This window comes from Erinaceus europaeus, chromosome 13 (genome assembly GCF_950295315.1).
Source record: "Erinaceus europaeus chromosome 13, mEriEur2.1, whole genome shotgun sequence".
Classification (NCBI taxonomy): domain Eukaryota; kingdom Metazoa; phylum Chordata; class Mammalia; order Eulipotyphla; family Erinaceidae; genus Erinaceus; species Erinaceus europaeus.
The window spans coordinates 100,059,729-100,203,907 of NC_080174.1; positions in this window are offsets into that span (position 1 = coordinate 100,059,729).

Below are 144,179 nucleotides of genomic sequence, written 5' to 3' on the forward strand. Positions count from 1 at the left end.
GTGTCTCTCTTTCTTTCTCCCTCCATCTTTCCTCTCCTCTCAATTTCTCTGTCATATCCAATTAAAAAAAAAGGGAAAAAATGGCCACTGGGAGCAGTGGATTTGTGATGTTGGCACTGAACCCCAGTGATAACCCTGGTGGCAGGAAAAAAAAAAGAAAAAGAAAAAAGAAAGCAAAGAAGGAAGGACAGGAAAAATTTATTCATTGGGAGCAGTGGAATCATGCAGGCATGAGGCCCAGTGGGTCAGAGCAAACATGAGTGATCTCCCATGAGGGATGCTCTTGCCCTGTCCTCCAGTCCTTTGCTAAGCTTTTTGGAGTGAGGTCATTGAGGGACTGGGATATAGATGGGGTCCTCCAGGACCAGAGCCTCCGTGAAGAGTGGACTCTGGGTGTGTTGGGGTCCAGTGGAGCATCATAACCTCAACATGACATGGTAGGATTCCCTTCTTTTTTAAAAAAAATGTTTATTTATTCCCTTTTGTTACCCTTGTTGTAATTATTATTGTTGTTATTGATGTCGTTGTTGTTGGATAGGATAGAGAAATGGAGAGAGGAGGGGAAGACAGAGAGGGGAAGAGAAAGACAGACACCTGCAGACCTGCTTCACCACCTGTGAAGTGACTCCCCTGCAGGTGGGGAGCTGGGGACTAGAACTGGGATCCTTGCCAGGCCTTGTGCTTTGCGCCACCTGGGCTTAACCCGCTGTGCTACTGCCCAACTCCCTAGGATTCCCTCCTGAGAGCACTTGGCTGTGAGGTCAGAGCTTCCATCTCTCCCCCCTCTTTTTAATCAGAGACAGAGATGAGACAGTGAGGCTGAGAGACAGTGGAAGATCACAGCACTGAAGCTTTCTTCAGTGCAGTGGGGGCTGGGCTTGAACCTGAGTTGCTCATGTGACCGACAAGTGACTTTTTTTGCTGGCTCAGAGCTTTCATTTCAATGTATAGTCTCATTGTGAATCTATGTTAAATCAATAAGAAAAGAAAAACACCAAAAAAATCTGTCCCTGGCCTCACTCCCAGGTTCTTTCTGCCTCTCTGCCTTTGTACATACTGTGCCTTCCACCTGAGACCCTCTCCTTGCTTCCTGTTGTAGCTTTGCTTCCTGTGTCACCTCCTTCTGCAGAGTCCTGGCCTGTGGCCATCCAGGAAATAGGTGAGAGTATTGTGGAAGGTCTGGTTTGCCCAGGCCTGCCAGCCCTCCTGTCTTCTAAGGAAAGCCTTGTGATAGATAATCTGCCAGGCTAGCGTGAGGGTGTTTCTTCCCGGGCACATGCTCTCTGGGTTGGAGAGAACTCGACCGGAGCCAACCTGGGCTGCTGCCTACTCAGTGACGTGGGAGAGACCAGGAACTCGTGGTGGAGCGGAAATGCAATGCCATGCCTTTATTGATCAGAGACAATGCCTTTATATATATTTTAAACCAGAAGTGGTAATTGGGAAAAGGAAAAGGCTAGGAGAGGGGGTGGAGAAAAGGGCGGGAAGGTAGAAAGTTTCCATAGCAGCTGTTGTGAAGGTTCTAGTAGGATTAACCAATACCCTGCAGGCAGGGCGGGTCTCAGACAAAACAATGATTATGTAAATAGACCATACTATCAGCAATGCAGGGGAGCTGGCGTAATGCCCAACAATAATCAATTAACTGAATTTTGATAGCCTCATGTGCCTGAAAGTACTTGCATCATATTCTTTAGAAACAGTTGGTGGATTTCAGACCAAGTCTTCCTCTCAAGTGCAGGGCTCAGCATTTCTGGCTTAGATAGAGGCTTAGATAGATCCACCTCAGACTCAGTGGAGTTCTCAGAGCACCTCCCTGTGGGCTTTCTCTGTGCTGGCTCTCTTTGTCTCTCCCTGGGTGGCTGACTGGCTTGGCAAAGCTTCAGGGAACCGGTTGTGCCCTGAAAGTATTGGAGACAGTGCCTCCTTCCTGTCTTCCCCTCCCAACCCAAGGGTTTTCTTCTGGGGGAGGACTGGGCTCAGCCAAGACGCTGGAGCAACTTGGGGCTGCCAGCACTTCTTACACAACTCCAGGGACAAGCCAGTCCCTGAGGGTCAAGTTCAGCCTCTCAGCCCTGGCACTTGGCCCTGTTCCTTATGGGCATAGTGCACGCTGAGGCAGTGCTGTCCACCTCCAGCACTTGTTCACCTCCCCCGACTGAAATTCTGCCCCACCGGACACTAGCTTTCCCTTCTTCACCCCTTCAGTGCGCCCTTTGACTTTATGCCTCGGTGGGTGTGACTGCTCTGTGTCCCTCACATGGCCAGAGGCATCTCTGCCCTTTGTCTTTTTGTGCCTTGGCCTCTTTCACTTAGCATCATGTCATAGCCAAAGTCAGACTCTTCTCTTTATCTTTAAATAGTTTATTTATTGGATAGAAACAGAGAAACTGAGAGGGAAGGTGAGATAGAGGAGAGAGAAAGAGAAAGAGAAGCTTTTTCCCTGCAGGTGTGGATGAAGGCTTGAACCTAGGTCCTTGCACGTGGTGAACTGTGTGCTCAAGGGGCTGTGTTGCTGCCTGGTCCCTCCCTCCTTTTCTTTTTTTATTTATTTTTTATTTTATTTTTTTTTTTACATTCCCCAGTTTCCCATATAACAATACAACCCCCACTAGGTCCTCTGAATCCTTCTTGGACCTGTATTCTCCCCACCCACCTACCCCAGAGGAGTCTTTTACTTTAGTGCGCTACGCCAATTCCATTTCAGGTTCTACTTGTGTTTTCTCTTCTGATCTTGTTTTTCAACTTCTGCCCGAGCCCTCCCTCCTCCTCAAGGCCTAGTAAGATTCCAGGTCACGGACACTACATTTTGTTTGTCCTTTCACCTGCTGGTAGACACTTAAAGGTTTTTGCCACCATCTGACTCTTGTAAATAAGACTGTTGTGAACATAAATGGCAAATGATGACATGAGGTACTGATATGAAATAAGGATTGAACTGGGAAAGTGGTTTTGAGGAGTTTTCATTCAAGTTCTCACACTCTTGGAGGGGATAAAGACGCTAGCCGCTGGGAGCTCTTTCCTTTGGGCAGAGCTCCAAGATCTTTGTTTTTGAATCCTTTCTTCCTGGGTTTATGAGAGGCTTTGGATACCATTTCTATTTATTTTATTCTCCCAGGCTAGAACCATCCATTTCTCCAAGGAACCTGGTTCCTTCTACTGAGGAGAATAGCTTTAGGGATAGTGACACAGAAAGTCATAATCTTCGGTAGTTTGAAATGGATCTTATGAGTCATGTAATATCAAGAATTGTTACTTTACAATGTTCCCTTAAGCTTTAATGTTAGCCTCTCAGAGACTGGTAGTAACGTTTAATTCTGCATAATTAGAGTCTGTTTTATTATGGAAACAACTGGCAGAAATTGAGCCTAAACTTTTTCTCTCCCAAAACTGGGCTACAGTGTGCAAGCTGGAGTTCGGACACAGGCAGTTTTTAAAATGCTGCTATGAACACAGGCAAGTAGGTAACAAAAGGTGCACTTTCAGGAGTCAGCTGGTAGTGCAGTGGGTTAAGCACACATCGTGCAAAGCGCAAGGACCGGTGTAAGGATCCCGGTTCTAGCCCCCAGCTCCCCACCTGCAGGGGAGTCACTTCACAGGCGGTGAAGCAGGTCTGCAGGTGACTATCTTTCTCTCCTCCTCTCTGTCTTCCCCTCCTCTCTCCATTTCTCTCTATGCTATCCAACAATGATGACATCAATAACAACAAGGACAACAAAAGGGAATAAATCAATATTACCAAAAAAAGCTGTACTTTTTTTTTGAATTCTTCAAGCTGGGTAGAAAACATCCAGTCAGTACAGAATCAGAATTCTCAGAAAGTTACTTTTGTTTTAGGTCAAAAGTCTCTTATTTGACGTTGATACAGAGCTTTAACATTCTTTGGGAATCGGAAACTACCCTTAATAATAATCAGTGTAAGGGTACACTGTAGAGATGAAGTTCTTTTTCTCCCGCTCCAGGGTTATCGCTGGGGCTTGGTGCCTGTATTACGAATCCACTGCTCCTGGAGGCTATTTCTCCCCCTTTGTTGCACTTGTGGTTTATCGCTGTTGTTATTGCTGCCATTGTTGGATAGCACAGAGAGAAATCAAGAGAGAAGGGGAAGACAGACCTACCTGCAGACCTGCTTCACCACTTGTGAAGTGACCCCTGCAGGTGGGGGGTGGGAGGCTCTAACTGGGATCCTTGCTCCAGTCCTTGTGCTTTGTGCCGCGTGTGCTTAAGAACCCACTGCGCTACCCCCGACAGAGCTGAAGTTCTAAGAGTTACTGAGCACGATTTTTTCCCCCTTGCTGTCATTTGTAATGAGTTTTGTGAGAATCCTTGGGATTAAAGTTTTGGTCACAAAAAGCAGAAACAAAACCAAGACCTACATGCTGGGTGTGCTCACTGCTCCCAAGTTGTTCTATCTTCTGAACTTCTCAAGGAATAAAAACTGATGAGAGTGAGTGTATTCATGAGTATAAGTAATATGTATATACATTATTTTAGGATTTATTTATTAGTTAGTGGAGGACAGAAGGCAAGAGAGAACCAGATTACTGCTTGGAGGTTTTGGAGTGGAATTTAGAACCTCATGCCTGCAAGTCTTACACTCTTCTCCTATGCTACTTCCCTAGAACACGTTGCAGCTGCCTAGATTTATTTGTCTGAATTCATGTCAATTAAACATGACTTCATACTGCTAACATCAACTCTAATACCATGTGATACAGTTCATTCCAGCCTCCCCTCTGATGATCTGTGACTGCCCTCTCCAGTAGTGAGAGACCTGCCTTCCATCATGTAGTATCACTTACTTCTTTTCACACTTGGGAAAACACATGCTGTAGTTCAGAACTGTTAGCCTGCACACCAGGAGAAATGATGTTACCACCACAGTTCCTGCTGCCATGCATTTGTCTTTATTTTAGTTTATAGCCTGCACTATTTTCCAAAATCATTTAAGTAACTTTAGATCAGCATCCCCCTTCCCCGGCCTCCTTCATGAGCTTGTGCCTCAGACACATGCCTGGATGCTCAAAACTCTTAATTGATTTTTTTTAACCAGAGCACTGCTCAGCTCTGGTTGATGGTGGTACAGGGGATTGAACCTGGGACTTTGGAGCCTCAGGCATGGCAGTCTCTTTGCATATCCATGATGCTATCTACCCCTGCATCAATGATGGTTTTAATAAATGTTTATTCATTTTAAATGAGAGTTGGGTGGGGGCAGTGGTGCACAAGTCACAACACACAAGGACCAGGGTTCAAGCCCCTAGCTTCAACCTACAGAGGGAAAGTTTTACAAGTGGTGAAGCAGTGCTGCAGATATCTTTCTCTTCTTCTTTCTCTTCCCTTTCCTTCTTGATTTCTCTCTATCCCTAGTAAATAAATAAATAAAAGTATTAAAAACAAAGAGAGAGACTCGGACTGGTAATATAGTTCACTAGGGCGGATGCCTATTTTTCTATATCCAAGCCCACCCCTGCTGCACTGGGAGAAGTCTCGGTGCTGGGTGCTGTGATATCATTTCCTCTCTCCCTCCATCTCTCTTTGTATCTGAAAAAGTCAGCCTGAAGTGGTGAAACCCCAGAAATGACTGGCAGGGGGAAGACTTAAGAGTGGCTAGTAGTCTTGCAGGTCTCTTTTCTCTCCCCCCACTTTTTTTTTTACACCAGAGCACTGTTCAGCTCTGGCTTACAGTGGTGTGGGGATTCAACCTGGGACCTTGGAGCTTCAGGAATGAGAGTGTTTTTGCATAACCATTATGCTATCTACCCCTGCCCTCTCTATATCCCTCCCCTCTCAATTTCTCTCTGTTCTATCAAATAAAATAAAGGGGAAGAAAAATAAGTTAAAAAATGGTCAGGAATAAAATAAAATAAAACAAGCAAGTGTGAGTTGCAGAGATCTGAGGGACACCCATTCAAGGTGACGTTGCCCTATGACCTTTCCCACACCCACTGGCAGGTGCTTGTCTATCTGTCATGTGCACTCAGGAAAGTCATCCGAGCTGCCTTGTTCTGTCCCTCCTCCCTCACAGCAAGGAGCAGCTCACTGACACCTTCGGGGGAAAGCCTGGGCGCAGGGCAGGACTGTCCTCACCAGGGGCCAGGTTATTTATAAGCCCAGCTGCTGCCAGTGCTCCTAGATCAGACCGGTTTGTGTCTCTGGTGCCAGTATCTTTTTTTCTTTTCCCAGTGTGGATCTGAATCTGAACAGAGCTGAGTAAACCCTGAATCAAACCACTGGGTCAATATTTGTTTCCCACCCAAAGTCAGGGCCTTGGAGGTTCAAATGTGTGTTGTGTCTCCCACTCTCTGGAGAGTAAATCCCCTCATCACTGGGAGGGAATCAATGGGGTTTTGGGGTGAGGGATGCTCCCACGAGCATCTGCCTGGACTCCTCTATGGTGTTCTTAGAAGGGGACCCCTTGGCACTCCGCTGGCTCATAGAGGACGGCCTACCTTGACAGCGCCTCCAGGAGGTGGGTCTTAGGGTCCTGATGTGTTCTTTCTTGAGTTCCTTTATCCATAAAAGAAAAAATATCTGCCTCTGAGGGTACCTGTCTTGCCATGCAATGAACCCAGGTTTGAGCTCCTTGGTATTCCACATGGAGTGTTATGTCACTAGAGCAAGCCTTGGTGCTGTGGTGTCTCCTTTAAAAACAGTGACGATATATATATAAATTCTATTTTTATTAGTAAGAACTTAATTTAGGCTGGATTCATGATTACAAATCTTTTTTCCCTAAGATTTCTCTCTTCCTTTCCCTCTCTCCCTTCCTCTCTCCCCCTTTCTTTCCTCCTTCATTCCTTCTGTTCTCTCTTTTTCCACTAGGGTTATAGAGGGGCTCAATGTCTGTATGACACATCCCTTGCTCCCAGTGACAATCCCCCTCTTTTTAGATTTGATATGATTGAGAGGGGAGGGGGAGATAGAGAGAGAATGACATGTCCAAGTATCTGTCTGTCTGTCTGTCTATCTTGTCTGTCTATCTATCTTGTCTATCTATCTTGTCTATCTATCTATCTTGTCTGTCTATCTATCTTATCTGTCTATCTATCTTATCTGTCTATCTATCTTATCTATCTATCTTATCTATCTTGTCTATCTATCTTATCTGTCTATCTATCTTATCTGTCTATCTATCTATCTTATCTATCTATCTATCTTATCTATCTTGTCTATCTATCTATCTTGTCTATCTATCTATCTATCTTGTCTATCTATCTATCTATCTTGTCTATCTATCTATCTATCTTGTCTATCTATCTATCTATCTTGTCTATCTATCTAATTATCCATCTTCAAAAGCTTCACCACTTTTGAAAATTTCCCCCTGCAGGTGGGGACCTGGGGCTTGAATATGAGTCACTGAACTTTCCACCTTTCCACTTTGAACTTTTTCTTTCTCTTTTAAATATTTTATTTATTTATTTATTCCCTTTTGTTGTCCTTGTTTTATTGTTGTAGTTATTATTGTTGTTGTTATTGATGTCGTTGTTGTTGGATAGGACAGAGAGAAATGGAGGAGAGGAAGACAGAGGGGGAGAGAAAGACAGACACCTGCAGACCTGCTTCACTTCTGGGAGTATGGACCGAGGGTCATTGTGGGAGCTTTCTATTATTTCCTAGGAAGATTCCATTGGGAGTGGTTGTACGGGAGCTGAGCTGCATCATGCTGTGTGTCCACAAGGTAGCAGCAAACCCTATAGTTGTGTGTAGAAATTTTATGGAATGAGGGGAGTTCAGGATTTGTGGCCTGTGGATGTGAATCTTTGAATTGCCCAAGGATTCCAAAACCATCTGCTCTTTCAACTCAAATGTGATGACCCCGCAATTTACTTTCCAAGTGAAAAAGGTTTTTCCTTTGGTCTGGGAAGCTTCCATTAGGAGTTTGTGAATTTCTGTGCTCAGCTGCATTCTGCTGTGTGTCCACGAGAGGGCAGCACAAGAGCAGGACTGAGGCTTGTGGGCGGTGCCCTAACAGCACTGGCCAATAAGATCGCTGGCAGGATTTTGGGGCGTGTGCAAAAATTGCCTGGCCTATCAGTGTGCAGGCATTGTGCAGAGGGTGGGCTTCAAAAAACAGGGGGTCAGGTGGTCACCTGGCCCGCAGGCTGCTGGAGGGTTCCTGAGTGTCTCCTCCTGGCCAAAGCTGTAACAGATTTTTCAAATTGCCTTGGTATACAGGAGCCAGGCCCTCAGGTGAGGGGTGGAGCTGCGGTCTCCACTGGAAGCTCCTGGCTCAGCCAATGGAGGCACCCATCGTCCTTGCGTCTGTCAGTAGCAAGGGCCTGGGGAGCTTCTGCTTCCTGCTCAGAGAGCGACTTTGCATGGGACATCATGCATGCCCTCTTCTGGGAATCTCTCCGAGTGTGATGTGTGGACCCCTGCACACCAATGCTCAGGGCTGTGAGAGGCCACAGGAGCAATTCCCTTAGCCGGACCCAAAGGGTCGGGCTAAGGGGCTGGGTTCATCCACTATTGTTTGGTCGAACAGAGTTCCCATCCATGTTGAAAACACAGCTCTGCTTGGGTGCTTGCTGGGCTTGTCGTCTGCTGCCCCGAGCAGTGGACCGGGAGTCTGGAGGCTGGCCAGGATAATGGCCCCTGAATTCTGAGGGGTGCCCCAGCTTCCCCCGTGGGTGACAGTGTTTGGATGATAGTGAGGCATGGGACTGAATGGGGAACTCAGGAGAGCCAGACATGAGAGTCCCTTTGCATACGCATTCTTGCTTAGCCAGAGTCTGGGCTAGCTGGCTTGCGCTGACCACATGGGTTGTCTGGAGCTAGGTTGCAGCTGATGGTGGCTTCCTAGCAGCCATGCTCTGAGACTACTACAGGTGAGTTCAAGACACACACACACACACACACACACACACACACACACACACACACACTCCTGTCCTAGCCTGGTAAAACATCACATGGTGGCAAAGGCTGGGGTAGATCTGTGGGTATGGAGGAAAGCTGCTGCCTTACCGTCTCTACAACCCAGGATTGAACCTGTCATGAATGAACGCAGTGCAGGAGGTTTTGGCGCTCTGGTCTCTCCCAGCCTCTACTTCTGCATCTCTCTCATTCTCTGTCTATCTCTCACATGCTCTCACTCACTCTTTCTCCACGCATTAATATTTTGCTTATATACTTATTTTGCTGACAGACCCAGTTATACAAAGAGTTACCAGAGCACTGCTGAGCTCTGGCCTGTTGTGTTGGTCATTACACCTGGGCTACTGGAGCCTCAGCTTTGTAAGTCTCTCTGGCATAAGCCATAGTCTGTCTCCTCGTATCCATGCCTGTGTCTCTCAGAATTTATAATAAAGATATATATATATATATATATATATATCACCCAGAGAAGCAGCCAGGACTAGAGAGACTGGAAATTAAACCTGCAAGTTCACAGATCAGATATATGCTAACTATCACTGAACTTGTAAATATATATAATTTTTAGAATTGTTGACCCATATATTTGATCTTAATTCAGAATTATCACATTTGAACCAGACTCCTTTTTCATAAATAATTGGTCCCATAATTGGACCAGGATGCACTACAATTATAAATAATAGAACCTTCCAGGAGCATTTCTAATAGCATTTCTATCAGCATCCATATTGTAACTATCGTTGCACAGAACTTGCCTCTTTCTTTTCTAGCCTAAGGTTCAATATATATGCATTTGTTTTCTTTCTCCAGAAATCTCAGAATTTTTGGAAGCAGCCCTCACTTTATCAGCAGTCTGTCTAGATGATTCTTCCATAATCTGGTCTTCTTGTCATTTTCATTTTTTTAATTGTTTTTCAAAATCTTTCCCAAATCCTATTTATTTGCATGTTTATTTATCTAGTGAAATATCCTATGGGGAGTATTTTCTTCTGCTTGGTAGATATTGATTTATAATTGAAGGGAAATTTTGATGCACAATACATTTCCTGTCATGAAAACTACACATTCTCTTAGATTGTTCAAGATAGTGAAATCCAATGCACAATGAATGTGAACAGCATGGCTCTAAAGAATTGTCACTATTTTACTTAAAATGTTTTTTTTTTAACCTCAATAATTTACTGTTGTTTATTGGGGGATTAAGGCTTTACAATTAAGGGTCAAATGTAACAGTGGGAACAGGGGTAATATTTCTCACTTTCCATGTATTCCTGTACATTATTTTACATTTTATTTTTTTAAAATTTTTTTATTGGGGAATTAATATTTTACATTGAACAGTAAGTACAATAGTTTGTACATGCGTAACATTCCCCAGTTTCCCATATAACAATACAACCCCCACTAGGTCCTCTGAATCCTTCTTGGACCTGTATTCTCCCCACCCACCCACCCCAGAGTTTTTTACTTTGGTGCGATACGCCAATTCCATTTCAGGTTCTACTTCTGTTTTCCTTTCTGATCTTGTTTTTCAACTTCTGCCTGAGAGTGAGATCATCCCATATTCATCCTTCTCTTTCTGACTTATTTCACTTAACATGAATTTTTCTTTTTTTTTTTTATAAAAATATTTATTTTATTTATTTATTCCCTTTTGTTGCCCTTGTTGTTTTATTGTTGTAGTTATTATTGTTGTTGTCGTTGTTGGATAGGACAGAGAGAAATGGAGAGAGGAGGGGAAGACAGAGAGGAGGAGAGAAAGATAGACACCTGCAGACCTGCTTCACCGCCTGTGAAGCGACTCCCCTGCAGGTGGGGAGCCGGGGTTCGAACCGGGATCCTTATGCTGGTTCTTGTGCTTTGCGCCACCTGCGCTTAATCTGCTGCGCTACAGCCCGACTCCCAACATGAATTTTTCAAGGTCCATCCAAGATCGGCTGAAAACGGTGAAGTCACCATTTTTTACAGCTGAGTAGTATTCCATTGTGTATATATACCACAACTTGCTCAGCCACTCATCTGTTGTTGGACACCTGGGTTACTTCCGGGTTTTGGCTATTACAAATTGTGCTGCCAAGAACATATGTGTACACAGATCTTTTTGGATGGGTGTGTTGGGTTCCTTAGGATATATTCCCAGGAGATGAATTGCAGGATCATAGGTCCATTTCTAGCCTTCTGAGAGTTCTCCAGACTGTTCTCCACAGAGGTTGTACAAATTTACATTCCCACCAGCAGTGTAGGAAGGTTCCCTTGACTCCACAGCCTCTCCAGCATTTGCTGCTGTTACCTTTTCTGATGTCTGACATTCTCACAGGAATGAAGTGGTATCTCATTGTTGTCTTTATTTGCATTTCTCTGACAATCAGAGACTTGGAGCATTTTTTCATGTGTTTCTCGGCCTTTTGGATCTCTTCTGTGGTGAATATACTGTCCATGTCCTCCCCCCATTTTTGAGTGGGGTTATTTGTTTTGTAGAGTTTGGCAAGCTCTTCATATATGTTGGTTATTAAACTCTTATCTGATGTATGGCATGTAAAGATCTTCTCCCATTCTGTGAGGGGTCTCTTGGTTTGGGTAGTGGTTTCTTTTGCTGTGAAGAAGCTTTTTAATTTGATGTAATCCCATAGGTTTATACTTGCCTTAGTCTTCTTTGTAATTGGATTTGTTTCATTGAAGATGTCTTTGAAATTTATGTGGAAAAGAGTTCTGCCAATATTTTCTTCTAAGTTTGTGGTCTAACATCCAAGTCCTTGTTCCACTTGGAATTTACTTTTGTATTTGGTGAAATACAGTGGTTCAGTTTCATTCTTCTGCATGTTTTAACCCATTGTTTCCAACACCATTTGTTGAAGAGACTCTGCTTTCCCCATGTAATAGTCTGGGCCCCTTTGTCAAAGATTAGATGTCCACAGGTGTGGGGGCTCACTTCTGGGCTCTCAATTCTATTCCACTGATCAGTGTGTCTATTCATGTTCCATTATCAAGCAGTTTTGATGACAATGGCCCTATAATACAGTTTGAGATCTGGGAGTGTGATGTCTCTGGTTCTGTTCTTTTTTCTAAAGATTGTTTTGGCAATTCTAGGTCTTTTCTGGTTCCAGATAGATATTTGTAGCATTTGTTCTATTTTCCTAAAAAATGTACTTGGGATCTTGATGGGGATAGCATTAAATTTGTAGATGGCTCTGAGTAGTATATTCATTTTGATGATGTTAATTCTTTTTTTTTAAAATATTTGTTTTATTTATTTATTCCCTTTTATTGCCCTTGTTGTTTTGTTGTTGTAGTTATTATTGTTGCTGTCGTTGTTGGATAGGACAGAGAGAAATGGAGAGAGGAGGGGAAGACAGAGAGGGGGAGAGAAAGACAGACACCTGCAGACCTGCTTCACCGCCTGTGAAGCGACTCCCCTGCAGGTGGGGAGCCGGGGTGATGATGTTAATTCTACTGACCCATGAACATGGAATATCTTTCCACTTCTTTGTGTCTTTTTCAATTTCTTTGAGTAGTGACTCATAATTTTCAGTATACAAGTCTTTCACTTTTCTGGTTAGGTTTACTCCTAGATATTTTATTGTTTTTGTTGCTATAGTAAAAGGAATTTATTTCTGGCTTTCAATTTCTTCTAACTTAGTGTTTGCATAGAGGAATGCCACTGACTTTTGAATGTTAATTTTGTAGCCTGACACATTACTGTATTGCCTGAGTATTTCCAAAAGCTTCTTGCTGGATTCCTTAATTTTTTCTGTGTATACTATATCATGTCATCTGTAAATAGGGAGAGTGACTTCTCTTCCAATCTGTATCCCTTTAATTCCTTGCTCCTGCCTGACTGCTATGGCAAGAACTTCCAACACTATGTTGAATAGTAATGGTGATAGTGGGCAGCCCTGTCTGGTACCTGATCTGAGGGGAAATGCTTCCAGTTTTTCACCATTGAGTATGATGTTGGCTATAGGTTTGCTATATATAGACTCCACTATCTTCAGGAATTTTCCATCTATTCCCATATTTATAGTGTTTTGATCATAAAGGGATGTTGTATTTTGTCAAAGGCTTTCTCTGCATCTATTGATATGACCATGTGGTTTTTGGTCTTGCTTTTGTTGATGTGGTGGATCACATTGATTGATTTACGTATATTAAACCAACCTTGCATGCCTGGGATAAGCCCCACTTGGTCATGATGAACAATCTTTTTGATATACTGCTGTATCCAGTTGGCTAGAATTTTGTTCAGTATTTTCGCATCTATGTTCATCAGAGATATTGGTCTGTAGTTTTCTTTTTTGGTTGTGTCCCTGTCTGCTTTTGGTATCAGGGTGATGTTGGCTTCATAGAAGCTGGCAGGGAGTATTCCAGTGTCTTCAATCTTCTGGAAGACTTTTAAAAGTAGAGGTATTAGTTCTTCTTTGAAGGTTTTGTAGAATTCATTTGTAAAACCATCTGGTCCAGGACTTATTTTTGGGGAGATTTTTGATAACTTTCAATTTCATTAGCTGTGATGGGCCTGTTCATGTTATCCACTTCCTCTTGACTTAGTTTTGGAAGTTGGTAGGTATCTAGGAAATTGTCCATTTCTTCCAGGTTCTCTAGCTTGGTGGCATATAGTTGTTCATAGAAGCCTCACATGATATGTTGAATTTCTGCAGTGTCTGTTGTGATATCTCCTCTTTCATTTACTATCCGATTTATTTGGGTTTTCTCCCTTTTTTGTTTTGTGAGTATGGCTAAAGGTTTGTCGATTTTGTTTCCTCTTTCGAAGAACCAACATTTACTTTCATTGATCTTTTGTATGGTTTTCTTATTCTCAGTGTTATTGATTTCTGCTCTAACTTTAGTGATTTCTGTCCTTCTGGTTGCTTTAGGGTTCCTTTGTCGTTCTTCTTCTAGGTCTTTAAGATGTGCAATCAGGCTGTTTGTGCTTTTTCTTGTTTCCTACTGTGCGCTTGTATAGCTATGAACTTCCCTCTCAGTACTGCCTTAGCTGTGTCCCAAATATTTTGATAGCTTGTGTCTTCATTTTCATTGAACTATGAAAACATTTTGATTTCTTCATTTATTTCCTCTTTTACCCAGAGGTTATTAAGAAGTGTACTATTGAGCTTCCACATTTTGGGACTATTACTAATCTTTTCTTGATTGTCAAGTGTTATGGTTTAGTTCCACTGTGGTCTGAGAAGATTCTTGGGATGATTTCAATGCTCTTGAATTTGCTGATGCTGTCTTTGTGGCCTAACATATGATCTATCCTTGAGAATGACCCATGTGGATTTGAGTAAAATGTGTATTCCAGTTTCTTGGGATGAATGACTCTGAAAATGTCCAATAGTTCTAGTTTATCTATCTCTTCATTCAGCTCCCTTATATCTTTGATTTTCTGCCTGGATGATCTGTCAAGTTGAGAGAGTGGGGTGTTGAAGTTCCCTACTATGACTGTGTTGCTCTTAATATATTGTTGTCGCTCTTTCAGTAGACGTTTGATGTATTTAGATGGCTTCTCATTGTGTGCATAGATGTTAATAATTGTTAAGTCCTCTTGATTGATGGATCCTCTGAGCATTAAGTAGTGTCCATTCCTATCTTTTTTAATCTTATCTATTTTAAAGTCTATCATGTCAGATATGAGAATAGCTGCTCCTGCCCTTTTTTGTGGGCCATTGGCTTGTATGATAGTTTTCCATCCTTTCACTTTAAGTCTGTGTTTGTCTTGTTGAGTTAGGTGAGTTTCCTGTAGACAACATATTGTTGGGTTGTGTTTTCTGATCCATCTTCCTACTCTGTCTTTTGATAGGTGAATTCAGGCCATTGACATTTATTGACATCAAAGATTGAAGATATTTTAACACCATTCTTGTAGAGTTTTAGAGTGTTCTGATATATGTCCTATTTATGATGGTCTGACTGTTTATAGAAGACCTTTCAGAACTTCTTTCAGGGCAGGCTTGGTGATAGTTGATTCCTTCAACTGTTGCTTGTCTGAGAAGGTTTTGATGCTTCCATCTAGTCTGAATGACAGTCTAGCAGGATACAGTAGTCTTGGCTGAAAGCCTTTCTCATTGAGCACTTGATAGATATCTTGCCATTGTCTTCTGGCCTGTAGTGTTTGTGTGGAGAAGTATGCTGCTAATCTTAATGGGTTTTCCTCTGTAGGTGACTCTTTCTCTTGCAGCCTTCAGGATCCTTTCTTTATCCTTATTCCTTTCTATTCTAAATATCATGTGTCTTAGTGTCTTTAAGTCTGGGTTAATTCTGTTTGGGACCCTCTGGGCTTCTTGAATCTTTATGTCTTTGATGTTGTCTAGACTAGAGAAGTTTTCAGCTATTATGGCCTGAAGAATGCTTTCTTCCTCTCCTTCTCTTTCTTCCTCTGGTAAGCCAATAGTACGTATATTGTTTCTTTTGAAGTCATCCCATAGGTCTCTGTTGTTGTTTTCAGCATCTCTTAATCTGTTTTTGAGATCTCTTACTTCTTTTTTAGTTGTCTCTAATTCATCCTCGATCTTGCTAATTCAGTCTTCAGCCTAATTGATTCTATTCTCTGCCCTCTACTGTTTTCTGGAGTTCATCTATTTTGTGACCCTGTTCTGATACTGTTTTAGCTTGTTCAGCTAGTTGTGTTCTTAGCTCAGCTATTTCAGCTTTCAGTTCTCTAATAACCTTGAGATAGTTAGTGTTTTCTTCCAGAGTCTCATTTATTGTTCCTGTATTTCTGATTACAATTCTTTCAAACTCTTTTTTTTTTTTTTTTTTTTGTGGTGGTGTGGGGCACTGAACCTGGGACCTCAAAGCTTCAGGCCTGGGAGTCTTTTTGCATTACTGTTATGCTATCCCCCTGCTCTAGAAATTTTATTTTATTTATTTCCAAGGCCTATTTAGTTTTTTTTTTAAACAAAATTACTTATGGCCTGCAGTGTAATTCCACATTAATCCCACCACCAGAGTTCTGTGTCTCCATTCCCTCCGTTGGAAACCACAGTTCTACCAAGGTCACAGCTATGGGCTAACCACTATTCCTATAACCATCTGTCTATATTTATATATACTTGCCCGTTTTTTCTATGGCCTTGCCTTTTCTTCCTTTATTTTTTTTTTATTTTTTTTATTTTTTTTTTATTTAAGAAAGGATTAATTAACAAAACCATAGGGTAGGAGGGATACAACTCCACACAATTCCCACCGCCCAATCTCCATATCCCACCCCCTCCCCCGATAGCTTTCCCATTCTCTATCCCTCTGGGAGCATGGACCCAGGGTCATTGAGGGTTGCAGAAGGTAGAAGGTCTGGCTTCTGTAATTGCTTCCTCGCTGAACATGGGCGTTGACTGGTCGGTCCATACTCCCAGTCTGCCTCTCTCTTTCCCTAGTAGGATGGGTCTCTGGGGAAGCTGAGCTCCAGGACACATTGGTGTTGTCTTCAATCCAGGGAAGTCTGGCCGGCATCCTGATGACACCTGGAACCTGGTGACTGAAAAGAGAGTTAACATACAAAGCCAAACAAATTGGTGAGCAATCATGGACCCAAAGCTTGGAAAAGTGGAGAGGAAGTATTAGGGAGGTACTCACTGCCAACTCTAGTATACTTCTGCTTTCTTACTTTGGTGCCATACTCCAAACTCAGTCAATTTCTGCTTTGCGTTTCTACTTCTTTTTTTTTTTTTTTTTTTTACATGCATAACATTCCCCAGATTCCCATTTAGCAATACAACCCCCACTATTACACTCATCATTTTTCATGGACCTGTATTCTCCCCACCCACCCACCCACCCACCCCAGAGTCTTTTACTTTGGTGTAATACTCCAATTCCATTTCAGGTTCGACTTGTGTTTTCTTTTCTAATCTTGTTTTTCAACTTCGGCCTGAGAGTGAGATCATCCCATATTCATCCTTCTGTTTCTGACTTATTTCACTCAACATGATTTTTTCAAGGTCCATCCAAGATCGGCTGAAAACGGTGAAGTCACCATTTTTTACAGCTGAGTAGTATTCCATTGTGTATATATACCACAACTTGCTCAGCCACTCATCTGTTGTTGGACACCTGGGTTGCTTCCAGGTTTTGGCTATTACAAATTGTGCTGCCAAGAACATATGTGTACACAGATCTTTTTGGATGGATGTGTTGGGTTCCTTAGGATATATCCCCAGGAGGGGAATTGCAGGGTCATAGGGTAGGTCCATTTCTAGCCTTCTGAGAGTTCTCCAGACTGTTCTCCACAGAGGTTGGACCAATTGACATTCCCACCAGCAGTGCAGGAGGGTTCCTTTGACCCCACATCCTCTCCAGCATTTGCTGCTGTTACCTTTTCTGATGTGTGACATTCTCACAGGAGTGAAGTGATATCTCATTGTTGTCTTGATTTTCATTTCTCTGACAATCAGAGACTTGGAGCATTTTTTCATGTGTTTCTCGGCCTTTTGGATCTCTTCTGTGGTGAATATTCTGTCCAATTCCTCCCCCCATTTTTGGATGGGGTTATTTGTTGTCTTGTTGTTGAGTCTGGTAAGCTCTTTATATATGTTGGTTATTAAACTCTTATCTGATGTATGGCATGTAAAGATCTTCTCCCATTCTGTGAGGGGTCTCTTGATTTGGGTAGTGGTTTCTTTTGCTGTGAAGAAGCTTTTTAATTTGATGTAGTCCCATAGGTTTATACTTGCCTTAGTCTTCCTTGTAATTGGATTCGTTTCATTGAAAATGTCTTTAAAATTTATGCGGAAAAAAGTTCTTCCAATATTTTCCTCTAAGTATCTGATAGTTTCTGGTCTAACATCCAAGCCCTTGATCCACTTGGAATTTACTTTTGTATTTGGTGAAATACAGTGATTCAGCTTCATTCTTCTGCATGTTTCAACCCATTGTTTCCAACACCATTTGTTGAAGAGACTCTGCTTTCCCCATGTAATAGTCTGGGCCCCTTTGTCAAAGATTAGATGTCCATAGGTGTGGGGCCTCATTTCTGGGCTCTCAATTCTATTCCACTGGTCAGTGTGTCTGTTCATGTTCCAGTACCAAGCAGTTTTGATGACAATGGCCCTATAATATAGTTTGAGATCTGGCAGTGTGATGCCTCCGGTTCTGTTCTTTTTTCTCAAGATTGTTTTGGCAATTCTAGGTCTTTTCTGGTTCCAGATAAACATTTGTAGCATTTGTTCTATTCTCCTAAAAAATGTGCTTGGGATCTTGATGGGGATAGCATTAAATTTGTAGATGGCTCTGGGTAATATATTCATTTTGATGATGTTAATTCTTCCAACCCATGAGCATGGAATATCTTTCCACTTCTTTGTGTCTTTTTCAATTTCTTTGAGTAGTGACTCATAATTTTCAGTATACAAGTCTTTCACTTCTTTGGTTAGGTTTATTCCTAGATATTTTATTGTTTTTGTTGCTATAGAAAAAGGAACTGATTTCTGGATTTCAATTTCTTCTAACTTAGTGTTTGCATAGAGGAATGCCACTGACTTTTGAATGTTAATTTTATAGCCTGACACATTACTGTATTGCCTGATGATTTCCAAAAGCTTCTTGCTAGATTCCTTAGGTTTTTCCATGTATACTATCATGTCATCTGCAAATAAGGAGAGTTTGACTTCTTCTCTTCCAATCTGTATTCCTTTAATTCCTTGCTCCTGCCTGATTGCTATGGCAAGAACTTCCAACACTATGTTGAATAGTAATGGTGATAGTGGGCAGCCCTGTCTAGTACCTGATCTGAGGGGAAATGCTTCCAGTTTTTCACCATTGAGTATGATGTTGGCTGTAGGTTTGCTATATATAGACCCCACTATCTTCAGGAATTTTCCATCTATTCCTATTTTTTGTAGTGTTTTGATCATAAAGGGATGTTGTATTTTGTCAAAGGCTTTCTCTGCATCTATTGATATGACCATGTGGTTTTTGGTCTTGCTTTTGTTGATGTGTTGGATCACATTGATTGATTTACGTATATTAAACCAACCTTGCATGCCTGGGATAAACCCCACTTGGTCATGATGAACAATCTTTTTGATATACTGCTGTATCCGGTTGGCTAGAATTTTGTTCAATATTTTCGCATCTATGTTCATCAGAGATATTGGTCTGTAGTTTTCTTTTTTGGTTGTGTCCCTGTCTGCTTTTGGTATCAGGGTGATGTTGGCTTCATAGAAGCTGGCAGGGAGTATTCCAGTGTCTTCAATCTTCTGGAAGACTTTTAAAAGTAGAGGTATTAGTTCTTCTTTGAAAGTTTTGTAGAATTCATTTGTAAAACCATCTGGTCCAGGACTTTTATTTTTGGGAAGATTTTTGATAACTGTTTCAATTTCATTAGCTGTGATGGGCCCGTTCATGTTATCCACTTCCTCTTTACTTAGTTTTGGAAGTTGGTAGGTATCTAGGAAATCATTCATTTCTTCCAGGTTCTCTAACTTGGTGGCATATAGTTGTTCATAGAAGCCTCGCATGATATGTTGAATTTCTGCAGTGTCTGTTGTGATTTCTCCTCTTTCATTAACTATCCGATTTATTTGGGTCTTCTCCCTTTTTTGTTTTGTGAGTCTGGCTAAAGGTTTGTCGATTTTGTTTCCTCTTTCGAAGAACCAACATTTACTTTCATTGATCTTTTGTATGGTTTTCCTATTCTCAATGTTATTTATTTCTGCCCTAACTTTAGTAATTTCTGTCCTTCTGGTTGCTTTAGGGTTCCTTTGTTGTTCTTCTTCTAGGTCTTTAAGATGTGCAATCAGGTTGTTTATTTGTGCCTTTTCTTGTTTCCTAATGTGTGCTTGTATAGCTATGAACTTCCTTCTTAGGATTGCTTTAGCTGTGTCCCAAATATTTTGATAGCTTGTGTCTTCATTTTCATTGAACTCTCGAAACATTTTGATTTCTTCCTTGATTTCCTCTTTGACCCAGAAGTTGTTAAGAAGTGTACTGTTGAGCTTCCACATTTTGGCACTGTTACTAATCTTTTGTTGATTGTTAAGTGTTAGTTTAATTCCACTGTGGTCTGAGAAGATGCTTGGGATGATTTCAGTGCTCTTGAATAGGCTGATGCTGTCTTTGTGGCCTAACATATGGTCTATCCTTGAGAATGATCCATGTGGATTTGAGTAAAATGTGTATTCCAGTTTCTTGGGATGAATGACTCTGAAAATGTCCAATAGTTCTAGTTTATCTATCTCTTCATTTAGCTCCCTTATGTCTTTACTGATTTTCTTCCTGGATGATCTGTCAAGTTGAGATAGTGGGATGTTGAAGTCCCCTACTATGATTGTGTTACTGTTAATATATTGCTGTAGCTCTTTCAGTAGAAGTTTGATGTATTTAGATGGCTTCTCATTGGGTGCATAGATATTAATAATTGTTAAGTCCTCTTGATTGACTGATCCTCTGAGCATTAAGTAGTGTCCATTCCTATCTTTTTTAATCTTATCTATTTTAAAGTCTATCATGTCAGATATGAGAATAGCTGTTCCTGCCCTTTTTTGTGGGCCATTGGCTTGAATGATAGTTTTCCATCCTTTCACTTTAAGTCTGTGTTTGTCTTGTTGCGTTAGGTGAGTTTCCTGTAGACAACATATTGTTGGGTTGTGTTTTCTGATCCATCTTCCTACTCTGTGTCTTTTAATAGGTGAATTCAGGCCATTCACATTTATTGATATCAAAGATTGAAGATATTTTAACGCCATTCTTGTAGAGTTTTAGAGTGTTTTGATATATGTCCTATTTGTGGTGGTCTGGTTGTTTATAGGAGACCTTTCAGGACTTCTTTCAGGGCAGGCTTGGTGATGGTTGCTTCCTTCAACTGTTGCTTGTCTGAGAAGGTTTTGATGCTTCCATCTAGTCTGAATGACAATCTAGCAGGATATAGTATTCTTGGCTGAAAGCCTTTCTCATTGAGCACTTGATAGATATCTTGCCATTGTCTTCTGGCCTGTAGTGTTTGTGTGGAGAAGTATGCTGCTAATCTTAATGGGTTTTCCTCTGTAGGTGACTCTTTCTCTTGCAGCCTTCAGGATCCTTTCTTTATCCTTATTCCTTTCTATTCTAAATATCATGTGTCTTAGTGTCTTTAAGTCTGGGTTAATTCTGTTTGGGACCCTCTGGGCTTCTTGAATCTTTATGTCTTTGATGTTGTCTAGACTAGAGAAGTTTTCAGCTATTATGGCCTGAAGAATGCTTTCTTCCTCTCCTTCTCTTTCTTCCTCTGGTAAGCCAATAGTACGTATATTGTTTCTTTTGAAGTCATCCCATAGGTCTCTGTTGTTGTTTTCAGCATCTCTTAATCTGTTTTTGAGATCTCTTACTTCTTTTTTAGTTGTCTCTAATTCATCCTCGATCTTGCTAATTCAGTCTTCAGCCTAATTGATTCTATTCTCTGCCCTCTACTGTTTTCTGGAGTTCATCTATTTTGTGACCCTGTTCTGATACTGTTTTAGCTTGTTCAGCTAGTTGTGTTCTTAGCTCAGCTATTTCAGCTTTCAGTTCTCTAATAACCTTGAGATAGTTAGTGTTTTCTTCCAGAGTCTCATTTATTGTTCCTGTATTTCTGATTACAATTCTTTCAAACTCTTTACTCACTCCTGTGATTATTTCCTTAGGTAATGTTTGGATGTTGAACTCATTTTGTGCTTCACCCTTTGGGGGGCTTTTAGCTGGACTCTTGTCCTGGTTCATTTCTCCAATATTTCTTCTTGTTGGCTTACCCATTTTATATGTTATGAGTTCCCTCTCTTAGTACTTTTCAAATTACTGATTACTATTTCCTGGATTGACTTGTGTCTAAGTAAAGTAATTAAAGGGTTCACAGTAGTGGAAGTTAACATTTTCAATAGTATTTTAATCCCTGAGTTGGGGCTCAGTGATTTAAAAAGTGATTTTTTTTCTTCTCTGTAGGCTATGGGAGCCTGAGGGCTTCTAAACTATAAGTAGGATTCTTAATCACTGACTCCTGACCAAGATAAGGCAGGGTGTGGCAGAGATAGTCCATTGGTTATGCAAAGAGACTTTTACAGCCACCAAGGTATAGTCTTCTCCTGAGTTTCCTGGTTAGATCTCTGAGTTTACTGATTAGATCTCTGTCCCCCGGTGTCCCTCCCTGCTGCTGCTCCAGATTCTGAGGGCAGTAGCAATGGAGACTCAGAGTTGCACTTGGTGAGTCTCTGGGGAGTCCTCTCCTCCGTTCAGCTGTCCTCTTGTTGGTGGAGCAGACTGGAGGTGGTGTCTCAACTGATAAACTGCTGAACTGTTAGCAGTCACTTAATCTCTCCCTAGGCTCCTCTGTCACCAGCGACACATGTTTGCACTCACCAGTGATTTGGTGGGTTCCTGTAGTCGTTCTAGTCCTGTCTTGTTTCGGTCCCAGGTGGTCTCCTTTGGTATTCCTAGTTGATCCGGGAGAGGAGAGGAGATGAGAGAAACAGATCTGCTGCTGCTTGTAGCCCTGCCTCCGGAAGTCTCCTAGAAGTTTATCTTTTTATAGTGATATTGTTACCTGATATTTTGATGGAAGTGTGTTAAAATGATAAAAGTATAGAAAAATGAAACTAAGTGGCTGGTGAGACAGCATAATGGTTCTGGCAAAAGACTCTCAGGCCCTGCAGTCCCAGGTTTGATCCCTAGCACCACCATCAGCCAGAGCTGAGCAGGGCTGTTAACTCTCTCCCTGTCTATTTCTCTCCCATGTCTCTGTTTCTCTTTCATTAAAAAAATTGTAGAAACCAAACCTAAGGAGTTAAGTTTAGACATGCTATAAAACTTAAGTAACTCAAGAGTAATAGTTTTAAATCTTTACTTTTGAAAAAAATTTAATTTGGGGAATAATTCAGTGTTGAAAATTGAGTTTAAAGTGCAGAAAGTCCTCACTGTCCTTGCCTCTGATATGCAAAGACCCACTGTCTATCAGCTTCACACATTTCAGTGATTTATTGGTTATGATCAGTAAACCGCCTCTGACACATCACTACCACCCATTACAATTTGTGTTAAAGTTTACCCTTGGTGTTGTACATTCTGTGAGTATGAACCAGTGTTCGACAGTTCCAAGAACACCTATTATTTACAATTGTTGATTTGAAAATAAAAGTTTTGGCCAACGTTGAACAAAAGGACAGCATTCAAGAATCTTTCTTCCTTTCTTTCATCCTCCCCCCCCCCCCCAAAGCACTGCTTAGCTCTGGTTTATGGTGGTGCAAGGGATTGAACCTGGAGACAAATTCCCAGACAGGGGAATCTTTTTACATAATCATTATGCTATTTCCCTCACCCCTGGATTATTGGTACATTACTGATCCTAGACTTTTAAAAAAATATTTTATTTATGAGAAAGATAGGAGGAGACAGAGAACCAGACATCACTCTGACACATGTGCTGCCAGGAATTGAACTCGGGACCTCATGCTTGAGAGTCCAAAGCTGTATCACTGCGCCACCTCCCGGACCACCCTAGACATTTTTTAAATGAAGTCCAGCCTCCTAGTCATTTATTCTGTAAATCGTACCATTGGTGCTATATTTTTAAAGAGTCATAATCCATTTTAAAGTAGGGAAAGGACATAGAATCTTCATCAAAGACAATATACAGATGGCCAAGAAACATGAAAAAAGGCTCAAAGTTAGGGATGATCAGAGAAACACAAAGGCCACAGTGAGATACCACTTCACACCCTTAAGACTGTCATACATAAGGACAGAAACCACAAGTGCCAGTGATGAGGGTTGGTGGGAACATTTCTATACTGCTAGTGAGACTGTAGATCGGTCTAACTCCTGTGGAGTTAGAACCTTCTCTGGAGAGTCCTCAAGAGCACAAAAACGCTGCTCAAAGCATTTTATGTACAACCATGTTCATAGCAGCTTGGTTTATAACTGCTTGGACTTGGAAACAAACCAGATGTCCAACAGTAGACGAGTGGCTGAGAAAGTTGTGGTCTGTACACACAGTGGAAAACTACGTATGCAATCAGCCCTTTGCCTTGTCCCAGGTGGAATGTTAAGGAATCATGATAAGAGATACACCAAGAGGAGGACAAATACCCAGTGACCTCACTTACAGAGGGAGACTAAGAAGCAAGGAAAAAGGGGAAGCACAGGATAAGACTTGGGCTAGGTCAGGTGTGCTGCAGCCAAGCAAAGCACCTTGGGAGAGGTGGAGAAAGGAGGGGTGCAGAGGGAGTGGGGACCCACTCAAGGAGGCTGCACAGGAGTGGTGTATAAACACCTGCCACAGGGAAATAATGTGCCGTAAAGCATCGTCTCCCCAATAAAATGAAAAAAAAAAAGCCATTACCATCACCACTATTGGTTTGGTTTTCTCTTGTGTTATCATTCAGATTTTTTAAAGGTTTCTTTCTTTCTGATGTGATATGTAGGCTGATGGGGGAGGGGGCAGAGAGAGAAAGACAGAGCTGGAGCATAATGGTTATGCAAACAGATTCTCATGCATGAGGCTACAAGGGTCCAGATTTATACCTCACAGCACCATAAGCCAGAGCTGAACAGTTCTGTGCTACAAGAAAAAAAAAAAGAGGTGGGGGGGGACAGAGGGAGAGAGAGGCACTGACCACCTACCACTTAATAAGAGCAGTCTGGTTTATTCAATGCTGGGGCTCAAACTCACAGCCTCATACTTCTATCTTTTGCACCAATTCCCAGGCTGCACCTTTAAATTTTTTTTTTTTTTTGCCACCAAAGTTATCTTTGTGGCTTGGTGCCTGCATAGCCCCAGTTTCCGCAGCAGTCTTGTGTGTGTGTGTTTTGTTTAGATAAAGGATAAGTGGCAAGGAGAGGGACAGAGACACAGGAGAGATGTTTACTACCTGCAGCACTGCTTCAATGCTAGTGAAGCTTCTTCCCCAGACTCATTCTACAAGTGTGCCGCCACCTGGCTCCTCTTTCAGAAAGAGGAGTTTGCAGCTTACAGTGTGCAGCTGACATCTAGGTCTGTTAACTATTTGGAGTTGAATTTTTGTGAAGGGTTAAAGGCCTGAATTCAATTTTATTATTTATTTTGTATGTGGATCATGAATTGTTCCAGTACTACTTACAGAAAATTTCAGGCCAGGTGGTGGCACCTGGGTGAGCACACATGTTACAATGTGCAAAGACCTGAGTTCAAGACCTCAGTCCTCACAGGCAGGGGGAAAGCTTTGTGAATGGTGAATCAGGGCTTCAGGTGTCTGTTTCTCTGACTCTCTCCTTCTCCATCTCCCACTTCCTTCCTTTCAATTTCTGGGTGTCTCTATCCAATAATTAATAAAATAAGAAAAGAAAATTTGTAGTGCCATTACTTATGCATAGCTATCTTTCTACTTACCCACTCCATTTTCTTTCCCCCAGTCTCTGTCAACACTACCATAATTTTCACAGTCTTAGAGCCAGTTTGGTTGTTTTTTAAAAATATTTTATTTGTTTATTTGTTGCCCTTGTTTTTCATTGTTGTAGTTATTGTTATTGTTTTTGATGTTGTTGCCAGATAGGATAGAAAAATGGAGAGAGGAGGGGAAGACAGAAAGGGAGAGAAAGACACCTACGGACCTGCTTCACCGCTTGTGAAGCGACTCCCCTGCAGGTGGGGAGCGGAGGTGGGGCGCTCAAACCGGGATCCTTGTGCTTTGCGCCATGTGCGCTTAACCCGCTGTGCTACCGCCCCACACCCCACACCCTGGTTCGGTTATTTTTTAAAGTTTCCTCTTGCTATCTATATTCCACATATGAATGAAAGTATCTATTATTTGTCTTCTGCTTCCTTACGTAGTTCACTTAGAGTAATCACCTCCAGTTTCAGCCATTTTATTCTTTTTTTATTTCTTCTGCCGTTCCTTGCGCTTTAGGCCATGTGCGCTTAACCAGCTGCGCTACCCCGACTCCCTCTATTTATTTATTTCTTTATTGGGGGATTAATGGTTTACAGTGGACAGTAAAATAAATAGTTTGTACATGCATACATTTCTCACTTTTCCACATAGCAATTCAACCCCCACTAGGTCCTCCCTCCACCTTCATGTTCCAGGCCCTGAACCCTCCCCACAACCCCAGTGTCTTTTACTTCGGTGCAGTGCACCAACAGCCATTTTATTCTAAAGTACATAGTGTCATGGGGCCAGGCAGTGGCGCACCTGGTTAAAAGCACACATTACAGTGTGCAAGGACCCAGGTTCAAGTCCCTGGTCCCTGCAGGGGGGGAAGCTTCAGGAGTGGTGAAGCAGGGCTGTAGGTGTCTCAGTCTTTTTCCCTCTCTACCCCTACCCCAAATTTCTGTGTCCATCCAATAATAGATAAATTAATAACAAATAAAAAATGGTAAGCTATGTGGTCTGGGAGGTGGCACAGTGGCTAAAGCAGTGGACTCTTAAGTGTGAGGTCCTGAGTTCAGTCTCTGGCAGCACATGTACCAGACGGATGTCTGGTTCTTTCTCTCTCTCTCTCTCTCCTCCCATCTTTCAGGAAATTAGTAAATAAAGGACAAGCGCAGTATCACTTTTCTAATGGCATACTGTTTCATGGAGCTTGTCCCCCATGGCTTCTTTATCCAGTCATCGTCAGTAGGCAGTTAGCACAGTTCTCTACTGGCTGTTGTGAGCAGAGCAGCTGTAAATGTACGGGTGCTTGTGTAAGGCTCCTGGCTTTCACTCTTTCTCTCTTGTAGAGTATCCACTCAGTAGTAATTGAGCTCCAAGGACACAATAGGTCTCATCTATTTATTTATATTTTATTTTATTTTGCCTCCAGAGTTATTGCTGGGGCTCGGTGCCTGCACTACAAATCCACTGCTCCTGGAGGCTATTTTTTCCCTTTTGTTGCCCATCATTGTTATTGCTGTTGTTGGATAGGACAGAGAGAAATCGAGAAAGAAGGGGAAGACAGAAACAAAAAATGTACTGCATTAGGGTGAGCCAAATAGCTCTGTAAGACCATTTAATGTCTTTGTAAGTACAGAAAAAGCAAGCCAGGTCACTTGCTCTCCTACTGTTTATTGAGTGCTTATTTCATGTCATGCTCTGTTGGGTGCTTGAGCTGTGGTGATGAACAAAAGAATTCTAATTCATACTTCCAGGTAGCCAGTGGTCAATGTAAACAGAATGCCTGTGTAGCATAAATAGCATGCAAGTACCATATCAAGGCAGGCCAGTAGACCTTCTGGTGCAGATACACAGTTCATGCTCATTAGACTCAGGAAGTGCAGGATAATGCCAATATTAGCTGCATCAGCACATTGGAATGAAGTGCAGAAGGAAAGAAGAGGAAGGAGGGCAAGTCTGCTGCCCCAAGGCAGCTAGAAACATTTTCTCTGCTGCCTATTTTTGTATTATCTGTTACTTTTTATTAATGCAATCTATTTCGCTTAGATGTGAAATAGTGAGATTGAACAGACTATATTCCACATAAGTGGTATTCTCCTAGATCTACAGAGATCCGTATTCATGCTAAGTGATTTCTCTTGGGAAGTTATTTGCAGTTTTGATAAGCAAAGTGAGTTAACCCATCCAACACAAACAGAACAATGAGGACTTGTGGGGTAGGGATGAGGGTGGTTGACTGGACTCTGTTAAAGAATTGCTGTCTTCTGAGTATCATGTGTATATCAAACTCGTATCAAAGGAAGTTTATGTATCAATTTAAAAGGAGAGAGGGCTGGCAAAATAGCTCACTTGGATAGTTGCTTTCAGATTGAGCCTAATCCTCACAGCCTTGAAGCACTTTGGTACTGTGGTCTCTCGGTGATAGTTGCTTTCAGATTGAGCCTAATCCTCACTGCCTTGAAGCACTTTGGTACTGTGGTCTCTCGATGTTTTCTCCGTCTCTCTGCTTCTATTGAAGAGAGAGAGGAGTTGGATATTTTTTGCTCTGATCTCATTGAGATGCCTTTTTTTGTGGTGTGAGGTGGGGACAGCAGAGCAGGGGCAGGTTAGTGCATTCTTCCTCAAAAGGACAGAATCCAGGCTTGATGCAGTGTGAGAGAAGGAGTTAGTCTGTTCTATAAACTGTTAGATTGAAAAAACGGGCCATCTAATTGACTCATACATGGCATACAGCCATGTAAATGCTTACAAAATTGCCTTTTGCACAGCGGTAGTGACCACAGAGAAGCAGAAGTAAAATGGCAGCAAATAAGATGAGAACTCTCAGGAAATCTTCAGTAGGCCTTAACATTTTTTGCTAAGTGTTTGTTTAACCATGTAAAAGCTGTCCTTTGGAAAAATTAAATGCATTTCAATAAACACACTGAAAGTCAAAATTCTCATCTTTTGCTAATAATATCCCATTTGGTGATGAATTTCATTTTCATAAATACATCATCTTTCTGAACAAGCTGTTGAAAAGAAGCCCCACCTACTGTAAGAGCTGTGACTACACCATTACTAGGGCATTCACAATCTGCTTTTAAAATGTTACTAAACTAGAAATTGATATGACAGCAGCGAACACTTAGTTTGCTGCTGATACTGCATAAAAGGCATTACTTAAAATATACTTGAACTTTTAAGTTAGCGACAACATGCACATGAATCTTGATATTCATTGTAAACAAAAATTATTTGCTACTCTACAAAATTTTCTTACATATTTGTAGTAAATATTTTAGTTTTAAATATTGCATTTTTTTTGCCTCCAGGGTTATTGCTGGGGCTCAGTGCTGCACCATGAATCCACTGCTCCTGGAGGCCATTTTTCTCCTCTTTTGTTGCTCTTGTTGTAGCCTTGTTGTGGTTATTATTGTTATTGTTGATGTCATCCATTGTTGGACAGCCAGAAATGGAGAAAAAGACACCTGCAGACCCGCTTCACCGCCTGTGAAGCAACTCCCCTGCAGGTGGGGAGCCAGGGGCTGGAAGCGGGGTCCCTGCGCTTTGTGCCATGTGCGCTTTACCCACTGCGCTTCCGCCCCACCCCCAATATTGCAATTATTAATGACAAAATGTATAGAGATTTAGTCAGAGTCAACAACACTGAAAAATTTAGATTAATAAGCTATCGTGTTCATGCAAGTTAAATATCAAATGACAGTCTAGATGCTAATAATAAACTTATCGACAACTAGTTGATCAGAATCCATTTCAAATGGAAGCTAGTTATCCTAGAAATACATAATCTATCATTCAGAAGAAATTCAGCTGTTAAGAATTATAGAGGGTGAGGGGTAGATAGCAAAATGGTTATGCAAAGAGACTCTCAATGTCTGAGGCTCTGCAGTCCCAGGTTCAATCCTGTGCACTACCATAAGCCAGAGCTGGGCAGTGCTCTGGTGTTAATATATATATATATATATATATATATATATATATATATATATATATAAATAGTCATATATTTATAATGCAGATTCTTCATCAGCGGTCTGAAAAAGTATGCTAGGTACCTCAATTTTGAGCTGGTTGGTTCCACTGAAAACTCAAGAGGGAGGTAAATGTTGATTTAATGGCTTCTCACCTAACTGAACTCTGTTTATCTGTGGGCTGTATGGGGTATCAGGAAATGAGCAACCCTCACACTTGAGGTGCCCTAAGCTGCCTTCTGGTGCAATTTTTTCTATGTTTTTTAAAGAAAGAAACAAACCACTACCCCACCATTCATGAAGTTTCTTGCACTTCCCATAGTGCTTCCATATAGGGCAGGATGAAAGTCAAGGCTTCATGCATGGTAGGGCGCATACCCTCACTGCCCAGCCACCTCCTGGGCTCCTAGTTAAGCTGTGGCTCAAGTCATATTTGTAAACCAACAAGTATGCCTAGATATAAGATGTTCCTTAATATAAAATGATTCCCTATTTTCTCAATGGCAGATATAATTTAAAAAGTCTTTTCCAGTCTGTTTTGCTTTGTGTTATTACACCAAAGCAAAAGACTTGGACTCTGGGGAGGGAAGAAGTTGGGGGGGGTATGGGCACTTTGGAATCCAGATGTAGGGTGGTAAAGTGGACCTAGGCTGCAAGTGATACCTGTCATGATGAGATGAGACATTGCACCCATGTGTCCACAAACGGGCTGCAAATCATTAACCCCTCCAATATAAGAAAGTCTTTCCCTCCCAGATTAAGTGAACTGGCAATGGCAAAGAAAGAGAAGGGGAGAAAAAAAAGAAAAGAGAAGAAAGGAAGCAATGTCTATAAAGGGTTTTGTTAATAGAGATTACAAAAACATTTGTCAGAGGCTTTCATGAAGCTAGCTAGAGTTCTGACCCTCTCCAGAGAGAAAGACCATTTGTAGTAACATCAGTTCACTCAAGTCTACAAAGAGGGAGTAAAAAAAAAATCAACTTGGAAAATTCTTATATTCCTGTTGTTGAGCCAGATGTTGTTGTGCACGGGCCGCGGAGAAGAGAGAGGGGGTCCGGAGCGAAGAGGAAACACAAATCTTTATTTGCGCTGGCACCTCAGAGTTGGGTGCTAGAGAAGCAGGTTGGGCCACGTGGAGGTAGCGAAAATGGCCGCCTCACACAGTAACCTTTCCTGCGTCTGAGCACCGGAGTGAAGCGCTGGCAAGAGAACGAGGTGCGGAAAACGAAGGGTTTCTATAGGAGTAGCTTTCACGAGAATGGGAAGGGGGAGGAGTAACCAGAGCACTCCAGATATCCCGGGGATATAGACAATGTCCTGAGGGCATAACATGGCAGAACAGGCACTCCCAGAATGTCCCAATTCTCACGGGAACTAGTAGCCTGAGGGGAAAACATGGCAGATGTGAATGCATCTGCACAATTTCCCAGCATATTCCCTGCAGCTGGAGACAAAGATATTTACTGAATTATTTGCTGCTACAAAAATGACAGATTATAGTAGTAAAATAAGGTTGCATCTGCATGTAATGAATGCCCAGAATGCATGTATTTTAAATTAAGATAGCATTTTATTATATTCAGATGTATTATACTGTAACATTTTATTATGTATTACTATAGAAGACATGTATATTTAACATTCTGTATTATTTACATTTGATGTCATATAAGTTTCTTTTTTTTTGCCTCTAGGGTTATCACAGGGGCTCAGTACCTGCACTATGAATCCACTGCTTCTGGAGGCTAGTTTTCCCATTTTGTTGCCCTTGTTTATCATTGTTATTATTGCTGTCATCGTTGTTGGATAGGACAGAGAAATGGAGAGAGGAGGGGAAGACAGAGAGGGGGAGAGAAAGACAGACACCTGCAGACCTGCTTCACCACTTGTGAAGTGACTCCCCTGTAAGTGGGGAGCCGGGGGCTCGAACCGGGATCTTTCCGCCAGTCCTTGCACTTTGTGCCACGTGCGCTTAACCTGCTGTGCTACTGCCTGATGTCATATAAGTTTCATGGCACATCACTGAATACTAACACATTGGAAAACAATATATTTGCCACTAAAAGTTCAGTTCCTTTTATTTTTAATTATTTATTTATTTTCCCTTTTGTTGCCCTGGTTTTATTGTTGTGGTTACTGTTGTTACTCTATGTCGCTGTTGGATAGGACAGAGAAATGGAGAGAGGAGGGGAAGACAGAGGGGGAGAGAAAGACAGACACCTGCAGACCTGCTTCACCGCCTGTGAAGTGACTCCCCTGCAGGTGGGGAGCCGGGGGCTCGAACCGGGATCCTTATGCCGGTCCTTGTGATTCTGCCATGTGCGCTTAACCCACTGCGCTACCGCCCAACTCCCAGTTCTTTTCTTTTTTTTCATGATTACTTTGTCTTTATTGGGGGGATTAATGACTTATAGACAGTAAATACAGTGGTTGGTACATGCGTAACATATAAGTTTCCACATAACACTAACTCCCCACCTAGCACCTCCTCTGTTCCAGGACCTTAACTCTCCCCCCATCCCAGAGTCCTTTTTCTTTGGTGCCATACCAAATCCAATCCAAATTCTGCTCTGTGTTTTCCCTTCTGTTTATGAGTGGGATCATCCCGTATTCATCCTTTCCTTTTTGGCTTATCTCGCTTCACATGGTTCCTTCTGGTTCCATTGCCTCTGATTCTGATTCTGATTGCATCCAGAGACTCAAGCCTGAGACGTCAATCTTTCAACTCCAGCAATCTGGTGAGACCTTTGCTAACACACGGGACTACCTAGTTCTACTTCAAATGGTATACTCTCTAACAAACGTACAGACCCTAGATATAGGCTAGGGCCTAGGGGGTCTGAGTTCAGGTATACGTGTATCCATAAATTAGGGGCAACTATATACCACAAGTAAAAGTGCACACCTGGTTAAGCACATACACTATAGTGTGCAAGGACCCAGGTTCAAGCCTCTGGAAAACACCAGGGGGAAATCTATGAATTGTGAAGGAGAGCTGCAGGTATCTCTGTCTCTCTATCTCTCCTCTTAATTTTCTGTCTCTATCCTATAATAAAATAATATATATTTATAAAAACAATTACCTGTTTATCCCATCGATCTGACCCAGGGCATGCATATATATATATATATTCACATTCAACACAGGAGCCTGTGTGACCTCTGAGTCCCTGTCAGTCTGAGCTCACAGTGCATGGTCACAGCTGTGAACACTCTGGGATGCTCTCATCATTTCACCATCAGTCTTCCTTGAGTGGCACAGTAGGCTGACCCAGCCTCTCTTCTGAGTGGGGAGTCCCTTAGGGGCTGGGCGGTAGTGAAGCGGCTTAAGCACACATGGCACGAAGCCCAAGGACTGGCTCAAGGATCCTGGATAGAGCCCCAGCTCCCCACCTGCAGGGTGGTCGCTTCACAAGCAGGACTGCAGGTGTCTTTCTCTTCTCCTCTGTCTTCCCCTCCTCTCTCCATTTCTCTCTGTCCTGTCTAACAAAAAAAGACAGCAAAAACAATCCAACAAGGGCATCAAAAGGGAAAAAAATAGCCTCCAGGAGTAGTGGATTCGTAGTGCAGGCACCGAGCTCCAGCAATCTTGGAGGAAAAAAAAAAAGTGTGGAGTCCCTATTCTACAGTGAGGGCAAGATCCTGGAGAGGCCCATAAGGTGGCTTATGATGATGGTTCTAATGGAAGTGACCAGTGATGGTGGAGAGAGGGATCTATTAGAGGTCTAGGCCAATCATGTCTATGTGGGAATACAAGGATTCCCTGACTATGGCCCCAGATAATGGGGTAGTCTGGTATTGATCAAAGTCACACTGCAGCACGTGTGCTCAGCCAGGTGGGCCACCACACAGTCCCCCATCTGCATTTTCTATTCTTTTTTTGAAAGTCAACAATGAAAGAAACTTTACACTTAGCCTACCTAGATTAAGAGCAGTTGAGAATACATTTGAATCCCACATTTTCATGTTCTTAGCTTCTTGGTTGGCTGTCCAGTAAGATTCAATGTCCTCCACATCCAGGTTTCCATGAATGAGCTAAGCTTGGCTCCAGCTTTGTGTGGAAGCAATTTCCCTGTGTTGATAGAACTCCACAGGGCAGACCAGACAAATGTGCTTGTTGCTAGGACATCAGTCTGTTTGCAGGGAAGCAGGCCTCTGTTTGCCATTCTCCTTACTGCTAGCACTACACCTGTTCTTTAAGAAATATATTTGCTTTTCGTCATTGCAAAGCACTTAGTGGGAAGTAATAGACCTACATAATTTCAGTTTCTCTGTAGCTTCCCAGAAAGAACGTATCAATAATAGCAAATACAATGTGGTTTGTAAAGGGGGACTTCATATACCAACATTTAAGTCTTTATAGACAATAAAATGTTTATTTTTTTGCCATTGTTTATTTGTGATGGATAGTGGTTTACAAGACTGTAAGATTCATTCCACACTGCACCCATCATGCATATAGTTGCCACCAAAATCACTACTACTGCTGTTTGTGAAATGAATGGGGACCAGGGTACTAGGCACAGAGCTGAAGGAGAGAGGCCCTGCACCCATCATGCATATAGTTGCCACCAAAATCACTACTACTGCTGTTTGTGAAATGAGTGGGGACCAGGGTACTAGGCACAGAGCTGAAGGAGAGAGTCCCTGCACCCATCATGCATATAGTTGCCACCAAAATCACTACTACTGCTGTTTGTGAAATGAGTGGGGACCAGGGTACTAGGCACAGAGCTGAAGGAGGGAGGCCCTGCACCCATCATGCATATAGTTGCCACCAAAATCACTACTACTGCTGTTTGTGAAATGAGTGGGGACCAGGGTACTAGGCACAGAGCTGAAGGAGAGAGGCCCTGCACCCATCATGCATATAGTTGCCACCAAAATCACTACTACTGCTGTTTGTGAAATGAGTGGGGACCAGGGTACTAGGCACAGAGCTGAAGGAGAGAGGCCCTGCACCCATCATGCATATAGTTGCCACCAAAATCACTACTACTGCTATTTGTGAAATGAGTGGGGACCAGGGTACTAGGCACAGAGCTGAAGGAGAGAGGCCCTGCACCCATCATGCATATAGTTGTCACCAAAATCACTACTACTGCTATTTGTGAAATGAGTGGGGACCAGGGTACTAGGCACAGAGCTGAAGGAGAGAGGCCCTGCACCCATCATGCATATAGTTGTCACCAAAATCACTACTACTGCTGTTTGTGAAATGAGTGGGGACCAGGGTACTAGGCACAGAGCTGAAGGAGAGAGGCCCTGCACCCATCATGCATATAGTTGCCACCAAAATCACTACTACTGCTGTTTGTGAAATGAGTGGGGACCAGGGTACTAGGCACAGAGCTGAAGGAGGGAGGTCCTCACTTTGAAGACCATGCAAATACTCTGCTATGGATATCTACATATAAACAGTACATACCTTTCAGTTTTCTCTTTTCTTTTTTTTTATATTTATTTATTCATTTGTTGCCATTTGTTGCCCTTGTTTATCACTGCTGTTATTGGATAGGACAGAGAGAAATGGAGAGAGGAGGGGAAGACAGAGGAGGAGAGAGAGATAAGACACCTGCAGACCTGCTTCACCAGGATCCTTATGCCAGTTCTTGTGCTTCGCGTTACCTGCGCTTAACCCACTGCACTACCACCTGACTCCCTCTCTCTCTCTCTCTCTTTTTTTAACCAGAACTGATCAGCTCTGGCTTATGATGGTGTGGGAGATTGCACTCAGGCATGAAAGCCTCTTTGCATAACCAATTATGCTATCTACCCCCTTCCCCATACATATATTCAAAGGTGTGCCAAATGCTTTGTATATGTGAGTCTCTAGGTTCTATTCCCAGCACCTCTCCCTCCCCAAAAAGGATGGATCAAAATATATGATTATACCTGGTCTTCTATAAATGATGAAATCACTAGTTTCTAGGGCTCTCACTTTCTTAGAGGACTTTGTATTAATTGTGACATCAGTGGACAGATCAGGGAATTCTCTTATGCTTGGTTATCACTTCTGTGTGGCCTCCCTGGCCCAATTTTTCATTCTACTTCTTTGAGCAAAAGAGGAGCACAGGGGATACAGACTGAGAGGAGAGACCACATTCCATCATACATGGACCACCTTTAGTGCTATTCATGGGGATCCTATGTGAGGCCAGAGCTCACACTCAGGACCTCACTCAGACCAAAGCATGTATTCCATAGAGTGAGCCGTCTCCCCACCCAAAAATCTAGTTTTAAATTCCTCCCTAATTGTATCCCAAATGCCCTGATTCAAGCGTAAGTCTATGGGCTGGAGAACAATTTGATAAAGGTGGCTTTATTCAGAAACACCACTTTCAGGCCTGGGTGGTGACACCTGATTAAGCACATATTACAGTGTGCAAGGACCCAGGCTCGGGCTCCTGGTCTCCACCTGCAGGGGGAAAGCTTTGTGAATGGTAAATCAGGGCTGCAGGGGTCTCTCTCCCTCTATCTTCCCTTCTCTCTCAATTTCTGGCTGTCTCTACCCAATAAATAAAAATAGACAAAAATTTAAAAAAAAGAAATACCACTTTCTACCACTACTGAAGATCCAAGAAGGACACATAGCTCTCCATATGGACAGATTTCTGTGACACTTTTCACTTCTTCTAGCATTTGCCTTTCTTCCGTAGCCAGTCAACAGCGTCAGGTTGAGCCTGATGTAAAGTTTCAAGACCTCCTTTGAATCTGGAGAGGTGGCAGTCGTTGACTATGTGGGTCATAGTCTGTCTGTAGCCGCAGGGGCAGTTCGGGTCGTCTCTGGCTCCCCAGCGATGGAACATAGCAGCGCACCGGCCATGGCCTGTTCGATAGCGATTGAGGAGGGCCCAATCATAACGTGCTAGGTCAAAGCCAGGCTGACGCTTGCAGGGGTCTGTGATGAGGTGTTTGTTCTTTACCTCAGCTGACTGCCAACTCTGTTTCCAAGAGTCTGGAACAGAGAAGTTCAGTGTAGGCATAGGGGACCAGATTGGGTGACGAGACGTCAAGCGTTGGACAGGGTGGGCGAAGATATCCGTGTATATTGGCAGGTCCGGTCGAGCGTAGACGTGGGAAATGAACTTAGATGATGCCGCATCCCAACGAATATCTGGCGGGGCGATATTGCTAAGAACTGGCAGCCATGGAACCGGGGTGGAACGGATGGTTCCAGAAATGATCCTCATGGAGGAATATAATTTGGAATCGACCAAGTGGACATGGGGGCTACGGAACCATACTGGGGCACAGTATTCTGCAGTGGAATAGCATAATGCCAGAGATGATGATCGTAGTGTGGAAGCGCTCGCGCCCCATGAGGAGCTGGCCAGTCTTGCAATGATGTGATTCCTCGCGCCCACCTTTGCTGCAGTTTTTATGAGATGTTCGTGAAATGACAGGGTGCGATCGAGAGTAACGCCAAGATAGACTGGCTGGGCTTCATGCCGGATTCTCGTATCGCCAAGCTGCACATTAAGCTCACGTGAGGCCGAGGCATGGTGTAGATGGAAAACAGATGATACCGTTTTTGCAGTGCTAGGGATTAGTCACCATTTTTTACAGTAATCAGATATCAGAGACATGTCTTTCGTGAGTGTTTCCTCGAGGATGTCGAACTTTGATGCCTGAGTTGCACAGCAGATGTCATCGGCGTAGATGAACTTCCTTGAAGAAGTTTCTGGGCAGTCATTGATGTAAATATTAAATAGCTTAGGAGCCAGGACAGAGCCCTGGGGGAGGCCACTTGAGACAAGTCTCCATCTGCTAGACTTTCTACACTTTTCACTGAAACATGACCACATATTCATCACAGATTCTAGGTGAATAAAGTTAAGGGTCAAGATGAAACTTCTGCATGTCAGGTGATAATGCACACGGCACAATGTGCAAAGACCTGGGTTCAGGCCCCTGGTCTCCACCTGCAGGGGAGAAGCTTCATGACTGGGTAAAGTGTTACAGGTGCCTCTCTCCCTCTCTAGCTCCCTTTCCCTATTGATGTCTGTCTCTACCAAATAAATAAATAAATAAGTTGAAACTTCAACAGTACAGAATTTACACTTTGTGGCAGCATGTTCACTTAGCATAATTATTTTCCTAATAAGATACTAAAGGTTATTAGCTGTTTAGCTCTCCATTAGAAAAGGGAGGTTTGGGTCAGGTGCCAAGATTATATAGCAAAGCAGAATGGATTGTAAAGATAGGATGACCCACCACACTGGCAATACTAACTTCCAAAAAAGTGCTTATTCTCTTTTGAAAAGACGACAGTACCTGAAAATAGTGTTCCAAGATCTCTGCTGCTTCTTGCTCCGTCACTTCATTTTAAGTGTTTTCTTTTGATGTTTCTCTTAACTTTCCTGGCTCTGTTTCAATTGGAGGCAAGGCCTACCTACAGGCATCTGGATTTTTCCCAGCACAAAAGAAGTCCCTACATGTCAAGGGAACAAATACATAAGGGATCTGAGCACAGATTTAACATTGCTTCTCTGGGTTTTCCTGGTTCTACTTCAGTTGTTCTGGATATGACTACCCAAACCTGTGGCATTCTGGCTCAGGCTATGTATGTCTCTTGCCTGTACTACATTGATCCTAGTTTGTCTTACTCAGTGACCAGCTGACCTCCCTTTCTCAAAAACAAAGTCACCATATAGTGCATAGAGGTCAACCAACTAATGCCTGTGGATCAAATCCAACTGTCTTTTTTACAGCTTGTAGACAGATATTGGCTTTTACGGGCAAGTATTTTATTATACTTGTTGAATAACAACACTGTGATTGCATCCCAATTAAGTAAAGTGTGATTTTTTTCCCCAAAAAAGAATTTCAACTTGGCTGAAAAGGTGGCTCAGAGGTAGAATACTGCCTTACAAGTGTGAGCCTAGGGCTTGATCTCCAACACCAAGTGAGCAACAAAAACAAAACAAGTGAATTCCATGGATGGTGAGGTGGCGCTCTAGCCTCTCTTTCAAAATGAAAACATTGGGGTGGGAGATGATTTAGTGGTAGAAAGTATGTTTCACATTTGTAAGGCCCTGGGTTTAAAACTCTACAGTGCATAAAAAATATCACATAGTAGGTCTATGTATTACTAAAAATGTACTTGGGGTCAAGTGGTGGTGCACACATTGCCAGGACCAGGGCTCACGTCTACAGTCCACCACTGGAGAGGAGGGGCTTCAGGACCACTGGAGCAATGTTGCCGGTGTCCGTTTATTCCTCCCTCTCCTGTTTCTCTCTGGTCTATCAAGTAAAATAAAGGAAAATTAGAAAAGGGGACCAAGTGATGGCACACCTGACTCACACGTCACAATGCTCAAGGACAGATTCAAGCTTCTGGTCCCCACCTGCAGGGAGAAGCTTCCCAAGCACTGAAGCAGGGCTACAGGTGTCCCTGTTTCTCTTCTATCCCATCTCCTTCTTCCTTCTTGATTCAATGTAAATAAGATATTTTTAAAAGAAAAAGGAGAAAGAAAGAAGGAAAGAAGAAAAGCTAAACAAACAAATGGCTGCCAGGAGCAGTGGACTGCGGGCACCAAGCCCTATTGATAACACTGGCAGCAAACAAACTAATATATATTATTGAAATTCAATCAGTTTTCTAATTTGAAACCTTAAGTGCTTAAATATATATACTAAGAACTGAAACCTATGTGTTAAAAACTCGAGACATCTAATCTATTTTCCCCCTCATATTGATTAGTGATTTATAAGACTAAGTTAAAAGGAGCACACATTAACAGCATTCTCACCACTGAAGATCCGTGTCCTGACCCCCGCCCCCTATAGAGGAGCTGAAAAATCTACCCACCCCCTCCCCCCAGAGTTTTTTTTTTTTTTTACTTTGGTGCAGTACTGCAGATTCAAATTCTGCTTTGCATTTCCCATTCTGTTCTTTCTCGACTTCTGTTTGGGATCATCCCACACTCATCTTTCTCTTTCTGGCTTATCTCACTTAACGTAATTCCTTCTAGCTCCATCCAAGATGGGTTGGAGAAGCTTGCTGGTCCTATTCCCAATTCTGACACAGTCCTCCCAGACAATACGTTTAGCCCATCTGCATGTCAACTGTCTGGTCCCGGCAAAAATTAGTCAAGTCCTGGGCTCATCAGAATATAGCTAAAACAGTCTCCTAGCTTCTTCCACCAGGAAGACCCCCAATCTCTTCTGCTCTGCTTTTACCTCTAGGCTCCTGATTAGTAAAGCAGTCTTATTCTGATTTCTTACTGCTTTTCAGCAACCGAGCTGTAGATGCTACCATGATGCCAACCTGATTTCCTTGCGCAGATGAACTCACCCATGTGTCCTGGGACCCCACCTGCCCAGAGCCCTGCCCCACTAGGGAAAGACAGAGACAGGTTGGGGGTGTAGATTGACAGGTCAATGCCCATGTCCAGTGAAGCAGCAGTTACAGAAGCCAGACCTTCTGCACCCCATAAAGATCTTTGGTCCATACTTCCAGAGGGATAGAGAACAGGGAAGCTTGGAGCTGGGTGGTGGTGCCCCTGGTTATGAGCACACATTACAGTGCACAAGGACCCAGGTCCAGGGGAAAAGCTTTACCAGCGGTGAAGCAGGGCTGCAGGTTCTGTCTCTCTATCTCCCCTTTCCTCTCAATTTCTGGCTGTCTATCCAAAGAAACCTAGTTTAAAGAAGAAAATTAGGGAAGCTTCCAATGGAGGAGATGGGACACAGAACCCTGGAGGTGGCAGTTGTACCTTTCTTATCCCACAATCTTGTCAATCATTATTCAATCTCTCATAAAAAAGCACAAGAAATTTACTTGATCATTAGGATTGTATTTTGTATCTCTTTCTTCCTTTTCTTTCTATTTATTTATTTATATTGCTGGGACTCAGTGCCTGTATGAAGAATCCACCACTTTCCAGTGGCTTTTTTTCTTCCTTCTTTCCTTCCGCCCCCCCTCTCTCTTTCTCAACAGGGAGAACTTGAGAGAGGATAGGGGGATAGACAGAGACAGAAAGACACCTGAACTTCTTGCAACTGAAGCTCCCCCCCACAGGTTCTTGCACTTGGAAATGTATGTGCTTAACCAGATGTGCCACTGCCCAGCCTCCTTTTTAAAATTTCTTTATTGGGGAATTAATGTTTTACATTCAACAGTAAATACAATAGTTTGTACATGCATAACATTTCCCAAGTTTTCCATATAACAATACAACCCCCACTAGGTCCTCTGTCATCCTTCTTGGACCTGTATTCTCCCCACTCACCCACCCCAGAGTCTTTTACTTTGGTGCAATATGCCAATTCCAGTTCAAGTTCTACTTGTGTTTTCTTTTCTGATCTTGTTTTTCAACTTCTGCCTGAGAGTGAGATCATCCCATACTCATCCTTCTGTTTCTGACTTATTTCACTTAACATGAATTTTTCAAAGTCCATCCAAGATTGGCTGAAAACGGTGAAGTCACCATTTTTTATAGCTGAGTAGTATTCCATTGTGTATCTAGACCACAACTTGCTCAGTCACTCATCTGTTGTTGGACACCTGGGTTGCTTCCAGGTTTTGGCTATTATAAATTGTGCTGCCAAGAACATATGTGTACACAGATCTTTTTGGATGGGTGTATTTGATTCCTTAGGATCTATCCCAGGAGAGGAATTTCAGGGTCATAGGGTAGGTCCATTTCTAGCCTTCTGAGAGTTCTCCAGACTGTTCTCCACAGAGGTTGGACCCATTGACATTCCCACCAGCAGTGTAGGAGGGTTCCTTTGACCCCACAGCCTCTCCAGCTTTTGCTGCTGTTACCTTTTCTGATGTATGACATTCTCATAGGAGTGAAGTGGTATCTCATTTTTATTTGCATTTCTCTGACAATCAGACTTGGAGCATTTTTTCATGTGTTTCTCGGCCTTTTGGATCTCTTCTGTGGTGAATATTCTGTCCATGTCCTCCCCCCATTTTTGGATGGGGTTATTTGTTGTCTTGTTGAGATTTGCAAGCTCTTTATATATTCTGGTTATTAGACTCTTGATTGATGTATGGCTTGTAAAGATCTTCTCCCATTCTGTGAGGGGTCTCTTGGTTTGGGTAGTGGTTGCTTTTGCTGTGCAGAAGCTTTTTAATTTGATGTAGTCCCATAGGTTTATGCTTGTCTTAGTCTTCTTTGTAATTGGATTTGTTTCATTGAAGATGTCTTTAAAATTTATACAGAAAAGAGTTCTGCCAGTATTTTCCTCTAAGTATCTGATAGTTTGTGGTCTAACATCCAAGTCCTTGATCCACTTGGAATTTACTTTTGTATTTGGTGAAAAATAGTGGTTCAGTTTCAATGCTTTTGTCTTTGACCATGAAAACTATTTTCTTCATTTTAAAATTTTTGACAGTGAATTTTCTCTTTTAAATTTTATTATCTTTATTTATTGTATAGAGACAGTCAGAAATCAAGAAGTAGGGGGAGATAGGGAGAGAGAGACTCCTGCAGTACTACCTTCACCACTTGTGAAGCTTTCCTCCTGCAGGTGGGGACCCGGGGCTAGAACCCAGGACCTTGTGCACTGAAATGTGTGCACTTAACCAGGTGTGCCACCACCTGCCCCCCATTTTCTTTGTTGGTGGTATTAATGGTTTACAGTCAACAGTAAAATAGTTTGTACATGCAACATTTCTCAGTTTCCCACAAAAAAATACAACGCCCACTAGGTCCTCCTCTGCCATCATATTTCTTTCTTTTTTTTTAAATATTTATTTTATTTATTTATTCCCTCTTGTTGCCCTTGTTTTATTGTTGTAGTTATTATTGTTGTTGTCATTGTTGGATAGGACAGAGAGAGAAATGGAGAGAGGAGGGAAAGACAGAGAGGAGGAGAGAAAGACAGACACCTGCAGACCTGCTTCACCGCCTGTGAAGCGACTCCCCTGCAGGTGGGGAGCCGGGGTTCGAACCGGGAGCCTTATGCCGGTTCTTGTGCTTTGCGCCACCTGCGCTTAACCCGCTGCGCTACAGCCCGGCTCCCCTGCCATCATATTTCAAGATTTGAACATGCCCCTCTCGCCCCTAGTCTTTTACTTTGGTACAATTCAAAGTTTTGTTGTTGTTGTCTGTGACAAATTCACAATCCAGCACTTTTAGTCACTGGGCCCAGCAGTTGAGACCTACCAAAACTTTTATATGGTTTCTTACTGTAGGATACAAAACAATTAGTTGAGGTAAGGAAATTTAAATGTCTCTGAAATTGAACATAATAATAGAATATCATTAGTGGTAAGGAAGACTGAACTACTTATATGTAAAACAATGCTAACTAATTCAGAGGATTTATGCCAAGTGATAGAAGCTGTTTAGAAGATTACATACTGTATGGTTTTATTTATATAACGTTTTGGAAAAGAAAACTACAGGGGCGAAAAGAGCAGCAGTGATTACTCAGGTATGGGAATGGAGAAAGGTTTTAACTGCAAAAAGAAAGCGGGAACTTTTTGGAGGGATGAAGCTTTTCTGCAGAAGTTTGTAAAAAAAAATCTCAGTGCAGCTACAGTGTGAGTTTACTAAGGATACATTATAACCCAGTAAATCTGACTTGACAATTAAAGATGAATACAGCCTCTAAAACATTGTTTTTCAAATTTTCACTAATGAGACAATCCATCAGTGAATTATAAACTCAATTTCATGGCTGTAACTGGTATTTTTATTTATTTAATTATTATTATTTTATCAGAACACTGCTCAGCTCTGGTTTACAGTGGTGCCAGGAATTGAACCTGGGGCTTTGTAATCTTAACCATGAAAGTCTTTCTGCATAACTACTCTGTTATCTCTCCATCCCTGTGCCTTGTATCAAAAAAAAAAAAGTGAGGAGCTGGCAAACAGCTTGCCTGGATAGTGTGCTTGCTTTGTGCCACATACATTCAAGCCCAGGACCTACCACATCCAAAGAAGTTTCAGTGCTGTTGTATCTTCCCCTCACCCCACCTGTGTCTCTAGACATCTTTTTAAAAAATATTTTTAAAACTATTACTGATTTTGAATAGACACAGATAAATTATGAAGGGAGGAGAGGTAGTGAGGAAGAGAGAGACACCTGAGTAATTGTCTTCAACAACAGTAAAACTTCCCGCCTGCAGGTGGGGCCTGGGGTCTTGAACCCAGGTCCTTGTGCATGGTAACATGTGTACTTTACCAGGTGAATCACTACCTGGCCCCCTCTGTCTTGAGAACCTAGCTCAGGGTGGTCACAACAAAAAAGGAAAACAGTGAAGGCCTAGAGATAGGTCACTGGGCAAGACAGGCTCAGCCTTCAGCACTCGGTAGAAGCGCCATGGATATCTCTGGGCAAGAAAGGCTCAGCCTTCAGCACTCAGTAGAAGCGCCATGGATATCTCTGGGCAAGACAGGCTCAGCCTTCAGCACTCAGTAGAAGCTCCATGGAAAGCACCAAAAACAACTCCTTGGGTGGTGGCAGGTGCTTTGCTGTCTTTCTTGCAAAATACAGGATGAAAAGTGGGCCAGGGAAGTAGCTTAGTAGTCTGTATTCCAGATCCTTGGTTCACTCTCAAGACACACACACACACTGAAAAGCATAGAATGAAAACAATAGAGTCACTGATTTTTTGATACAGGAAAAGCGATGTTTCTACTAAAGCCTCAGTTGCATGTATGTGTGTATGTACTGCAGTAATATATCAGGAAGACAACTCAGCCAGTGTGTTTAATAACAGGGAACTGGTTACACAGGTGATACAAACTGAGAAGCAAATAGGGAAGGTGAGGCCATCCAGCCATCAGCAGTAGGAGAAACCAAGAATGCCTTAGGCCTGAGCACCCATGGGAGCTGTGTGTCAGTGTCCCTGGACCTGAGCCACAGTGACCTGGCAGAGGTTAAGAGCACAGAGGGGCCTCTGGGACAGGAGCTGAAGCGTAGACTCAGCCACTGTGAGGGGTGGATTGTGAGCAGAGAAGTCAGGAGCATCACTAGCTCTAACACCTGCCCATCCTCTAGTGTCTTAGCAGGGTCACAAATCTGTGGGACCCAGTCACCAATCACCTAGAACATTCCCAAGTACAGCTAATCCAATTCCACTTCTAGGTGTCTATCCAAAGACTATAAACACACTAATTAAAAAAGACATACTTGTGGTCCGGGAGGTGGCGCAATGGTAAAGCTTTGGACTCTCAAGCATGAGGTTGTGGGTTCGATCCCCGGCAGCACATGTGCCAGAGTGATGTCTGGTTTCTTTCTCCTCCTATCTTTCTCATAAATAAATAAAATCTTAAAAAAAAAAAAGACGTACTACCACTCCATCTCAGCACTGAACACTCTACCACCACCTCATCTTCCTCCTCCTCTTCTTCTTGTCTTCCTTTTAAAATATGTAAAGGAGAGAGAAAGGGAGAGTGGAGGACGGAGATAGGACCCAAGCATCACTTTGGCATAGGTGATGCTCGGTGTCAAACTTAGGCTCTCATTGACAGCAAGTTTAGTGCTCTAGTCAGCCGGTCCCCTCCTGGGCTTCATTTTTCCATAATTTTCAGCTGTGCTGTTGGTAATATTGCTTTCAACTCACCTCTGTCATTATCAAGACTTCTTTACAAGGCAATGCGTGTTTGTTAGATGGGCGAGTGAATGGCTAGAGCAGGTCCTGTGAGTCTCAGTTCTGAGTTTGTTAGGCTGCTGAGGAGCCCTGAAGCCAGTTTCCTGGTTCTGATTGGACTTGCAGCTTACAAACCACCGGAATGGCGCTGTGCTGTCATCTAGTGGCAGAACTGCCCGTGTGTAGGCAAAGTACTTGCCAACAAGAGCAGGCTTGAACGCAAAATGAGCAGTGGTTATTATTGTAATTGTTTTATGTGCATAAAGAACGCTAGAGGGATTATATAAACAAATGCCACTGACTCGGGCACCATATGGTGGGGTAGGTCCTCTTTGGTACAATAAATGCCAAAGGTCTCTGTATATTGAGACATTTAACAAGTCTATGATTTTTTAAACAGTTAACCAGCTGCTTTCAAAAAAGGGCATGATAATATTTCTGCACTTAAATTTTAATGTGATGAGTCTTTATAATTTTATGCATAAATGCCATTGTTTTAATTGGCAAAAGAATATGTATTTCAAACCACAACTATGAAAAAATCTGAATAAATTTTAGGAGTATGCTATCCCCATCAAGATCCCAAGCACATTTTTTAGGAGACTAGAACAAATGCTACAAATGTTTATCTGGAACCAGAAAAGACCTAGAATTGCCAAAACAATCTTGAGAAAAAAGAACAGAACCGGAGGCATCACACTGCCAGATCTCAAACTATATTATAGGGCCATTGTCATCAAAACTGCTTGGTACTGGAACATGAACAGACACACTGACCAGTGGAATAGAATTGAGAGCCCAGAAATGAGGCCCCACACCTATGGACATCTAATCTTTGACAAAGGGGCCCAGACTATTACATGGGGAAAGCAGAGTCTCTTCAACAAATGGTGTTGGAAACAATGGGTTGAAACATGCAGAAGAATGAAGCTGAATCACTGTATTTCACCAAATACAAAAGTAAATTCCAAGTGGATCAAGGGCTTGGATGTTAGACCAGAAACTATCAGATACTTAGAGGAAAATATTGGAAGAACTTTTTTCCGCATAAATTTTAAAGACATTTTCAATGAAACGAATCCAATTACAAGGAAGACTAAGGCAAGTATAAACCTATGGGACTACATCAAATTAAAAAGCTTCTTCACAGCAAAAGAAACCACTACCCAAATCAAGAGACCCCTCACAGAATGGGAGAAGATCTTTACATGCCATACATCAGATAAGAGTTTAATAACCAACATATATAAAGAGCTTACCAGACTCAACAACAAGACAACAAATAACCCCATCCAAAAATGGGGGGAGAAATTGGACAGAATATTCACCACAGAAGAGATCCAAAAGGCCAAGAAACACATGAAAAAATGCTCCAAGTCTCTGATTGTCAGAGAAATGCAAATCAAGACAACAATGAGATATCACTTCACTCCTGTGAGAATGTCACACATCAGAAAAGGTAACAGCAGCAAATGCTGGAGAGGATGTGGGGTCAAAGGAACCCTCCTGCACTGCTGGTGGGAATGTCAATTGGTCCAACCTCTGTGGAGAACAGTCTGGAGAACTCTCAGAAGGCTAGAAATGGACCTACCCTATGACCCTGCAATTCCCCTCCTGGGGATAGATCCTAAGGAACCCAACACATCCATCCAAAAAGATCTGTGTACACATATGTTCTTGGCAGCACAATTTGTAATAGCCAAAACCTGGAAGCAACCCAGGTGTCCAACAACAGATGAGTGGCTGAGCAAGTTGTGGTATATATACACAATGGAATACTACTCAGCTGTAAAAAAATGGTGACTTCACCGTTTTCAGCCGATCTTGGATGGACCTTGAAAAAATCATGTTGAGTGAAATAAGTCAGAAACAGAAGGATGAATATGGGATGATCTCACTCTCAGGCCGAAGTTGAAAAACAAGATTAGAAAAGAAAACACAAGTCGAACCTGAAATGGAATTGGAGTATTACACCAAAGTAAAAGACTCTGGGGTGGGTGGGTGGGTGGGTGGGGAGAATACAGGTCCATGAAAAATGATGAATGAAATAGTGGGGGTTGTATTGCTAAATGGGAATCTGGGGAATGTTATGCATGTAAAAAAAAAAAAAAGGAAGAAGAAGTAGAAACGCAAAGCAGAAATTGACTGAGTTTGGAGTATGGCACCAAAGTAAGAAAGCAGAAGTATACTAGAGTTGGCAGTGAGTACCTCCCTAATACTTCCTCTCCACTTTTCCAAGCTTTGGGTCCATGATTGCTCAACAATTTGTTTGGCTTTGTATGTTAACTCTCTTTTCAGTCACCAGGTTCCAGGTGTCATCAGGATGCCAGCCAGACTTCCCTGGATTGAAGACACCACCAATGTGTCCTGGAGCTCAGCTTCCCCAGAGACCCATCCTACTAGGGAAAGAGAGAGGCAGACTGGGAGTGTGGACCGACCAGTCAACGCCCATGTTCAGCGAGGAAGCAATTACAGAAGCCAGACCTTCTACCTTCTGCAACCCTCAATGACCCTGGGTCCATGCTCCCAGAGGGATAGAGAAAAAAAAATTTTAGGAGTATAAAATAAGGAATTCATAAATTTATAAACTATAGTGTATAACATTTTCTTGGATGGAGGGAGTTGAGACTGAGACAGATTGACGTAAGGTGTCAACAAAACACTACTCTCAAGAATTCTGCTTGCCTTCAGTGGGCTACTTGGAGGTTATAAAACATTTGCCCAACTTGTATTTTTTTTTTAATTTTTATTAGTGATTCAATAATGATACAAGACTGTGGGATCACAGGGATACAATTCCACATAGTCCCCACCCCCAGAGTTCCCTGTCCCACCCACTCCACTGGAAGCTTCCCTAGTCATTATCCCTCTGGGAGCATGGACCAAATTCTTTATAAAGTGCAGAAGGTGGGAGTTCTGGCTTTTATAATTGCTTCTCTGCTGGACATGGGTGTTGGCAGGTGTATCCACACTCCAGCCTGTTTCTGTCTTTTCCTAGTGGGCAGAGCTTTGGGGAAGTGGAGTTCCAGGACACATTGGTGAAGTCGGCCCAGGGAGGTCAGGATGGCATCATGGTAGCAACTAGAACCTGGTGTGCCCAACTCTTTAGTAAGTTCTTATTTTTGACACCACAGTTATTTTCAAGAAAAAAAAAATCTTTACCAGAGCACTGCTCAGCAGCTCTAGGTTATGGCGGTGTAGGGGATTGAACCTGGGATTTGGAGCCTCAGGCCTGAGAGTATCTTTGTATAACCATTAGGCTATCTGCCCTCACCCTGGGATTATTTTTTTTTCTTTTGAGAGGCTTTCTCCCTTTAAATAGAACTATGTTCTTATTTCATGTGGTAATACTTTTATCTTCTTAAGATACTAATGGGGGCCAGGTGGTAGTGCACCTGGTTGAAAGCACACTACAATGAGCAAGGACCCAAGTTCAAGCCCCTGGTTCCCACGTGCAGGGGGACAAGCTTCACAAGTGGTGATGCAGTGCTGCAGGTGTCTGTCTCTCTCCCTCTTTATCACCCCCTTCCCTCAATTTCTAGGTATCTCTATCCAATAAATACGAAATTTTTAAAAAGATGCTAATGCCAACAATTCTCTCTAAAACTTGTTCTTTTCTCATGCAAAGTCTGTTTCTTCTTTCCAAATTGAGGGTTTTATTTATTTTATTTATTTTTGCCTCCAGGGTTATTGCTGGAGCTTGGTGCCTCCACTGCTGTTGGTGGCCATTTTTTCCCATTTTATTGCTGTTATTGGAAAGGACAGAGGAATCCAAGGAGGAGAAGACAGAAGGGGAGAGAAAGACAGCTGCAGACCTGCTTCACTGCTTGTGAGGCAACCCCCCTGGCAGGTGGGGAGCCGGCGCTTTGAACCTGAATCCTTATGCTGGTCCTTGCGCTTTGCGCCATGAGCGCTTAACCCGGTGAGCTACGGCCGGCCCCCAAGGTTTTTTTTTTGTTTGTTTTTTTTTAAATTTCATTGGTTTCTAGTTTTCATATTGAAGAGTTCCTTCAATAATATGCTTGTTCTTAATAGTTTTTATGTTCTTAAGCGTAGGGAACTGGGGGTTGGGCGGTAGTGCAGAGGGTTCAGCGCACATGGCCCAAAGCGTAAGGACTAGCTTAATGATCCCGGTTCGAGCCCCCGGCTCCCCACCTGCGGCTGGGGGTGAGGGGGGGTCGCTTCACAGGTAGTGAAGCAGGTCTACAGGTGTCTCTTTTTCTACCCCTGCCTCTTCTTCTATTTCTCTGTCCTATCCAACAGCAATGACAACAATTTGCTTTTTTTTTTTTGCCTCTCAGGGTTGTGTTGCTGGACTCAGTGCCTGCACTACAAATCCACTGCTCCTGGAGGCTACGTTTTCTCTTTTGTTGCCCTTGTTTATAGTTATTGTTGGCGTTGGATAGAACAGAAATCAAGAGAGAGGAAGACAGAGAGGGGGAGAGAAAGACACCTGCAGACCTGCTTCACCTACCTCCCTGCAGGTGGGGAGCCGGGGTCGAACCGTGAACCTTACACACTGGTCCTTGGACTTCTCACTGAACCTGCTGCACTACCGCCCAACCCTCAAGAGTTTGATGTTTTTATGGCAGTTAAACATAGCTAACAACAACAGCCACAAGCCGCAAATAGCTGTGTGTGTAGGAGTTCTCATTTTTTCACCCAAACTTATTTTCTTTGTTATGTTAAATACTTAGATTTGTCCCAATTAAAGTTGTCAGTCATGGGCTTTCCAGTGCCGCCTTCCAGTCATCCTCTTCCTCCTTCCTAAGTGCCCCCGGTGCTTTATGGAGTCCCCAGAATGCCATTTGTTTACTAGCATTCCTGGCTAAGACTTCCTTGCATGGTTGTTCCCTGTTCCTTTGATCTCAGTCCCACCCATGACATCAAAACTTGCCTATCCATGTTTCACCGTGCTCTGTAAAGACAGAACTGTCGGAGACGAACTCTACACTCATGATGAGTCAACCCTTCCAATAGCCCAGTATGACAAGTAAGTGTAGTTCCATTTCATAGGTGAATAAATCGAGGCTTAGAGAAATTAAACATCTCACCCAAGTTTCCAAGTCTGCAGCACAGCAGCTTCTACCCACTGCATGTAGTCTACCTGCACTAGAGGGAGTTCTGGTGCTGACTCAAAGAACAAGCTAAAATAATTATGTATTTTTTCTTTATTGGGGGATTAATGTTTTACATTCGACAGTAAATACAATAGTTTGTACATGCATAACAGTTCTCAGTTTCCCACATAGTACAACCCCCACCTGGTCCTTTGTCACCATTTCCAGGACCTGAACCCTCCCCCCTCACATACTCCAGAGCCATTTACTTTGGTGCAATACACCAACTCCAGTCCAAGTTCTGCTTAGTGTTTTCTCGTCTGGTCTTTGTTTTCAACTTCTGCCTGTGAGTGAGAATATATATCTATATCTATATCTATATCTATATCTATATCTATACATATATATATGTATATTATGTTTTAATATATTTACTATAGTTTTAAGACAGTGTTTCCACCAAAATAGTGAATCTAATACTAAGATGTTTAAATGCAACAAATGTTTTGGGTGAGAAAAACATTTCCAGCTAGGGGTACCTTCTCCAGCCAATACCATAGAATGTTATGTGGTTCTGGAGTTTCAACAGTGTAACTCATGGGTGAGAAAAACACTTCCAGCTAGGGGCACCTTCTCCTCCAGCCAATACCATAGAATGTTATGTGGTTCTGGGGTTTGTAACAGTGTAACTCATGGGTGAGAAAAACACTTCCAGCTAGGGGCACCATCTCCTCCAGCCAACACCATAGAATGTTATGTGGTTCTGGGGTTTTTAACAGTGTAACTCATGGGTGAGAAAAACACTTCCAGTTAGGGGCACCTTCTCCTCCAGCCAATACCATAGAATGTTATGTGGTTCTGGAGTTATTAACAGTGTAACTCATGGGTGAGAAAAACACTTCCAGCTAGGGGCACCTTCTCCAGCCAATACCATAGAATGTTATGTGGTTCTGGAGTTTTTAACAGTATAACTCATGGGTGAGAAAAACACTTCCAGCTAGGGGCACCTTCTCCTCCAGCCAATACCATAGAATATTATGTGGTTCTGGAGTTTTTAACAATGTAACTCATGGGTGAGAAAAACACTTCCAGCTAGGGGCACCTTCTCCTACAGCCAATACCATAGAATGTTATATGCTTCTGGAGTTTTTAACAGTGTAACTCATGGGTGAGAAAAACACTTCCAGCTAGGGGCACCTTCTTCTCCAGCCAATACCATAGAATGTTATGTGGTTCTGGAGTTTTTAACAGTGTAATTCATGGGTGAGAAAAACACTTCCAGCTAGGGGCACATTCTCCTCCAGCCAATACCATAGAATGTTATGTGGTTCTGGGGTTTTTAACAGTGTAACTCATGGGTGAGAAAAACACTTCCAGCTAAGGGCACCTTCTCCTCCAGCCAATACCATAGAATGTTTTGTGGTTCTGGAGTTTTTAACAGTGTAACTCATGGGTGAGAAAAACACTTCCAGCTAAGGGCACCTTCTCCTCCAGCCAATACCATAGAATGTTTTGTGGTTCTGGGGTTTTTAACAGTGTAACTCATGGGTGAGAAAAACACTTCCAGCTAAGGGCACCTTCTCCTCCAGCCAATACCATAGAATGTTATGTGGTTCTGGGGTTTTTAACAGTGTAACTCATGGGTGAGAAAAACAATTCCAGCTAAGGGCACCTTCTCCTCCAGCCAATACCATAGAATGTTTTGTGGTTCTGGAGTTTTTAACAGTGTAACTCATGGGTGAGAAAAACAATTCCAGCTAGGGGCACCTCCTCCAGCCAATACCATAGAATGTTATGTGGTTCTGGGTTTTTTTAACAGTGTAACTCATGGGTGAGAAAAACACTTCCAGCTAGGGGCACCTTCTCCTCCAGCCAATACCATAGAATGTTATGTGGTTCTGGGGTTTTTAACAGTGTAACTCATGGGTGAGAAAAACACTTCCAGCTAGGGGCACCTTCTCCTCCAGCCAATACCATAGAATGTTATGTGGTTCTGGGGTTTTTAACAGTGTAACTCATGGGTGAGAAAAACACTTCCAGCTAGGGGCACCTTCTCCTCCAGCCAATACCATAGAATGTTATGTGGTTCTGGGGTTTTTAACAGTGTAAGTCATGGGTGAGAAAAACACTTCCAGCTAGGGGCACCTTCTCCTCCAGCCAATACCATAGAATGTTATGTGGTTCTGGGGTTTTTAACAGTGTAAGTCATGGGTGAGAAAAACACTTCCAGCTAGGGGCACCTTCTCCTCCAGCCAATACCATAGAATGTTATGTGGTTCTGGGGTTTTTAACAGTGTAAGTCATGGGTGAGAAAAACACTTCCAGCTAGGGGCACCTTCTCCTCCAGCCAATACCATAGAATGTTATGTGGTTCTGGGGTTTTTAACAGTGTAACTCATGGGTGAGAAAAACACTTCCAGCTAGGGGCACCTTCTCCTCCAGCCAATACCATAGAATGTTATGTGGTTCTGGGGTTTTTAACAGTGTAAGTCATGGGTGAGAAAAACACTTCCAGCTAGGGGCACCTTCTCCTCCAGCCAATACCATAGAATGTTATGTGGTTCTGGGGTTTTTAACAGTGTAAGTCATGGGTGAGAAAAACACTTCCAGCTAGGGGCACCTTCTCCTCCAGCCAATACCATAGAATGTTATGTGGTTCTGGGGTTTTTAACAGTGTAACTCATGGGTGAGAAAAACACTTCCAGCTAGGGGCACCTTCTCCTCCAGCCAATACCATAGAATATTATGTGGTTCTGGAGTTTTTAACAGTGTAACTCATGGGCGAGAAAGACACTTCCAGCTAGGGGCACCTTCTCCAGCCAATACCATAGAATGTTATGTGGTTCTGGAGTTTTTAACAGTGTAACTCATGGGTGAGACAAACACTTCCAGCTAGGGGCACCTCCTCCTCCAGCCAATACCATAGAATGTTATGTGGTTCTGGGGTTTTTAAAGTGTAACTCATGGGTGAGAAAAACACTTCCAGCTAGGGGCACCTTCTCCTCCAGCCAATACCATAGAATATTATGTGGTTCTGGGTTTTTTTTTTTGGTTCTGGGTTTTTTAACAGTGTAACTCATGGGTGAGAAAAACACTTCCAGCTAGGGGCACCTCCTCCTCCAGCCAATACCATAGAATGTTATGTGGTTCTGGGGTTTTTAACAGTGTAACTCATGGGGGAGAAAAACACTTCCAGCTAGGGGCACCTTCTCCTCCAGCCAATACCATAGAATGTCATGTGGTTCTGGGGTTTTTAACAGTGTAACTCATGGGTGAGAAAAACACTTCCAGGTAGGGGCACCTCCTCCTCCAGACAATACCATAGAATGTTATGTGGTTCTGGGTTTTTTAACAGTGTAACTCATGGGTGAGAAAGACACTTCCAGCTAGGGGTACCTCCTCCTCCAGCCAATACCATAGAATGTTATGTGGTTCTGGGGTTTTTAACAGTGTAACTCATGGGGGAGAAAAACACTTCCAGCTAGGGGCACCTTCTCCTCCAGCCAATACCATAGAATGTCATGTGGTTCTGGGGTTTTTAACAGTGTAACTCATGGGTGAGAAAAACACTTCCAGGTAGGGGCACCTCCTCCTCCAGACAATACCATAGAATGTTATGTGGTTCTGGGTTTTTTAACAGTGTAACTCATGGGTGAGAAAGACACTTCCAGCTAGGGGCACCTTCTCCTCCAGCCAATACCATAGAATGTTATGTGGTTCTGGGGTTTTTAACAGTGTAACTCATGGGTGAGAAAGACACTTCCAGCTAGGGGCACCTTCTCCTCCAGCCAATACCACAGAATGTTATGTGGTTCTGGGGTTTTTAACAGTGTAACTCATGGGTGAGAAAAACACTTCCAGCTAGGGGCACCTTCTCCTACAGCCAATACCATAGAATGTTATGTGGTTCTGGAGTTTTTAACAGTGTAACTCATGGGTGAGAAAAACACTTCCAGCTAGGGGCACCTTCTCCTCCAGCCAATACCATAGAATATTATGTGGTTCTGGGGTTTTTAACAGTGTAAGTCATGGGCGAGAAAGACACTTCCAGCTAGGGGCACCTTCTCCAGCCAATACCATAGAATGTTATGTGGTTCTGGGGTTTTTAACAGTGTAACTCATGGGTGAGACAAACACTTCCAGCTAGGGGCACCTCCTCCTCCAGCCAATACCATAGAATGTTATGTGGTTCTGGGGTTTTTAAAGTGTAACTCATGGGTGAGAAAAACACTTCCAGCTAGGGGCACCTTCTTCTCCAGCCAATACCATAGAATGTTATGTGGTTCTGGAGTTTTTAACAGTGTAACTCATGGGTGAGACAAACACTTCCAGCTAGGGGCACCTCCTCCTCCAGCCAATACCATAGAATGTTATGTGGTTCTGGGGTTTTTAAAGTGTAACTCATGGGTGAGAAAAACACTTCCAGCTAGGGGCACCTTCTCCTCCAGCCAATACCATAGAATATTATGTGGTTCTGGGTTTTTTTTTTTGGTTCTGGGTTTTTTAACAGTGTAACTCATGGGTGAGAAAAACACTTCCAGCTAGGGGCACCTCCTCCTCCAGCCAATACCATAGAATGTTATGTGGTTCTGGAGTTTTTAACAGTGTAACTCATGGGTGAGAAAAACACTTCCAGCTAGGGGCACCTCCTCCTCCAGACAATACCATAGAATGTTATGTGGTTCTGGGTTTTTTTACAGTGTAACTCATGGGTGAGAAAAACACTTCCAGCTAGGGGCACCTTCTCCTCCAGTCAGTACCATAGAATGTTATGTGGTTCTGGGGTTTTTAACAGTGTAACTCATGGGTGAGAAAGACACTTCCAGCTAGGGGCACCTCCTCCTCCAGCCAATACCATAGAATGTTATGTGGTTCTGGGGTTTTTAACAGTGTAACTCATGGGTGAGAAAAGCACTTCCAGCTAGGGGCACCTTCTCCTCCAGCCAATACCATAGAATGTTATGTGGTTCTGGGGTTTTTAACAGTGTAACTCATGGGTGAGAAAGACACTTCCAGCTAGGGGCACCTTCTCCTCCAGCCAATACCACAGAATGTTATGTGGTTCTGGGGTTTTTAACAGTGTAACTCATGGGTGAGAAAAACACTTCTATCTAGGGGCACCTTCTCCTACAGCCAATACCATAGAATGTTATATGCTTCTGGGGTTTTTAACAGTGTAACTCATGGGTGAGAAAAACACTTCCAGCTAGGGGCACCTTCTCCTCCAGCCAATACCATAGAATGTTATGTGGTTCTGGAGTTTTTAACAGTGTAATTCATGGGTGAGAAAAACACTTCCAGCTAGGGCCACATTCTCCTCCAGCCAATACCACAGAATGTTATGTGGTTCTGGGGTTTTTAACAGTGTAACTCATGGGTGAGAAAAACACTTCCAGCTAGGGGCACCTTCTCCTCCAGCCAATACCATAGAATGTTATGTGGTTCTGGGGTTTTTAACAGTGTAACTCATGGGTGAGAAAAACACTTCCAGCTAGGGGCACCTTCTCCTCCAGCCAATACCATAGAATGTTATGTGGTTCTGGGGTTTTTTAACAGTGTAACTCATGGGTGAGGAAAACACTTCCAGCTAGGGGCACCTTCACCTCCAGCCAATACCATAGAATGTTATGTGGTTCTGGGGTTTTTAACAGTGTAACTCATGGGTGAGAAAAACACTTCCAGCTAGGGGCACCTTCTCCTCCAGCCAATACCATAGAATGTTATGTGGTTCTGGGGTTTTTAACAGTGTAACTCATGGGTGAGAAAAACACTTCCAGCTAGGGGCACCTTCTCCTCCAGCCAATACCATAGAATGTTATGTGGTTCTGGGGTTTTTAACAGTTTAACTCAAGATCATAAAAATAAAGCCATCTGTGGCCATTCAAAGCTCCATAGAAATGGTATTATAAACGACAGTGTTCAGCTGGGAAAGATGGGATTTTAAGCAGTGTGTTTAGGTATGCTGGGGAGTTATTAGCCACATGTTGCAGACAGTTCCTCATTTAACCCTGTTTTTCAAATCAACGGTCATTTTTATCCTTCATGGAAATAAGTGATATCAAAATCACAAGGCAAATCTCTGATTACTTCCATCTAAGGTTGTATAAACACAGAGTTCTGATGATTTAATACACATTTTTAATCCTTACTGGACTAAGCTGGTTTCCAAAAAAGAACAGCAGAGGCTTCTAGAACATGTCTAGAGATTGTTATTCTCTCTCCTAGCACCCAGAACACTCAGCTCTTCACTTCTTTCTTTTTTTTTTTTAATATTTATTTAATTTATTTATTCCCTTTTTTTTATTTAAGAAAGGATTAAATAACAAAACCATAGGGTAGGAGGGGTACAACTCCACACAATTCCCACCACCCAATCTCCATATCCCACCCCCTCCCCTGATAGCTTTCCCATTCTCTATCCCTCTGGGAGCATGGACCCAGGGTCATTGTGGGTTGCAGAAGGTAGAAGTTCTGGCTTCTATAATTGCTTCCCCGCTGAACATGGGCGTTGACTGGTCGGTCCATACTCCCAGTCTGCCTCTCTCTTTCCCTAGTAGGGTGGGTCTCTGGGGAAGCTGAGCTCCAGGACATATCAGTGGGGTCTTCAATCCAGGGAAGTCTGGCCGGCATCCTGATGACACCTGGAACCTGGTGACTGAAAAGAGAGTTAACATACAAAGCCAAACAAATTGTTGAGCAATCATGGACCCAAAGCTTGGAAAAGTGGAGAGGAAGTATTAGGGAGGTACTCACTGCCAACTCTAGTATACTTCTGCTTTCTTACTTTGGTGCCATACTCCAAACTCAGTCAATTTCTGCTTTGCGTTTCTACTTCTTCTTCCTTTTTTTTTTTTTTTTTACATGCATAACATTCCCCAGATTCCCATTTAACAATACAACCCCCACTATTTCATTCATCATTTTTCATGGACCTGTATTCTCCCCACCCACCCACCCACCCCAGAGTCTTTTACTTTGGTGTAATACTCCAATTCCATTTTAGGTTCGACTTGTGTTTTCTTTTCTAATCTTGTTTTTCAACTTCAGCCTGACAGTGAGATCATCCCATATTCATCCTTCTGTTCCTGACTTATTTCACTCAACATGATTTTTTCAAGGTCCATCCAAGATCGGCTGAAAACAGTGAAGTCACCATTTTTTACAGCTGAGTAGTATTCCATTGTGTATATATACCACAACTTGCTCAGCCACTCATCTGTTGTTGGACACCTGGGTTGCTTCCAGGTTTTGGCTATTACAAATTGTGCTGCCAAGAACATATGTGTACACAGATCTTTTTGGATGGATGTGTTGGGTTCCTTAGGATCTATCCCCAGGAGGGGAATTGCAGGGTCATAGGGTAGGTCCATTTCTAGCCTTCTGAGAGTTCTCCAGACTGTTCTCCACAGAGGTTGGACCAATTGACATTCCCACCAGCAGTGCAGGAGGGTTCCTTTGACCCCAAACCCTCTCCAGCATTTGCTGCTGTTACCTTTTCTGATGTGTGACATTCTCACAGGAGTGAAATGATATCTCATTGTTGTCTTGATTTGCATTTCTCTGACAATCAGAGACTTGGAGCATTTTTTCATGTGTTTCTCGGCCTTTTGGATCTCTTCTGTGGTGAATATTCTGTCCATGTCCTCCCCCCATTTTTGGATGGGGTTATTTGTTGTCTTGTTGTTGAGTCTGGCAAGCTCTTTATATATGTTGGTTATTAAACTCTTATCTGATGTATGGCATGTAAAGATCTTCTCCCATTCTGTGAGGGGTCTCTTGATTTGGGTAGTGGTTTCTTTTGCTGTGAAGAAGCTTTTTAGTTTGATGTAGTCCCATAGGTTTATACTTGCCTTAGTCTTCCTTGTAATTGGATTCGTTTCATTGAAAATGTCTTTAAAATTTATGCGGAAAAAAGTTCTTCTGATATTTTCCTCTAAGTATCTGATAGTTTCTGGTCTAACATCCAAGTCCTTGATCCACTTGGAATTTACTTTTGTATTTGGTGAAATACAGTGATTCAGTTTCATTCTTCTGCATGTTTCAACCCATTGTTTCCAACACCATTTGTTGAAGAGACTCTGCTTCCCCCATATAATAGTCTGGGCCCCTTTGTCAAAGATTAGATGTCCATACGTGTGGGGCCTCATTTCTGGGCTCTCAATTCTATTCCACTGGTCAGTGTGTCTGTTCATATTCCAGTACCAAGCAGTTTTGATGACAATGGCCCTATAATACAGTTTGAGATCTGGCAGTGTTATGCCTCCGGTTCTGTTCTTTTTTCTCAAGATTGTTTTGGCAATTCTAGGTCTTTTCTGGTTCCAGATAAACATTTGTAGCATTTGTTCTATTCTCCTAAAAAATGTGCTTGGGATCTTGATGGGGATAGCATTAAATTTGTAGATGGCTCTGGGTAATATATTCATTTTGATGATGTTAATTCTTCCAACCCATGAGCATGGAATATCTTTCCACTTCTTTGTGTCTTTTTCAATTTCTTTGAGTAGTGACTCATAATTTTCAGTATACAAGTCTTTCACTTCTTTGGTTAGGTTTATTCCTAGATATTTTATTGTTTTTGTTGCTATAGAAAAAGGAACTGATTTCTGGATTTCAATTTCTTCTAACTTAGTGTTTGCATAGAGGAATGCCACTGACTTTTGAATGTTAATTTTATAGCCTGACACATTACTGTATTGCCTGATGATTTCCAAAAGCTTCTTGCTGGATTCCTTAGGTTTTTCCATGTATACTATCATGTCATCTGCAAATAAGGAGAGTTTGACTTCTTCTCTTCCAATCTGTATTCCTTTAATTCCTTGCTCCTGCCTGATTGCTATGGCAAGAACTTCCAACACTATGTTGAATAGTAATGGTGATAGTGGGCAGCCCTGTCTAGTACCTGATCTGAGGGGAAATGCTTCCAGTTTTTCACCATTGAGTATGATGTTGGCTGTAGGTTTGCTATATATAGACCCCACTATCTTCAGGAATTTTCCATCTATTCCTATTTTTTGTAGTGTTTTGATCATAAAGGGATGTTGTATTTTGTCAAAGGCTTTCTCTGCATCTATTGATATGACCATGTGGTTTTTGGTCTTGCTTTTGTTGATGTGTTGGATCACATTGATTGATTTACGTATATTAAACCAACCTTGCATGCCTGGGATAAACCCCACTTGGTCATGATGAACAATCTTTTTGATATACTGCTGTATCCGGTTGGCTAGAATTTTGTTCAATATTTTCGCATCTATGTTCATCAGAGATATTGGTCTGTAGTTTTCTTTTTTGGTTGTGTCCCTGTCTGCTTTTGGTATCAGAGTGATGTTGGCTTCATAGAAGCTGGCAGGGAGTATTCCAGTGTCTTCAGTCTTCTGGAAGACTTTTAAAAGTAGAGGTATTAGTTCTTCTTCGAAAGTTTTGTAGAATTCATTTGTAAAACCATCTGGTCCAGGACTTTTATTTTTGGGAAGATTTTTGATAACTGTTTCAATTTCATTAGCTGTGATGGGCCTGTTCATGTTATCCACTTCCTCTTTACTTAGTTTTGGAAGTTGGTAGGTATCTAGGAAATCATTCATTTCTTCCAGGTTCTCTAGCTTGGTGGCATATAGTTGTTCATAGAAGCCTTGCATGATATGTTGAATTTCTGCAGTGTCTGTTGTGATTTCTCCTCTTTCATTTACTATCCGATTTATTTGGGTCTTCTTCCTTTTTTGTTTTGTGAGTCTGGCTAAAGATTTGTCGATTTTGTTTACTCTTTCGAAGAACCAACATTTACTTTCATTGATCTTTTGTATGGTTTTCCTATTCTCAATGTTATTTATTTCTGCCCTAACTTTAGTAATTTCTGTCCTTCTGGTTGCTTTAGGATTCCTTTGTTGTTCTTCTTCTAGGTCTTTAAGATGTGCAATCAGGCTGTTTATTTGTGCCTTTTCTTGTTTCCTAATGTGTGCTTGTATAGCTATGAACTTCCCTCTTAGGACTGCTTTAGCTGTGTCCCAAATATTTTGATAGCTTGTGTCTTCATTTTCATTGAACTCTCGAAACATTTTGATTTCTTCCTTGATTTCCTCTTTGACCCAGAAGTTGTTAAGAAGTGTACTGTTGAGCTTCCACATTTTGGCACTGTTACTAATCTTTTGTTGATTGTTAAGTGTTAGTTTAATTCCACTGTGGTCTGAGAAGATGCTTGGGATGATTTCAGTGCTCTTGAATAGGCTGATGCTGTCTTTGTGGCCTAACATATGGTCTATCCTTGAGAATGATCCATGCGGATTTGAGTAAAATGTGTATTCCAGTTTCTTGGGATGAATGACTCTGAAAATGTCCAATAGTTCTAGTTTATCTATCTCTTCATTTAGCTCCCTTATGTCTTTACTGATTTTCTGCCTGGATGATCTGTCAAGTTGAGATAGTGGGGTGTTGAAGTCCCCTACTATGATTGTGTTACTGTTAATATATTGCTGTAGCTCTTTCAGTAGAAGTTTGATGTATTTAGATGGCTTCTCATTGGGTGCATAGATGTTAATAATTGTTAAGTTCTCTTGATTGACTGATCCTCTGAGCATTAAGTAGTGTCCATTCCTATCTTTTTTAATCTTATCTATTTTAAAGTCTATCATGTCAGATATGAGAATAGCTGTTCCTGCCCTTTTTTGTGGGCCATTGGCTTGAATGATAGTTTTCCATCCTTTCACTTTAAGTCTGTGTTTGTCTTGTTGCGTTAGGTGAGTTTCCTGTAGACAACATATTGTTGGGTTGTGTTTTCTGATCCATCTTCCTACTCTGTGTCTTTTAATAGGTGAATTCAGGCCATTCACATTTATTGATATCAAAGATTGAAGATATTTTAACGCCATTCTTGTAGAGTTTTAGAGTGTTTTGATATATGTCCTATTTGTTGTGGTCTGGTTGTTTATAGGAGACCTTTCAGAACTTCTTTCAGGGCAGGCTTGGTGATGGTTGCTTCCTTCAACTGTTGCTTGTCTGAGAAGGTTTTGATGCTTCCATCTAGTCTGAATGACAGTCTAGCAGGATATAGTATTCTTGGCTGAAAGCCTTTCTCATTGAGCACTCGATAGATATCTTGCCATTCTCTTCTGGCCTGTAGTGTTTGTATGGAGAAGTCTGCTGCTAATCTTATGGGTTTTCCTTTGTAGGTGACTCTTTGTTTTTCTCTTGCAGCCTTGAGGATCCTTTCTTTATCCTTATTCCTTTCCAATCTAAGTATGACATGTCTTGGTGTCTTTAGGTCTGGGTTAATTCTGTTTGGGACCCTCTGGGCTTCTTGAATCTTTATGTCTTTGGTGTTGTCTAGACTAGAGAAATTTTCAGCTATTATGGCCTGGAGAATGCTTTCTTCCTCCCCTTCTCTTTCTTCCTCTGGTAAGCCAATAATGCGTATATTGTTTCTTTTGAAGTCATCCCATAGGACTCTGTTGTTGTTTTCAGCATCTCTTAATCTCTTTTTGAGATCTCTTACTTCTTTTTTAGTTGTCTCTAATTCATCCTCAATCTTGCTAATTCTGTCTTCAGCCTCATTGATTCTATTCTCTCTGCCCTCTACTGCTTTCTGGAGTTCATCTATTTTGTTGCCCTGCTCTGATACTGTTTTAGCTTGTTCAGCTAGTTGCCTTCTTAGCTCAGCGATTTCAGCTTTCAGCTCTCTAATAACCATGAGATAATTAGAATTTTCTTCCATATTCTCATTTGTTGTTCCTGCATTTCTGATTACAATTTTTTTCAAATTCTTTACTCACTCCTGTTATTATTTCCTTAGCTAATGTTTGGATGTTGAACTCGTTGTTTTGTGCTTCACCCTCTGGAGGACTTTTAGCTGGACTCTTGTCCTGGTTTGAGTCTCCAATATTTTTTCTTGTTGTTTTAACCATTTTATATAAGTTAACAGTTTTTTCAATCCCTGAGTTGGAGTTCAGTGGTGTAAAAGCCTTTTTTTTTTCCCCTGTAGGCTATGGGAGCCTGAGGGCTTTTGAACTATCAATAGGCTTCTTAGCTTAATCACTGACTCCTGACCAAGAGATAAAGCAGGGTGTGGCAGAGATAATCCAGTGGTTATGCAAAGAGACTTTCACAGCCCCTCAGCTATGCCACCGAGGTATAGGTCTTCTCCTGAGTTTCCCGGTTAGATCTCTGTACCCTGGTGTACCCTGGTGTCCCTCCCTGTTGCTGCTCCAGATTCTGAGGGTGGTAGCAATGGAGACTCAGAGTTGAACTTGGTGAGTCTCTAGGGAGTCCTTTCCTCCCTTCAGCTGTCCCCTTGTTGGTGGAGCAGACTGGAGGTGGTGTCTCCACTGACAAACTGTTGAACTGTTAGCAGTCACTTAGTCTCTCCTTAGGCCCCTCTCTCCTCTCTGTCACCAGCCACGTGTGTTTGTACTCACGGGTGACTTAGTGGGTTTCTGTGGTCATTCTAGTCCTGTCTTGTTTCGGTCCGGGTGGTCTCCTTTGGTATTCCTAGTTGATCCGGGAGAGGAGAGGAGAGGAGAGGAGAGGAGAGGAGAGGAGAGGAGAGAAAGCGATCTGCTGCTCGTAGCTCTGCCTCCGGAAGTCGAATCTTCTTCACTTCTTTCAAGTTGATCAAACTTCGTTTCTTTCTCCTGTCTTTCTCACCCTCCTTCCCTCTTGTCCTTCCCTCCCTCTCTCTCTCGCACACACACAGTATATGCATTGTAACATCAAAGTGAATATGGCAATGAGCCTCTCTTTACAGATCTCTTGGTCTACAGGAGAGAAATGTAGACACTAAAGTACGATATATAAGAGAAATATATTTGAAAATCCACCTGATGTAGGGAAAACAGCATTTTTTATTTTAAAAATATTTGTTTATGAGTGGGGTAGATAGCATAATGGTAATGCAAACAGACTCATGCCTGAGGCTACAAGGTCCCAGGTTCAATCCTCTGTACCACCATATGCCAGAGCTGAGTAGCGCTTTGGCAAAACAAACAAAAAAACATTGTCATGAGCGAAGACAAAAAGGTCAGCATCCTGCTCCATTCTGGCCTGTGGTATTGTCAAGAGTAGAACCCAATACTTCAGGGGCTTTAGGCTTGTGAGTCTGCTTCACATCCTGGTTCCAACACTTTCTCTCTTACACATACTATGAAGGGGAATTTCAGACTGTTTGCTCCCCACCCCACCCCCCATCTTCTAAAACCCTTGTCTCTTCTCAGCAAATGACACCAAGGTGGTTTTGCAGACCAAAACCTTCTGCTTTTTCTCTTAATGTTCATGCCTGTCTTCCTCTCCAGCCCCAGAGTCCAGTCTGCCAGCAGGTGCTACACGTCCTGACCACCAGTGCCTTCAGTAGCCAGCCCAGCCCACATTGGATGGCTGCTCTGCTAAAATAAGCACCGTCATTTTCATTTGGACTGTGACAGTACTTCCTAAATACATTCTTTGCTTTAGTTTTCAAGTATATATCAGGTGTGTGTGTGTGTGTGTGTGTGTGTGTGTGTGTGTGTGTGTGTGTGTGTGTGTGATTACTGGGGCTAGTGTGTGATTACCACTACAGATCAGTTTTCTCTGGGAGAGGCACCCAAGTTGCAAAGCTTTTCCTCTGACTCCCATATGGTGTGAGCTAGGACCACATCAATGCAGGTGCCCTTCCAGGGAAGCTACCTCACTGCCCTGCATCAGCTTCTTTTTGGGTCATGATAGAATCAGGGCTGGATTTCCCTCCTCCAATAAAGATAAAATTAGACAGGACATAACAGCTCTTTTTTGACATTTGACAACTCAGCTTAGTATTGTTAACCCTGAGAGACATTATCCCATTAAAGACAATTAGTGTCAGCTCTAAGTGCAGAAACTAGAGAGAAAGCCCCTTGGGCTGCAGACAGATACCTTCAGTCACACTGTTTGCACAGCACAGGACTCCAGTAGGCCCTTCCTGTCCTTCATGGAGTCTACAGCCATAGCAGACTGAGCCTGCACCACCTCATCTGTTGTCATACAGCAAGTCAGAGTGACAAACAGATGAGAGCGTTTATGATTTCTGCACGAAGTATCGAAGTTAGATTAAAAAATAATTAAGTATCTAAGTCAAAAGTTTTTACACAGGATTATTAATATAATTACTAGGAAGATAAAGAAAGGGGCTGGGTGGTGGTACAACCTGGTCGAACACACACATTACCATGTTCAGGAACCCAAGTGCAAGCTCCCAGTTCCCACTTGCAGGGAGGAAGCTTTGTGGTGGAGCACATTCTATAGGTGTCTCTCTCCCCCTCTCCATTTCCCCTTTCCTCCTTTCCCTCTCAGGATTTAATCCCAGTACAGATAGCATTGTTATGCCTGGGCGGTGGCACAGTGGTTAGGGAACATTAGTGTCTCAAGGATGAAGTCCAGTTTGGATCCCCGGCATCACATATGCCAGAGTAATGTTTTGGATCTCTCAAATTATCTTTATCTGATAAAGATAGCCATACATCGAGAGGGAGGGGATATAGAGGAGACACCTGCAACACCACGAAGATTTTCTCCTGCAGGTGGGAACTGGGAGTTTGAACCCCGGTCTTTGCACACGAACATGTGCAGTCAACCAGGTGCACCACCACCGCCACCCTTAGATCTCTCTCAGTAATCTTTGAAAGCTAATTTTTTTATATTTGGATAGACACTAATTGAGTCTCCCAACAAGGACTGTAGAAATTGGCAGGACATACATTCAGATGGGGATTTATCCAGAAGCCCCAATTTTTCCTCCCTAGGGACACACAAGGGGGTGAGTGGTCTTTATCTGGCCAAGGCAGGACCGGAATGCTCTGCAAACATGGCTCAAGAGAATGTGGGGGCTGACTTGCAAAACCTACAGTTGTCAGTGCAGAGAAATTCACTGGTCATGGATGGAGAGGATGAATTGGCAGACAGGCAAAATGTGAAAGCTCCAGGAGAGGATGAACAGAGGCATCATTACCTCCAGCTTCATCCATTTTGTCCTGATGAATTCAATACTATAGTCTCAACACCAAAGCTTCTTTCAGTGAGGTGGCCTCCAGGCTCAAACCTGGGCCACACACAGGGTAAAGCAGTGCGTTTCCTAGGAGACTTATTTTACTGGCCTATCTTTTAGATTTATTTAGGGTGAGAAGCTAGCAGAATGGTTATGCAAAGAGACTACTGCCTGGGGCTTCAAAGTGTCAGGTTCAATCTGTACCCCTCCCCCAGCACTCCCAAAAGCCAGAGCTCAGCAGTGCTCTGGTTAAAAATAAAATAAAGTAAAATAAATACATAGAAAAACCCAAGACAAATTGGTAGGTGAAAAATAACAATTTGCTCCATTCAGTGACTATTACTGAGGCAAGAATAGATGAAGTTGCACATTAGTGACTTTCAATGAAGACCAGTCTTAGAGCTGTAGAGGACAGCATAATGTGTGTAAAAGACTTTTGTGCCTGAGGCTCTGATTAGCCTTAAGCCAGAGCTGAGCAACTTCTGTAAAAAGAGAAAAAGGAGGAGAACAATTGGAAGAGGAGTAGAAGAGAAACTAACCTGAGGGTCCAGTTCCAGCCCCCAGCCCCCAGCCCCCAGCCCCCAGCCCGGAACCTGTGTGAAGGGGAAGCAGAAGCAGCCGGCTGGCTTCTGAGCAGCTACACATTGAAGAAAGCAAGTCCCAGCCTCCGCCTCCTTCACCCTCCCCACCACCCCCACGGACATTGTGAAGGCTCAGCCTGGAGTTCAGGTGTTTGGAACTGGTAGGTGAGTGGGGCTGTTTTGACTGAAACCTTATTTAGGCTTTCCTGGGAGAGGCAAGCAAGGCTCAGTCTGCTTTAGGGCAGCAGGCTTTGAACTGGCCGACCCCCAGAAGACATTGCTGCCTGGCCAGACACAAGGCCTGGCGCAAGTTGGCCACCGTCTCTGCCCCTGAAGATCTTGTGAGCTGTGTGACTGAACTGAGTTGCTTAGACTCCGTGTTTTCCTGACTTGCCTACATCTTTGAGAGCATGTGCCAGCAGGTCAGTCAGGCTCTGGGTGGGTTTCTGGGTTTGGAGAGCAGTTTTTTGCTTTGTGGAGGTATGGAGATCTCTGGTGGAGGCATGTGAGTGACAATGCCAGCTGGGGGCTTGGGTGGGCCCTGTGCTCCAGAGGTCTGGGGCAGGGCTGCCTGTGTGCTCTGTGGTGGGACTGCTATTGGGAGTTTCCTGTTCCCTGCTGAATGACCTTTATTATTTTGATATCTTATTGCTACTGATTGAATGGTGGTGTTGTAAATGATGTCCAATTAAAAATTACTTATCAGGACATAAATAATAAGTTGAAGCAAGCATTTATTCTTATGCAAAAGGGTGTGCTGCCAACAGTGGCCGTCAGGTAGCAGCTCGCCCCCTCAGCCTTCTCCCGTCTTTTATACCTGATGCAGAACTGTCTCCTCCACCCCTGGGCTGGGCTGCAGAGCTCACTGTCTCCCCGCTGCCTAAATAAGGAGAGGAGGGAGAGTCTGAGGGTCTCTGCTGGAGGATTAGAGCAAGCACTGCAAGGAGCTGACCTCAAGAATACAAAACTACTGGCCACAGGTGGTCACAGATAACAATTTATAAAAATAATTTTTGTACTAAACAGTTGTATTCATGTTCTTTTGTAGAGAAGACCTAACCATCGCTCACAGTGGGTTACCAAATTACAAGATTTCAGGAGTATAGATTCACACTCAGACTCGGTGCATGTCAAGTCAAGCACCCTCCAGAGCAAAGTCTGTGCCTCCCCAGCACAAGTACACAAGAACTCGCAAACTCTGAATCAGTTTGGTGATCTTTGTGTTGTAAATTTGTTTGCTTTGGTCATTAAGTTTCACATATAAAAATATTGGGGGTCGGCCGATGGCGCAGTGGGTTAAGCGCATGTAGCGCAAAGCGCAAGGACCCGCGTAAGGATCCCAGTTCGAGCCCCCGGCTCCCCACCTGCAGGGGAGTCGCTTCACAGGCAGTGAAGCAGGTCTGCAGGTGTCTGTCTTTCTCTTCCCCCGTCTCCCCCTCCTCTCTCCATTTCTCTCTGTCCTATCCAACAACAAATGACATCAACAATGGCAATAATGATAGCCACAGAGAGGTTGCAACAAAAGGGGGAAAAATGACCTTCAGGAGCAGTGGATTCATGGTGCAGGCACCGAGCCCAGCAATAACCCTGGAGGAAAGAAAAATTAAAAAAAAATTCTCTTGATTCTTATTAGCTAAGCTCAGTTTTTCTTTCAAAAAAACACTCATCTTTTTAAACTATAGGGTTGTATTTCATTGTATTTATGCTGACTATTTTCATTTTAACAGCATTGTGTGTGTGTGTGTGTGTGTGTGTGTGAGAGAGAGAGAGAGAGAGAGAGAGAGAGCAGCATCACAGCACTGAAACTTTTCAGTGTGGTGGGGCTGGGCTCACACTTGGGTTGTACACATGTATAAATACATACACTATTCAAGTGAGCTATTTCACCGGCCTTCCTTACTGATTTTTAAGTTACAGTTTGTTTTATTCTTTACCAAAGTACTGCTCAGCTCTAGCATATGTTGTTGTGAGGGATTGAGCCTTGGGCCTCACCATTGTATTTATATTTGTATAACCATCATGCTAACTCCATCATGCTAACTCCCACACACCACACTTGTTCTTTTTTAAATGTAGTACTGGAGGCAGAGACTGTTCCCTAGTAAAGCACAGAGGGAGGAGAGAGTTCAGTCCCTCTAGCTCCTCCCACAGCCTCATAACCAGTGTGTGGGAAGGTTCACAAGCTATGGAGCAGATAACCCTGGGGACATAAATATGTATTTGGGGAGTGGGTACAGAGCTCTGGTGATAGGTGGGAACAGTGGGAAACTTTGCCCCTACCATCTTCCAATCTTGTAAATCACTAATAATGATAACCCTGGGGACAGAAACATATTTGGGGAGCGGGTGCAGAGCTCTGGTGATAGGTGGGTACAGTGGGAAACTCTGCCTCCCATCTTCCCATCTTGTAAATCCCTGGGGACATAAATATGTATTTGGGGAGCAGGTGCAGAACTCTGGTGATGGGTGGGTGCAGTGGGAAACTGCCTCCCATATTCCCATCTTGTAAATCACTAATAATAACAACCCTGGGGACATAAACATGTATTTGGGGAGTGGGTGCAGAGCTCTGGTGATAGGTGGGTACAGTGGGAAACTCTGCCCCTACCATCTTCCCATCTTGTAAACCACTAATAATGATAAAATATACAGTGACAGTTAAAATGTACTTGCTTTTAGAGACTGGATTTCTAGTCGGCATGCATCCATCTTACTGCACGTGCCCACTGGCAACCTGTGGTTTAATTTTACTAGTGAACTAATACTGGCCTTCAGTTAGGGCTACAGGGGTGCACTCGCACACTGCACCAGCCACCCTCCCTCCATCAGAACCATCACAAAAGATCTTTGATAGACTGGCTACTTTTTTTTTTTTTTAAAAGAATTAGGGACCCTTTTAATTTAATTTAATTTTATTTATTTATTGCCTTTCGTTGCCCTTGTTTTATTGTTGTAGTTATTGTCGTTGTTGGATAGGACAGAGAGAAATGGAGTGAGGAGGGGGAAGACAGAGGGGGAGAGAAAGATAGACACCTGCAGACCTGCTTCACTTGTGAAGCGACTCCCCTGCAGGTGGGGAATCAGGGATCTAACCGGGATCCTTACGCCGGTCCTTGCGCTTTGCTGACGCCACCTGCGCTTAACCCGCTGTGCTACAGCCCGACTACCTACTTTTTTTTTTTAAAAAAAAAAAACTTATTTTATTTGCTAGAACAGAAATTGAGAGTGGGGAAGAGAGAGGGAGAGAGAGACAGACACCTGCAGCAATGGTTTACCACTTGTGAAACTTGCCCCCTGCAGGTGGGGGCTGGGGGCTTGAACCGGGGTTTTTTAATTTGTGTGTTTCCATTTTACTTTAATACATTTTTTAGAACTATTTTATTTGGTAGTACAGAGATAAATTGAGCAAGGGAGGTTGAGACGGGGAGAAAGACAGATAGCTGCAACTCTGTTTTACCTCTCCTGAAGTTTCCCCATGCTGTGCAGACTGGTGGCTTAAACCTGGGTTGCTGTGCATGGTAACTTGTGTGCTTAGCCAGGTACATCACCACCACCACCCAGTTTACATATTTTTAAATTTATTTAATGAGGGAGACCAGGGCACTTCTCAGCTCTGGCTTATGGTGGTTCTGGGGATTGAACCTGGGACCATGTTAGGTTTGTGTGACGCTAAAAGGCCCAGAGGGAGAGGCCTGTGTCAGGGTTTAGCACCAAAATGTTAGAATTATGAGGCGCAAAGTAAGTCAAATAGAGTCAGGAGTGCAGACAAAGCTCAACATAGTAGTGGGGGGGGAGCCAGGTCAGGATGGAGAACCCAGTCTGGGGGGAGCTAAAAGCCCAAACTGGGACCTACTGTTTAGACCTTATACAGAGTCCTGTTACTTTGTCTGGTACGGGAAGGGTCATGGCTGGTCATAGGATCTATTTATTTATTTTTTGCCTCCAGGGTTATTGCTGGGGCTCTGTGCCTACACCACAAGTCCCCTGCTCCTTCAGGCTATTTTTGCCCTTTTGTTGCCCTTGTTTTATCGTTGTGGTTATTGTTGTTAGTGCTGTTGGATAGGACAGAGAAATCGAGAGGAGGGGAAGACAGAAGGGGAGAGAAGACACCTGCAGACCTGCTTCACCGCCAGTGAAGGCCCCCCCCCACAGGTGGGGAACCCGGGTCTGGAACCAGGATCCTTACCGCTTTGCACCATGTGCGCTTAACCCACTACACTACCGCCTGACCCCCATCATAGGATTTATGATCCCTTTCTGATTGGAGTGTCCAGTGCAGGCAGGGGTAAGTCTTCCTGTGTGGGTGAGGGGCCTGCTTTTTCTCAGCACATCGCCTCCAGTCTGTTTCAGCAAGGTAGAGTAAGGACAGGCCTCAGCATATTTCCTTCACCGTAGAGCGTCAGGCATGAGAGCCTTTTGCAGAACCATTATGCGTTCTCCCCAGCCTTGTGCTTTGTGCTTCCATTTTCTGTGTTCCATATTTGAGCAAAAACCATCCAAGCTGTCTTTGCCCTCTTTACTGAAGTCGTTAGGCAAATCACATTCAGTTCCTTTTATTTTGTCCTGAAGAATACAAAATCATTTTCTTTTTTTTTTATTTGTTGATGGCTGGAATATTTATTTTTTGATCAAATAGATGAACTGGTATGTATTTTAAGAATATAAAGACTTTTTTAAAACATTCTTGACTAAAAACTAACTATATGCTTTAGTGTAGATAGTAAACAGTTATCACTGTATGTACTTATATCAGTAAACATGTAACATAGACAGGTGTTCCTTTGAAATTGAAAGCATTTTTATTGAACCAACTGAGTTTCTAAGTAGTATATCCAGGATATTTGTAATGCCTAATAGTTCTAAATGATAGTTAAGTTTATAGTTAAGTTTATTCCAAATGAACAAATGTTTGTTCTATAATTTTTGTATAGAGTCTGGAAAGAATTTCTTAAAGTTACAAAGTCATTTTCAATTGCAGCATAATATTCCGTTGAGCCTATATGCCATAACTTTTATTTAATTCAATTAATTTAATTTAATCTATTTAATTTTATTTACTTTCTCATTCCCTTGTTGAGTATTTAGGGTACTTCCACTCTGTCTATTGTGGATAGTGCAGCTATGAACAGAGGTGCATGTGTACCTTTGAATTAGGCAAATAGATAGGCAGAGTGAAAGATAACAGGGAGCCAAGTCTTCCTTCAGTGCTGTAGGGACAGGCTCCAACTTTCTTTCTAGATTGTTTATTGGTTTATTTTTGAAAGAGAGGGAGGGAGAACTAGAGAATCTCTTAGGGTACGTTCAGTGCTAGAAATGAAACTCCGAGCCTCATACTTGAGAGTCCATGCTTTATTCAGTGTCATTCCCTGCGCCACTAGATCTTTTTCCATAGTCATGTTATGTGCTAAGTATTTTTATTTTATTGACACACAGTAGAGAAAGACAGACCTCGAGCAGAGCACTTCTCAGCTCTGGTCTAGACATCCCCATACTAGTTTCCTTATCCCGTAATTTTCTATCCAGTCACGGTTGCTGAGTGAATATTTAAGGGACTTCTTATCTGTTGTGGATAGTGCAGCTATGAACCTAGGAGTACATGTGTACCTTTGGATTAGTATTAAAAACATGTTTCTATGTTCATTTTGGGTTAACTATGGAGCCTTATCCTCTATTTCAAAAGATATCCAGGAAAAACTATTTTCAAAATTTGCTCATTTGATATTGTGATCTGATGTGTAAATACTTATTAGACATCCTAATCTAAAACCTTTGATATTGTGATCTCATGTGTAAATACTTAATATTAGACATCCTAATCTAAAACCCCTAAAGCGTTGCTCCTCCACTCATGAAACTTACCCTCTGTGGGTGGACTTGAACCCAGGTTCTTGTGCCTGGTAATGTGTCTTTTCAACCAGGTGTGCCACCATCCAGCTCCCACAAAGTATTTTTGAGAACTCAGTGTTAACCACAGATGCACTGAGCAAGCAAGAAAGGCCATTTTTCCTTCTATTCTACCACTCCTTTAAAGGGTTCTATATGGTAGAGCGAGAGAAAGCTGAGAGAGAACCCAAAGCACCACTCTGGCACATGTGATGGTTCTGCTCATCTGAGGACCTCATACTGGAGGGTCCAACACTACCCACTGCACCACCTCCCTGACCACAGCATGTTTTTTCTTGTATTACATCACTGCTCAGCCTGGGTTCATGGATTGCAACTGGGACCTAAGATCCTCAGGCATGAAAAGATCTTTGCATCAGCATTGTGCTGTCTTCCAGCCTTCAAGTTTGTTCTCATGGCATGCCTTCCCATGTGTCCTGGACTTTGTTAATACCTTCTGGGTTATCACTGGTCTCAGTGCCTGCATGATGAATGTAGGGCTCCTTGTGTGTTTTTTTTAAATAGAAACAGAAGTTGAGAGGAAGGAAGGAGATGGGAGAGGGAGGGATTAAAAGACACCTGCAGCACTCAGCAGCTGTGTAGCTTCTCTCTCACAGGGAGAGACCTGGTCTTGAACCCAGGTCCTTAGACATAGTCACATGTGCTTTCTGCCAGGTGTACCACTGGCCCCTTGGTTCTTGTGTCTGTCTGCTGTGTCCTTCAGGTGTCACTGTAAATGGTGCTTGTTGCCCTTGTATGGCCTACAGCTTCCCTTTTTGTCTGATTGTGTATGATGTACAAAAATCAAAGGTAAAAAGATTTGTCTCCTAGTTTCATTCTTTTTCTTTACTTTCTTCATTGGGGGGATTAATGGCCTACTATTTTTTTTTTTTAATTTTTACTAGAGCACTGTTCAGCTCTGGCTTATGGTGGGGTGGGGAATTGAACCTGGGAGTTATGAGCCTCACACATGAGAGTCTCTGCATAGCCATTATGCTATCTACCCCCAACTGGGTCTACTAGTTCTTATATGTTGCTAATAGTGTGTGATTTGGTTCTTTTTAAAAATTTTTAAAATTTTTATTTATTTATTTATTTATTTTTATTTTTTATTTATTTTTAATTTTTTATTTAAGAAAGGATTAGTGAACAAAAGAAATTTTTAAAATTTTTTAAAATATTGTTGTTATTGATGTCATCGTTGTTGGATAGTATAGAGAGAAATGGAGAGAGGAGGAGAAGACAGGGGGAGAGAAATATAAGACACCTGCAGACCTGCTTCACCGCTTGTGAAGCGACTCCCCTGCAGGTGGAGAGCCGGGGGTTTGAACCGGGATCTTTATGCCAGTCCCTCTGCTTTGCACCACGTGCACTTAACCCGCTGCGCTACTGCCCAACTCCCAATTTGGTTCTTTATATAACTTCTAGTTGAGTATTTCTGTAATGTGCAAAAGCTTTGGTTAGGTGGCAAGTGTGCTGACTTTGTAAGATGTCAACTCTTCTACCTCTCCTTTGGGCAGGTAAATGGTTGTGTCAGCTCTCTCCTCTGGGCTGGTCCTTGTGCTTCAGGACACCTGCAGTTAATCCGCTGTGCTACTGCTCTCGACTCCTTTTATTTCTCTTTCTAAAGACATTTCCTCCCCTGTGGTGGTGCTAGCCAGCACACCCCTATTCAGATATATTTCTGTATGTGTAAGGTATACAATGTGTTGTTTAGATGCACAATAAAATGCAAGTATTTGAAAGTAGACCTTGGGCCTAGGAGAAATCTTAAGAGTTCTGCCAAAGACTTTCACACCTGTGGCTTCAGGAAGCCATTTTCAATCACTGGCACCATCCTGAGCATGATCTGAGTGGTGTTGTGTTTCTCTGTGTTTTTCTCACTGCAAGTGTGTTAGGAAAAGACAATATTCAGAGAAATACAGAAGCCCTTTAACTTGACTCTCCCTTGTAAGGTACATTCAACTCCATGTCCACAAGGTGGAGACATTTCATAGCAGCGCCCCTGCTCCTACTGGACAGCCCCTGTGGGGAGGGTGTTTGCAGTCTGTTCACAGATTTTTTTTTTTAATTTCTTTCTTTATTGGGGAATCAATGTTTTACATTCAACAGTAAATACAATAGTTTGTACATGCATAACATTCCCCAGTTTCCCATTTAACAATACAACCCCTACTATGTCATTTATCCTTCATGGACCTGTATTCTCCCCACTCACCCACCCCAGAGTCTTTTACTTTGGTGCGATATGCCAATTCCATTTCAGGTTCTACTTGTGTTTTCATTTCTGATCTGGTTTTTCAACTTCTGCCTGAGAGTGAGATCATCCCATATTCATCCTTCTGTTTCTGACTTATTTCACATAACATGAATTTTTCAAGGTCCATCCAAGATCGGCTGAAAACAGTGAAGTCACCATTTTTTACAGCTGAGTAGTATTCCAATGTGTATATATACCACAACTTGCTCAGCCACTCATCTGTTGTTGGACACCTGGGTTGCTTCTAGGTTTCGGCTATTACAAATTGTGCTGCCAAGAACATATGTGTACACAGATCTTTTTGGATGGGTGTGTTGGGTTCCTTAGGATCTATCCCCAGGAGAGGAATTGCAGGGTCATAGGGTAGGTCCATTTCTAGCCTTCTGAGAGTTCTCCAGACTGTTCTTCACAGAAGTGGGACCCATTGACATTCCCACCAGCAGTGTAGGAGGGTTCCTTTGACACCACAGCCTCTCCAGCATTTGCTGCTGTTACCTTTTCTGATGTATGACATTCTCACAGGAGTGAAGTGGTATCTCGTTGTTGTCTTTATTTGCATTTCTCTGACAGTCAGAGACTTGGAGCATTATTTCATGTGTTTCTCAACCTTTTGGATCTCTTCTGTGGTGAATATTCTGTCCAAGTCCTCCCCCCATTTTTGGATGGGGTTATTTGTTGTCTTGTTGTTGAGTCTGGCAAGCTCTTTATATATGTTGGTTATTAAACTCTTATCTGATGTATGGCATGTAAAGATCTTCTCCCATTCTGTGAGGGGTCGCTTGGTTTGGGTAGTGGTTTCTTTTGCTGTGAAGAAGCTTTTTAATTTGATGTAGTCCCATAGGTTTATACTTGCCTTAGTCTTCTTTGTAATTGGATTTGTTTCATTGAAGATGTCTTTGAAATTTATGCAGAAAAGAGTTCAGCCAGTATTTTGCTCTAAGTATTTGATAGTTTCTGGTCTAACATCCAAGTCCTTGATCCACTTGGAATATACTTTTGTATTGGGTGAAATACAGTGGTTCAGTTTCATTCTTCTGCATGTTTCAAGGGGCAGCTCAGGGCTCCCAGGGCCCTGGGGGGTGTCTGTGGGTTGGGGGCTGTCAGTCAGTCAGTCTGTCTGTGTGTCAGTGCACTTGCTTGGACAGGGGCCTGGCGGCCCTTGGACCCCAGCCCTGGGCTGTCAGATGCCGGCCCCGCCCCCGGACACGCCCCCACCGTGCCCCTTGCCTCAGAGCCCTGCCCACCTGCGCTGGCTTTTGCCTGGGGCTCTGGCTCTGGTGGCTGGCCACCACCCCTCAGATCAAGTTCAGGGTGGGTGTCATGGCTGCTGCCACCACCACTGCCTCCCTAGGGGTCAACTGGGTGGGCGGGGTCCTCGTGGCCTAGCAACCTCTCGAGCCCTCTGTGATGTCCCCCCTCCCAGGATTCTGTGCGCATGCGCACTGGCACTGGGCAGCCCAACTGTCCTGCAACTATGTCAGGCGGCAGCAACCAGACCCCTGGGCCCTGGCACAGAGGGACGGAAGAACGGGAGGACAGCGCTGACCGACGACGGACCTCGGGGCTGGCAGCCAAGAGAGCAAAGGAGGAGGTGCGCCCAGGAGCCAGGGAGCCCGGGCTACAGCTACCTACATGCCTGCCTGCCTTGCTGGATGCCGGTATGCTACCTCTGTCCAGGTGGGTTTCTCAGTTCCTCTCCTGTCCTCTCCTGTCCTCTCCTGTCCGCTCCTCTCCTCTTTTCTCTCCTCACTTCCGGGTGCCCTGATCACCAGCTCGAGCGCTTTTGACATTTCACCTGTGACAGCTGCCCACACCCCCCTCCGCGTCCCTGACGTGACCCAGCTCACAGGTTCACCTGCTCACCCCACCCACACCCACACGCCCCACCACATTCCCTGGATCAACTCCTCTGCCCTATTCAACCAAACTGCCCAGTTGGCAACGTATCTGTGCAGGCTTGACTGTCTTTAACATTCAAGGTTATATCTCCTTTTGTACTTAGCTTGGTTGATTGTCGATGGATAGTTGGATGGATGGATGGATGGATGGATGGATGGATGGATGGATGGAAGGATCCAGTGATGCACGGGTTGAATTGATTGGTTTTGTAGAGGCAGAGCGCCATCTAGGGGTACTTGAGACCTCTGGCATAAGAGCCCTAGTCTTCTGTCGAATGTAAAACATTAACACCTCAATAAATAAATGAATAAATGTATTTAATAAACTGGGTTTATAATGTATAATGTATAATACCTGCATTTTTTATTTATGTATTCTTTATCTATTGATTGATTGATTGACTGATTGATTGCCTCCAGGGTTATTGTCAGGGCTAGGGGCCTGCACCACGAACCCACTGCTCCTGCAGACCATGTTTTCCCCTTTGGCTGCCCTTGTTGCCTGAACTTGGTTGTGGTTATTATTATCGTTGTTGTTGCTGTTACTGTCCGTGCATAGGACAGAGAGAAAGGGAGAGAGGAGTGGAAACACAGAAGGGTGAGAGAAAGGTTGACCCCTGCAGGTCTGCTTCACTAGATAAACAAAAAGCATGTACATTTATTTACAAAGTGGATACACCGACACATGTATACATGTATATTACCTGTATATTTTCTCTATGAGTATATATATATATATATATATATATATATATATTTATTTATTGCATCCAGGGTCACTGCTGGTGCTCGATACATATACCTGGAATCCACTGCTCCTGCAGACCATTTATTCTCCTTTTGCTGCCCTTGTTGCTTGATCATTGTTGTGCTTCTTCTTATTGTTGTTGTTGTTACTGTCCTTACATAGGACAGAGAGAAAGGGATAGGGGAGGGGAAAGTCAGAGGGGGAAGTGAAAGATAGAGCCCCTGAAGATCTGCTTCACCCCCTGTAAAGCTACTCCCCTGCAGGTGGGGGTCTGGGGGCCATACCGCAGATCCTTCTGCCTGTCCCCTCCTTTCCTCCACCACCTCTTAACCCTCTGACATTCCGCCCAACCTCCCTGGATTTCCTTTTTACAGCAATATGACCTGTCTATTTTTTGAATCCTCAATATCCTGAGGATCAGTCTTGGAAATAGTCTCATGAGAAGCCACAGGGGGATCTCTGGAATCAGAGAGCACCTGGAACAGCAGCTGGGGCTCTAGAGCCAGGGCATGGTCCATCTACCCATCCACCCTCCACGGAGTCCACCTGCCTGCATCTTGGTCCTGTTCCCTCCCAAAAAGATTTTTCCCTTGTTTCACTGAGAAACAGGCATCACACAGGAGAGTCAGGCAGTGGGAAATAAAAAAAAAAAAAGCCTTTTTTTTTTTACCCTACTGATGGACCAGCTTCTGGGAAGTACAAGGTTTGAACCTGAAAACGCTGTCTGCCTTTGCCTGTCTCTGAGTCCACTGGAGGAGCCACTGCCCCAGGCAGACCTTGTGCTCAGAGTGGGGTGTTTTTGCCAGTCCTAGGCTTGCACAGCGCACTTGGGATTGGGTTGCCTGAGATCCAAATGTTACATTGTAGATTGTTTTCAGTTCCGGCTCCCCAGGACATTGGACAGACCCAACTCCTCTGGGGATACCCAGAGAAAAAGACTCTTCCCATCCTTAGTGCAAATGGAGTGGAGGGGGAGGGGAGAGATGTGCATGTGTGGGATACTCATGCCCAGGTGTGTGTGAGGGGCCCTGACAGGGGTTAGAAGGGGGTTGAGGGGCAGAAGGAGACTGTTTGGGGGGCAGGCTGCAGGCAGGGGAGCCCCTGAATAGGTGCAGGGCTGTGTGTGCCTGTGGTGGCAGGGCGTTAGGGCAGGTCCCCCTGCAGGATGGTGAAGATGGCAGCTGGGCTGGCCCAGGGCCCCCAGGGCTGGAGGGCAGCAGCAGGCTGGCAGGAAAGGAGGCAAACAGTAGATGACAGTTGGGGAGCTGGGGGACAGGGGGCAAGGGGAAAAGGGGGCATCCTTGCGGAGGAGGGGGAGGGGGCTGGACTGGAGAGTGGGTGGAGCTGGAGGCAGGCAGGTCCCAAGAATCAGGAACTGACAGGGCCAGATACCTGCACCCACCCCCTGGATAGCAGCTGCAGCAGCCAGAGCAGCAGCCCTGGCTTGCCTAGGCCAAGGGCCCTGAGTGAGTCCCTCTGAGGATGAGGAAGGGGAGGGGGAGGGGTAGAGGGAGGGGGAGGAGGGCCGCTGTCAGCAGGCAACGGGTCTACAGGAGCCTCCACTATGGAGGCCTGTGTCCAGGTGGCTGCAAGCCGATCCGGGGCAGCTCAGGGCTCCCAGGGCCCTGGGGGGTGTCTGTGGGTTGGGGGCTGTCAGTCAGTCAGTCTGTCTGTGTGTCAGTGCACTTGCTTGGACAGGGGCCTGGCGGCCCTTGGACCCCAGCCCTGGGCTGTCAGATGCCGGCCCCGCCCCCGGACACGCCCCCACCGTGCCCCTTGCCTCAGAGCCCTGCCCACCTGCGCTGGCTTTTGCCTGGGGCTCTGGCTCTGGTGGCTGGCCACCACCCCTCAGATCAAGTTCAGGGTGGGTGTCATGGCTGCTGCCACCACCACTGCCTCCCTAGGGGTCAACTGGGTGGGCGGGGTCCTCGTGGCCTAGCAACCTCTCGAGCCCTCTGTGATGTCCCCCCCCCAGGATTCTGTGCGCATGCGCACTGGCACTGGGCAGCCCAACTGTCCTGCCACTATGTCAGGCGGCAGCAACCAGACCCCTGGGCCCTGGCACAGAGGGACGGAAGAACGGGAGGACAGCGCTGACCGACGACGGACCTCGGGGCTGGCAGCCAAGAGAGCAAAGGAGGAGGTGCGCCCAGGAGCCAGGGAGCCCGGGCTACAGCTACCTACATGCCTGCCTGCCTTGCTGGATGCCGGTATGCTACCTCTGTCCAGGTGGGTTTCTCAGTTCCTCTCCTGTCCTCTCCTGTCCTCTCCTGTTCTCTCCTGTCCTCTCCTGTCCTCTCCTCACCTCTCCTGTCCTCTCCTATCCTCTCCTGTCCTCTCCTCTCCTCTCCTGTCCGCTCCTCTCCTCTCTTCTCTCCTCACTTCCGGGTGCCCTGATCACCAGCTCGAGCGCTTTTGACATTTCACCTGTGACAGCTTCCCACACCCCCCCCTCCGCGTCCCTTACGTGACCCAGCTCACAGGCTCACCTGCTCACCCCACCCACACCCACACGCCCCACCACATTCCCTGGATCAGCTCCTCTGCCCTATTCAGCCAAACTGCCCAGTTGGCAACGTATCTGTGCAGGCTTGACTGTCTTTATCATTTAAGGTTATATCTCCTTTTGTACTTAGCTTGGTTGATTGTCGATGGATAGTTGGATGGATGGATGGATGGATGGAAGGATGGATGGATGGAAGGATCGAGTGATGCACGGGTTGATCGATTGGTTTTGTAGAGGCAGAGAGCCATCTAGGGGTACTTGAGACCTCTGGCATAAGAGCCCTAGTCTTCTGTCGAATGTAAAACATTAACACCTCAATAAATAAATGAATAAATGTATTAAATAAACTGGGTTTAAAAAAACGCGGTGTCTTTTCCCTTTCTGAATATGGTATGCTGTGAGGATCATAATAAGGAAAGCATTGTTCTGAGCAGCCCCTTGAAATATTGGGATATTTCATTTTGCCTTCTTCTTCTTCTTCTTCTTCTTCTTCTTCTTCTTCTTCTTCATCTTCTTTTTTTTCTTTGCTTTCTAGTATCTTGATTTATTTTTTGGAATGGACAGTCAAGAATTGAGAGACAAGGGAGGGATAGAGATTTTGAGAACCAGAGAGATACCTGCAGCACATCTGCACCACTTGTAAAGATTTTCCACTGCAGGTCGGAACCAGGGTCTTGAAGCCATGTCCTCCTACAGTTTAACATGAGTGCTTAACCAGGTGAGGCACCACCTGCTAAGCTTAATGTGACATTTTTTTTTTAGCAATGAAAAGAAATTCTCTTGGCTAGGTAAGAAATAAATAAAATATAAATAAGTAAATAAAAGTGCTTTTACGTTTACACAGTGGAAACACACACTGGGACATATTCTTGTATATTACTTGTACTATTTATTTATTTATTTATTTATTTATTTATTTTTTGCCACAAGGGGTTATTGCCATAGCGCAGTGCTAGTACCACTAATCCACTGCTCCTATGTTCCATTTTTTTCCCTTTTGCTGCCCTTGTGGCTTGAATATTGTGGTTATTAATAATATTATTATTGTTGTTGTGATAGTTACTGTCCTTGCGGAGAACAGAGAAAAATGGAAAGAGGAGGTTAAAGAGAGATGGGGGAGAGAAAGATAGGCCCCCTGAAGATCTGCTTCACTAAATAAATAAAGCACATTTTCATTTGACTCAGTAGAAACACAGAGACACGTATACATGTATAATACCTGCATTTTTTATTTATGTATTCTTTATCTATTGATTGATTGATTGACTGATTGACTGCCTCCAGGGTTATTGTCAGGGCTAGGGGCCTGCACCACGAACCCACTGCTCCTGCAGACCATGTTTTCCCCTTTGGCTGCCCTTGTTGCCTGAACTTGGTTGTGGTTATTATTATCGTTGTTGTTGCTGTTACTGTCCGTGCATAGGACAGAGAGAAAGGGAGAGAGGAGTGGAAACACAGAAGGGTGAGAGAAAGGTTGACCCCTGCAGGTCTGCTTCACTAGATAAACAAAAAGCATGTACATTTATTTACAAAGTGGATACACCGACACATGTATACATGTATATTACCTGTATATTTTCTCTATGAGTATATATATATATATATATATATATATATTTATTTATTTATTGCATCCAGGGTCACTGCTGGTGCTCGATACATATACCTGGAATCCACTGCTCCTGCAGACCATTTATTCTCCTTTTGCTGCCCTTGTTGCTTGATCATTGTTGTGCTTCTTCTTATTGTTGTTGTTGTTACTGTCCTTACATAGGACAGAGAGAAAGGGATAGGGGAGGGGAAAGTCAGAGGGGGAAGTGAAAGATAGAGCCCCTGAAGATCTGCTTCACCCCCTGTAAAGCTACTCCCCTGCAGGTGGGGGTCTGGGGGCCATACCGCAGATCCTTCTGCCTGTCCCCTCCTTTCCTCCACCACCTCTTAACCCTCTGACATTCCGCCCAACCTCCCTGGATTTCCTTTTTACAGCAATATGACCTGTCTATTTTTTGAATCCTCAATATCCTGAGGATCAGTCTTGGAAATAGTCTCATGAGAAGCCACAGGGGGATCTCTGGAATCAGAGAGCACCTGGAACAGCAGCTGGGGCTCTAGAGCCAGGGCATGGTCCATCTACCCATCCACCCTCCACGGAGTCCACCTGCCTGCATCTTGGTCCTGTTCCCTCCCAAAAAGATTTTTCCCTTGTTTCACTGAGAAACAGGCATCACACAGGAGAGTCAGGCAGTGGGAAATAAAAAAAAAAAAAGCCTTTTTTTTTTTACCCTACTGATGGACCAGCTTCTGGGAAGTACAAGGTTTGAACCTGAAAACGCTGTCTGCCTTTGCCTGTCTCTGAGTCCACTGGAGGAGCCACTGCCCCAGGCAGACCTTGTGCTCAGAGTGGGGTGTTTTTGCCAGTCCTAGGCTTGCACAGCGCACTTGGGATTGGGTTGCCTGAGATCCAAATGTTACATTGTAGATTGTTTTCAGTTCCGGCTCCCCAGGACATTGGACAGACCCAACTCCTCTGGGGATACCCAGAGAAAAAGACTCTTCCCATCCTTAGTGCAAATGGAGTGGAGGGGGAGGGGAGAGATGTGCATGTGTGGGATACTCATGCCCAGGTGTGTGTGAGGGGCCCTGACAGGGGTTAGAAGGGGGTTGAGGGGCAGAAGGAGACTGTTTGGGGGGCAGGCTGCAGGCAGGGGAGCCCCTGAATAGGTGCAGGGCTGTGTGTGCCTGTGGTGGCAGGGCGTTAGGGCAGGTCCCCCTGCAGGATGGTGAAGATGGCAGCTGGGCTGGCCCAGGGCCCCCAGGGCTGGAGGGCAGCAGCAGGCTGGCAGGAAAGGAGGCAAACAGTATATGACAGTTGGGGAGCTGGGGGACAGGGGGCAAGGGGAAAAGGGGGCATCCTTGCGGAGGAGGGGGAGGGGGCTGGACTGGAGAGTGGGTGGAGCTGGAGGCAGGCAGGTCCCAAGAATCAGGAACTGACAGGGCCAGATACCTGCACCCACCCCCTGGATAGCAGCTGCAGCAGCCAGAGCAGCAGCCCTGGCTTGCCTAGGCCAAGGGCCCTGAGTGAGTCCCTCTGAGGATGAGGAAGGGGAGGGGGAGGGGTAGAGGGAGGGGGAGGAGGGCCGCTGTCAGCAGGCAACGGGTCTACAGGAGCCTCCACTATGGAGGCCTGTGTCCAGGTGGCTGCAAGCCGATCCGGGGCAGCTCAGGGCTCCCAGGGCCCTGGGGGGTGTCTGTGGGTTGGGGGCTGTCAGTCAGTCAGTCTGTCTGTGTGTCAGTGCACTTGCTTGGACAGGGGCCTGGCGGCCCTTGGACCCCAGCCCTGGGCTGTCAGATGCCGGCCCCGCCCCCGGACACGCCCCCACCGTGCCCCTTGCCTCAGAGCCCTGCCCACCTGCGCTGGCTTTTGCCTGGGGCTCTGGCTCTGGTGGCTGGCCACCACCCCTCAGATCAAGTTCAGGGTGGGTGTCATGGCTGCTGCCACCACCACTGCCTCCCTAGGGGTCAACTGGGTGGGCGGGGTCCTCGTGGCCTAGCAACCTCTCGAGCCCTCTGTGATGTCCCCCCCCCAGGATTCTGTGCGCATGCGCACTGGCACTGGGCAGCCCAACTGTCCTGCCACTATGTCAGGCGGCAGCAACCAGACCCCTGGGCCCTGGCACAGAGGGACGGAAGAACGGGAGGACAGCGCTGACCGACGACGGACCTCGGGGCTGGCAGCCAAGAGAGCAAAGGAGGAGGTGCGCCCAGGAGCCAGGGAGCCCGGGCTACAGCTACCTACATGCCTGCCTGCCTTGCTGGATGCCGGTATGCTACCTCTGTCCAGGTGGGTTTCTCAGTTCCTCTCCTGTCCTCTCCTGTCCTCTCCTGTTCTCTCCTGTCCTCTCCTGTCCTCTCCTCACCTCTCCTGTCCTCTCCTATCCTCTCCTGTCCTCTCCTCTCCTCTCCTGTCCGCTCCTCTCCTCTCTTCTCTCCTCACTTCCGGGTGCCCTGATCACCAGCTCGAGCGCTTTTGACATTTCACCTGTGACAGCTTCCCACACCCCCCCCTCCGCGTCCCTTACGTGACCCAGCTCACAGGCTCACCTGCTCACCCCACCCACACCCACACGCCCCACCACATTCCCTGGATCAGCTCCTCTGCCCTATTCAGCCAAACTGCCCAGTTGGCAACGTATCTGTGCAGGCTTGACTGTCTTTATCATTTAAGGTTATATCTCCTTTTGTACTTAGCTTGGTTGATTGTCGATGGATAGTTGGATGGATGGATGGATGGATGGAAGGATGGATGGATGGAAGGATCGAGTGATGCACGGGTTGATCGATTGGTTTTGTAGAGGCAGAGAGCCATCTAGGGGTACTTGAGACCTCTGGCATAAGAGCCCTAGTCTTCTGTCGAATGTAAAACATTAACACCTCAATAAATAAATGAATAAATGTATTAAATAAACTGGGTTTAAAAAAACGCGGTGTCTTTTCCCTTTCTGAATATGGTATGCTGTGAGGATCATAATAAGGAAAGCATTGTTCTGAGCAGCCCCTTGAAATATTGGGATATTTCATTTTGCCTTCTTCTTCTTCTTCTTCTTCTTCTTCTTCTTCTTCTTCTTCATCTTCTTTTTTTTCTTTGCTTTCTAGTATCTTGATTTATTTTTTGGAATGGACAGTCAAGAATTGAGAGACAAGGGAGGGATAGAGATTTTGAGAACCAGAGAGATACCTGCAGCACATCTGCACCACTTGTAAAGATTTTCCACTGCAGGTCGGAACCAGGGTCTTGAAGCCATGTCCTCCTACAGTTTAACATGAGTGCTTAACCAGGTGAGGCACCACCTGCTAAGCTTAATGTGACATTTTTTTTTTAGCAATGAAAAGAAATTCTCTTGGCTAGGTAAGAAATAAATAAAATATAAATAAGTAAATAAAAGTGCTTTTACGTTTACACAGTGGAAACACACACTGGGACATATTCTTGTATATTACTTGTACTATTTATTTATTTATTTATTTATTTATTTATTTATTTATTTTTTGCCACAAGGGGTTATTGCCATAGCGCAGTGCTAGTACCACTAATCCACTGCTCCTATGTTCCATTTTTTTCCCTTTTGCTGCCCTTGTGGCTTGAATATTGTGGTTATTAATAATATTATTATTGTTGTTGTGATAGTTACTGTCCTTGCGGAGAACAGAGAAAAATGGAAAGAGGAGGTTAAAGAGAGATGGGGGAGAGAAAGATAGGCCCCCTGAAGATCTGCTTCACTAAATAAATAAAGCACATTTTCATTTGACTCAGTAGAAACACAGAGACACGTATACATGTATAATACCTGCATTTTTTATTTATGTATTCTTTATCTATTGATTGATTGATTGACTGATTGACTGCCTCCAGGGTTATTGTCAGGGCTAGGGGCCTGCACCACGAACCCACTGCTCCTGCAGACCATGTTTTCCCCTTTGGCTGCCCTTGTTGCCTGAACTTGGTTGTGGTTATTATTATCGTTGTTGTTGCTGTTACTGTCCGTGCATAGGACAGAGAGAAAGGGAGAGAGGAGTGGAAACACAGAAGGGTGAGAGAAAGGTTGACCCCTGCAGGTCTGCTTCACTAGATAAACAAAAAGCATGTACATTTATTTACAAAGTGGATACACCGACACATGTATACATGTATATTACCTGTATATTTTCTCTATGAGTATATATATATATATATATATATATATATATATTTATTTATTGCATCCAGGGTCACTGCTGGTGCTCGATACATATACCTGGAATCCACTGCTCCTGCAGACCATTTATTCTCCTTTTGCTGCCCTTGTTGCTTGATCATTGTTGTGCTTCTTCTTATTGTTGTTGTTGTTACTGTCCTTACATAGGACAGAGAGAAAGGGATAGGGGAGGGGAAAGTCAGAGGGGGAAGTGAAAGATAGAGCCCCTGAAGATCTGCTTCACCCCCTGTAAAGCTACTCCCCTGCAGGTGGGGGTCTGGGGGCCATACCGCAGATCCTTCTGCCTGTCCCCTCCTTTCCTCCACCACCTCTTAACCCTCTGACATTCCGCCCAACCTCCCTGGATTTCCTTTTTACAGCAATATGACCTGTCTATTTTTTGAATCCTCAATATCCTGAGGATCAGTCTTGGAAATAGTCTCATGAGAAGCCACAGGGGGATCTCTGGAATCAGAGAGCACCTGGAACAGCAGCTGGGGCTCTAGAGCCAGGGCATGGTCCATCTACCCATCCACCCTCCACGGAGTCCACCTGCCTGCATCTTGGTCCTGTTCCCTCCCAAAAAGATTTTTCCCTTGTTTCACTGAGAAACAGGCATCACACAGGAGAGTCAGGCAGTGGGAAATAAAAAAAAAAAAAGCCTTTTTTTTTTTTTTTTTTTTTTTTTTTTTTACCCTACTGATGGACCAGCTTCTGGGAAGTACAAGGTTTGAACCTGAAAACGCTGTCTGCCTCTGCCTGTCTCTGAGTCCACTGGAGGAGCCACTGCCCCAGGCAGACCTTGTGCTCAGAGTGGGGTGTTTTTGCCAGTCCTAGGCTTGCACAGCGCACTTGGGATTGGGTTGCCTGAGATCCAAATGTTACATTGTAGATTGTTTTCAGTTCCGGCTCCCCAGGACATTGGACAGACCTAACTCCTCTGGGGATACCCAGAGAAAAAGACTCTTCCCATCCTTAGTGCAAATGGAGTGGAGGGGGAGGGGAGAGATGTGCATGTGTGGGATACTCATGCCCAGGTGTGTGTGAGGGGCCCTGACAGGGGTTAGAAGGGGGTTGAGGGGCAGAAGGAGACTGTTTGGGGGGCAGGCTGCAGGCAGGGGAGCCCCTGAATAGGTGCAGGGCTGTGTGTGCCTGTGGTGGCAGGGCGTTAGGGCAGGTCCCCCTGCAGGATGGTGAAGATGGCAGCTGGGCTGGCCCAGGGCCCCCAGGGCTGGAGGGCAGCAGCAGGCTGGCAGGAAAGGAGGCAAACAGTAGATGACAGTTGGGGAGCTGGGGGACAGGGGGCAAGGGGAAAAGGGGGCATCCTTGCGGAGGAGGGGGAGGGGGCTGGACTGGAGAGTGGGTGGAGCTGGAGGCAGGCAGGTCCCAAGAATCAGGAACTGACAGGGCCAGATACCTGCACCCACCCCCTGGATAGCAGCTGCAGCAGCCAGAGCAGCAGCCCTGGCTTGCCTAGGCCAAGGGCCCTGAGTGAGTCCCTCTGAGGATGAGGAAGGGGAGGGGGAGGGGTAGAGGGAGGGGGAGGAGGGCCGCTGTCAGCAGGCAACGGGTCTACAGGAGCCTCCACTATGGAGGCCTGTGTCCAGGTGGCTGCAAGCCGATCCGGGGCAGCTCAGGGCTCCCAGGGCCCTGGGGGGTGTCTGTGGGTTGGGGGCTGTCAGTCAGTCAGTCTGTCTGTGTGTCAGTGCACTTGCTTGGACAGGGGCCTGGCGGCCCTTGGACCCCAGCCCTGGGCTGTCAGATGCCGGCCCCGCCCCCGGACACGCCCCCACCGTGCCCCTTGCCTCAGAGCCCTGCCCACCTGCGCTGGCTTTTGCCTGGGGCTCTGGCTCTGGTGGCTGGCCACCACCCCTCAGATCAAGTTCAGGGTGGGTGTCATGGCTGCTGCCACCACCACTGCCTCCCTAGGGGTCAACTGGGTGGGCGGGGTCCTCGTGGCCTAGCAACCTCTCGAGCCCTCTGTGATGTCCCCCCCCCAGGATTCTGTGCGCATGCGCACTGGCACTGGGCAGCCCAACTGTCCTGCCACTATGTCAGGCGGCAGCAACCAGACCCCTGGGCCCTGGCACAGAGGGACGGAAGAACGGGAGGACAGCGCTGACCGACGACGGACCTCGGGGCTGGCAGCCAAGAGAGCAAAGGAGGAGGTGCGCCCAGGAGCCAGGGAGCCCGGGCTACAGCTACCTACATGCCTGCCTGCCTTGCTGGATGCCGGTATGCTACCTCTGTCCAGGTGGGTTTCTCAGTTCCTCTCCTGTCCTCTCCTGTCCTCTCCTGTTCTCTCCTGTCCTCTCCTGTCCTCTCCTCACCTCTCCTGTCCTCTCCTATCCTCTCCTGTCCTCTCCTCTCCTCTCCTGTCCGCTCCTCTCCTCTCTTCTCTCCTCACTTCCGGGTGCCCTGATCACCAGCTCGAGCGCTTTTGACATTTCACCTGTGACAGCTTCCCACACCCCCCCCTCCACGTCCCTTACGTGACCCAGCTCACAGGCTCACCTGCTCACCCCACCCACACCCACACGCCCCACCACATTCCCTGGATCAGCTCCTCTGCCCTATTCAGCCAAACTGCCCAGTTGGCAACGTATCTGTGCAGGCTTGACTGTCTTTATCATTTAAGGTTATATCTCCTTTTGTACTTAGCTTGGTTGATTGTCGATGGATAGTTGGATGGATGGATGGATGGATGGAAGGATGGATGGATGGAAGGATCGAGTGATGCACGGGTTGATCGATTGGTTTTGTAGAGGCAGAGAGCCATCTAGGGGTACTTGAGACCTCTGGCATAAGAGCCCTAGTCTTCTGTCGAATGTAAAACATTAACACCTCAATAAATAAATGAATAAATGTATTAAATAAACTGGGTTTAAAAAAACGCGGTGTCTTTTCCCTTTCTGAATATGGTATGCTGTGAGGATCATAATAAGGAAAGCATTGTTCTGAGCAGCCCCTTGAAATATTGGGATATTTCATTTTGCCTTCTTCTTCTTCTTCTTCTTCTTCTTCTTCTTCTTCTTCTTCTTCTTCTTCTTCATCTTCTTTTTTTTCTTTGCTTTCTAGTATCTTGATTTATTTTTTGGAATGGACAGTCAAGAATTGAGAGACAAGGGAGGGATAGAGATTTTGAGAACCAGAGAGATACCTGCAGCACATCTGCACCACTTGTAAAGATTTTCCACTGCAGGTCGGAACCAGGGTCTTGAAGCCATGTCCTCCTACAGTTTAACATGAGTGCTTAACCAGGTGAGGCACCACCTGCTAAGCTTAATGTGACATTTTTTTTTTAGCAATGAAAAGAAATTCTCTTGGCTAGGTAAGAAATAAATAAAATATAAATAAGTAAATAAAAGTGCTTTTACGTTTACACAGTGGAAACACACACTGGGACATATTCTTGTATATTACTTGTACTATTTATTTATTTATTTATTTATTTATTTATTTTTTGCCACAAGGGGTTATTGCCATAGCGCAGTGCTAGTACCACTAATCCACTGCTCCTATGTTCCATTTTTTTCCCTTTTGCTGCCCTTGTGGCTTGAATATTGTGGTTATTAATAATATTATTATTGTTGTTGTGATAGTTACTGTCCTTGCGGAGAACAGAGAAAAATGGAAAGAGGAGGTTAAAGAGAGATGGGGGAGAGAAAGATAGGCCCCCTGAAGATCTGCTTCACTAAATAAATAAAGCACATTTTCATTTGACTCAGTAGAAACACAGAGACACGTATACATGTATAATACCTGCATTTTTTATTTATGTATTCTTTATCTATTGATTGATTGATTGACTGATTGACTGCCTCCAGGGTTATTGTCAGGGCTAGGGGCCTGCACCACGAACCCACTGCTCCTGCAGACCATGTTTTCCCCTTTGGCTGCCCTTGTTGCCTGAACTTGGTTGTGGTTATTATTATCGTTGTTGTTGCTGTTACTGTCCGTGCATAGGACAGAGAGAAAGGGAGAGAGGAGTGGAAACACAGAAGGGTGAGAGAAAGGTTGACCCCTGCAGGTCTGCTTCACTAGATAAACAAAAAGCATGTACATTTATTTACAAAGTGGATACACCGACACATGTATACATGTATATTACCTGTATATTTTCTCTATGAGTATATATATATATATATATATATATATATATATATTTATTTATTTATTGCATCCAGGGTCACTGCTGGTGCTCGATACATATACCTGGAATCCACTGCTCCTGCAGACCATTTATTCTCCTTTTGCTGCCCTTGTTGCTTGATCATTGTTGTGCTTCTTCTTATTGTTGTTGTTGTTACTGTCCTTACATAGGACAGAGAGAAAGGGATAGGGGAGGGGAAAGTCAGAGGGGGAAGTGAAAGATAGAGCCCCTGAAGATCTGCTTCACCCCCTGTAAAGCTACTCCCCTGCAGGTGGGGGTCTGGGGGCCATACCGCAGATCCTTCTGCCTGTCCCCTCCTTTCCTCCACCACCTCTTAACCCTCTGACATTCCGCCCAACCTCCCTGGATTTCCTTTTTACAGCAATATGACCTGTCTATTTTTTGAATCCTCAATATCCTGAGGATCAGTCTTGGAAATAGTCTCATGAGAAGCCACAGGGGGATCTCTGGAATCAGAGAGCACCTGGAACAGCAGCTGGGGCTCTAGAGCCAGGGCATGGTCCATCTACCCATCCACCCTCCACGGAGTCCACCTGCCTGCATCTTGGTCCTGTTCCCTCCCAAAAAGATTTTTCCCTTGTTTCACTGAGAAACAGGCATCACACAGGAGAGTCAGGCAGTGGGAAATAAAAAAAAAAAAAGCCTTTTTTTTTTTTTTTTTTTTTTTTTTTTTTTACCCTACTGATGGACCAGCTTCTGGGAAGTACAAGGTTTGAACCTGAAAACGCTGTCTGCCTCTGCCTGTCTCTGAGTCCACTGGAGGAGCCACTGCCCCAGGCAGACCTTGTGCTCAGAGTGGGGTGTTTTTGCCAGTCCTAGGCTTGCACAGCGCACTTGGGATTGGGTTGCCTGAGATCCAAATGTTACATTGTAGATTGTTTTCAGTTCCGGCTCCCCAGGACATTGGACAGACCTAACTCCTCTGGGGATACCCAGAGAAAAAGACTCTTCCCATCCTTAGTGCAAATGGAGTGGAGGGGGAGGGGAGAGATGTGCATGTGTGGGATACTCATGCCCAGGTGTGTGTGAGGGGCCCTGACAGGGGTTAGAAGGGGGTTGAGGGGCAGAAGGAGACTGTTTGGGGGGCAGGCTGCAGGCAGGGGAGCCCCTGAATAGGTGCAGGGCTGTGTGTGCCTGTGGTGGCAGGGCGTTAGGGCAGGTCCCCCTGCAGGATGGTGAAGATGGCAGCTGGGCTGGCCCAGGGCCCCCAGGGCTGGAGGGCAGCAGCAGGCTGGCAGGAAAGGAGGCAAACAGTAGATGACAGTTGGGGAGCTGGGGGACAGGGGGCAAGGGGAAAAGGGGGCATCCTTGCGGAGGAGGGGGAGGGGGCTGGACTGGAGAGTGGGTGGAGCTGGAGGCAGGCAGGTCCCAAGAATCAGGAACTGACAGGGCCAGATACCTGCACCCACCCCCTGGATAGCAGCTGCAGCAGCCAGAGCAGCAGCCCTGGCTTGCCTAGGCCAAGGGCCCTGAGTGAGTCCCTCTGAGGATGAGGAAGGGGAGGGGGAGGGGTAGAGGGAGGGGGAGGAGGGCCGCTGTCAGCAGGCAACGGGTCTACAGGAGCCTCCACTATGGAGGCCTGTGTCCAGGTGGCTGCAAGCCGATCCGGGGCAGCTCAGGGCTCCCAGGGCCCTGGGGGGTGTCTGTGGGTTGGGGGCTGTCAGTCAGTCAGTCTGTCTGTGTGTCAGTGCACTTGCTTGGACAGGGGCCTGGCGGCCCTTGGACCCCAGCCCTGGGCTGTCAGATGCCGGCCCCGCCCCCGGACACGCCCCCACCGTGCCCCTTGCCTCAGAGCCCTGCCCACCTGCGCTGGCTTTTGCCTGGGGCTCTGGCTCTGGTGGCTGGCCACCACCCCTCAGATCAAGTTCAGGGTGGGTGTCATGGCTGCTGCCACCACCACTGCCTCCCTAGGGGTCAACTGGGTGGGCGGGGTCCTCGTGGCCTAGCAACCTCTCGAGCCCTCTGTGATGTCCCCCCCCCAGGATTCTGTGCGCATGCGCACTGGCACTGGGCAGCCCAACTGTCCTGCCACTATGTCAGGCGGCAGCAACCAGACCCCTGGGCCCTGGCACAGAGGGACGGAAGAACGGGAGGACAGCGCTGACCGACGACGGACCTCGGGGCTGGCAGCCAAGAGAGCAAAGGAGGAGGTGCGCCCAGGAGCCAGGGAGCCCGGGCTACAGCTACCTACATGCCTGCCTGCCTTGCTGGATGCCGGTATGCTACCTCTGTCCAGGTGGGTTTCTCAGTTCCTCTCCTGTCCTCTCCTGTCCTCTCCTGTTCTCTCCTGTCCTCTCCTGTCCTCTCCTCACCTCTCCTGTCCTCTCCTATCCTCTCCTGTCCTCTCCTCTCCTCTCCTGTCCGCTCCTCTCCTCTCTTCTCTCCTCACTTCCGGGTGCCCTGATCACCAGCTCGAGCGCTTTTGACATTTCACCTGTGACAGCTTCCCACACCCCCCCCTCCACGTCCCTTACGTGACCCAGCTCACAGGCTCACCTGCTCACCCCACCCACACCCACACGCCCCACCACATTCCCTGGATCAGCTCCTCTGCCCTATTCAGCCAAACTGCCCAGTTGGCAACGTATCTGTGCAGGCTTGACTGTCTTTATCATTTAAGGTTATATCTCCTTTTGTACTTAGCTTGGTTGATTGTCGATGGATAGTTGGATGGATGGATGGATGGATGGAAGGATGGATGGATGGAAGGATCGAGTGATGCACGGGTTGATCGATTGGTTTTGTAGAGGCAGAGAGCCATCTAGGGGTACTTGAGACCTCTGGCATAAGAGCCCTAGTCTTCTGTCGAATGTAAAACATTAACACCTCAATAAATAAATGAATAAATGTATTAAATAAACTGGGTTTAAAAAAACGCGGTGTCTTTTCCCTTTCTGAATATGGTATGCTGTGAGGATCATAATAAGGAAAGCATTGTTCTGAGCAGCCCCTTGAAATATTGGGATATTTCATTTTGCCTTCTTCTTCTTCTTCTTCTTCTTCTTCTTCTTCTTCTTCTTCTTCTTCATCTTCTTTTTTTTCTTTGCTTTCTAGTATCTTGATTTATTTTTTGGAATGGACAGTCAAGAATTGAGAGACAAGGGAGGGATAGAGATTTTGAGAACCAGAGAGATACCTGCAGCACATCTGCACCACTTGTAAAGATTTTCCACTGCAGGTCGGAACCAGGGTCTTGAAGCCATGTCCTCCTACAGTTTAACATGAGTGCTTAACCAGGTGAGGCACCACCTGCTAAGCTTAATGTGACATTTTTTTTTTAGCAATGAAAAGAAATTCTCTTGGCTAGGTAAGAAATAAATAAAATATAAATAAGTAAATAAAAGTGCTTTTACGTTTACACAGTGGAAACACACACTGGGACATATTCTTGTATATTACTTGTACTATTTATTTATTTATTTATTTATTTATTTATTTTTTGCCACAAGGGGTTATTGCCATAGCGCAGTGCTAGTACCACTAATCCACTGCTCCTATGTTCCATTTTTTTCCCTTTTGCTGCCCTTGTGGCTTGAATATTGTGGTTATTAATAATATTATTATTGTTGTTGTGATAGTTACTGTCCTTGCGGAGAACAGAGAAAAATGGAAAGAGGAGGTTAAAGAGAGATGGGGGAGAGAAAGATAGGCCCCCTGAAGATCTGCTTCACTAAATAAATAAAGCACATTTTCATTTGACTCAGTAGAAACACAGAGACACGTATACATGTATAATACCTGCATTTTTTATTTATGTATTCTTTATCTATTGATTGATTGATTGACTGATTGACTGCCTCCAGGGTTATTGTCAGGGCTAGGGGCCTGCACCACGAACCCACTGCTCCTGCAGACCATGTTTTCCCCTTTGGCTGCCCTTGTTGCCTGAACTTGGTTGTGGTTATTATTATCGTTGTTGTTGCTGTTACTGTCCGTGCATAGGACAGAGAGAAAGGGAGAGAGGAGTGGAAACACAGAAGGGTGAGAGAAAGGTTGACCCCTGCAGGTCTGCTTCACTAGATAAACAAAAAGCATGTACATTTATTTACAAAGTGGATACACCGACACATGTATACATGTATATTACCTGTATATTTTCTCTATGAGTATATATATATATATATATATATATATATATATATTTATTTATTTATTGCATCCAGGGTCACTGCTGGTGCTCGATACATATACCTGGAATCCACTGCTCCTGCAGACCATTTATTCTCCTTTTGCTGCCCTTGTTGCTTGATCATTGTTGTGCTTCTTCTTATTGTTGTTGTTGTTACTGTCCTTACATAGGACAGAGAGAAAGGGATAGGGGAGGGGAAAGTCAGAGGGGGAAGTGAAAGATAGAGCCCCTGAAGATCTGCTTCACCCCCTGTAAAGCTACTCCCCTGCAGGTGGGGGTCTGGGGGCCATACCGCAGATCCTTCTGCCTGTCCCCTCCTTTCCTCCACCACCTCTTAACCCTCTGACATTCCGCCCAACCTCCCTGGATTTCCTTTTTACAGCAATATGACCTGTCTATTTTTTGAATCCTCAATATCCTGAGGATCAGTCTTGGAAATAGTCTCATGAGAAGCCACAGGGGGATCTCTGGAATCAGAGAGCACCTGGAACAGCAGCTGGGGCTCTAGAGCCAGGGCATGGTCCATCTACCCATCCACCCTCCACGGAGTCCACCTGCCTGCATCTTGGTCCTGTTCCCTCCCAAAAAGATTTTTCCCTTGTTTCACTGAGAAACAGGCATCACACAGGAGAGTCAGGCAGTGGGAAATAAAAAAAAAAAAAGCCTTTTTTTTTTTTTTTTTTTTTTTTTTTTTTTTTTTACCCTACTGATGGACCAGCTTCTGGGAAGTACAAGGTTTGAACCTGAAAACGCTGTCTGCCTCTGCCTGTCTCTGAGTCCACTGGAGGAGCCACTGCCCCAGGCAGACCTTGTGCTCAGAGTGGGGTGTTTTTGCCAGTCCTAGGCTTGCACAGCGCACTTGGGATTGGGTTGCCTGAGATCCAAATGTTACATTGTAGATTGTTTTCAGTTCCGGCTCCCCAGGACATTGGACAGACCCAACTCCTCTGGGGATACCCAGAGAAAAAGACTCTTCCCATCCTTAGTGCAAATGGAGTGGAGGGGGAGGGGAGAGATGTGCATGTGTGGGATACTCATGCCCAGGTGTGTGTGAGGGGCCCTGACAGGGGTTAGAAGGGGGTTGAGGGGCAGAAGGAGACTGTTTGGGGGGCAGGCTGCAGGCAGGGGAGCCCCTGAATAGGTGCAGGGCTGTGTGTGCCTGTGGTGGCAGGGCGTTAGGGCAGGTCCCCCTGCAGGATGGTGAAGATGGCAGCTGGGCTGGCCCAGGGCCCCCAGGGCTGGAGGGCAGCAGCAGGCTGGCAGGAAAGGAGGCAAACAGTATATGACAGTTGGGGAGCTGGGGGACAGGGGGCAAGGGGAAAAGGGGGCATCCTTGCGGAGGAGGGGGAGGGGGCTGGACTGGAGAGTGGGTGGAGCTGGAGGCAGGCAGGTCCCAAGAATCAGGAACTGACAGGGCCAGATACCTGCACCCACCCCCTGGATAGCAGCTGCAGCAGCCAGAGCAGCAGCCCTGGCTTGCCTAGGCCAAGGGCCCTGAGTGAGTCCCTCTGAGGATGAGGAAGGGGAGGGGGAGGGGTAGAGGGAGGGGGAGGAGGGCCGCTGTCAGCAGGCAACGGGTCTACAGGAGCCTCCACTATGGAGGCCTGTGTCCAGGTGGCTGCAAGCCGATCCGGGGCAGCTCAGGGCTCCCAGGGCCCTGGGGGGTGTCTGTGGGTTGGGGGCTGTCAGTCAGTCAGTCTGTCTGTGTGTCAGTGCACTTGCTTGGACAGGGGCCTGGCGGCCCTTGGACCCCAGCCCTGGGTTGTCAGATGCCGGCCCCGCCCCCGGACACGCCCCCACCGTGCCCCTTGCCTCAGAGCCCTGCCCACCTGCGCTGGCTTTTGCCTGGGGCTCTGGCTCTGGTGGCTGGCCACCACCCCTCAGATCAAGTTCAGGGTGGGTGTCATGGCTGCTGCCACCACCACTGCCTCCCTAGGGGTCAACTGGGTGGGCGGGGTCCTCGTGGCCTAGCAACCTCTCGAGCCCTCTGTGATGTCCCCCCCCCAGGATTCTGTGCGCATGCGCACTGGCACTGGGCAGCCCAACTGTCCTGCCACTATGTCAGGCGGCAGCAACCAGACCCCTGGGCCCTGGCACAGAGGGACGGAAGAACGGGAGGACAGCGCTGACCGACGACGGACCTCGGGGCTGGCAGCCAAGAGAGCAAAGGAGGAGGTGCGCCCAGGAGCCAGGGAGCCCGGGCTACAGCTACCTACATGCCTGCCTGCCTTGCTGGATGCCGGTATGCTACCTCTGTCCAGGTGGGTTTCTCAGTTCCTCTCCTGTCCTCTCCTGTCCTCTCCTGTTCTCTCCTGTCCTCTCCTGTCCTCTCCTCACCTCTCCTGTCCTCTCCTATCCTCTCCTGTCCTCTCCTCTCCTCTCCTGTCCGCTCCTCTCCTCTCTTCTCTCCTCACTTCCGGGTGCCCTGATCACCAGCTCGAGCGCTTTTGACATTTCACCTGTGACAGCTTCCCACACCCCCCCCTCCGCGTCCCTTACGTGACCCAGCTCACAGGCTCACCTGCTCACCCCACCCACACCCACACGCCCCACCACATTCCCTGGATCAGCTCCTCTGCCCTATTCAGCCAAACTGCCCAGTTGGCAACGTATCTGTGCAGGCTTGACTGTCTTTATCATTTAAGGTTATATCTCCTTTTGTACTTAGCTTGGTTGATTGTCGATGGATAGTTGGATGGATGGATGGATGGATGGAAGGATGGATGGATGGAAGGATCGAGTGATGCACGGGTTGATCGATTGGTTTTGTAGAGGCAGAGAGCCATCTAGGGGTACTTGAGACCTCTGGCATAAGAGCCCTAGTCTTCTGTCGAATGTAAAACATTAACACCTCAATAAATAAATGAATAAATGTATTAAATAAACTGGGTTTAAAAAAACGCGGTGTCTTTTCCCTTTCTGAATATGGTATGCTGTGAGGATCATAATAAGGAAAGCATTGTTCTGAGCAGCCCCTTGAAATATTGGGATATTTCATTTTGCCTTCTTCTTCTTCTTCTTCTTCTTCTTCTTCTTCTTCTTCTTCATCTTCTTTTTTTTCTTTGCTTTCTAGTATCTTGATTTATTTTTTGGAATGGACAGTCAAGAATTGAGAGACAAGGGAGGGATAGAGATTTTGAGAACCAGAGAGATACCTGCAGCACATCTGCACCACTTGTAAAGATTTTCCACTGCAGGTCGGAACCAGGGTCTTGAAGCCATGTCCTCCTACAGTTTAACATGAGTGCTTAACCAGGTGAGGCACCACCTGCTAAGCTTAATGTGACATTTTTTTTTTAGCAATGAAAAGAAATTCTCTTGGCTAGGTAAGAAATAAATAAAATATAAATAAGTAAATAAAAGTGCTTTTACGTTTACACAGTGGAAACACACACTGGGACATATTCTTGTATATTACTTGTACTATTTATTTATTTATTTATTTATTTATTTATTTTTTGCCACAAGGGGTTATTGCCATAGCGCAGTGCTAGTACCACTAATCCACTGCTCCTATGTTCCATTTTTTTCCCTTTTGCTGCCCTTGTGGCTTGAATATTGTGGTTATTAATAATATTATTATTGTTGTTGTGATAGTTACTGTCCTTGCGGAGAACAGAGAAAAATGGAAAGAGGAGGTTAAAGAGAGATGGGGGAGAGAAAGATAGGCCCCCTGAAGATCTGCTTCACTAAATAAATAAAGCACATTTTCATTTGACTCAGTAGAAACACAGAGACACGTATACATGTATAATACCTGCATTTTTTATTTATGTATTCTTTATCTATTGATTGATTGATTGACTGATTGACTGCCTCCAGGGTTATTGTCAGGGCTAGGGGCCTGCACCACGAACCCACTGCTCCTGCAGACCATGTTTTCCCCTTTGGCTGCCCTTGTTGCCTGAACTTGGTTGTGGTTATTATTATCGTTGTTGTTGCTGTTACTGTCCGTGCATAGGACAGAGAGAAAGGGAGAGAGGAGTGGAAACACAGAAGGGTGAGAGAAAGGTTGACCCCTGCAGGTCTGCTTCACTAGATAAACAAAAAGCATGTACATTTATTTACAAAGTGGATACACCGACACATGTATACATGTATATTACCTGTATATTTTCTCTATGAGTATATATATATATATATATATATATATATATTTATTTATTGCATCCAGGGTCACTGCTGGTGCTCGATACATATACCTGGAATCCACTGCTCCTGCAGACCATTTATTCTCCTTTTGCTGCCCTTGTTGCTTGATCATTGTTGTGCTTCTTCTTATTGTTGTTGTTGTTACTGTCCTTACATAGGACAGAGAGAAAGGGATAGGGGAGGGGAAAGTCAGAGGGGGAAGTGAAAGATAGAGCCCCTGAAGATCTGCTTCACCCCCTGTAAAGCTACTCCCCTGCAGGTGGGGGTCTGGGGGCCATACCGCAGATCCTTCTGCCTGTCCCCTCCTTTCCTCCACCACCTCTTAACCCTCTGACATTCCGCCCAACCTCCCTGGATTTCCTTTTTACAGCAATATGACCTGTCTATTTTTTGAATCCTCAATATCCTGAGGATCAGTCTTGGAAATAGTCTCATGAGAAGCCACAGGGGGATCTCTGGAATCAGAGAGCACCTGGAACAGCAGCTGGGGCTCTAGAGCCAGGGCATGGTCCATCTACCCATCCACCCTCCACGGAGTCCACCTGCCTGCATCTTGGTCCTGTTCCCTCCCAAAAAGATTTTTCCCTTGTTTCACTGAGAAACAGGCATCACACAGGAGAGTCAGGCAGTGGGAAATAAAAAAAAAAAAAGCCTTTTTTTTTTTTACCCTACTGATGGACCAGCTTCTGGGAAGTACAAGGTTTGAACCTGAAAACGCTGTCTGCCTTTGCCTGTCTCTGAGTCCACTGGAGGAGCCACTGCCCCAGGCAGACCTTGTGCTCAGAGTGGGGTGTTTTTGCCAGTCCTAGGCTTGCACAGCGCACTTGGGATTGGGTTGCCTGAGATCCAAATGTTACATTGTAGATTGTTTTCAGTTCCGGCTCCCCAGGACATTGGACAGACCCAACTCCTCTGGGGATACCCAGAGAAAAAGACTCTTCCCATCCTTAGTGCAAATGGAGTGGAGGGGGAGGGGAGAGATGTGCATGTGTGGGATACTCATGCCCAGGTGTGTGTGAGGGGCCCTGACAGGGGTTAGAAGGGGGTTGAGGGGCAGAAGGAGACTGTTTGGGGGGCAGGCTGCAGGCAGGGGAGCCCCTGAATAGGTGCAGGGCTGTGTGTGCCTGTGGTGGCAGGGCGTTAGGGCAGGTCCCCCTGCAGGATGGTGAAGATGGCAGCTGGGCTGGCCCAGGGCCCCCAGGGCTGGAGGGCAGCAGCAGGCTGGCAGGAAAGGAGGCAAACAGTATATGACAGTTGGGGAGCTGGGGGACAGGGGGCAAGGGGAAAAGGGGGCATCCTTGCGGAGGAGGGGGAGGGGGCTGGACTGGACTGGAGAGTGGGTGGAGCTGGAGGCAGGCAGGTCCCAAGAATCAGGAACTGACAGGGCCAGATACCTGCACCCACCCCCTGGATAGCAGCTGCAGCAGCCAGAGCAGCAGCCCTGGCTTGCCTAGGCCAAGGGCCCTGAGTGAGTCCCTCTGAGGATGAGGAAGGGGAGGGGGAGGGGTAGAGGGAGGGGGAGGAGGGCCGCTGTCAGCAGGCAACGGGTCTACAGGAGCCTCCACTATGGAGGCCTGTGTCCAGGTGGCTGCAAGCCGATCCGGGGCAGCTCAGGGCTCCCAGGGCCCTGGGGGGTGTCTGTGGGTTGGGGGCTGTCAGTCAGTCAGTCTGTCTGTGTGTCAGTGCACTTGCTTGGACAGGGGCCTGGCGGCCCTTGGACCCCAGCCCTGGGCTGTCAGATGCCGGCCCCGCCCCCGGACACGCCCCCACCGTGCCCCTTGCCTCAGAGCCCTGCCCACCTGCGCTGGCTTTTGCCTGGGGCTCTGGCTCTGGTGGCTGGCCACCACCCCTCAGATCAAGTTCAGGGTGGGTGTCATGGCTGCTGCCACCACCACTGCCTCCCTAGGGGTCAACTGGGTGGGCGGGGTCCTCGTGGCCTAGCAACCTCTCGAGCCCTCTGTGATGTCCCCCCCCCAGGATTCTGTGCGCATGCGCACTGGCACTGGGCAGCCCAACTGTCCTGCCACTATGTCAGGCGGCAGCAACCAGACCCCTGGGCCCTGGCACAGAGGGACGGAAGAACGGGAGGACAGCGCTGACCGACGACGGACCTCGGGGCTGGCAGCCAAGAGAGCAAAGGAGGAGGTGCGCCCAGGAGCCAGGGAGCCCGGGCTACAGCTACCTACATGCCTGCCTGCCTTGCTGGATGCCGGTATGCTACCTCTGTCCAGGTGGGTTTCTCAGTTCCTCTCCTGTCCTCTCCTGTCCTCTCCTGTTCTCTCCTGTCCTCTCCTGTCCTCTCCTCACCTCTCCTGTCCTCTCCTATCCTCTCCTGTCCTCTCCTCTCCTCTCCTGTCCGCTCCTCTCCTCTCTTCTCTCCTCACTTCCGGGTGCCCTGATCACCAGCTCGAGCGCTTTTGACATTTCACCTGTGACAGCTTCCCACACCCCCCCCTCCGCGTCCCTTACGTGACCCAGCTCACAGGCTCACCTGCTCACCCCACCCACACCCACACGCCCCACCACATTCCCTGGATCAGCTCCTCTGCCCTATTCAGCCAAACTGCCCAGTTGGCAACGTATCTGTGCAGGCTTGACTGTCTTTATCATTTAAGGTTATATCTCCTTTTGTACTTAGCTTGGTTGATTGTCGATGGATAGTTGGATGGATGGATGGATGGATGGAAGGATGGATGGATGGAAGGATCGAGTGATGCACGGGTTGATCGATTGGTTTTGTAGAGGCAGAGAGCCATCTAGGGGTACTTGAGACCTCTGGCATAAGAGCCCTAGTCTTCTGTCGAATGTAAAACATTAACACCTCAATAAATAAATGAATAAATGTATTAAATAAACTGGGTTTAAAAAAACGCGGTGTCTTTTCCCTTTCTGAATATGGTATGCTGTGAGGATCATAATAAGGAAAGCATTGTTCTGAGCAGCCCCTTGAAATATTGGGATATTTCATTTTGCCTTCTTCTTCTTCTTCTTCTTCTTCTTCTTCTTCTTCTTCTTCATCTTCTTTTTTTTCTTTGCTTTCTAGTATCTTGATTTATTTTTTGGAATGGACAGTCAAGAATTGAGAGACAAGGGAGGGATAGAGATTTTGAGAACCAGAGAGATACCTGCAGCACATCTGCACCACTTGTAAAGATTTTCCACTGCAGGTCGGAACCAGGGTCTTGAAGCCATGTCCTCCTACAGTTTAACATGAGTGCTTAACCAGGTGAGGCACCACCTGCTAAGCTTAATGTGACATTTTTTTTTTAGCAATGAAAAGAAATTCTCTTGGCTAGGTAAGAAATAAATAAAATATAAATAAGTAAATAAAAGTGCTTTTACGTTTACACAGTGGAAACACACACTGGGACATATTCTTGTATATTACTTGTACTATTTATTTATTTATTTATTTATTTATTTATTTTTTGCCACAAGGGGTTATTGCCATAGCGCAGTGCTAGTACCACTAATCCACTGCTCCTATGTTCCATTTTTTTCCCTTTTGCTGCCCTTGTGGCTTGAATATTGTGGTTATTAATAATATTATTATTGTTGTTGTGATAGTTACTGTCCTTGCGGAGAACAGAGAAAAATGGAAAGAGGAGGTTAAAGAGAGATGGGGGAGAGAAAGATAGGCCCCCTGAAGATCTGCTTCACTAAATAAATAAAGCACATTTTCATTTGACTCAGTAGAAACACAGAGACACGTATACATGTATAATACCTGCATTTTTTATTTATGTATTCTTTATCTATTGATTGATTGATTGACTGATTGACTGCCTCCAGGGTTATTGTCAGGGCTAGGGGCCTGCACCACGAACCCACTGCTCCTGCAGACCATGTTTTCCCCTTTGGCTGCCCTTGTTGCCTGAACTTGGTTGTGGTTATTATTATCGTTGTTGTTGCTGTTACTGTCCGTGCATAGGACAGAGAGAAAGGGAGAGAGGAGTGGAAACACAGAAGGGTGAGAGAAAGGTTGACCCCTGCAGGTCTGCTTCACTAGATAAACAAAAAGCATGTACATTTATTTACAAAGTGGATACACCGACACATGTATACATGTATATTACCTGTATATTTTCTCTATGAGTATATATATATATATATATATATATATATATATATATATATTTATTTATTTATTGCATCCAGGGTCACTGCTGGTGCTCGATACATATACCTGGAATCCACTGCTCCTGCAGACCATTTATTCTCCTTTTGCTGCCCTTGTTGCTTGATCATTGTTGTGCTTCTTCTTATTGTTGTTGTTGTTACTGTCCTTACATAGGACAGAGAGAAAGGGATAGGGGAGGGGAAAGTCAGAGGGGGAAGTGAAAGATAGAGCCCCTGAAGATCTGCTTCACCCCCTGTAAAGCTACTCCCCTGCAGGTGGGGGTCTGGGGGCCATACCGCAGATCCTTCTGCCTGTCCCCTCCTTTCCTCCACCACCTCTTAACCCTCTGACATTCCGCCCAACCTCCCTGGATTTCCTTTTTACAGCAATATGACCTGTCTATTTTTTGAATCCTCAATATCCTGAGGATCAGTCTTGGAAATAGTCTCATGAGAAGCCACAGGGGGATCTCTGGAATCAGAGAGCACCTGGAACAGCAGCTGGGGCTCTAGAGCCAGGGCATGGTCCATCTACCCATCCACCCTCCACGGAGTCCACCTGCCTGCATCTTGGTCCTGTTCCCTCCCAAAAAGATTTTTCCCTTGTTTCACTGAGAAACAGGCATCACACAGGAGAGTCAGGCAGTGGGAAATAAAAAAAAAAAAAGCCTTTTTTTTTTTTTTTTTTTTTTTTTTTTTTTTTTACCCTACTGATGGACCAGCTTCTGGGAAGTACAAGGTTTGAACCTGAAAACGCTGTCTGCCTCTGCCTGTCTCTGAGTCCACTGGAGGAGCCACTGCCCCAGGCAGACCTTGTGCTCAGAGTGGGGTGTTTTTGCCAGTCCTAGGCTTGCACAGCGCACTTGGGATTGGGTTGCCTGAGATCCAAATGTTACATTGTAGATTGTTTTCAGTTCCGGCTCCCCAGGACATTGGACAGACCCAACTCCTCTGGGGATACCCAGAGAAAAAGACTCTTCCCATCCTTAGTGCAAATGGAGTGGAGGGGGAGGGGAGAGATGTGCATGTGTGGGATACTCATGCCCAGGTGTGTGTGAGGGGCCCTGACAGGGGTTAGAAGGGGGTTGAGGGGCAGAAGGAGACTGTTTGGGGGGCAGGCTGCAGGCAGGGGAGCCCCTGAATAGGTGCAGGGCTGTGTGTGCCTGTGGTGGCAGGGCGTTAGGGCAGGTCCCCCTGCAGGATGGTGAAGATGGCAGCTGGGCTGGCCCAGGGCCCCCAGGGCTGGAGGGCAGCAGCAGGCTGGCAGGAAAGGAGGCAAACAGTAGATGACAGTTGGGGAGCTGGGGGACAGGGGGCAAGGGGAAAAGGGGGCATCCTTGCGGAGGAGGGGGAGGGGGCTGGACTGGAGAGTGGGTGGAGCTGGAGGCAGGCAGGTCCCAAGAATCAGGAACTGACAGGGCCAGATACCTGCACCCACCCCCTGGATAGCAGCTGCAGCAGCCAGAGCAGCAGCCCTGGCTTGCCTAGGCCAAGGGCCCTGAGTGAGTCCCTCTGAGGATGAGGAAGGGGAGGGGGAGGGGTAGAGGGAGGGGGAGGAGGGCCGCTGTCAGCAGGCAACGGGTCTACAGGAGCCTCCACTATGGAGGCCTGTGTCCAGGTGGCTGCAAGCCGATCCGGGGCAGCTCAGGGCTCCCAGGGCCCTGGGGGGTGTCTGTGGGTTGGGGGCTGTCAGTCAGTCAGTCTGTCTGTGTGTCAGTGCACTTGCTTGGACAGGGGCCTGGCGGCCCTTGGACCCCAGCCCTGGGCTGTCAGATGCCGGCCCCGCCCCCGGACACGCCCCCACCGTGCCCCTTGCCTCAGAGCCCTGCCCACCTGCGCTGGCTTTTGCCTGGGGCTCTGGCTCTGGTGGCTGGCCACCACCCCTCAGATCAAGTTCAGGGTGGGTGTCATGGCTGCTGCCACCACCACTGCCTCCCTAGGGGTCAACTGGGTGGGCGGGGTCCTCGTGGCCTAGCAACCTCTCGAGCCCTCTGTGATGTCCCCCCCCCCAGGATTCTGTGCGCATGCGCACTGGCACTGGGCAGCCCAACTGTCCTGCTACTATGTCAGGCGGCAGCAACCAGACCCCTGGGCCCTGGCACAGAGGGACGGAAGAACGGGAGGACAGCGCTGACCGACGACGGACCTCGGGGCTGGCAGCCAAGAGAGCAAAGGAGGAGGTGCGCCCAGGAGCCAGGGAGCCCGGGCTACAGCTACCTACATGCCTGCCTGCCTTGCTGGATGCCGGTATGCTACCTCTGTCCAGGTGGGTTTCTCAGTTCCTCTCCTGTCCTCTCCTGTCCTCTCCTGTTCTCTCCTGTCCTCTCCTGTCCTCTCCTCTCCTCTCCTGTCCTCTCCTCTCCTCTCCTGTCCTCTCCTCTCCTCTCCTGTCCGCTCCTCTCCTCTCTTCTCTCCTCACTTCCGGGTGCCCTGATCACCAGCTCGAGCGCTTTTGACATTTCACCTGTGACAGCTTCCCACACCCCCCCTCCGCGTCCCTTACGTGACCCAGCTCACAGGCTCACCTGCTCACCCCACCCACACCCACACGCCCCACCACATTCCCTGGATCAGCTCCTCTGCCCTATTCAGCCAAACTGCCCAGTTGGCAACGTATCTGTGCAGGCTTGACTGTCTTTATCATTTAAGGTTATATCTCCTTTTGTACTTAGCTTGGTTGATTGTCGATGGATAGTTGGATGGATGGATGGATGGATGGATGGAAGGATGGATGGATGGAAGGATCGAGTGATGCACGGGTTGATCGATTGGTTTTGTAGAGGCAGAGAGCCATCTAGGGGTACTTGAGACCTCTGGCATAAGAGCCCTAGTCTTCTGTCGAATGTAAAACATTAACACCTCAATAAATAAATGAATAAATGTATTAAATAAACTGGGTTTAAAAAAACGCGGTGTCTTTTCCCTTTCTGAATATGGTATGCTGTGAGGATCATAATAAGGAAAGCATTGTTCTGAGCAGCCCCTTGAAATATTGGGATATTTCATTTTGCCTTCTTCTTCTTCTTCTTCTTCTTCTTCTTCTTCTTCTTCTTCTTCTTCTTCATCTTCTTTTTTTTTCTTTGCTTTCTAGTATCTTGATTTATTTTTTGGAATGGACAGTCAAGAATTGAGAGACAAGGGAGGGATAGAGATTTTGAGAACCAGAGAGATACCTGCAGCACATCTGCACCACTTGTAAAGATTTCCCACTGCAGGTCGGAACCAGGGTCTTGAAGCCATGTCCTCCTACAGTTTAACATGAGTGCTTAACCAGGTGAGGCACCACCTGCTAAGCTTAATGTGACATTTTTTTTTTAGCAATGAAAAGAAATTCTCTTGGCTAGGTAAGAAATAAATAAAATATAAATAAGTAAATAAAAGTGCTTTTACGTTTACACAGTGGAAACACACACTGGGACATATTCTTGTATATTACTTGTACTATTTATTTATTTATTTATTTATTTATTTATTTTTTGCCACAAGGGGTTATTGCCATAGCGCAGTGCTAGTACCACTAATCCACTGCTCCTATGTTCCATTTTTTTCCCTTTTGCTGCCCTTGTGGCTTGAATATTGTGGTTATTAATAATATTATTATTGTTGTTGTGATAGTTACTGTCCTTGCGGAGAACAGAGAAAAATGGAAAGAGGAGGTTAAAGAGAGATGGGGGAGAGAAAGATAGGCCCCCTGAAGATCTGCTTCACTAAATAAATAAAGCACATTTTCATTTGACTCAGTAGAAACACAGAGACACGTATACATGTATAATACCTGCATTTTTTATTTATGTATTCTTTATCTATTGATTGATTGATTGACTGATTGACTGCCTCCAGGGTTATTGTCAGGGCTAGGGGCCTGCACCACGAACCCACTGCTCCTGCAGACCATGTTTTCCCCTTTGGCTGCCCTTGTTGCCTGAACTTGGTTGTGGTTATTATTATCGTTGTTGTTGCTGTTACTGTCCGTGCATAGGACAGAGAGAAAGGGAGAGAGGAGTGGAAACACAGAAGGGTGAGAGAAAGGTTGACCCCTGCAGGTCTGCTTCACTAGATAAACAAAAAGCATGTACATTTATTTACAAAGTGGATACACCGACACATGTATACATGTATATTACCTGTATATTTTCTCTATGAGTATATATATATATATATATATATATATATATATATTATTTATTTATTGCATCCAGGGTCACTGCTGGTGCTCGATACATATACCTGGAATCCACTGCTCCTGCAGACCATTTATTCTCCTTTTGCTGCCCTTGTTGCTTGATCATTGTTGTGCTTCTTCTTATTGTTGTTGTTGTTACTGTCCTTACATAGGACAGAGAGAAAGGGATAGGGGAGGGGAAAGTCAGAGGGGGAAGTGAAAGATAGAGCCCCTGAAGATCTGCTTCACCCCCTGTAAAGCTACTCCCCTGCAGGTGGGGGTCTGGGGGCCATACCGCAGATCCTTCTGCCTGTCCCCTCCTTTCCTCCACCACCTCTTAACCCTCTGACATTCCGCCCAACCTCCCTGGATTTCCTTTTTACAGCAATATGACCTGTCTATTTTTTGAATCCTCAATATCCTGAGGATCAGTCTTGGAAATAGTCTCATGAGAAGCCACAGGGGGATCTCTGGAATCAGAGAGCACCTGGAACAGCAGCTGGGGCTCTAGAGCCAGGGCATGGTCCATCTACCCATCCACCCTCCACGGAGTCCACCTGCCTGCATCTTGGTCCTGTTCCCTCCCAAAAAGATTTTTCCCTTGTTTCACTGAGAAACAGGCATCACACAGGAGAGTCAGGCAGTGGGAAATAAAAAAAAAAAAAGCCTTTTTTTTTTTTTTTTTTTTTTTTTTTTTTTTTACCCTACTGATGGACCAGCTTCTGGGAAGTACAAGGTTTGAACCTGAAAACGCTGTCTGCCTCTGCCTGTCTCTGAGTCCACTGGAGGAGCCACTGCCCCAGGCAGACCTTGTGCTCAGAGTGGGGTGTTTTTGCCAGTCCTAGGCTTGCACAGCGCACTTGGGATTGGGTTGCCTGAGATCCAAATGTTACATTGTAGATTGTTTTCAGTTCCGGCTCCCCAGGACATTGGACAGACCTAACTCCTCTGGGGATACCCAGAGAAAAAGACTCTTCCCATCCTTAGTGCAAATGGAGTGGAGGGGGAGGGGAGAGATGTGCATGTGTGGGATACTCATGCCCAGGTGTGTGTGAGGGGCCCTGACAGGGGTTAGAAGGGGGTTGAGGGGCAGAAGGAGACTGTTTGGGGGGCAGGCTGCAGGCAGGGGAGCCCCTGAATAGGTGCAGGGCTGTGTGTGCCTGTGGTGGCAGGGCGTTAGGGCAGGTCCCCCTGCAGGATGGTGAAGATGGCAGCTGGGCTGGCCCAGGGCCCCCAGGGCTGGAGGGCAGCAGCAGGCTGGCAGGAAAGGAGGCAAACAGTAGATGACAGTTGGGGAGCTGGGGGACAGGGGGCAAGGGGAAAAGGGGGCATCCTTGCGGAGGAGGGGGAGGGGGCTGGACTGGAGAGTGGGTGGAGCTGGAGGCAGGCAGGTCCCAAGAATCAGGAACTGACAGGGCCAGATACCTGCACCCACCCCCTGGATAGCAGCTGCAGCAGCCAGAGCAGCAGCCCTGGCTTGCCTAGGCCAAGGGCCCTGAGTGAGTCCCTCTGAGGATGAGGAAGGGGAGGGGGAGGGGTAGAGGGAGGGGGAGGAGGGCCGCTGTCAGCAGGCAACGGGTCTACAGGAGCCTCCACTATGGAGGCCTGTGTCCAGGTGGCTGCAAGCCGATCCGGGGCAGCTCAGGGCTCCCAGGGCCCTGGGGGGTGTCTGTGGGTTGGGGGCTGTCAGTCAGTCAGTCTGTCTGTGTGTCAGTGCACTTGCTTGGACAGGGGCCTGGCGGCCCTTGGACCCCAGCCCTGGGCTGTCAGATGCCGGCCCCGCCCCCGGACACGCCCCCACCGTGCCCCTTGCCTCAGAGCCCTGCCCACCTGCGCTGGCTTTTGCCTGGGGCTCTGGCTCTGGTGGCTGGCCACCACCCCTCAGATCAAGTTCAGGGTGGGTGTCATGGCTGCTGCCACCACCACTGCCTCCCTAGGGGTCAACTGGGTGGGCGGGGTCCTCGTGGCCTAGCAACCTCTCGAGCCCTCTGTGATGTCCCCCCCCCAGGATTCTGTGCGCATGCGCACTGGCACTGGGCAGCCCAACTGTCCTGCCACTATGTCAGGCGGCAGCAACCAGACCCCTGGGCCCTGGCACAGAGGGACGGAAGAACGGGAGGACAGCGCTGACCGACGACGGACCTCGGGGCTGGCAGCCAAGAGAGCAAAGGAGGAGGTGCGCCCAGGAGCCAGGGAGCCCGGGCTACAGCTACCTACATGCCTGCCTGCCTTGCTGGATGCCGGTATGCTACCTCTGTCCAGGTGGGTTTCTCAGTTCCTCTCCTGTCCTCTCCTGTCCTCTCCTGTTCTCTCCTGTCCTCTCCTCACCTCTCCTGTCCTCTCCTATCCTCTCCTGTCCTCTCCTCTCCTCTCCTGTCCGCTCCTCTCCTCTCTTCTCTCCTCACTTCCGGGTGCCCTGATCACCAGCTCGAGCGCTTTTGACATTTCACCTGTGACAGCTTCCCACACCCCCCCCTCCGCGTCCCTTACGTGACCCAGCTCACAGGCTCACCTGCTCACCCCACCCACACCCACACGCCCCACCACATTCCCTGGATCAGCTCCTCTGCCCTATTCAGCCAAACTGCCCAGTTGGCAACGTATCTGTGCAGGCTTGACTGTCTTTATCATTTAAGGTTATATCTCCTTTTGTACTTAGCTTGGTTGATTGTCGATGGATAGTTGGATGGATGGATGGATGGATGGAAGGATGGATGGATGGAAGGATCGAGTGATGCACGGGTTGATCGATTGGTTTTGTAGAGGCAGAGAGCCATCTAGGGGTACTTGAGACCTCTGGCATAAGAGCCCTAGTCTTCTGTCGAATGTAAAACATTAACACCTCAATAAATAAATGAATAAATGTATTAAATAAACTGGGTTTAAAAAAACGCGGTGTCTTTTCCCTTTCTGAATATGGTATGCTGTGAGGATCATAATAAGGAAAGCATTGTTCTGAGCAGCCCCTTGAAATATTGGGATATTTCATTTTGCCTTCTTCTTCTTCTTCTTCTTCTTCTTCTTCTTCTTCTTCTTCTTCATCTTCTTTTTTTTTCTTTGCTTTCTAGTATCTTGATTTATTTTTTGGAATGGACAGTCAAGAATTGAGAGACAAGGGAGGGATAGAGATTTTGAGAACCAGAGAGATACCTGCAGCACATCTGCACCACTTGTAAAGATTTCCCACTGCAGGTCGGAACCAGGGTCTTGAAGCCATGTCCTCCTACAGTTTAACATGAGTGCTTAACCAGGTGAGGCACCACCTGCTAAGCTTAATGTGACATTTTTTTTTTAGCAATGAAAAGAAATTCTCTTGGCTAGGTAAGAAATAAATAAAATATAAATAAGTAAATAAAAGTGCTTTTACGTTTACACAGTGGAAACACACACTGGGACATATTCTTGTATATTACTTGTACTATTTATTTATTTATTTATTTATTTATTTATTTTTTGCCACAAGGGGTTATTGCCATAGCGCAGTGCTAGTACCACTAATCCACTGCTCCTATGTTCCATTTTTTTCCCTTTTGCTGCCCTTGTGGCTTGAATATTGTGGTTATTAATAATATTATTATTGTTGTTGTGATAGTTACTGTCCTTGCGGAGAACAGAGAAAAATGGAAAGAGGAGGTTAAAGAGAGATGGGGGAGAGAAAGATAGGCCCCCTGAAGATCTGCTTCACTAAATAAATAAAGCACATTTTCATTTGACTCAGTAGAAACACAGAGACACGTATACATGTATAATACCTGCATTTTTTATTTATGTATTCTTTATCTATTGATTGATTGATTGACTGATTGACTGCCTCCAGGGTTATTGTCAGGGCTAGGGGCCTGCACCACGAACCCACTGCTCCTGCAGACCATGTTTTCCCCTTTGGCTGCCCTTGTTGCCTGAACTTGGTTGTGGTTATTATTATCGTTGTTGTTGCTGTTACTGTCCGTGCATAGGACAGAGAGAAAGGGAGAGAGGAGTGGAAACACAGAAGGGTGAGAGAAAGGTTGACCCCTGCAGGTCTGCTTCACTAGATAAACAAAAAGCATGTACATTTATTTACAAAGTGGATACACCGACACATGTATACATGTATATTACCTGTATATTTTCTCTATGAGTATATATATATATATATATATATATATATATATTTATTTATTTATTGCATCCAGGGTCACTGCTGGTGCTCGATACATATACCTGGAATCCACTGCTCCTGCAGACCATTTATTCTCCTTTTGCTGCCCTTGTTGCTTGATCATTGTTGTGCTTCTTCTTATTGTTGTTGTTGTTACTGTCCTTACATAGGACAGAGAGAAAGGGATAGGGGAGGGGAAAGTCAGAGGGGGAAGTGAAAGATAGAGCCCCTGAAGATCTGCTTCACCCCCTGTAAAGCTACTCCCCTGCAGGTGGGGGTCTGGGGGCCATACCGCAGATCCTTCTGCCTGTCCCCTCCTTTCCTCCACCACCTCTTAACCCTCTGACATTCCGCCCAACCTCCCTGGATTTCCTTTTTACAGCAATATGACCTGTCTATTTTTTGAATCCTCAATATCCTGAGGATCAGTCTTGGAAATAGTCTCATGAGAAGCCACAGGGGGATCTCTGGAATCAGAGAGCACCTGGAACAGCAGCTGGGGCTCTAGAGCCAGGGCATGGTCCATCTACCCATCCACCCTCCACGGAGTCCACCTGCCTGCATCTTGGTCCTGTTCCCTCCCAAAAAGATTTTTCCCTTGTTTCACTGAGAAACAGGCATCACACAGGAGAGTCAGGCAGTGGGAAATAAAAAAAAAAAAAGCCTTTTTTTTTTTTACCCTACTGATGGACCAGCTTCTGGGAAGTACAAGGTTTGAACCTGAAAACGCTGTCTGCCTTTGCCTGTCTCTGAGTCCACTGGAGGAGCCACTGCCCCAGGCAGACCTTGTGCTCAGAGTGGGGTGTTTTTGCCAGTCCTAGGCTTGCACAGCGCACTTGGGATTGGGTTGCCTGAGATCCAAATGTTACATTGTAGATTGTTTTCAGTTCCGGCTCCCCAGGACATTGGACAGACCCAACTCCTCTGGGGATACCCAGAGAAAAAGACTCTTCCCATCCTTAGTGCAAATGGAGTGGAGGGGGAGGGGAGAGATGTGCATGTGTGGGATACTCATGCCCAGGTGTGTGTGAGGGGCCCTGACAGGGGTTAGAAGGGGGTTGAGGGGCAGAAGGAGACTGTTTGGGGGGCAGGCTGCAGGCAGGGGAGCCCCTGAATAGGTGCAGGGCTGTGTGTGCCTGTGGTGGCAGGGCGTTAGGGCAGGTCCCCCTGCAGGATGGTGAAGATGGCAGCTGGGCTGGCCCAGGGCCCCCAGGGCTGGAGGGCAGCAGCAGGCTGGCAGGAAAGGAGGCAAACAGTATATGACAGTTGGGGAGCTGGGGGACAGGGGGCAAGGGGAAAAGGGGGCATCCTTGCGGAGGAGGGGGAGGGGGAGGGGGCTGGACTGGAGAGTGGGTGGAGCTGGAGGCAGGCAGGTCCCAAGAATCAGGAACTGACAGGGCCAGATACCTGCACCCACCCCCTGGATAGCAGCTGCAGCAGCCAGAGCAGCAGCCCTGGCTTGCCTAGGCCAAGGGCCCTGAGTGAGTCCCTCTGAGGATGAGGAAGGGGAGGGGGAGGGGTAGAGGGAGGGGGAGGAGGGCCGCTGTCAGCAGGCAACGGGTCTACAGGAGCCTCCACTATGGAGGCCTGTGTCCAGGTGGCTGCAAGCCGATCCGGGGCAGCTCAGGGCTCCCAGGGCCCTGGGGGGTGTCTGTGGGTTGGGGGCTGTCAGTCAGTCAGTCTGTCTGTGTGTCAGTGCACTTGCTTGGACAGGGGCCTGGCGGCCCTTGGACCCCAGCCCTGGGCTGTCAGATGCCGGCCCCGCCCCCGGACACGCCCCCACCGTGCCCCTTGCCTCAGAGCCCTGCCCACCTGCGCTGGCTTTTGCCTGGGGCTCTGGCTCTGGTGGCTGGCCACCACCCCTCAGATCAAGTTCAGGGTGGGTGTCATGGCTGCTGCCACCACCACTGCCTCCCTAGGGGTCAACTGGGTGGGCGGGGTCCTCGTGGCCTAGCAACCTCTCGAGCCCTCTGTGATGTCCCCCCCCCAGGATTCTGTGCGCATGCGCACTGGCACTGGGCAGCCCAACTGTCCTGCCACTATGTCAGGCGGCAGCAACCAGACCCCTGGGCCCTGGCACAGAGGGACGGAAGAACGGGAGGACAGCGCTGACCGACGACGGACCTCGGGGCTGGCAGCCAAGAGAGCAAAGGAGGAGGTGCGCCCAGGAGCCAGGGAGCCCGGGCTACAGCTACCTACATGCCTGCCTGCCTTGCTGGATGCCGGTATGCTACCTCTGTCCAGGTGGGTTTCTCAGTTCCTCTCCTGTCCTCTCCTGTCCTCTCCTGTTCTCTCCTGTCCTCTCCTGTCCTCTCCTCACCTCTCCTGTCCTCTCCTATCCTCTCCTGTCCTCTCCTCTCCTCTCCTGTCCGCTCCTCTCCTCTCTTCTCTCCTCACTTCCGGGTGCCCTGATCACCAGCTCGAGCGCTTTTGACATTTCACCTGTGACAGCTTCCCACACCCCCCCCTCCGCGTCCCTTACGTGACCCAGCTCACAGGCTCACCTGCTCACCCCACCCACACCCACACGCCCCACCACATTCCCTGGATCAGCTCCTCTGCCCTATTCAGCCAAACTGCCCAGTTGGCAACGTATCTGTGCAGGCTTGACTGTCTTTATCATTTAAGGTTATATCTCCTTTTGTACTTAGCTTGGTTGATTGTCGATGGATAGTTGGATGGATGGATGGATGGATGGAAGGATGGATGGATGGAAGGATCGAGTGATGCACGGGTTGATCGATTGGTTTTGTAGAGGCAGAGAGCCATCTAGGGGTACTTGAGACCTCTGGCATAAGAGCCCTAGTCTTCTGTCGAATGTAAAACATTAACACCTCAATAAATAAATGAATAAATGTATTAAATAAACTGGGTTTAAAAAAACGCGGTGTCTTTTCCCTTTCTGAATATGGTATGCTGTGAGGATCATAATAAGGAAAGCATTGTTCTGAGCAGCCCCTTGAAATATTGGGATATTTCATTTTGCCTTCTTCTTCTTCTTCTTCTTCTTCTTCTTCTTCTTCTTCTTCTTCTTCATCTTCTTTTTTTTCTTTGCTTTCTAGTATCTTGATTTATTTTTTGGAATGGACAGTCAAGAATTGAGAGACAAGGGAGGGATAGAGATTTTGAGAACCAGAGAGATACCTGCAGCACATCTGCACCACTTGTAAAGATTTTCCACTGCAGGTCGGAACCAGGGTCTTGAAGCCATGTCCTCCTACAGTTTAACATGAGTGCTTAACCAGGTGAGGCACCACCTGCTAAGCTTAATGTGACATTTTTTTTTTAGCAATGAAAAGAAATTCTCTTGGCTAGGTAAGAAATAAATAAAATATAAATAAGTAAATAAAAGTGCTTTTACGTTTACACAGTGGAAACACACACTGGGACATATTCTTGTATATTACTTGTACTATTTATTTATTTATTTATTTATTTATTTATTTTTTGCCACAAGGGGTTATTGCCATAGCGCAGTGCTAGTACCACTAATCCACTGCTCCTATGTTCCATTTTTTTCCCTTTTGCTGCCCTTGTGGCTTGAATATTGTGGTTATTAATAATATTATTATTGTTGTTGTGATAGTTACTGTCCTTGCGGAGAACAGAGAAAAATGGAAAGAGGAGGTTAAAGAGAGATGGGGGAGAGAAAGATAGGCCCCCTGAAGATCTGCTTCACTAAATAAATAAAGCACATTTTCATTTGACTCAGTAGAAACACAGAGACACGTATACATGTATAATACCTGCATTTTTTATTTATGTATTCTTTATCTATTGATTGATTGATTGACTGATTGACTGCCTCCAGGGTTATTGTCAGGGCTAGGGGCCTGCACCACGAACCCACTGCTCCTGCAGACCATGTTTTCCCCTTTGGCTGCCCTTGTTGCCTGAACTTGGTTGTGGTTATTATTATCGTTGTTGTTGCTGTTACTGTCCGTGCATAGGACAGAGAGAAAGGGAGAGAGGAGTGGAAACACAGAAGGGTGAGAGAAAGGTTGACCCCTGCAGGTCTGCTTCACTAGATAAACAAAAAGCATGTACATTTATTTACAAAGTGGATACACCGACACATGTATACATGTATATTACCTGTATATTTTCTCTATGAGTATATATATATATATATATATATATATATATATATATATATTTATTTATTTATTGCATCCAGGGTCACTGCTGGTGCTCGATACATATACCTGGAATCCACTGCTCCTGCAGACCATTTATTCTCCTTTTGCTGCCCTTGTTGCTTGATCATTGTTGTGCTTCTTCTTATTGTTGTTGTTGTTACTGTCCTTACATAGGACAGAGAGAAAGGGATAGGGGAGGGGAAAGTCAGAGGGGGAAGTGAAAGATAGAGCCCCTGAAGATCTGCTTCACCCCCTGTAAAGCTACTCCCCTGCAGGTGGGGGTCTGGGGGCCATACCGCAGATCCTTCTGCCTGTCCCCTCCTTTCCTCCACCACCTCTTAACCCTCTGACATTCCGCCCAACCTCCCTGGATTTCCTTTTTACAGCAATATGACCTGTCTATTTTTTGAATCCTCAATATCCTGAGGATCAGTCTTGGAAATAGTCTCATGAGAAGCCACAGGGGGATCTCTGGAATCAGAGAGCACCTGGAACAGCAGCTGGGGCTCTAGAGCCAGGGCATGGTCCATCTACCCATCCACCCTCCACGGAGTCCACCTGCCTGCATCTTGGTCCTGTTCCCTCCCAAAAAGATTTTTCCCTTGTTTCACTGAGAAACAGGCATCACACAGGAGAGTCAGGCAGTGGGAAATAAAAAAAAAAAAAGCCTTTTTTTTTTTTTTTTTTTTTTTTTTTTTTTTTTACCCTACTGATGGACCAGCTTCTGGGAAGTACAAGGTTTGAACCTGAAAACGCTGTCTGCCTCTGCCTGTCTCTGAGTCCACTGGAGGAGCCACTGCCCCAGGCAGACCTTGTGCTCAGAGTGGGGTGTTTTTGCCAGTCCTAGGCTTGCACAGCGCACTTGGGATTGGGTTGCCTGAGATCCAAATGTTACATTGTAGATTGTTTTCAGTTCCGGCTCCCCAGGACATTGGACAGACCCAACTCCTCTGGGGATACCCAGAGAAAAAGACTCTTCCCATCCTTAGTGCAAATGGAGTGGAGGGGGAGGGGAGAGATGTGCATGTGTGGGATACTCATGCCCAGGTGTGTGTGAGGGGCCCTGACAGGGGTTAGAAGGGGGTTGAGGGGCAGAAGGAGACTGTTTGGGGGGCAGGCTGCAGGCAGGGGAGCCCCTGAATAGGTGCAGGGCTGTGTGTGCCTGTGGTGGCAGGGCGTTAGGGCAGGTCCCCCTGCAGGATGGTGAAGATGGCAGCTGGGCTGGCCCAGGGCCCCCAGGGCTGGAGGGCAGCAGCAGGCTGGCAGGAAAGGAGGCAAACAGTAGATGACAGTTGGGGAGCTGGGGGACAGGGGGCAAGGGGAAAAGGGGGCATCCTTGCGGAGGAGGGGGAGGGGGCTGGACTGGAGAGTGGGTGGAGCTGGAGGCAGGCAGGTCCCAAGAATCAGGAACTGACAGGGCCAGATACCTGCACCCACCCCCTGGATAGCAGCTGCAGCAGCCAGAGCAGCAGCCCTGGCTTGCCTAGGCCAAGGGCCCTGAGTGAGTCCCTCTGAGGATGAGGAAGGGGAGGGGGAGGGGTAGAGGGAGGGGGAGGAGGGCCGCTGTCAGCAGGCAACGGGTCTACAGGAGCCTCCACTATGGAGGCCTGTGTCCAGGTGGCTGCAAGCCGATCCGGGGCAGCTCAGGGCTCCCAGGGCCCTGGGGGGTGTCTGTGGGTTGGGGGCTGTCAGTCAGTCAGTCTGTCTGTGTGTCAGTGCACTTGCTTGGACAGGGGCCTGGCGGCCCTTGGACCCCAGCCCTGGGCTGTCAGATGCCGGCCCCGCCCCCGGACACGCCCCCACCGTGCCCCTTGCCTCAGAGCCCTGCCCACCTGCGCTGGCTTTTGCCTGGGGCTCTGGCTCTGGTGGCTGGCCACCACCCCTCAGATCAAGTTCAGGGTGGGTGTCATGGCTGCTGCCACCACCACTGCCTCCCTAGGGGTCAACTGGGTGGGCGGGGTCCTCGTGGCCTAGCAACCTCTCGAGCCCTCTGTGATGTCCCCCCCCCCAGGATTCTGTGCGCATGCGCACTGGCACTGGGCAGCCCAACTGTCCTGCTACTATGTCAGGCGGCAGCAACCAGACCCCTGGGCCCTGGCACAGAGGGACGGAAGAACGGGAGGACAGCGCTGACCGACGACGGACCTCGGGGCTGGCAGCCAAGAGAGCAAAGGAGGAGGTGCGCCCAGGAGCCAGGGAGCCCGGGCTACAGCTACCTACATGCCTGCCTGCCTTGCTGGATGCCGGTATGCTACCTCTGTCCAGGTGGGTTTCTCAGTTCCTCTCCTGTCCTCTCCTGTCCTCTCCTGTTCTCTCCTGTCCTCTCCTGTCCTCTCCTCTCCTCTCCTGTCCTCTCCTCTCCTCTCCTGTCCTCTCCTCTCCTCTCCTGTCCGCTCCTCTCCTCTCTTCTCTCCTCACTTCCGGGTGTGATCACCAGCTCGAGCGCTTTTGACATTTCACCTGTGACAGCTTCCCACACCCCCCCTCCGCGTCCCTTACGTGACCCAGCTCACAGGCTCACCTGCTCACCCCACCCACACCCACACGCCCCACCACATTCCCTGGATCAGCTCCTCTGCCCTATTCAGCCAAACTGCCCAGTTGGCAACGTATCTGTGCAGGCTTGACTGTCTTTATCATTTAAGGTTATATCTCCTTTTGTACTTAGCTTGGTTGATTGTCGATGGATAGTTGGATGGATGGATGGATGGATGGATGGAAGGATGGATGGATGGAAGGATCGAGTGATGCACGGGTTGATCGATTGGTTTTGTAGAGGCAGAGAGCCATCTAGGGGTACTTGAGACCTCTGGCATAAGAGCCCTAGTCTTCTGTCGAATGTAAAACATTAACACCTCAATAAATAAATGAATAAATGTATTAAATAAACTGGGTTTAAAAAAACGCGGTGTCTTTTCCCTTTCTGAATATGGTATGCTGTGAGGATCATAATAAGGAAAGCATTGTTCTGAGCAGCCCCTTGAAATATTGGGATATTTCATTTTGCCTTCTTCTTCTTCTTCTTCTTCTTCTTCTTCTTCTTCTTCTTCTTCTTCTTCATCTTCTTTTTTTTTCTTTGCTTTCTAGTATCTTGATTTATTTTTTGGAATGGACAGTCAAGAATTGAGAGACAAGGGAGGGATAGAGATTTTGAGAACCAGAGAGATACCTGCAGCACATCTGCACCACTTGTAAAGATTTCCCACTGCAGGTCGGAACCAGGGTCTTGAAGCCATGTCCTCCTACAGTTTAACATGAGTGCTTAACCAGGTGAGGCACCACCTGCTAAGCTTAATGTGACATTTTTTTTTTAGCAATGAAAAGAAATTCTCTTGGCTAGGTAAGAAATAAATAAAATATAAATAAGTAAATAAAAGTGCTTTTACGTTTACACAGTGGAAACACACACTGGGACATATTCTTGTATATTACTTGTACTATTTATTTATTTATTTATTTATTTATTTATTTTTTGCCACAAGGGGTTATTGCCATAGCGCAGTGCTAGTACCACTAATCCACTGCTCCTATGTTCCATTTTTTTCCCTTTTGCTGCCCTTGTGGCTTGAATATTGTGGTTATTAATAATATTATTATTGTTGTTGTGATAGTTACTGTCCTTGCGGAGAACAGAGAAAAATGGAAAGAGGAGGTTAAAGAGAGATGGGGGAGAGAAAGATAGGCCCCCTGAAGATCTGCTTCACTAAATAAATAAAGCACATTTTCATTTGACTCAGTAGAAACACAGAGACACGTATACATGTATAATACCTGCATTTTTTATTTATGTATTCTTTATCTATTGATTGATTGATTGACTGATTGACTGCCTCCAGGGTTATTGTCAGGGCTAGGGGCCTGCACCACGAACCCACTGCTCCTGCAGACCATGTTTTCCCCTTTGGCTGCCCTTGTTGCCTGAACTTGGTTGTGGTTATTATTATCGTTGTTGTTGCTGTTACTGTCCGTGCATAGGACAGAGAGAAAGGGAGAGAGGAGTGGAAACACAGAAGGGTGAGAGAAAGGTTGACCCCTGCAGGTCTGCTTCACTAGATAAACAAAAAGCATGTACATTTATTTACAAAGTGGATACACCGACACATGTATACATGTATATTACCTGTATATTTTCTCTATGAGTATATATATATATATATATATATATATATATTTATTTATTTATTGCATCCAGGGTCACTGCTGGTGCTCGATACATATACCTGGAATCCACTGCTCCTGCAGACCATTTATTCTCCTTTTGCTGCCCTTGTTGCTTGATCATTGTTGTGCTTCTTCTTATTGTTGTTGTTGTTACTGTCCTTACATAGGACAGAGAGAAAGGGATAGGGGAGGGGAAAGTCAGAGGGGGAAGTGAAAGATAGAGCCCCTGAAGATCTGCTTCACCCCCTGTAAAGCTACTCCCCTGCAGGTGGGGGTCTGGGGGCCATACCGCAGATCCTTCTGCCTGTCCCCTCCTTTCCTCCACCACCTCTTAACCCTCTGACATTCCGCCCAACCTCCCTGGATTTCCTTTTTACAGCAATATGACCTGTCTATTTTTTGAATCCTCAATATCCTGAGGATCAGTCTTGGAAATAGTCTCATGAGAAGCCACAGGGGGATCTCTGGAATCAGAGAGCACCTGGAACAGCAGCTGGGGCTCTAGAGCCAGGGCATGGTCCATCTACCCATCCACCCTCCACGGAGTCCACCTGCCTGCATCTTGGTCCTGTTCCCTCCCAAAAAGATTTTTCCCTTGTTTCACTGAGAAACAGGCATCACACAGGAGAGTCAGGCAGTGGGAAATAAAAAAAAAAAAAGCCTTTTTTTTTTTTTTTTTTTTTTTTTTTTTTTTTACCCTACTGATGGACCAGCTTCTGGGAAGTACAAGGTTTGAACCTGAAAACGCTGTCTGCCTCTGCCTGTCTCTGAGTCCACTGGAGGAGCCACTGCCCCAGGCAGACCTTGTGCTCAGAGTGGGGTGTTTTTGCCAGTCCTAGGCTTGCACAGCGCACTTGGGATTGGGTTGCCTGAGATCCAAATGTTACATTGTAGATTGTTTTCAGTTCCGGCTCCCCAGGACATTGGACAGACCTAACTCCTCTGGGGATACCCAGAGAAAAAGACTCTTCCCATCCTTAGTGCAAATGGAGTGGAGGGGGAGGGGAGAGATGTGCATGTGTGGGATACTCATGCCCAGGTGTGTGTGAGGGGCCCTGACAGGGGTTAGAAGGGGGTTGAGGGGCAGAAGGAGACTGTTTGGGGGGCAGGCTGCAGGCAGGGGAGCCCCTGAATAGGTGCAGGGCTGTGTGTGCCTGTGGTGGCAGGGCGTTAGGGCAGGTCCCCCTGCAGGATGGTGAAGATGGCAGCTGGGCTGGCCCAGGGCCCCCAGGGCTGGAGGGCAGCAGCAGGCTGGCAGGAAAGGAGGCAAACAGTAGATGACAGTTGGGGAGCTGGGGGACAGGGGGCAAGGGGAAAAGGGGGCATCCTTGCGGAGGAGGGGGAGGGGGCTGGACTGGAGAGTGGGTGGAGCTGGAGGCAGGCAGGTCCCAAGAATCAGGAACTGACAGGGCCAGATACCTGCACCCACCCCCTGGATAGCAGCTGCAGCAGCCAGAGCAGCAGCCCTGGCTTGCCTAGGCCAAGGGCCCTGAGTGAGTCCCTCTGAGGATGAGGAAGGGGAGGGGGAGGGGTAGAGGGAGGGGGAGGAGGGCCGCTGTCAGCAGGCAACGGGTCTACAGGAGCCTCCACTATGGAGGCCTGTGTCCAGGTGGCTGCAAGCCGATCCGGGGCAGCTCAGGGCTCCCAGGGCCCTGGGGGGTGTCTGTGGGTTGGGGGCTGTCAGTCAGTCAGTCTGTCTGTGTGTCAGTGCACTTGCTTGGACAGGGGCCTGGCGGCCCTTGGACCCCAGCCCTGGGCTGTCAGATGCCGGCCCCGCCCCCGGACACGCCCCCACCGTGCCCCTTGCCTCAGAGCCCTGCCCACCTGCGCTGGCTTTTGCCTGGGGCTCTGGCTCTGGTGGCTGGCCACCACCCCTCAGATCAAGTTCAGGGTGGGTGTCATGGCTGCTGCCACCACCACTGCCTCCCTAGGGGTCAACTGGGTGGGCGGGGTCCTCGTGGCCTAGCAACCTCTCGAGCCCTCTGTGATGTCCCCCCCCCAGGATTCTGTGCGCATGCGCACTGGCACTGGGCAGCCCAACTGTCCTGCCACTATGTCAGGCGGCAGCAACCAGACCCCTGGGCCCTGGCACAGAGGGACGGAAGAACGGGAGGACAGCGCTGACCGACGACGGACCTCGGGGCTGGCAGCCAAGAGAGCAAAGGAGGAGGTGCGCCCAGGAGCCAGGGAGCCCGGGCTACAGCTACCTACATGCCTGCCTGCCTTGCTGGATGCCGGTATGCTACCTCTGTCCAGGTGGGTTTCTCAGTTCCTCTCCTGTCCTCTCCTGTCCTCTCCTGTTCTCTCCTGTCCTCTCCTCACCTCTCCTGTCCTCTCCTATCCTCTCCTGTCCTCTCCTCTCCTCTCCTGTCCGCTCCTCTCCTCTCTTCTCTCCTCACTTCCGGGTGCCCTGATCACCAGCTCGAGCGCTTTTGACATTTCACCTGTGACAGCTTCCCACACCCCCCCCTCCGCGTCCCTTACGTGACCCAGCTCACAGGCTCACCTGCTCACCCCACCCACACCCACACGCCCCACCACATTCCCTGGATCAGCTCCTCTGCCCTATTCAGCCAAACTGCCCAGTTGGCAACGTATCTGTGCAGGCTTGACTGTCTTTATCATTTAAGGTTATATCTCCTTTTGTACTTAGCTTGGTTGATTGTCGATGGATAGTTGGATGGATGGATGGATGGATGGAAGGATGGATGGATGGAAGGATCGAGTGATGCACGGGTTGATCGATTGGTTTTGTAGAGGCAGAGAGCCATCTAGGGGTACTTGAGACCTCTGGCATAAGAGCCCTAGTCTTCTGTCGAATGTAAAACATTAACACCTCAATAAATAAATGAATAAATGTATTAAATAAACTGGGTTTAAAAAAACGCGGTGTCTTTTCCCTTTCTGAATATGGTATGCTGTGAGGATCATAATAAGGAAAGCATTGTTCTGAGCAGCCCCTTGAAATATTGGGATATTTCATTTTGCCTTCTTCTTCTTCTTCTTCTTCTTCTTCTTCTTCTTCTTCTTCTTCTTCTTCATCTTCTTTTTTTTTCTTTGCTTTCTAGTATCTTGATTTATTTTTTGGAATGGACAGTCAAGAATTGAGAGACAAGGGAGGGATAGAGATTTTGAGAACCAGAGAGATACCTGCAGCACATCTGCACCACTTGTAAAGATTTCCCACTGCAGGTCGGAACCAGGGTCTTGAAGCCATGTCCTCCTACAGTTTAACATGAGTGCTTAACCAGGTGAGGCACCACCTGCTAAGCTTAATGTGACATTTTTTTTTTAGCAATGAAAAGAAATTCTCTTGGCTAGGTAAGAAATAAATAAAATATAAATAAGTAAATAAAAGTGCTTTTACGTTTACACAGTGGAAACACACACTGGGACATATTCTTGTATATTACTTGTACTATTTATTTATTTATTTATTTATTTATTTATTTTTTGCCACAAGGGGTTATTGCCATAGCGCAGTGCTAGTACCACTAATCCACTGCTCCTATGTTCCATTTTTTTCCCTTTTGCTGCCCTTGTGGCTTGAATATTGTGGTTATTAATAATATTATTATTGTTGTTGTGATAGTTACTGTCCTTGCGGAGAACAGAGAAAAATGGAAAGAGGAGGTTAAAGAGAGATGGGGGAGAGAAAGATAGGCCCCCTGAAGATCTGCTTCACTAAATAAATAAAGCACATTTTCATTTGACTCAGTAGAAACACAGAGACACGTATACATGTATAATACCTGCATTTTTTATTTATGTATTCTTTATCTATTGATTGATTGATTGACTGATTGACTGCCTCCAGGGTTATTGTCAGGGCTAGGGGCCTGCACCACGAACCCACTGCTCCTGCAGACCATGTTTTCCCCTTTGGCTGCCCTTGTTGCCTGAACTTGGTTGTGGTTATTATTATCGTTGTTGTTGCTGTTACTGTCCGTGCATAGGACAGAGAGAAAGGGAGAGAGGAGTGGAAACACAGAAGGGTGAGAGAAAGGTTGACCCCTGCAGGTCTGCTTCACTAGATAAACAAAAAGCATGTACATTTATTTACAAAGTGGATACACCGACACATGTATACATGTATATTACCTGTATATTTTCTCTATGAGTATATATATATATATATATATATATATATATTTATTTATTTATTGCATCCAGGGTCACTGCTGGTGCTCGATACATATACCTGGAATCCACTGCTCCTGCAGACCATTTATTCTCCTTTTGCTGCCCTTGTTGCTTGATCATTGTTGTGCTTCTTCTTATTGTTGTTGTTGTTACTGTCCTTACATAGGACAGAGAGAAAGGGATAGGGGAGGGGAAAGTCAGAGGGGGAAGTGAAAGATAGAGCCCCTGAAGATCTGCTTCACCCCCTGTAAAGCTACTCCCCTGCAGGTGGGGGTCTGGGGGCCATACCGCAGATCCTTCTGCCTGTCCCCTCCTTTCCTCCACCACCTCTTAACCCTCTGACATTCCGCCCAACCTCCCTGGATTTCCTTTTTACAGCAATATGACCTGTCTATTTTTTGAATCCTCAATATCCTGAGGATCAGTCTTGGAAATAGTCTCATGAGAAGCCACAGGGGGATCTCTGGAATCAGAGAGCACCTGGAACAGCAGCTGGGGCTCTAGAGCCAGGGCATGGTCCATCTACCCATCCACCCTCCACGGAGTCCACCTGCCTGCATCTTGGTCCTGTTCCCTCCCAAAAAGATTTTTCCCTTGTTTCACTGAGAAACAGGCATCACACAGGAGAGTCAGGCAGTGGGAAATAAAAAAAAAAAAAGCCTTTTTTTTTTTTTTTTTTTTTTTTACCCTACTGATGGACCAGCTTCTGGGAAGTACAAGGTTTGAACCTGAAAACGCTGTCTGCCTCTGCCTGTCTCTGAGTCCACTGGAGGAGCCACTGCCCCAGGCAGACCTTGTGCTCAGAGTGGGGTGTTTTTGCCAGTCCTAGGCTTGCACAGCGCACTTGGGATTGGGTTGCCTGAGATCCAAATGTTACATTGTAGATTGTTTTCAGTTCCGGCTCCCCAGGACATTGGACAGACCCAACTCCTCTGGGGATACCCAGAGAAAAAGACTCTTCCCATCCTTAGTGCAAATGGAGTGGAGGGGGAGGGGAGAGATGTGCATGTGTGGGATACTCATGCCCAGGTGTGTGTGAGGGGCCCTGACAGGGGTTAGAAGGGGGTTGAGGGGCAGAAGGAGACTGTTTGGGGGGCAGGCTGCAGGCAGGGGAGCCCCTGAATAGGTGCAGGGCTGTGTGTGCCTGTGGTGGCAGGGCGTTAGGGCAGGTCCCCCTGCAGGATGGTGAAGATGGCAGCTGGGCTGGCCCAGGGCCCCCAGGGCTGGAGGGCAGCAGCAGGCTGGCAGGAAAGGAGGCAAACAGTATATGACAGTTGGGGAGCTGGGGGACAGGGGGCAAGGGGAAAAGGGGGCATCCTTGCGGAGGAGGGGGAGGGGGCTGGACTGGAGAGTGGGTGGAGCTGGAGGCAGGCAGGTCCCAAGAATCAGGAACTGACAGGGCCAGATACCTGCACCCACCCCCTGGATAGCAGCTGCAGCAGCCAGAGCAGCAGCCCTGGCTTGCCTAGGCCAAGGGCCCTGAGTGAGTCCCTCTGAGGATGAGGAAGGGGAGGGGGAGGGGTAGAGGGAGGGGGAGGAGGGCCGCTGTCAGCAGGCAACGGGTCTACAGGAGCCTCCACTATGGAGGCCTGTGTCCAGGTGGCTGCAAGCCGATCCGGGGCAGCTCAGGGCTCCCAGGGCCCTGGGGGGTGTCTGTGGGTTGGGGGCTGTCAGTCAGTCAGTCTGTCTGTGTGTCAGTGCACTTGCTTGGACAGGGGCCTGGCGGCCCTTGGACCCCAGCCCTGGGTTGTCAGATGCCGGCCCCGCCCCCGGACACGCCCCCACCGTGCCCCTTGCCTCAGAGCCCTGCCCACCTGCGCTGGCTTTTGCCTGGGGCTCTGGCTCTGGTGGCTGGCCACCACCCCTCAGATCAAGTTCAGGGTGGGTGTCATGGCTGCTGCCACCACCACTGCCTCCCTAGGGGTCAACTGGGTGGGCGGGGTCCTCGTGGCCTAGCAACCTCTCGAGCCCTCTGTGATGTCCCCCCCCCAGGATTCTGTGCGCATGCGCACTGGCACTGGGCAGCCCAACTGTCCTGCCACTATGTCAGGCGGCAGCAACCAGACCCCTGGGCCCTGGCACAGAGGGACGGAAGAACGGGAGGACAGCGCTGACCGACGACGGACCTCGGGGCTGGCAGCCAAGAGAGCAAAGGAGGAGGTGCGCCCAGGAGCCAGGGAGCCCGGGCTACAGCTACCTACATGCCTGCCTGCCTTGCTGGATGCCGGTATGCTACCTCTGTCCAGGTGGGTTTCTCAGTTCCTCTCCTGTCCTCTCCTGTCCTCTCCTGTTCTCTCCTGTCCTCTCCTGTCCTCTCCTCACCTCTCCTGTCCTCTCCTATCCTCTCCTGTCCTCTCCTCTCCTCTCCTGTCCGCTCCTCTCCTCTCTTCTCTCCTCACTTCCGGGTGCCCTGATCACCAGCTCGAGCGCTTTTGACATTTCACCTGTGACAGCTTCCCACACCCCCCCCTCCGCGTCCCTTACGTGACCCAGCTCACAGGCTCACCTGCTCACCCCACCCACACCCACACGCCCCACCACATTCCCTGGATCAGCTCCTCTGCCCTATTCAGCCAAACTGCCCAGTTGGCAACGTATCTGTGCAGGCTTGACTGTCTTTATCATTTAAGGTTATATCTCCTTTTGTACTTAGCTTGGTTGATTGTCGATGGATAGTTGGATGGATGGATGGATGGATGGAAGGATGGATGGATGGAAGGATCGAGTGATGCACGGGTTGATCGATTGGTTTTGTAGAGGCAGAGAGCCATCTAGGGGTACTTGAGACCTCTGGCATAAGAGCCCTAGTCTTCTGTCGAATGTAAAACATTAACACCTCAATAAATAAATGAATAAATGTATTAAATAAACTGGGTTTAAAAAAACGCGGTGTCTTTTCCCTTTCTGAATATGGTATGCTGTGAGGATCATAATAAGGAAAGCATTGTTCTGAGCAGCCCCTTGAAATATTGGGATATTTCATTTTGCCTTCTTCTTCTTCTTCTTCTTCTTCTTCTTCTTCTTCTTCTTCTTCTTCTTCATCTTCTTTTTTTTCTTTGCTTTCTAGTATCTTGATTTATTTTTTGGAATGGACAGTCAAGAATTGAGAGACAAGGGAGGGATAGAGATTTTGAGAACCAGAGAGATACCTGCAGCACATCTGCACCACTTGTAAAGATTTTCCACTGCAGGTCGGAACCAGGGTCTTGAAGCCATGTCCTCCTACAGTTTAACATGAGTGCTTAACCAGGTGAGGCACCACCTGCTAAGCTTAATGTGACATTTTTTTTTTAGCAATGAAAAGAAATTCTCTTGGCTAGGTAAGAAATAAATAAAATATAAATAAGTAAATAAAAGTGCTTTTACGTTTACACAGTGGAAACACACACTGGGACATATTCTTGTATATTACTTGTACTATTTATTTATTTATTTATTTATTTATTTATTTTTTGCCACAAGGGGTTATTGCCATAGCGCAGTGCTAGTACCACTAATCCACTGCTCCTATGTTCCATTTTTTTCCCTTTTGCTGCCCTTGTGGCTTGAATATTGTGGTTATTAATAATATTATTATTGTTGTTGTGATAGTTACTGTCCTTGCGGAGAACAGAGAAAAATGGAAAGAGGAGGTTAAAGAGAGATGGGGGAGAGAAAGATAGGCCCCCTGAAGATCTGCTTCACTAAATAAATAAAGCACATTTTCATTTGACTCAGTAGAAACACAGAGACACGTATACATGTATAATACCTGCATTTTTTATTTATGTATTCTTTATCTATTGATTGATTGATTGACTGATTGACTGCCTCCAGGGTTATTGTCAGGGCTAGGGGCCTGCACCACGAACCCACTGCTCCTGCAGACCATGTTTTCCCCTTTGGCTGCCCTTGTTGCCTGAACTTGGTTGTGGTTATTATTATCGTTGTTGTTGCTGTTACTGTCCGTGCATAGGACAGAGAGAAAGGGAGAGAGGAGTGGAAACACAGAAGGGTGAGAGAAAGGTTGACCCCTGCAGGTCTGCTTCACTAGATAAACAAAAAGCATGTACATTTATTTACAAAGTGGATACACCGACACATGTATACATGTATATTACCTGTATATTTTCTCTATGAGTATATATATATATATATATATATATATATATATATATTTATTTATTGCATCCAGGGTCACTGCTGGTGCTCGATACATATACCTGGAATCCACTGCTCCTGCAGACCATTTATTCTCCTTTTGCTGCCCTTGTTGCTTGATCATTGTTGTGCTTCTTCTTATTGTTGTTGTTGTTACTGTCCTTACATAGGACAGAGAGAAAGGGATAGGGGAGGGGAAAGTCAGAGGGGGAAGTGAAAGATAGAGCCCCTGAAGATCTGCTTCACCCCCTGTAAAGCTACTCCCCTGCAGGTGGGGGTCTGGGGGCCATACCGCAGATCCTTCTGCCTGTCCCCTCCTTTCCTCCACCACCTCTTAACCCTCTGACATTCCGCCCAACCTCCCTGGATTTCCTTTTTACAGCAATATGACCTGTCTATTTTTTGAATCCTCAATATCCTGAGGATCAGTCTTGGAAATAGTCTCATGAGAAGCCACAGGGGGATCTCTGGAATCAGAGAGCACCTGGAACAGCAGCTGGGGCTCTAGAGCCAGGGCATGGTCCATCTACCCATCCACCCTCCACGGAGTCCACCTGCCTGCATCTTGGTCCTGTTCCCTCCCAAAAAGATTTTTCCCTTGTTTCACTGAGAAACAGGCATCACACAGGAGAGTCAGGCAGTGGGAAATAAAAAAAAAAAAAGCCTTTTTTTTTTTTACCCTACTGATGGACCAGCTTCTGGGAAGTACAAGGTTTGAACCTGAAAACGCTGTCTGCCTTTGCCTGTCTCTGAGTCCACTGGAGGAGCCACTGCCCCAGGCAGACCTTGTGCTCAGAGTGGGGTGTTTTTGCCAGTCCTAGGCTTGCACAGCGCACTTGGGATTGGGTTGCCTGAGATCCAAATGTTACATTGTAGATTGTTTTCAGTTCCGGCTCCCCAGGACATTGGACAGACCCAACTCCTCTGGGGATACCCAGAGAAAAAGACTCTTCCCATCCTTAGTGCAAATGGAGTGGAGGGGGAGGGGAGAGATGTGCATGTGTGGGATACTCATGCCCAGGTGTGTGTGAGGGGCCCTGACAGGGGTTAGAAGGGGGTTGAGGGGCAGAAGGAGACTGTTTGGGGGGCAGGCTGCAGGCAGGGGAGCCCCTGAATAGGTGCAGGGCTGTGTGTGCCTGTGGTGGCAGGGCGTTAGGGCAGGTCCCCCTGCAGGATGGTGAAGATGGCAGCTGGGCTGGCCCAGGGCCCCCAGGGCTGGAGGGCAGCAGCAGGCTGGCAGGAAAGGAGGCAAACAGTATATGACAGTTGGGGAGCTGGGGGACAGGGGGCAAGGGGAAAAGGGGGCATCCTTGCGGAGGAGGGGGAGGGGGCTGGACTGGAGAGTGGGTGGAGCTGGAGGCAGGCAGGTCCCAAGAATCAGGAACTGACAGGGCCAGATACCTGCACCCACCCCCTGGATAGCAGCTGCAGCAGCCAGAGCAGCAGCCCTGGCTTGCCTAGGCCAAGGGCCCTGAGTGAGTCCCTCTGAGGATGAGGAAGGGGAGGGGGAGGGGTAGAGGGAGGGGGAGGAGGGCCGCTGTCAGCAGGCAACGGGTCTACAGGAGCCTCCACTATGGAGGCCTGTGTCCAGGTGGCTGCAAGCCGATCCGGGGCAGCTCAGGGCTCCCAGGGCCCTGGGGGGTGTCTGTGGGTTGGGGGCTGTCAGTCAGTCAGTCTGTCTGTGTGTCAGTGCACTTGCTTGGACAGGGGCCTGGCGGCCCTTGGACCCCAGCCCTGGGCTGTCAGATGCCGGCCCCGCCCCCGGACACGCCCCCACCGTGCCCCTTGCCTCAGAGCCCTGCCCACCTGCGCTGGCTTTTGCCTGGGGCTCTGGCTCTGGTGGCTGGCCACCACCCTTCAGATCAAGTTCAGGGTGGGTGTCATGGCTGCTGCCACCACCACTGCCTCCCTAGGGGTCAACTGGGTGGGCGGGGTCCTCGTGGCCTAGCAACCTCTCGAGCCCTCTGTGATGTCCCCCCCCCAGGATTCTGTGCGCATGCGCACTGGCACTGGGCAGCCCAACTGTCCTGCCACTATGTCAGGCGGCAGCAACCAGACCCCTGGGCCCTGGCACAGAGGGACGGAAGAACGGGAGGACAGCGCTGACCGACGACGGACCTCGGGGCTGGCAGCCAAGAGAGCAAAGGAGGAGGTGCGCCCAGGAGCCAGGGAGCCCGGGCTACAGCTACCTACATGCCTGCCTGCCTTGCTGGATGCCGGTATGCTACCTCTGTCCAGGTGGGTTTCTCAGTTCCTCTCCTGTCCTCTCCTGTCCTCTCCTGTTCTCTCCTGTCCTCTCCTGTCCTCTCCTCACCTCTCCTGTCCTCTCCTATCCTCTCCTGTCCTCTCCTCTCCTCTCCTGTCCGCTCCTCTCCTCTCTTCTCTCCTCACTTCCGGGTGCCCTGATCACCAGCTCGAGCGCTTTTGACATTTCACCTGTGACAGCTTCCCACACCCCCCCCTCCGCGTCCCTTACGTGACCCAGCTCACAGGCTCACCTGCTCACCCCACCCACACCCACACGCCCCACCACATTCCCTGGATCAGCTCCTCTGCCCTATTCAGCCAAACTGCCCAGTTGGCAACGTATCTGTGCAGGCTTGACTGTCTTTATCATTTAAGGTTATATCTCCTTTTGTACTTAGCTTGGTTGATTGTCGATGGATAGTTGGATGGATGGATGGATGGATGGAAGGATGGATGGATGGAAGGATCGAGTGATGCACGGGTTGATCGATTGGTTTTGTAGAGGCAGAGAGCCATCTAGGGGTACTTGAGACCTCTGGCATAAGAGCCCTAGTCTTCTGTCGAATGTAAAACATTAACACCTCAATAAATAAATGAATAAATGTATTAAATAAACTGGGTTTAAAAAAACGCGGTGTCTTTTCCCTTTCTGAATATGGTATGCTGTGAGGATCATAATAAGGAAAGCATTGTTCTGAGCAGCCCCTTGAAATATTGGGATATTTCATTTTGCCTTCTTCTTCTTCTTCTTCTTCTTCTTCTTCTTCTTCTTCTTCTTCATCTTCTTTTTTTTCTTTGCTTTCTAGTATCTTGATTTATTTTTTGGAATGGACAGTCAAGAATTGAGAGACAAGGGAGGGATAGAGATTTTGAGAACCAGAGAGATACCTGCAGCACATCTGCACCACTTGTAAAGATTTTCCACTGCAGGTCGGAACCAGGGTCTTGAAGCCATGTCCTCCTACAGTTTAACATGAGTGCTTAACCAGGTGAGGCACCACCTGCTAAGCTTAATGTGACATTTTTTTTTTAGCAATGAAAAGAAATTCTCTTGGCTAGGTAAGAAATAAATAAAATATAAATAAGTAAATAAAAGTGCTTTTACGTTTACACAGTGGAAACACACACTGGGACATATTCTTGTATATTACTTGTACTATTTATTTATTTATTTATTTATTTATTTATTTTTTGCCACAAGGGGTTATTGCCATAGCGCAGTGCTAGTACCACTAATCCACTGCTCCTATGTTCCATTTTTTTCCCTTTTGCTGCCCTTGTGGCTTGAATATTGTGGTTATTAATAATATTATTATTGTTGTTGTGATAGTTACTGTCCTTGCGGAGAACAGAGAAAAATGGAAAGAGGAGGTTAAAGAGAGATGGGGGAGAGAAAGATAGGCCCCCTGAAGATCTGCTTCACTAAATAAATAAAGCACATTTTCATTTGACTCAGTAGAAACACAGAGACACGTATACATGTATAATACCTGCATTTTTTATTTATGTATTCTTTATCTATTGATTGATTGATTGACTGATTGACTGCCTCCAGGGTTATTGTCAGGGCTAGGGGCCTGCACCACGAACCCACTGCTCCTGCAGACCATGTTTTCCCCTTTGGCTGCCCTTGTTGCCTGAACTTGGTTGTGGTTATTATTATCGTTGTTGTTGCTGTTACTGTCCGTGCATAGGACAGAGAGAAAGGGAGAGAGGAGTGGAAACACAGAAGGGTGAGAGAAAGGTTGACCCCTGCAGGTCTGCTTCACTAGATAAACAAAAAGCATGTACATTTATTTACAAAGTGGATACACCGACACATGTATACATGTATATTACCTGTATATTTTCTCTATGAGTATATATATATATATATATATATATATATATTTATTTATTTATTGCATCCAGGGTCACTGCTGGTGCTCGATACATATACCTGGAATCCACTGCTCCTGCAGACCATTTATTCTCCTTTTGCTGCCCTTGTTGCTTGATCATTGTTGTGCTTCTTCTTATTGTTGTTGTTGTTACTGTCCTTACATAGGACAGAGAGAAAGGGATAGGGGAGGGGAAAGTCAGAGGGGGAAGTGAAAGATAGAGCCCCTGAAGATCTGCTTCACCCCCTGTAAAGCTACTCCCCTGCAGGTGGGGGTCTGGGGGCCATACCGCAGATCCTTCTGCCTGTCCCCTCCTTTCCTCCACCACCTCTTAACCCTCTGACATTCCGCCCAACCTCCCTGGATTTCCTTTTTACAGCAATATGACCTGTCTATTTTTTGAATCCTCAATATCCTGAGGATCAGTCTTGGAAATAGTCTCATGAGAAGCCACAGGGGGATCTCTGGAATCAGAGAGCACCTGGAACAGCAGCTGGGGCTCTAGAGCCAGGGCATGGTCCATCTACCCATCCACCCTCCACGGAGTCCACCTGCCTGCATCTTGGTCCTGTTCCCTCCCAAAAAGATTTTTCCCTTGTTTCACTGAGAAACAGGCATCACACAGGAGAGTCAGGCAGTGGGAAATAAAAAAAAAAAAAGCCTTTTTTTTTTTTTTTTTTTTTTTTTTTTTTTTTACCCTACTGATGGACCAGCTTCTGGGAAGTACAAGGTTTGAACCTGAAAACGCTGTCTGCCTCTGCCTGTCTCTGAGTCCACTGGAGGAGCCACTGCCCCAGGCAGACCTTGTGCTCAGAGTGGGGTGTTTTTGCCAGTCCTAGGCTTGCACAGCGCACTTGGGATTGGGTTGCCTGAGATCCAAATGTTACATTGTAGATTGTTTTCAGTTCCGGCTCCCCAGGACATTGGACAGACCCAACTCCTCTGGGGATACCCAGAGAAAAAGACTCTTCCCATCCTTAGTGCAAATGGAGTGGAGGGGGAGGGGAGAGATGTGCATGTGTGGGATACTCATGCCCAGGTGTGTGTGAGGGGCCCTGACAGGGGTTAGAAGGGGGTTGAGGGGCAGAAGGAGACTGGGGGGCAGGCTGCAGGCAGGGGAGCCCCTGAATAGGTGCAGGGCTGTGTGTGCCTGTGGTGGCAGGGCGTTAGGGCAGGTCCCCCTGCAGGATGGTGAAGATGGCAGCTGGGCTGGCCCAGGGCCCCCAGGGCTGGAGGGCAGCAGCAGGCTGGCAGGAAAGGAGGCAAACAGTAGATGACAGTTGGGGAGCTGGGGGACAGGGGGCAAGGGGAAAAGGGGGCATCCTTGCGGAGGAGGGGGAGGGGGCTGGACTGGAGAGTGGGTGGAGCTGGAGGCAGGCAGGTCCCAAGAATCAGGAACTGACAGGGCCAGATACCTGCACCCACCCCCTGGATAGCAGCTGCAGCAGCCAGAGCAGCAGCCCTGGCTTGCCTAGGCCAAGGGCCCTGAGTGAGTCCCTCTGAGGATGAGGAAGGGGAGGGGGAGGGGTAGAGGGAGGGGGAGGAGGGCCGCTGTCAGCAGGCAACGGGTCTACAGGAGCCTCCACTATGGAGGCCTGTGTCCAGGTGGCTGCAAGCCGATCCGGGGCAGCTCAGGGCTCCCAGGGCCCTGGGGGGTGTCTGTGGGTTGGGGGCTGTCAGTCAGTCAGTCTGTCTGTGTGTCAGTGCACTTGCTTGGACAGGGGCCTGGCGGCCCTTGGACCCCAGCCCTGGGCTGTCAGATGCCGGCCCCGCCCCCGGACACGCCCCCACCGTGCCCCTTGCCTCAGAGCCCTGCCCACCTGCGCTGGCTTTTGCCTGGGGCTCTGGCTCTGGTGGCTGGCCACCACCCCTCAGATCAAGTTCAGGGTGGGTGTCATGGCTGCTGCCACCACCACTGCCTCCCTAGGGGTCAACTGGGTGGGCGGGGTCCTCGTGGCCTAGCAACCTCTCGAGCCCTCTGTGATGTCCCCCCCCCCCAGGATTCTGTGCGCATGCGCACTGGCACTGGGCAGCCCAACTGTCCTGCTACTATGTCAGGCGGCAGCAACCAGACCCCTGGGCCCTGGCACAGAGGGACGGAAGAACGGGAGGACAGCGCTGACCGACGACGGACCTCGGGGCTGGCAGCCAAGAGAGCAAAGGAGGAGGTGCGCCCAGGAGCCAGGGAGCCCGGGCTACAGCTACCTACATGCCTGCCTGCCTTGCTGGATGCCGGTATGCTACCTCTGTCCAGGTGGGTTTCTCAGTTCCTCTCCTGTCCTCTCCTGTCCTCTCCTGTTCTCTCCTGTCCTCTCCTGTCCTCTCCTCTCCTCTCCTGTCCTCTCCTCTCCTCTCCTGTCCTCTCCTCTCCTCTCCTGTCCGCTCCTCTCCTCTCTTCTCTCCTCACTTCCGGGTGCCCTGATCACCAGCTCGAGCGCTTTTGACATTTCACCTGTGACAGCTTCCCACACCCCCCCTCCGCGTCCCTTACGTGACCCAGCTCACAGGCTCACCTGCTCACCCCACCCACACCCACACGCCCCACCACATTCCCTGGATCAGCTCCTCTGCCCTATTCAGCCAAACTGCCCAGTTGGCAACGTATCTGTGCAGGCTTGACTGTCTTTATCATTTAAGGTTATATCTCCTTTTGTACTTAGCTTGGTTGATTGTCGATGGATAGTTGGATGGATGGATGGATGGATGGATGGAAGGATGGATGGATGGAAGGATCGAGTGATGCACGGGTTGATCGATTGGTTTTGTAGAGGCAGAGAGCCATCTAGGGGTACTTGAGACCTCTGGCATAAGAGCCCTAGTCTTCTGTCGAATGTAAAACATTAACACCTCAATAAATAAATGAATAAATGTATTAAATAAACTGGGTTTAAAAAAACGCGGTGTCTTTTCCCTTTCTGAATATGGTATGCTGTGAGGATCATAATAAGGAAAGCATTGTTCTGAGCAGCCCCTTGAAATATTGGGATATTTCATTTTGCCTTCTTCTTCTTCTTCTTCTTCTTCTTCTTCTTCTTCTTCTTCATCTTCTTTTTTTTTCTTTGCTTTCTAGTATCTTGATTTATTTTTTGGAATGGACAGTCAAGAATTGAGAGACAAGGGAGGGATAGAGATTTTGAGAACCAGAGAGATACCTGCAGCACATCTGCACCACTTGTAAAGATTTCCCACTGCAGGTCGGAACCAGGGTCTTGAAGCCATGTCCTCCTACAGTTTAACATGAGTGCTTAACCAGGTGAGGCACCACCTGCTAAGCTTAATGTGACATTTTTTTTTTAGCAATGAAAAGAAATTCTCTTGGCTAGGTAAGAAATAAATAAAATATAAATAAGTAAATAAAAGTGCTTTTACGTTTACACAGTGGAAACACACACTGGGACATATTCTTGTATATTACTTGTACTATTTATTTATTTATTTATTTATTTATTTATTTTTTGCCACAAGGGGTTATTGCCATAGCGCAGTGCTAGTACCACTAATCCACTGCTCCTATGTTCCATTTTTTTCCCTTTTGCTGCCCTTGTGGCTTGAATATTGTGGTTATTAATAATATTATTATTGTTGTTGTGATAGTTACTGTCCTTGCGGAGAACAGAGAAAAATGGAAAGAGGAGGTTAAAGAGAGATGGGGGAGAGAAAGATAGGCCCCCTGAAGATCTGCTTCACTAAATAAATAAAGCACATTTTCATTTGACTCAGTAGAAACACAGAGACACGTATACATGTATAATACCTGCATTTTTTATTTATGTATTCTTTATCTATTGATTGATTGATTGACTGATTGATTGCCTCCAGGGTTATTGTCAGGGCTAGGGGCCTGCACCACGAACCCACTGCTCCTGCAGACCATGTTTTCCCCTTTGGCTGCCCTTGTTGCCTGAACTTTGTTGTGGTTATTATTATCGTTGTTGTTGCTGTTACTGTCCGTGCATAGGACAGAGAGAAAGGGAGAGAGGAGTGGAAACACAGAAGGGTGAGAGAAAGGTTGACCCCTGCAGGTCTGCTTCACTAGATAAACAAAAAGCATGTACATTTATTTACAAAGTGGATACACCGACACATGTATACATGTATATTACCTGTATATTTTCTCTATGAGTATATATATATATATATATATATATATATTTATTTATTTATTGCATCCAGGGTCACTGCTGGTGCTCGATACATATACCTGGAATCCACTGCTCCTGCAGACCATTTATTCTCCTTTTGCTGCCCTTGTTGCTTGATCATTGTTGTGCTTCTTCTTATTGTTGTTGTTGTTACTGTCCTTACATAGGACAGAGAGAAAGGGATAGGGGAGGGGAAAGTCAGAGGGGGAAGTGAAAGATAGAGCCCCTGAAGATCTGCTTCACCCCCTGTAAAGCTACTCCCCTGCAGGTGGGGGTCTGGGGGCCATACCGCAGATCCTTCTGCCTGTCCCCTCCTTTCCTCCACCACCTCTTAACCCTCTGACATTCCGCCCAACCTCCCTGGATTTCCTTTTTACAGCAATATGACCTGTCTATTTTTTGAATCCTCAATATCCTGAGGATCAGTCTTGGAAATAGTCTCATGAGAAGCCACAGGGGGATCTCTGGAATCAGAGAGCACCTGGAACAGCAGCTGGGGCTCTAGAGCCAGGGCATGGTCCATCTACCCATCCACCCTCCACGGAGTCCACCTGCCTGCATCTTGGTCCTGTTCCCTCCCAAAAAGATTTTTCCCTTGTTTCACTGAGAAACAGGCATCACACAGGAGAGTCAGGCAGTGGGAAATAAAAAAAAAAAAAGCCTTTTTTTTTTTTTTTTTTTTACCCTATTGATGGACCAGCTTCTGGGAAGTACAAGGTTTGAACCTGAAAACGCTGTCTGCCTCTGCCTGTCTCTGAGTCCACTGGAGGAGCCACTGCCCCAGGCAGACCTTGTGCTCAGAGTGGGGTGTTTTTGCCAGTCCTAGGCTTGCACAGCGCACTTGGGATTGGGTTGCCTGAGATCCAAATGTTACATTGTAGATTGTTTTCAGTTCCGGCTCCCCAGGACATTGGACAGACCCAACTCCTCTGGGGATACCCAGAGAAAAAGACTCTTCCCATCCTTAGTGCAAATGGAGTGGAGGGGGAGGGGAGAGATGTGCATGTGTGGGATACTCATGCCCAGGTGTGTGTGAGGGGCCCTGACAGGGGTTAGAAGGGGGTTGAGGGGCAGAAGGAGACTGTTTGGGGGGCAGGCTGCAGGCAGGGGAGCCCCTGAATAGGTGCAGGGCTGTGTGTGCCTGTGGTGGCAGGGCGTTAGGGCAGGTCCCCCTGCAGGATGGTGAAGATGGCAGCTGGGCTGGCCCAGGGCCCCCAGGGCTGGAGGGCAGCAGCAGGCTGGCAGGAAAGGAGGCAAACAGTAGATGACAGTTGGGGAGCTGGGGGACAGGGGGCAAGGGGAAAAGGGGGCATCCTTGCGGAGGAGGGGTAGGGGGAGGGGGCTGGACTGGAGAGTGGGTGGAGCTGGAGGCAGGCAGGTCCCAAGAATCAGGAACTGACAGGGCCAGATACCTGCACCCACCCCCTGGATAGCAGCTGCAGCAGCCAGAGCAGCAGCCCTGGCTTGCCTAGGCCAAGGGCCCTGAGTGAGTCCCTCTGAGGATGAGGAAGGGGAGGGGGAGGGGTAGAGGGAGGGGGAGGAGGGCCGCTGTCAGCAGGCAACGGGTCTACAGGAGCCTCCACTATGGAGGCCTGTGTCCAGGTGGCTGCAAGCCGATCCGGGGCAGCTCAGGGCTCCCAGGGCCCTGGGGGGTGTCTGTGGGTTGGGGGCTGTCAGTCAGTCAGTCTGTCTGTGTGTCAGTGCACTTGCTTGGACAGGGGCCTGGCGGCCCTTGGACCCCAGCCCTGGGCTGTCAGATGCCGGCCCCGCCCCCGGACACGCCCCCACCGTGCCCCTTGCCTCAGAGCCCTGCCCACCTGCGCTGGCTTTTGCCTGGGGCTCTGGCTCTGGTGGCTGGCCACCACCCCTCAGATCAAGTTCAGGGTGGGTGTCATGGCTGCTGCCACCACCACTGCCTCCCTAGGGGTCAACTGGGTGGGCGGGGTCCTCGTGGCCTAGCAACCTCTCGAGCCCTCTGTGATGTCCCCCCCCCCCCAGGATTCTGTGCGCATGCGCACTGGCACTGGGCAGCCCAACTGTCCTGCCACTATGTCAGGCGGCAGCAACCAGACCCCTGGGCCCTGGCACAGAGGGACGGAAGAACGGGAGGACAGCGCTGACCGACGACGGACCTCGGGGCTGGCAGCCAAGAGAGCAAAGGAGGAGGTGCGCCCAGGAGCCAGGGAGCCCGGGCTACAGCTACCTACATGCCTGCCTGCCTTGCTGGATGCCGGTATGCTACCTCTGTCCAGGTGGGTTTCTCAGTTCCTCTCCTGTCCTCTCCTGTCCTCTCCTGTTCTCTCCTGTCCTCTCCTGTCCTCTCCTCTCCTCTCCTGTCCTCTCCTCTCCTCTCCTGTCCTCTCCTCTCCTCTCCTGTCCGCTCCTCTCCTCTCTTCTCTCCTCACTTCCGGGTGCCCTGATCACCAGCTCGAGCGCTTTTGACATTTCACCTGTGACAGCTTCCCACACCCCCCCCTCCGCGTCCCTTACGTGACCCAGCTCACAGGCTCACCTGCTCACCCCACCCACACCCACACGCCCCACCACATTCCCTGGATCAGCTCCTCTGCCCTATTCAGCCAAACTGCCCAGTTGGCAACGTATCTGTGCAGGCTTGACTGTCTTTATCATTTAAGGTTATATCTCCTTTTGTACTTAGCTTGGTTGATTGTCGATGGATAGTTGGATGGATGGATGGATGGATGGATGGAAGGATGGATGGATGGAAGGATCGAGTGATGCACGGGTTGATCGATTGGTTTTGTAGAGGCAGAGAGCCATCTAGGGGTACTTGAGACCTCTGGCATAAGAGCCCTAGTCTTCTGTCGAATGTAAAACATTAACACCTCAATAAATAAATGAATAAATGTATTAAATAAACTGGGTTTAAAAAAACGCGGTGTCTTTTCCCTTTCTGAATATGGTATGCTGTGAGGATCATAATAAGGAAAGCATTGTTCTGAGCAGCCCCTTGAAATATTGGGATATTTCATTTTGCCTTCTTCTTCTTCTTCTTCTTCTTCATCTTCTTTTTTTTTCTTTGCTTTCTAGTATCTTGATTTATTTTTTGGAATGGACAGTCAAGAATTGAGAGACAAGGGAGGGATAGAGATTTTGAGAACCAGAGAGATACCTGCAGCACATCTGCACCACTTGTAAAGATTTTCCACTGCAGGTCGGAACCAGGGTCTTGAAGCCATGTCCTCCTACAGTTTAACATGAGTGCTTAACCAGGTGAGGCACCACCTGCTAAGCTTAATGTGACATTTTTTTTTTAGCAATGAAAAGAAATTCTCTTGGCTAGGTAAGAAATAAATAAAATATAAATAAGTAAATAAAAGTGCTTTTACGTTTACACAGTGGAAACACACACTGGGACATATTCTTGTATATTACTTGTACTATTTATTTATTTATTTATTTATTTTTTCCACAAGGGGTTATTGCCATAGCGCAGTGCTAGTACCACTAATCCACTTCTCCTATGTTCCATTTTTTTCCCTTTTGCTGCCCTTGTGGCTTGAATATTGTGGTTATTAATAATATTATTATTGTTGTTGTGATAGTTACTGTCCTTGCGGAGAACAGAGAAAAATGGAAAGAGGAGGTTAAAGAGAGATGGGGGAGAGAAAGATAGGCCCCCTGAAGATCTGCTTCACTAAATAAATAAAGCACATTTTCATTTGACTCAGTAGAAACACAGAGACACGTATACATGTATAATACCTGCATTTTTTATTTATGTATTCTTTATCTATTGATTGATTGATTGACTGATTGATTGCCTCCAGGGTTATTGTCAGGGCTAGGGGCCTGCACCACGAACCCACTGCTCCTGCAGACCATGTTTTCCCCTTTGGCTGCCCTTGTTGCCTGAACTTTGTTGTGGTTATTATTATCGTTGTTGTTGCTGTTACTGTCCGTGCATAGGACAGAGAGAAAGGGAGAGAGGAGTGGAAACACAGAAGGGTGAGAGAAAGGTTGACCCCTGCAGGTCTGCTTCACTAGATAAACAAAAAGCATGTACATTTATTTACAAAGTGGATACACCGACACATGTATACATGTATATTACCTGTATATTTTCTCTATGAGTATATATATATATATATATATATTTATTTATTTATTGCATCCAGGGTCACTGCTGGTGCTCGATACATATACCTGGAATCCACTGCTCCTGCAGACCATTTATTCTCCTTTTGCTGCCCTTGTTGCTTGATCATTGTTGTGCTTCTTCTTATTGTTGTTGTTGTTACTGTCCTTACATAGGACAGAGAGAAAGGGATAGGGGAGGGGAAAGTCAGAGGGGGAAGTGAAAGATAGAGCCCCTGAAGATCTGCTTCACCCCCTGTAAAGCTACTCCCCTGCAGGTGGGGGTCTGGGGGCCATACCGCAGATCCTTCTGCCTGTCCCCTCGTTTCCTCCACCACCTCTTAACCCTCTGACATTCCGCCCAACCTCCCTGGATTTCCTTTTTACAGCAATATGACCTGTCTATTTTTTGAATCCTCAATATCCTGAGGATCAGTCTTGGAAATAGTCTCATGAGAAGCCACAGGGGGATCTCTGGAATCAGAGAGCACCTGGAACAGCAGCTGGGGCTCTAGAGCCAGGGCATGGTCCATCTACCCATCCACCCTCCACGGAGTCCACCTGCCTGCATCTTGGTCCTGTTCCCTCCCAAAAAGATTTTTCCCTTGTTTCACTGAGAAACAGGCATCACACAGGAGAGTCAGGCAGTGGGAAATTAAAAAAAAAAAGCCTTTTTTTTTTTTTTTACCCTACTGATGGACCAGCTTCTGGGAAGTACAAGGTTTGAACCTGAAAACGCTGTCTGCCTCTGCCTGACTCTGAGTCCACTGGAGGAGCCACTGCCCCAGGCAGACCTTGTGCTCAGAGTGGGGTGTTTTCGCCAGTCCTAGGCTTGCACAGCGCACTTGGGATTGGGTTGCCTGAGATCCAAATGTTACATTGTAGATTGTTTTCAGTTCCGGCTCCCCAGGACATTGGACAGACCCAACTCCTCTGGGGATACCCAGAGAAAAAGACTCTTCCCATCCTTAGTGCAAATGGAGTGGAGGGGGAGGGGAGAGATGTGCATGTGTGGGATACTCATGCCCAGGTGTGTGTGAGGGGCCCTGACAGGGGTTAGAAGGGGTTCGAGGGGCAGAAGGAGACTGTTTGGGGGGCAGGCTGCAGGCAGGGGAGCCCCTGAATAGGTGCAGGGCTGTGTGTGCCTGTGGTGGCAGGGCGTTAGGGCAGGTCCCCCTGCAGGATGGTGAAGATGGCAGCTGGGCTGGCCCAGGGCCCCCAGGGCTGGAGGGCAGCAGCAGGCTGGCAGGAAAGGAGGCAAACAGTAGATGACAGTTGGGGAGCTGGGGGACAGGGGGCAAGGGGAAAAGGGGGCATCCTTGCGGAGGAGGGGGAGGGGGCTGGACTGGAGAGTGGGTGGAGCTGGAGGCAGGCAGGTCCCAAGAATCAGGAACTGACAGGGCCAGATACCTGCACCCACCCCCTGGATAGCAGCTGCAGCAGCCAGAGCAGCAGCCCTGGCTTGCCTAGGCCAAGGGCCCTGAGTGAGTCCCTCTGAGGATGAGGAAGGGGAGGGGGAGGGGTAGAGGGAGGGGGAGGAGGGCCGCTGTCAGCAGGCAACGGGTCTACAGGAGCCTCCACTATGGAGGCCTGTGTCCAGGTGGCTGCAAGCCGATCCGGGGCAGCTCAGGGCTCCCAGGGCCCTGGGGGGTGTCTGTGGGTTGGGGGCTGTCAGTCAGTCAGTCTGTCTGTGTGTCAGTGCACTTGCTTGGACAGGGGCCTGGCGGCCCTTGGACCCCAGCCCTGGGCTGTCAGATGCCGGCCCCGCCCCCGGACACGCCCCCACCGTGCCCCTTGCCTCAGAGCCCTGCCCACCTGCGCTGGCTTTTGCCTGGGGCTCTGGCTCTGGTGGCTGGCCACCACCCCTCAGATCAAGTTCAGGGTGGGTGTCATGGCTGCTGCCACCACCACTGCCTCCCTAGGGGTCAACTGGGTGGGCGGGGTCCTCGTGGCCTAGCAACCTCTCGAGCCCTCTGTGATGTCCCCCCCCCCCAGGATTCTGTGCGCATGCGCACTGGCACTGGGCAGCCCAACTGTCCTGCCACTATGTCAGGCGGCAGCAACCAGACCCCTGGGCCCTGGCACAGAGGGACGGAAGAACGGGAGGACAGCGCTGACCGACGACGGACCTCGGGGCTGGCAGCCAAGAGAGCAAAGGAGGAGGTGCGCCCAGGAGCCAGGGAGCCCGGGCTACAGCTACCTACATGCCTGCCTGCCTTGCTGGATGCCGGTATGCTACCTCTGTCCAGGTGGGTTTCTCAGTTCCTCTCCTGTCCTCTCCTGTCCTCTCCTGTTCTCTCCTGTCCTCTCCTGTCCTCTCCTCTCCTCTCCTGTCCTCTCCTCTCCTCTCCTGTCCTCTCCTCTCCTCTCCTGTCCGCTCCTCTCCTCTCTTCTCTCCTCACTTCCGGGTGCCCTGATCACCAGCTCGAGCGCTTTTGACATTTCACCTGTGACAGCTTCCCACACCCCCCCCTCCGCGTCCCTTACGTGACCCAGCTCACAGGCTCACCTGCTCACCCCACCCACACCCACACGCCCCACCACATTCCCTGGATCAGCTCCTCTGCCCTATTCAGCCAAACTGCCCAGTTGGCAACGTATCTGTGCAGGCTTGACTGTCTTTATCATTTAAGGTTATATCTCCTTTTGTACTTAGCTTGGTTGATTGTCGATGGATAGTTGGATGGATGGATGGATGGATGGATGGATGGAAGGATGGATGGATGGAAGGATCGAGTGATGCACGGGTTGATCGATTGGTTTTGTAGAGGCAGAGAGCCATCTAGGGGTACTTGAGACCTCTGGCATAAGAGCCCTAGTCTTCTGTCGAATGTAAAACATTAACACCTCAATAAATAAATGAATAAATGTATTAAATAAACTGGGTTTAAAAAAACGCGGTGTCTTTTCCCTTTCTGAATATGGTATGCTGTGAGGATCATAATAAGGAAAGCATTGTTCTGAGCAGCCCCTTGAAATATTGGGATATTTCATTTTGCCTTCTTCTTCTTCTTCTTCTTCTTCTTCTTCTTCTTCTTCTTCTTCTTCTTCTTCATCTTCTTTTTTTTTCTTTGCTTTCTAGTATCTTGATTTATTTTTTGGAATGGACAGTCAAGAATTGAGAGACAAGGGAGGGATAGAGATTTTGAGAACCAGAGAGATACCTGCAGCACATCTGCACCACTTGTAAAGATTTTCCACTGCAGGTCGGAACCAGGGTCTTGAAGCCATGTCCTCCTACAGTTTAACATGAGTGCTTAACCAGGTGAGGCACCACCTGCTAAGCTTAATGTGACATTTTTTTTTTTAGCAATGAAAAGAAATTCTCTTGGCTAGGTAAGAAATAAATAAAATATAAATAAGTAAATAAAAGTGCTTTTACGTTTACACAGTGGAAACACACACTGGGACATATTCTTGTATATTACTTGTACTATTTATTTATTTATTTATTTATTTTTTCCACAAGGGGTTATTGCCATAGCGCAGTGCTAGTACCACTAATCCACTTCTCCTATGTTCCATTTTTTTCCCTTTTGCTGCCCTTGTGGCTTGAATATTGTGGTTATTAATAATATTATTATTGTTGTTGTGATAGTTACTGTCCTTGCGGAGAACAGAGAAAAATGGAAAGAGGAGGTTAAAGAGAGATGGGGGAGAGAAAGATAGGCCCCCTGAAGATCTGCTTCACTAAATAAATAAAGCACATTTTCATTTGACTCAGTAGAAACACAGAGACACGTATACATGTATAATACCTGCATTTTTTATTTATGTATTCTTTATCTATTGATTGATTGATTGACTGATTGATTGCCTCCAGGGTTATTGTCAGGGCTAGGGGCCTGCACCACGAACCCACTGCTCCTGCAGACCATGTTTTCCCCTTTGGCTGCCCTTGTTGCCTGAACTTTGTTGTGGTTATTATTATCGTTGTTGTTGCTGTTACTGTCCGTGCATAGGACAGAGAGAAAGGGAGAGAGGAGTGGAAACACAGAAGGGTGAGAGAAAGGTTGACCCCTGCAGGTCTGCTTCACTAGATAAACAAAAAGCATGTACATTTATTTACAAAGTGGATACACCGACACATGTATACATGTATATTACCTGTATATTTTCTCTATGAGTATATATATATATATATATATATATATATATATATATATTTATTGCATCCAGGGTCACTGCTGGTGCTCGATACATATACCTGGAATCCACTGCTCCTGCAGACCATTTATTCTCCTTTTGCTGCCCTTGTTGCTTGATCATTGTTGTGCTTCTTCTTATTGTTGTTGTTGTTACTGTCCTTACATAGGACAGAGAGAAAGGGATAGGGGAGGGGAAAGTCAGAGGGGGAAGTGAAAGATAGAGCCCCTGAAGATCTGCTTCACCCCCTGTAAAGCTACTCCCCTGCAGGTGGGGGTCTGGGGGCCATACCGCAGATCCTTCTGCCTGTCCCCTCCTTTCCTCCACCACCTCTTAACCCTCTGACATTCCGCCCAACCTCCCTGGATTTCCTTTTTACAGCAATATGACCTGTCTATTTTTTGAATCCTCAATATCCTGAGGATCAGTCTTGGAAATAGTCTCATGAGAAGCCACAGGGGGATCTCTGGAATCAGAGAGCACCTGGAACAGCAGCTGGGGCTCTAGAGCCAGGGCATGGTCCATCTACCCATCCACCCTCCACGGAGTCCACCTGCCTGCATCTTGGTCCTGTTCCCTCCCAAAAAGATTTTTCCCTTGTTTCACTGAGAAACAGGCATCACACAGGAGAGTCAGGCAGTGGGAAATAAAAAAAAAAAAAGCCTTTTTTTTTTTTACCCTACTGATGGACCAGCTTCTGGGAAGTACAAGGTTTGAACCTGAAAACGCTGTCTGCCTTTGCCTGTCTCTGAGTCCACTGGAGGAGCCACTGCCCCAGGCAGACCTTGTGCTCAGAGTGGGGTGTTTTTGCCAGTCCTAGGCTTGCACAGCGCACTTGGGATTGGGTTGCCTGAGATCCAAATGTTACATTGTAGATTGTTTTCAGTTCCGGCTCCCCAGGACATTGGACAGACCCAACTCCTCTGGGGATACCCAGAGAAAAAGACTCTTCCCATCCTTAGTGCAAATGGAGTGGAGGGGGAGGGGAGAGATGTGCATGTGTGGGATACTCATGCCCAGGTGTGTGTGAGGGGCCCTGACAGGGGTTAGAAGGGGGTTGAGGGGCAGAAGGAGACTGTTTGGGGGGCAGGCTGCAGGCAGGGGAGCCCCTGAATAGGTGCAGGGCTGTGTGTGCCTGTGGTGGCAGGGCGTTAGGGCAGGTCCCCCTGCAGGATGGTGAAGATGGCAGCTGGGCTGGCCCAGGGCCCCCAGGGCTGGAGGGCAGCAGCAGGCTGGCAGGAAAGGAGGCAAACAGTATATGACAGTTGGGGAGCTGGGGGACAGGGGGCAAGGGGAAAAGGGGGCATCCTTGCGGAGGAGGGGGAGGGGGCTGGACTGGAGAGTGGGTGGAGCTGGAGGCAGGCAGGTCCCAAGAATCAGGAACTGACAGGGCCAGATACCTGCACCCACCCCCTGGATAGCAGCTGCAGCAGCCAGAGCAGCAGCCCTGGCTTGCCTAGGCCAAGGGCCCTGAGTGAGTCCCTCTGAGGATGAGGAAGGGGAGGGGGAGGGGTAGAGGGAGGGGGAGGAGGGCCGCTGTCAGCAGGCAACGGGTCTACAGGAGCCTCCACTATGGAGGCCTGTGTCCAGGTGGCTGCAAGCCGATCCGGGGCAGCTCAGGGCTCCCAGGGCCCTGGGGGGTGTCTGTGGGTTGGGGGCTGTCAGTCAGTCAGTCTGTCTGTGTGTCAGTGCACTTGCTTGGACAGGGGCCTGGCGGCCCTTGGACCCCAGCCCTGGGCTGTCAGATGCCGGCCCCGCCCCCGGACACGCCCCCACCGTGCCCCTTGCCTCAGAGCCCTGCCCACCTGCGCTGGCTTTTGCCTGGGGCTCTGGCTCTGGTGGCTGGCCAC